At 40.3% G+C, this 103,783-nt stretch overlaps 1 protein-coding gene across 5 annotated transcripts; it reads right to left on the reverse strand.

The window, feature by feature from the left end:
- Window positions 1–30,132: 30,132 nt before the first annotated feature.
- On the reverse strand, window positions 30,133–90,441 carry MOBP (myelin associated oligodendrocyte basic protein). Of its 5 annotated transcripts, XR_001880796.1 has the most exons (8): window positions 90,306–90,441; window positions 79,506–79,587; window positions 60,100–60,165; window positions 57,330–57,539; window positions 56,721–57,070; window positions 45,733–45,956; window positions 35,296–35,379; window positions 30,133–35,178 (listed from the first exon to the last, which is right to left on the reverse strand). XR_001880796.1 is itself a non-coding variant. In XM_017848786.1 (4 exons), exons 3-4 carry the CDS (start codon window positions 57,533–57,535, stop codon window positions 56,755–56,757), a joined length of 522 nt encoding a protein of 173 aa, XP_017704275.1. In that variant the 5' UTR covers window positions 57,536–57,539; window positions 79,506–79,587; window positions 90,306–90,441; the 3' UTR covers window positions 56,608–56,754. The 5 variants fall into 5 exon arrangements, 1 of the variants encoding a protein (XP_017704275.1); XR_001880798.1 differs by lacking the exon at window positions 60,100–60,165 and having other exon boundaries at window positions 56,759–57,070; XR_001880795.1 differs by lacking the exon at window positions 60,100–60,165.
- Window positions 90,442–103,783: the final 13,342 nt, after the last annotated feature.

Here is a 103,783-nt window from a genome sequence, read left to right on the forward strand (position 1 = left end):
AGTAGTGACAGGGTTTCATCATGTTGGCCAGGCTGGTCTCGAACTCCTGACCTCAAGGGATCCACCCACCTTGGCCTCCCAAAGTGCTGAGTTTACAGGCATGAGCCACGGCAGCCTCTTTTTATTTTCTTAGATGAATAGTTGTATACTATGTATTGACCCAAATACTATTTTTTGAAAATTCTTTCTTCTTCTAGTGATCTTCGATGCCTGTTTTCTCATAAGTAAAATGTTAATATAAGAAAGGATCTGTGTCTAGACTTTCTAGTCCCTTCCATTAGGTATTTGAATTAATCTGTTTTCACACTGCTGATAAAGACATGCCCGAGACTGGGTAATTTGTAAAAGAAAAGAGGTTTAATGGACTCAGTTCCACATGGCTAGGGAGGCCTCACTATCATGGTGGAAGGCAAAAGGCACGTCTCACATAGTGGCAGACAGGAAAGAATGAGAGTCAAGCAAAAGGTGTTTCCCCTTATAAAACCGTCATGTCTCATGAGACATATTCACCACCATAACAGTATGGAGGAAACCACTCCCAGGACTCCATTACCTCCCACTGGGTTCCTCCCACAACAGGTGGGAATTATGGGAGCTATAATTCAAGATGAGACTTGGGTGAGAACACAGCCAAACCACATGAGTATTGTTTGTACTTGTTTTCATACCACACTGTCTTGACTACCAAAGCCTTATACCAATCTTGATATCTGGTAAGGCGAGTCCTATACCTCATTCTTCTTCTTCACAACTATCTTGGCTATTCTTAGCCCTTTGCAATTTTACATAAATTTTAAAGTCAATATGTCAAGTTCTGTAAAATAAGTTTGTTCCAGTTTATAAATCTATTTGAAGCAAAAACATATATACTTATATTTATGTTATATATTCTGTATCCAGCAAATTATAAAATTTGCTTATTCTAACGTATCTGTAGCTTCTTCAGACTTGTCTGTGTAAATAACTGCAAAAATGTCAACTTTGTTTCTTTATTTTCATACCTGGCTAAGACTTACAGAACAAAATTGAAGGTCCGTGGTGATGGTGGGCATCTTTGCCTTGTTCTGGACTTCAAAGGAGAAGCTTTTAACCTTTCACTATTGATAAATGCAATTTGCTGTGGGTTATTTGTAGACACTCTTTATCAGATTAAGGAAGTTCTTTGTCATCTAGGTTTGCTAATTTTTTAATCACAAATTAATGCTGAATTTTATCAGATGCTTCTGTATTAACAGGAACAATCATATGATTATTATTCCTTAACCAGATAGTGTGGTGGTTACATATTACATGAATTCTTATGCTAAATCAACGTTATTTTGCTGAATTAGTTCTACTTAATCATTATGTAGTATTCTTTTCATGCATTAGTGGATTTAGTTTGCTAGTAATATAAATCTACGTTCATGATTGATAACTGGTCTGAAATTTTCCTTGCCCATGTTGTCCTGTTTTTTGGTATTAAAGTTAAGCTATCACCTTTGAATGAGTTGAGAAGCAGCCCTTCTCTTTATATTATCTCAAATAGGTCATATAGTTTAGGATTATATGTGCCTTAACTGTTTGATAGAAGTTAACCAAAAAAGGTTTTGGGACACCTAGTCTTCTTTGTGGTTATAGGACTATCTAGTTATTTGCTATCATATTTCTGAATAATATATTTACACTGCCATTTCTTGAAATATCAGTTTTAGAGCATTACGCTTTAACTTCCTTTTGAGGTAGTTGAGGATTTAGCTTTTACATTCTTCAGTCTTACCCCTTGTACCCTCTCTTCTGTCTTCCTAATATCACTATTTTTGTTGACATTTTAATAAATAAAATTTTCTCAAACATACTATGATTTCGGCAGTGAAGCATATAAATGTGCACATTCAGTGGAAAAATTAAAGGTTATAAATAGCCTTATGTCAGTTCAAGTCAGCTTGTCTCCAAATGAGTGAAGTCAGACCACTTTATGCAAATCAATGATCTTTCCAAAAAAGAATTTGTCTGTTTTCCAACCTTCATGGATTTTGGAATTGCAGGAATCTTCAAGTGTTCCATTTCTTGGGGGTTCCAGATCTGGCACATGTTTTGTCAGTAACTACCCAACAGGCACTACATTGTACCATTCTTTGTGATGCTGATCTGTTCCCTCTGGTCTATCTACATTTCCAAAAATTTAGTGAACTCTCTTTTCAAAGAGTATATCCATTGCAATTCTCTTTGTTCTTACTACTTAACACCATTTTAAAACTTTTGCTATTATTTTAGTAGTGTTTGTGGAGGGTTCGAACTTCCATTTTTAATATAAAATTCTGGAATTTAGTCTTATTAACATTGTAAAGTTTTATTTTATTTTATTTTATTTTGTTATTTTATTTTATTTTTGTAGAGACGGGATCTCACTATGTTACCCAGGCTGGACTCCAACTCCTAGCTTCAAGCAACCCTCCCACCTATGTCAGAGGTGTTTGAACCAGAGCGACTCCATCTTGAATAGGGACTGGGTAAAATAAGGCTGAGGCCTACTGGGCTGCATTCCCAGGAAGTTAGTCATTCTTAGTCACGGCATGAAATATGAGGTCAGCACAAGATACAGGTCACAAAGACCCTGCTAATAAAATAGGATGCGGTGAAGAAGCCAGCTGAAACCTACCAAAACCTATGAGGATGAAAGTGACCTCTGGTCGTCCTCACTACTCGTTATACTCCAATTATAATGCATTAACCAGTGCCATGACAGTTTACAAATGCCATGGCAATGCCTGGATGTCACCCTATAAAGTCTAAAAAGGGGAGGAACCCTCAGTTCTGGGAAATCCCAGCCCCTTTCCTGGAAAACGTATGAATAGTCGGCCCCTTGTTTAGCATATATTCAAGAAACAACTCTAAGTACACTCGGTTGAGCAGCCCGCGCTGCTGTTCTGCCTTTGGAGTAGCCATTCTTTCATTCCTTTACTTTCTTAATAAACTTGCTTTCACGTTACTCTGTGGACTCTCCCCAAATTCTTTCTTGTGTGAGGTCCGAGAACCCTCTGAGGGTCTGGATTGGGACCCGCTTCCAGTAACACCTAGGCCTCCCAAGAACTGAAATTGCAGATGTGAACCACCATACCTGGCCTACACTATAAACCTTGATGCTTTACTTTCTGAATGTGTAAGAACACTCAGAACCAATGCCATGCTAGTCTGAAAGAATCCTCAAAGAGGACTGGGCATGGTGGCTCACGCCTGTAATCCCAGCACTTTGAGATGCTGAGGTGGGTGGATCACCTGAGGTCAGGAGTTCAAGACCAGCCTGGCCAAAATGATGAAACCCTGTCTCTACTAAAAATACAAAAATTAACCAGGCATGGTGATGTGTGCCTATAATTTTAGCTTCTAAGGAGGCTGAGGCAGGAGAATTGCTTGAACCCGGGAGACGGAGGTTGCAGTGAGCTGAGATTGTGCCACTGCACTCCAGCCTGGGCAACAGAGCAAAACTTCATCTCAAAAAAATTTTAAAAAAGAATCCTCAAAGAGAACTTTCCTTTAAGTGCTGTTTCAGCAGGACTTTGTGAACCTAATGCTGTTTTTCACAGACTTATCCTCCTATGTTGAGATTCTCCATACCTATTTTAGAGACAAAAGGTCTGGTTACCTATGGTATCCGTTGTCAGGGGACTGCAGGTAAAACTTTCCAGTCTACTGGGTCTTAGGGCAAGTTCCAGAGGGAAATGAGTTGCTCTTGTGAAAAAGTCCTCCTATGAGGGAGTATTAAAGAAAACCTCAATGTGGAGGGGACAGAAATGAGGCAGGTGGCACTAAAACCTCAATGTGGAGGGGACAGAAATGAGGCAGGTGGCACTGAGGAGAAGGGAACAGGGCAACTGAAAAACAGGACAGGATGGGCTCCGTGGCCGAGCCTGCAATCTCAGCATTTGGGGAAGCTGATGCAGGAGAATTATATATTGAACCCAAGAGTTTGAGACCAGCCTGGGCAATATAGTGAGACTCTATCTCTACAAAAAATTAGCAGGGCATGGTGGCATGCACATGTAGTTCCAGCTACTGGGGAGGCTGGGATGAGAGGATCACTTGAGCCCAGGAGGTTGAGGCTGCAGTGAGCCATGATGGAGCCACTGCACTCCAGCCTGAGTGACAGAGAAAGACCCTGTCTCAAAAAAACAAAAAAGGAAAAAAAGAGAAGAAAGAAGGGGAAAAAAAAAGAAGAAAAGAAAAAATAGGACAGATGGGTTGCAGAGGTGGCTAGCAAATCACAGCAACCAAGGCTTATGGGTCAGGAAGAAACTTTTAAACTATTTGACCATATGCCAGTCTTTATGAATCATTCAAAGGAGTTGAGCAGATAGGGCTGGTTGAAGGCAAATAACTTGGTGCCCCTTCAAAATAATTTTTTTTTATTTTATTTTAAGTTCTGGGGTACATGTGCAGAATGTGCAGGTTTGTTACATAGGTATACATGTGCCATGGTGGTTTGCTGCACCCATCAACCCGTCATCTACATTAGGTATTTCTCCTAATGCTATTCCTCCCCTTGCCCTCCACCCCCTGACAGGCCCCAGTGTGTGATGTTCCCCTCCCTGTGCCCATAGGTTCTCATTGCTCAACTCCCACTTATGAGTGAGAACATGTGTTGTTTGGTTTTCTGTTCCTGTGTTAGTTTGCTGAGAATGATGGTTTGCAGCTTCACCCATGGTCCTGCAAAGGACATGAACTCAATTTTTTATAGCTACATAGTATTCCATGGTGTATATGTGTCACATTTTCTTTATCCAGTCTATCATTGATGGACATTTGGGTTGGTTCCAAGTCTTTGCTATTGTAAATAGTGCTGCAATAAACATATGTGTGCATGTGTCTTTATAGTAGAATGATTTATAATCCTTTGGAGTTCAGTGGTGATCTCCCCTTTATCATTTTTATTGTGTATATTTGATTCCTCTCTCTTTTCTTCTTTAGTAGTCTGGCTAGTGGTCTCTCTATTTTGTTAACCTCTTCAAAAAACCAGCTCCTGGATTCATTGATTTTTTGAAGGGTTTCTCATGTCTTTATCTCCTTCAGTTCTGCTCTGATCTTAGTTATTTCTTGTCTTCTGCTAGCTTTTGAATTTGTTTGGTCTTGCTTCTCTAGTTCTTTTAATTTTGATGTTAGGGTGTTGATTTTAGATCTTTCGTGCTTTCTCCTGTGGGCATTTAGTTCTACAGTCCTATAAATTTCCCTGTAAACACTGCTTTAGCTGTGTACCAGAGATTCTGGAACATTGTGTCTTTGTTCTCATTAGTTTCAAAGAACATCTTTTATTCTGCCTTAATTTCATTATTTACCCAGTAGTCATTCAGGAGCAGGTTGTTCAGTTTCCATGTAGTTGTGTGGTTTTGAGTGAGTTTCTTAATGCTGAGTTCTAATTTGATTGCACTGTTGTCTGAGAGACTGTTATCATTTCTGTTCTTTTGCATTTGCTGAGGAGTGTTTTAAGTCCAATTATGTGGTCAATTTTAGAATAAGTGTGATGTGGTGCTGAGAAGAATGAACATTCTGTTGATTTGGGGTGGAGAGTTCTGTAGATGTCTATTAGGTCCACTAGGTGCAGAGCTGAGTTCAAGTCCTGAATATCCTTGTTAATTTTCTCTCGTTGATCTATCTAATATTGACAGAGGGGTGTTAAAGTCTCCCACTGTTATCGTGTGGGAGTCTAAGTCTTTTTGTAGGTCTCTAAGAACTTCCTTTATGAATCTGGATACTCCTGTATGGGGTGCATATATATTTAGAATAGTTAGCTCTTCTCGTTGCATTGATCCCTTTACCATTATGTAATGCCCTTCTTTGTTTATCTTTGTTAGCTTAAAGTCTGTTTTATCAGAGACTAGAATTGCAACTCCTGCTTTTTTTGCTTTCCATTTGCTTGGTAGATCTTCCTCCATCCCTTTATTTTGAGCCTATGTGTGTCTTTGCATGTGAGATGGGTCTCCTGAATACAGCACACTGATGGGTCTTGACTCTAACCAATTTGCCAGTCCGTATCTTTTAACTGGGGCATTCAGCCCATTTACATTTAATGTTAATATTNCTCCCACTGTTATCGTGTGGGAGTCTAAGTCTTTTGTAGGTCTCTAAGAACTTCCTTTATGAATCTGGATACTCCTGTATGGGGTGCATATATATTTAGAATAGTTAGCTCTTCTCGTTGCATTGATCCCTTTACCATTATGTAATGCCCTTCTTTGTTTATCTTTGTTAGCTTAAAGTCTGTTTTATCAGAGACTAGAATTGCAACTCCTGCTTTTTTTGCTTTCCATTTGCTTGGTAGATCTTCCTCCATCCCTTTATTTTGAGCCTATGTGTGTCTTTGCATGTGAGATGGGTCTCCTGAATACAGCACACTGATGGGTCTTGACTCTAACCAATTTGCCAGTCCGTATCTTTTAACTGGGGCATTCAGCCCATTTACATTTAATGTTAATATTGTTATGTGTGAATTTGATCCTGTCACTATGATGTTAGCTGGTTATTTTGCCCATTAATTGATGCAGTTTCTTCATAGCATCAATGGTCTTTACAATTTGGCATGTTTTGCAGTGGCTGGTACTGGTTGTTCCTTTCCATGTTTAGTGCTTCCTTCAGGAGTTCTTGTAAGGCTGGCCTGGTGGTGACAAAATCTCTCAGCATTTGGTTGTCTGTAAAGAATTTTATTTCTTCACTTATGAAGCTTAGTTTGGCCAGATATGAAATTCTGGATTGAAAATTCTTTCCTTTAAGAATGTTGAATATTGGTCTCCACTCTCTTCTGACTTGTAGGGTTTCTGCTGAGAGATCTGCTGTTAGTCTGATGGGCTTCCCTTTGTGGGTAACCCGACCTTTCTCTCTGGCTGCCCTTAACATTTTTTCCTTCATTTCAACCTTGATGCATCCAACAATTATGTGTCTTGGGGTTCCTCTTCTTGAGGAGCATCTTTGTGGTGTTCTCTGTATTTTCTGAATTTGAATGTTGGCCTGCCTTGCTAGGTTGGAGAAGTTCTCCTGGATAATATCCTGAAGAGTGTTTTCCAACTTGGTTCCATTCTCCCTGTCACTTTCAGGTACACCAATCAAATGTAGGTTTGATTTTTTCACTAGTCCCATATTGCTTGGAGGCTTTGTTCATTCCTTTTCACTTTTTTTTTCTCTAATCTTGTCTTCATGCTTTATTTAATTAAGTTGATCTTCAATCCCTGATATCCTTTCTTTCACTTGATTGATTCAGCTATTGATACTTGTGTATGCTTCATGAAGTTTTCATGCTGTGTTTTTCAGCTTCATCAGGTCATTTATTTTCTTCTCTAAACTGGTTATTCTAGTTAGCAATTCCTGTAATCTTTTATCAAGGATCTTAGCTTCCTTGCATTGGGTTAGAACATGCTCCTTTAGCTTGGAGGAGTTTGTTATTACCCAGCTTCTGAAGTCTACTTCTGTCCATTTGTCAAACTCATTCCTCGTCCAGTTTTGTTCCCTTGATGGCAAGGAGTTGTGATCCTTTGGAGGAGAAGAGGCATTCTGGTTTTTGGGATTTTCAGCCTTTTGTGCTGGTTTTCCACGTCTTCGTAGATTTATCTACCTTTGGTCTTTGATGTTGGCCACCTCCAGATGGAGTTTTTGTGTGGTCTTTTTTCTGTTGATGTTGATGCTATTGCTTTCTGTTTGTTCATTTTCCTTCTAACAGTCAGGCACCTCTTCTGCAGGTCTGCTGTAGTTTGCTGGGGGTCCACTTCAGACCCTGTTTACCTGGGTATCACCAGCAGAGGCTGCAGAACAGCAAAAATTGCTGCCTGCTCCTTCCTCTGGAAGCTTCATCCCAGAGGAGCACCTGCCAGATGCCAGACAGCGCTCTCCTATATGAGGTTTCTGTCAATCCCGGCTGGGAGGTCTCTCCCAGTCAGGAGGGACAGGCATCAGGGTCAGTTTTTCCCAGTCAGGAGGGACAGGCCTCCACTTAAGGAGGCAGTCTGTCCCTTAGCAGAGCTCGAGCACTGTGCTGGGAGATCTGCTGCTTTCTTCAGAGCCAGCAGGCAGGAATGTTTAAATCTGCTGAAGCTGCACCTACACCCACCCCTTCCCCCAGGTACTCAGTCCCAGGGAGATGGGAGTTTTATCTATAAGCCCCTGACTGCAGCTGCTGCCTTTCTTTCAGAGATGCCCTGCCCAGAGGAGAGGAATCTAGAGAGGCAGTCTGGCTACGGCAGCTTTGCAGAGCTGTGGTGGGCTCCATCCAGTCCAAACATCCCAGCAGTTTTGTTTACACTGTGAGGGGAAAACTGCCTACTCAAGCCTCAGTAATAGCGAATGCCCCTCCCCCGCATCAAGCTGGAGCATCCCAGGTTGACTTCAGACTGCTGTGCTGGCAGCAAGTATTTCAAACCAGTGAATCTTAGCTTGCTGGGCTCCATAGTGGTATCTGCTGAGCTAGACCACTTGGCTCCCTGACTTCAGCCCCCTTTCCAAGGGAGTGAATGATTCTGTCTCGCTGGTGTTCCAAGTGCTGCTGGGTATGATAAAAAAAAAAAAAAACTCCTGCAGCTAGCTCAGTGTCTGCCCAAATGGCCACCCAGCTTTGTGCTTGAAACCCAGGGCCCTTGTGGTATAGGCACCTGAGGGAATTTCCTGGTCTGTGGGTAGAAACACCATGTGAAAAGCATAGTATCTGGGCTGGAGTGCACTGTTCCTCACAGCACAGTTCCTCAGGGTTTCCCTTGGCTAGAAGAGGGAGTTCCCCGACCCCTTGCACTTCCCGGGTGAGACAATGCCCCACCCTGCTTCTGCTGGCCCTCCATGGGCTGCATCCAGTGTCTAACCAGTCCCAGTGAGACGAACTGGGTACCTCAGTTGGAAATGCAGAAATCACCCACCTTCTGCATTGGTCTCACTGGGAGCTGCAGACCAGAGCTGCTCCTATTTGGCCATCTTGGCTGGGGACCAAAATGAATATTTTTTAAACATTTATTCAGTGTGTACACAGAGGAAATGCTGAGTGTGAGGGCAGGACAGAGAAAATGGCTAGAATTGGTGTCCTCAGGCTGTCTTCCTAGGGTTTGGAGACATGCAGCCCCTACCACAAATTTGCAGACCTTATTTAGTTAAACAAAACTCTGTAGGTAACCCCATCCATCATTTTTATTGGTCTTCTGTGACAGCATAGTGCAGATTTCACTCCCTTCTCAAACTGCAATTAGCATGTTTCTTTCTTTGTAATTACTTGTCACACTCCAGTGATTGTGGTTGCAGGTGCACAGGGCAACTGTCCAGTTAGCCCATCTCCACCCTGACTCAGGATGGGACACGGCCCTGAGGGAACTGGCAAGCAAGGTCTAATCAACTACATGTGGATTGTTATCTGAGGAGTCAGGTCCACCCTCTTTAAGTGAGTCTAGAAGGAATTGGGCCTAAGATATCCAACTAAAGGAATAAGACAGGAGTGAGAAACTTCTTCTACAACACAGGCACAGAGCTTTTTTCCTTGGCTCACATGTCACGAGACCAGAGAGGACACACCAGTTTGAAGGCTGATTAGTTGCGAACCAGGATAGGAGATTGTAGGATTGGGGAAGGCATTTAAGTCTTAGGGGATGGCATGAGTAAAACCCCAGGGGCATGGACTGCCTAGCTTATGTAGTTTCATGTGGTCAGAGGGTTAACTGTCAGGTGGGGTGACAGGAGGGGCCCGCCAAGGCCAAATCATGACTTCATGCTTTCTTGAATGGTGGAAAGATTTTAAGCAGAGGAACAATAGAGTTAGACCCACAGCCTGACTCCCATAGTGCTGGCAGTAGGAGACAATTTGGGGAGCTCCTGCTGACAAGTAATTAGATACTATGGTTTCTGTTATTTTTCAGCCTCTTCATCCTTGGGTAGAAACAACAGAAGATGATACCCAAACACTGACTGCTGCTGTGGAAAAAATTTACCCACATCCTGCCTGTAGTTCCCAGCAGAGGTACTGCATCCTGCAGTGTTGGAATGGTCTAAGGAGGCTGCTGAGTTGCATCTCACTGGCTTACATGTTCATCTAAACCTTTTTCCTATGGATTCATACATAGGCCTGGTTTTTATCTAATATCAGATCTGAGGTAGAGTGAATGTGTACCCTTTCCCATTACAAACACTTGGATTGATGTCTTCTCTTGGGTTAGAGAATAAAATTTCCTTCTGAGGATAAAGTGGACAGTGTGCATTAGATCTATCCCATGAAATTCCTGCTGGTTATGGTGGATGGGAACCAACCTCACTAGGGTGAAAGTTAAAATTCATCACTGATTGAATCAGAACAATTGTTCATGCTGTTCAAGACAGAGAATAGTCTGGTATCTGAAGAGTTTAGTTAAGCCCCAAGGAGCAACTTTTCGCTTGTGTTCTCCTAAGTTTTCCTACTGAGTTTTTCCCCTGTGAAAAGTATTATCATGTTTGCAACATTGAAAGTTTTGACTGACATTTCCTACCTTTGCAGGTTTTCAACACAAACTGTTCAGTTTGATGACAATATAACCAAATCCCAGGGACACGAATAAAACACTGCTTTTAAATTTTTATGAGACTCTCTGAGTCCTTTATTTCATTCTAGTTAACCTGAGAATTTAGATAAATAACAGTCAAGTCATGTTTATTGGGAATGAACTCATCTACAAATAATTATTGCCCTTGAAAATAAAATACATTTGAATAGTGTGCTCTAATACTTTAGCAGAAAGATGGAAATTCCTAGTTCTTGGATGAAAGCTCTTAGGTGATTCTTTTGCACAAGCTAGAAGCCTAACAAACAAGCAAATGTAAAACTAGGAGGTGAAATCCTAGCCAAGTCTCAAGGAGTAGCCAAAACCAGCTGTGCTTGTATCAGGAAATCACTTACACCAGTATGCTTCTGTAATAATCGTTTTGATTGATTTACTCTTTTTTAGAGGAGCCAGGGAGAAAATTACACCTAATTTTCTTAGCATAATCTTGTAGAGTAGCAAAAGACAAAAACACAGTTACTGAGGGATTATACTCTATCTGGATAGCCTGAGCCAGAACAGTCTGCCATGCAGGTATACTCAACTCACCTTGCCCAATCAGAAGATCTCATTACCATGGAGAGAGTAAATGGTGCTGTAGTAAATCAGAGATCTAGAGAGGGCCATGGGATAGGTTATTTTGTACAGAGGATTGAGTGTGTTAAGGTGTTCCTGCACACAAATTTTCAGTTTTTTTTTTTTTTAATTTTATGGAAAGAATTATTATGAAGCCTTCATGGTCTAGAGGATTATTTCCCAATAATTTTCCAGTAAGCTCTGAGGACGTGGCAGGTGGATTCACGTGTAAGGAAGCAGAGTTCAACTGAATTCCATTTCAACAAGTGTTTGTTGTTCATACAGAATGTGCACAGCTGTGTGTTTGATTCTGTAGGAGATTAGGAAATGAGCATAGTCCTTACTTTCCCCCTTGGGGCTCAGTCTAAATGGGAAGAGAAGGAAACAGAAGAATATTTGACTTTTTTGACCAAGGGGTCTGTACTTATCTGTTCAGAGGCTCTGGAAGCCCAGGGCAGAGCAACTATTTAAGATACTGAGGGAGGAGTCTGTCTTGGCTTTCTCCTTATACTGTATCACCCCAATCTCCCACAAGCCATGGGAGAAACCTAAAGACAGAAAATGTTTATAGGACCATGCTTAAATTTAAAACTCCTTACCCTATGCCCCATCTGCCAAGGAGCAAAAGGTCATGGGAAGCAAAAGTGAAGAGGAAATATTTGGGAGCCCATTAATACTTCCTTAAAAATGCACAATTTTATGATGGTGGAAAGGTCCCCTCAGATGTACATGTTTTACGTAACATAATAAAAATACAAATTGTAGATAATTCTTGAGAAACACATAGTTGGATTCAAATTTTTCTTCAGTCACTTTCTAGCTACAATATACTGGACAACATACTGAAACTCACCAACTTCAGTTTTCTTACCTGTAAAATGGGGAAGATAAAAATGCTAATCTCACAAAGCTAATTGATGAATTAAATAAGACCTTGTCTCTGTAGCCTAAGTGTCCCCAATTCTTCCAGCCACAAATTTCCATAGCAAAGGAGGCCGATAACTACCAATCCCTCCAAATTCCTTCTGCCGATAGCCCTGTTTGTTGTCTTGCCTCCTCTGTTCACCCCACTTGGGCCTAAACAAGAAACAGTTGAAAACGGAGGTGCCTCAGAGCATCATTAGCCCAAACAGATGTATGACAGGTCTTTATTACATTACAAAAGATTCTGGAATTATGGTGGGTAAGGAGTCAGGGAGAGGAAGTTTATTTACCTTTGGCTTCCTCTTATCCTGAGAGCCTGTTCTCTTGACTCCCCATCACCCTATCTGTCCCCAACCTTTTTGTCCTCTCTCCTCCCTGCTTTGTTCTTAGTGTGGGGTAGCCTCTCCCCCTTCATTTCCCAAAGTACCAACCTCAAACTATAAGGCCGTTAACTGGGGAAAATGAAAGATTATTTCAGCAGAGCAGGGAATAAGAAACATCAATAATAGAATGTTTGACATTTTCCGCTTCCTCACTGTATTAGTCCATTCTCATGCTGCTATGAAGAAATACCCAAGCCAGGGTAATTTATAAAGGAAAGTAAGAACTCACTCATTATCACAAGAACAGCATGGGGGTAACACACCCATGACCTAATAACCTCCCACAAGGTTCCCTCCCTCAACACATGGGGATTACAATTTGGAATACAATTCAAGATGACATTTGGGTGAGGGCACAGACCCAGACCATATCACTCACTCACCCCTACCACAAAGAACCATCTGGGCGATGCCCTTTTCTCTGGGACGCTGCTCACCAGTAATCTTCTCTCCAAGATTTCCTGCATCTCAATGCTTCTTGTTCTAGGACCTCCCAAACTCTCCCCATCTTCAGCAGTCAGAGGGCAATTCTGAAATTTCTGTTATTTATATCCCAGTGCAATTAAATTTTCTTCTGTTCTAATTAACTAAGAAGTCCTTACATTTCATAATCCTGAAATCCATCAAGGTGTTTTCCTAAACATAGGAATTCTAGCACTTATACTAATTTTATTTATTATTCCTTTATAGTCATTCGGGGGATTTGGGGGGAAATGGAAATAAGCCTGTTTGTTCAATATGTTTTATTTAACCAAAAGCCCAAAGCTTCATTTTCCTAGAACACTTCTATTACCAGAAATCTGAAATAACATTTGATCACTTCTTGGAAATCCTAAAGGCTTTTAAGATCCTAGCATATTTGATGTTTTTTATTACGGGGACTGCTTCCTGATGACAGGAAGAATGTACTTTATTTCTGTATATAGACATCTCCAAATCACATTACAAAATAGAATGGATTTCACCTGCCCAGTGGACTCTGGCGCTTGTCAGCTCAGCCATAGAGGCTACTGCTTACTGCCCTTGCCATGTGACTTGAGCATGAGCTTCACTTTTGAGACTGTGGTTCCTATATCTTGTAATTCTCTGGAATTGCAAAATTAATCTTCTGGACCCATCCTCCCTAGTGTAAACTTTGTGCCTGCTCACTAGTCAGAGAAGAACTGGTGTGGAGTCTATAATTGTGGTTCAAGTTCCTACCTTGGCACTCACTGATTTTAAGACTTGAAGTTATTTCGCCTCTCTAGGCCTCAATTTTCTTACTTGCAACATAGAGACTTATTGATGTCACAAGGATTTTGTGGGGAGTAAATGAGGTCAAACATGTACCTTTCACACAGAAAGTGTTCAACGAACAGTGATTTGGATAGTCTCCATGCAAGTCCATTAACATCACAACTGCCTTGTACTCTTTTATAGAAACCAATCCAATCCGTTGTACTTGTTAATTGAGATGGTAAGCTTTTTAAACTGATGGGCTTTTCTCTCTTTTCTTTTTTTTTCCCCCAAGATGGAGTCTTGCTCTGTCACCCAGGCTGGAGTGCAGTGGCGTGATTCTCAGCTTACTGCAAACTCCGCCTCCCAGGTTCAAGCAATTCTCCTGCCTCAGCCTCCCGAGTAGCTGGAACTACAGGCACATGCCACCACGCCCGGCTAATTTTTTTGTATTTTTAGTAGAGACAGGGTTTCACCATGTTTCCCAGGCTGGTCTCAAACTCCTAACCTCGTGATCCCCTTGCCTCGGCCTCTCAAAGTGCTGGGATTACAGGCATGAGCCACCGCGCACAGCATTCTCTCCTTTCTTTTTTCCTTTTTTTAAGAGACTGGGGCTTGCTCTGTCACCAAGGCTGGAGTGCAGTGGCATGACCATAGCTCACTGCAGCCTCAAATTCCTGGGTTCAAGTGATTCTCCCACCTCTGCCTCTCAAAGTGCTGGGATTATAGGCATAAGCCACTATGCCCATCCTTTTCTTTCTATTTTTAAAAGATAATGATGAAACTCTAAAATGTGTCTCTCCATGTAGTGATTTACCTGAGTAGGTTTGGGCAGTACTTCTCAGGCCTTGATGCTTATGATAGTCACCCAAGGATCTTGCTAAAATGGACATTCTAATTTAATATGCATGGGATGGGGCAGAGCATATTGCTATAGACCTGTGGGTCATGGATTTTGACCACTGCTAGCATCTCCCAGTCACAGAGTTTCAGGCTGTGCCCAAACTGTCTTTCATGTGTTCCATCAGTCACAATGGATCCAGGTGAGAGAGTGAGGAATGTATATAGAGAGTTTGGAAGACAGACATAGAGAATAGAGGAGGAAGGACAGTGTGGAGAGAAAAGTGCCAACCAACCTGAGTGTCAGATAGATTTGGGGTCTGTATTAGTCTGTATCTACAATGCTGATAAAGACATATGCAAGACTGGATTACTTATAATGAAAAAGAGGTTTAATGGACTCACAGTTCCACATGGCTGGGGAGGCCTCACAATCATGGCAGAAAGTAAAAAGCCACAGACAAGAGAGAATGAGAGCCAAACTAAAGAGGAAACCCCTTATAAAACCATCAGATCTCATGAGACTCATTCGCTGCCATGAGAACAGTATGGGGGAAATCACCCCCATGATTCAATTATCTCCCACCGGGTCCCTCCCAAGACATGTGGGAATTATGGGAACTACAATTCAAGGTGAGATTTGGGTGGGGACATAGCCATGAGATTTGGGTGGGGACACAGTCAAAGCATATAAGGGTGGAAGTCTCACCCTGCCACTTGCTAGTTGTATGACCTTTAGCAAATCTCTTTGAGGCTCAGTTTCCTCAACTCTAAAATGGGAATGGGAAAATTTACTGAAACTTGTGTCTTTCCTCTTCATAATTTATACACCTTTGTTTTAAAAGAAACACATATAAAAAGCATTATTCAGCTTTCCTCCTGAAACCTAAGAAGTAACCAATAATAATCCCTACCTCACTGTATTGCTGTGAAACTTAAATAAAACCGCACTCCCATAACTCTGTCATTATATTCCAAAGACTTTTAATATCAAATGAATATTCTCAGAGCCCTGAAGATGGAACAAAGCTTTCTTTACTATTCCCCTCAGGTCACCTTCAACCCATACAGAATTTATCTCAAATGGGCAGCCAATGCCCTCTTTTCCCTTGGTTTCCTCCTACTTCTTTTACTATTCAAGTGCTTCCTCCACAGGGACCCAGTTCCATCTTGCTAACATCCCTTGTTGAGGGCTGATAAGACCTAATCCCAACTTCTTCCTGAGAGGGGTAGAGTAGAGATTCTATGAGACAAAAAGATTGTCTTGATAGGATTGACTGCCTCCCTTAGCAAAATTTAATATAAAATTCTCAAGAGGTTAAGAATGGGAAATAATAAAGGCAATGGAAGGGAGAAAGGGCTGCTCTCTTAAAATGTAAATGTCACTGCACATAGGAACTCCCAGTAAACTGTGGCCCACTACACTTGTCCTCTGGTTTTCAGTCTCAAACCATTACCACACTTGAGAGTAGGGGAGGGATGCAAAGTTTTTTCTCTAATTCAAAGGTTTTGCTTAACACCTTCCTGCATATCCTTTTCTTAATACATCTGTGTGTATCAAGACTTTGCTGAGTTAAGGCTAAGCTAACAAAAGAAGCACAAAGCTATGTCTGCCCACAAAACACCTTCCACTGTTGTCTATGGAATCATGTGCTTTGGCAAAAAATACCAGACTGCCAAGTTAGCGTAACACAACCCATTCCCAGTGATGTGTAAATGGATTAACCATTTTGCAGAACTTTCTTGCTGACCAGTATTTCTTCTTTTTCTTCCATTTAGCAGGTTCTAGAGTTTTATCATTAGGGGAGCTAGTCAAGTGTCTCACTTCAAAGCTTTTTGTAGCCCACTGAGAGTCCAGTTGACTTCAGGAAGTGCTGGCTCTGTGGTCTCAGCACTCTTTCTGCTCAGTGGGCTACAAAAAGCCTTGAAGTGAAATGCCTGACTAGCGTCTTCCCCTGGATATGATGTATTTTCAGAATGATCATCCGGAGGCGAAACTAGAGAAATATTTCAATTCAAATCAACAAGTATAATGTAATGGATAATGCTGTTTTGCTAAAATTGAAAGCTTGGTGTTGATTTAACAATACAAAGATGTATTTGCTGGGGTTTTGCTTTGTTTTAGTTTTTTACTTGTTGACCTATCTTTTTTTTATTTTTAAGCATGCTGAGTCATTGCTATTTTTCCATTTGACAATGATCCATTATTATGATGAACTAATCAATAAAATTGTACAGTCAGAAATAATGAGAATGTACTGAAAAATCTTCACAACTACTGTTATTAAACTGTTTGGAGTCGATAGCACACAAACAGGATCTGCACAAGCGTTTTACTTTCCATTGGTATATTCTGCCTGCTGTGATGCAGGTCTTTCGAGTTCAGCTTGTCTATCATGTAGGTGAGGGCTCAATCTACTACCTCTTTTTTCTTTCCAAACCACCACAGCATGGCTTATTTGGCACATTATATTATCACGCAGCTTTCATTTGCACATGCAAATGATTGGTTATGCACTATTGTTCTGTTCGCTTCTCAAGCCCAGGAAATGAAAGTACCAAGTACATTCCTCCACTGCAGTAATTTTCATTATATCAAATCAGAACCTCAGTTTGCAAAATGACTTGTTTCTAAAACCTTATTCTGTAACAATGCTTTCAGTTGAATATTATCCCTGCTGAAGAGAAAATTTGTCTTTATGAATACAATGGTAATGATAAGTCAACTGTTGTCATTTTGACAACACCAACCTAATGTCAGCCAGAAAGACTTAGCAACATATCAAAAGTTCAATGCTGTCACTTCAAGACAGGGATCACTTGGTACCAATACAATTGTCAACACAAATGCCAACACAGCCCTGAAACCTCACGGCAGGTGCTGGTTTTGAGTGTATCATCCACATGACTGAGAATATGGTTTAAATAATCCTTTTAGGACCAGCAGCTTTTGAGAATGTAATATTCTCAAGATGGTTGCTTTTGAAAAAAGAAAATTAAAAAAATTTTAAATTCTCCTAGAATTCTCCAGTCCCTAGGAAATGTCTGCAGACTCCAATGTGATAAATTCTAATCTCTGTTACCTTCATTGTTTGGGAGAGGAAATAGACTAGGAGAGAGAGCAAGCAACTGACTCAAGGGCATACAGCTACTTTCCTGGTGTGGCTGAAACGCACACCCCTACCTTTCCCCTTCCACCAGCTTTGTCTCTGTATTCAGCTCTTGTTTTCCACGAAGCATATTTGGTTTCTTCTGAGTTCAGATATACAAAATGGTGTTGTTAAAGGATACTTCGTATATTTTAGTTTAAAGAAAATAATTTCTGTGTCTCTATTAAAACATGGAAACTTGGTGTTCCAAGTAAACATTGTCAATTCACAGAAGTTAATTTTGTTTTTAAACTGCAACCAGAGCTCCCTCTAATGGCTGTTTCTTTTGACAGCAAATTCTTAGGGAAATAAAAACCATTGTTCATTTGAAACTAGCAAGGGTTATTTTTTTTTAATTATTTTTACTGCTTAATGGGTCTTTATTCATCTTTACAAGTGGACCATTTGTATCTCACTCAGTCTATAAGATTCTAGAAAATCATAGCATTCCCACTTCTGAAAAATCACATCAGTAAAAGTGAAAATAAAACTTAATTGATGTGATGGTTAATTTTACATATGAACTTGACTGGGTCATGGGGTGCCCAGAAATTTGGTGAAACATTTTTCTGGGTGTTTTCATGAGGGAGTTTCTGGATAAGATTAGCATTTGAATCTATAAGACTGAGCAGAGCAGATTGTCCTAATGTGGATGGGCCTCATTTCATCAGTTGAAGGCCAGACTAGAACAAAAGAGTTGACGATCCTGAAAACAACAGAGAATTACTCCAGCCCGATTGCCTTGAACTAAGACATCAGCTACCTTTTAACTGGAACTGAAACATCATCTTTTCTGGGGTCTCAAGACTACCGGCTTTTGGACCAGAACTGACACCATCAACTCTTCCGGTTCTCAGGCCTTCAGATTCCGACTAGAACTACACCATTGGCTTTCCTGGGTCTCCAGTTTGCCAAATGCAGATCTTGAAACTTCCCATTCAAAATCATATGAACCAACTCCTTATAATCTCTCTCTCTCTCCACACACACACGCATATGCTCACATCCAGTTGGTTCTGTTTCTCTGGAGACCCCTAACTAATACACTTGCTTTCAAGGCGTTTAAAGAAAACATGAATTTTTTTAAATGTTTGGATCCTGCTATCACAGTCAGTAAGAGTGTAGGGTAGTTCGTGCAGCTTCAGTCTACCTTCCATTATGCACGGTTTCAACTAATTAGTTGTCAAGTCACTCTGACAGTGAAGAACAAAAAAAAATTAGATATTTGATCACTGACCTTAAAAAGTGTCATATCCAATGATATAAAATAGTAAATGTATTCAATAAAAGTAATATCTACTCTACTGGTATTGAATTTTACATTTCACATTTACCATCACCTTTAATTTTATCCTCACAGCAATTCTGAAAGACAGAGCAAATATCCTAAGCTCAACACACAGATTCATAATCTAATCCCCACAGATTGTAACTGGCTTCTAACATTTTGACTTTTTCATTACAACCACAATATCACTCTGAATCATTCTGCGCCACAATCCAGCAAGACGGCACCTCTAACCAGTTATTTCTCTAAGCACAAAAGCTATTGATGATCGTCAATCCAAAAGGTGCTACCCAATGGTTATTTTCTAGCTGACTTGGCACAATAGACTAGAGTAGAATGTAAATAATTTGAGGCTGAAAGTTGGGAATTTTGTTTCAAACAAATGACTTTCTCCTTTTGGATGGACATTGAATGTACCCCACCACTGTACAAATAGGGGATTGGATCTCAACAGTCTGCATGAAACAGTTGTTATATTTCCCCAACTAAAATGAAATTTTCCCATTCCAAAGCTGGTGGAATGGGAAAGGCAGGAGGTGTGCATTTCAGTCATGCCACAAAGTAGCTTCATGCCCTCGAGTCATATCACTAAATGTCATTTCATATCAGTAAGATATGTCAAGAGGCACATCTTAGTAATCTTTGCCCTCCAAAGCTCTTCCACAGAGCAGGTGTTCTATAAACATTGTTATATAAGTTAATGAATGCATAAATAATTATCTGGTTATCATTTGTTGTGTACCTACTAGATATTTGGACCCGTATTAACATCTTACATTCATTACTTCTAATTCTTCAATATTTTTCATTATACAGAAGAGGAAACTGAGGGTCACATCAGTTAAGTGATGTGTTCAACATCTCACAGCTGCAAGTGATGGTGCTAAGACCAATCCCTCAACCTTTCGGTTCTAAAGCCCACATAGTCTCAGCACCACCCTGAAAGTTGCCCACTATTGATTTTAAAAAATGCAAAGTTCACAGCCCATAGGAAGTAGATTAGGAGCCTCATGCTACATAATCTGCAGAAATAACCAAATAAGCTGAAGGATTAGGACTAGAGGTATCCTATCATCTCAGTACCCTGAATAGCTGTTCCCTTCACTTCATCTACCTAAGGATGGTGTAAGAGCTGCACATACAGTTGGAATACCAAGAAAAAGATTACATATCCTTCCCAGGATACAGAGATATCACACACGTTCCAAGCAGCAGGAGCAGGATAGGGCTGTTTTCTTTCCCGTTTGTGTGCCCTAGGTCTTCACTTGTTCTGAATGCTCCCAGCAATGATGCCTATGGCTTTGGGTAGTTGCTCTTAGAATCCTGCTTTATAATATAAAAAAGAAAGCCTTTGTAAGATAATATTCAGTTTTTATGATTTTATTTGCAACCTGTAAATAAATCTAGCTTTATTTTGGGATACACACACACACACACACACACACACACACACACACACATATATATATATATATATCCTCAATGTTCATTTACTAAGGAATCTTTCAGTTTCTAATCCTTCCCTTCCAAATCACATTTGGCTACTAAGGTTATGGTAATCAGCAAATATCAGTATATTTCACTGTTTTTGAAATCACATTCATATCTTGAGGAAAAATTTGGCCAAAAGAAGACCTATCTCTCCTGGAGAAGAGAATTTGCAATGTAGCTTTTAAAGGTTATCTTAGATAACTAAGAGAAACTGTTAACCAACACATATAGTAAGTTGGCCATTGATCAAACACTTATCACCAGTATTTTTAGAACAATATTTTGTATGTTTTCTAATCAACTCTTACAAAATGAGTACACTCTAAGACAGCATACCCTAACATGTGTTCCATGGAGTATTAAGATGTGTCATGTAGCCAGGCACGGTGGCTCAAGCCTGTAATCCCAGCACTTTGGGAGGTCGAGACGGGTGGATCACGAGGTCAGGAGATCGAGACCATCCTGGCTAACACGGTGAAACCCCGTCTCTACTAAAAATACAAAAACCTAGCCGAGTGCGGTGGCAGGCGCCTGTAGTCCCAGCTACTCGGGAGGCTGAGGCAGGAGAATGGCGGGAACCCGGAAGGCAGAGCTTGCAGTGAGCTGAGATCCGGCCACTGCACTCCAGCCTGGGCAACAGAGCAAGACTCCGTCTCAAAAAAAAAAAAAAAAAAGATGTGTTATGTATAAAAAGGATTTTGTGGTCAAATCAGTGTGAGAGATTCTGTGCAAACGCCGTTGTTTAGAAAGGTAGACTCCTCAGAGCTTCTAACATGCTAATGGGCACTGTCACTCTCCATAAATGGAATACATAGTTTTGCCCAAAATTGTTCAATCATAGAACAAATTTGTTTATAATTGAGGGAGTGAAGAGCTAGAGTTTGTAAGATACCTTTAGGAAAGGTGCTTCCAGGTTTCTTGATTTTTAATGAATTTTTTTTCAGCCCACAGCATCACTGGTGTTCTGCTGGTGCTCTGGTAAAGCTCCAGAATAAATTTGATAAATATTATTGACTGAACACATTCACCTCATAATCCCGCAAGTTGCCAAAACTGACACTGAATTTCGGTTGGCAAGTGGCAATGTGAATTATCTTGGTATTTTTTTAAGTTTGGTATGAATTTGCAACATGCTTTTGGCTGGGGGTCCACTCATTATTCAAGCTTTCTGCGGGTCATTCAGGAACATGGCACTGGGGACCATCTTAGAGCCAGCCTGCCACACTGACCCACTAGAACACAAGCAACAGATGATGTAAAATATCAATGTGTTTGTAATTTTACATTTACAAATTTACAAATTCAAATGTAAAATTACAAATACATTGATATTTTACATTGAGAGGGGATTGCAGGATGAGAACGAGGAAGTAAATGTTTACTAAACTACAAACTTTTGTAATTCAGGTGGTTTTCTGTTCTTTGCTTTTAATAAAATGAAAGGAGGATTTATTTCATAGAACTGACTACTACTAGATCCTTAAAAATTATTTTGGTTGATAGATCATAATATAACTTTTAGTTTGTAACTCAAGTTTTCAAAAAATCAGGTAACAATGATCTTTTGAAAACTCTTTTTTAAAAAATATATTTATATGAATGAGGCTTATAAGTGCTTTTCTATATAAAAACAAAAGATAAAGCCAGGCTCAGTGACTCTCATCTGTAATCCCTGTGGCCTGGGAGGCCAAGGAGGGAGGATCACATAAGGCCAAGAATTTGAGGCCAGCCTGGGCAATACAGCAAGACTCTGTCTCTTCAAAAAAATTTTAAAAATAAAAAAATTAGCCAGATACAGTGACATGCGCCTGTAGTCCTAGCTACTCAGGAGGCTAAAGGGGAGGATTCCTTGAGCCCAGGAGTTAGGGGTTGCAGTGAGCCTATGTGACAAAATAAAATGCTATCTCAAAAAAAATAAAAGAAAAGAAATTAAACATCATTCTTTTTTTTTTTTTTTTTGAGACGGAGTATCACTCTGGCCGCTGGAGTGGCAGTGCCGATCTCAGCTCATGCACGCTCTGCCTCCTGGATTTATGCCATTTTTCTGCCTCAGTCCCGAGTGGCTGGGACTTACAGGGCGCCGCCCTCGCCCGGCTGTTTTTTGTATTTTTTGTAGAGACGGGGTTTCACCTGTTAGCAGGATGATCTAGATCTCCTGATCGTGACCACCCGGTCTCGGCTCCCAAAGTGCTGGGAATTACGGGCTGAGCCACGGCCGGCCCTAAATCATTCTTAATGCCTGTCTTGTCTTAGTGTAACTAGCTTATTGGACAAAATGTGTAGTTAAAAAAAAAAAAAGCCATTTCATCTTTTTTTGAATGATGGCTTTCAGTCCTGATTTTTAAATATTTTAGAACTTATGTTTAATAACTAGGTTTTAAATATAGTATATTTATGTTGTTTTATCAAGTGAAAGTACTACTAATTGTAATGATGACTCAGCCACAGAAATTTTGAAATTTTATTTTGTATAATATGTGTTCTGCACAGAAGTGTTGTAGAATGCTGAATAAAAGACTGTAAAGCAGTAAGTTTATTGCATTAGAAAAAAATGTGAAAGGAGTGAAATGAAAACATTAGTCCAAAGGAAAAGGGAACTGATATAAAATTTCTAACTGTTAAAGAATAGCTTATCTATGTATTTTTCATGAATTATAAAGTTGTTATGGTATTTAGATTTCATTTAACGCAATAGAAGAGTGATACAAGTGTTTTACTTTAAAATGTCAGTATTTACAATATGTTGTATAATAGTCTTTGCAACTATTTAAGCTTATTTAAAATGTCAAGGTAAATATACTTTAGGTTTATGAGCAAAAAGGATGAAGAAATTGTTCCATGAGGAAGGAAATGGCATGAACTGAGTTGCAGAGATGACCAAGAACATGATGTATTTGGAGAATCACAGGTAGTTTTAGTATCACTGGGATATAAGGGAACATTGGGTAGCACTGACAGTAGAGTTTGGAGAAATAAGGTGTACAACCCTGAAGGGCCTTGTGTGCTAAATCTAAAAGATTTGAACTTTATCCAAATGGGTTGGGGACTAAATGAAGGATTTCAATCTGAGGAGAGGTGTGATTGCATCTGCAATTTGGAAAAAGCACTTGGATAACCTTTTATAGCAAGAATGGAAGAGGAAGTACAGCAGATAGGAATACCAATTAAAAGTCCACAGCAGAAATTCAGGGTACAATTACGAGGCTCTAGTGCAGAGACAGGTGAGGGAGAAGATGAAACCGATGAGGAAGTGGAACTCAAGAGGCTTTAGCAATTGAATAGGTGTATGAATTGAGAGGGGACTGCAGATTTCTGGCTTGCAAATGCAAGAGGAACAAGGTTGAAGAAAAAGCGATGACATCTGTTTAGGAAGGAGGTTGACTGGCGCTAACTGTGGCACGGCTGGATTTACGATTCTCTGAAGCCCAGGAAATAGATCTGAGCAGGAGATATAAATGTGAGAGCTGGAGTCTGATTGTTCATCTGTATTATTTTGTATGATTATTCATAGGAGAAACTTGCATGTACTTTTTATTTTTTGCAAGATTGCTCAGGTTTTAGCATTAATGTTATAATCTCCAGATATAATATTTGAGAGATTTCTTTATCTTTTAAACCCTAGAACAGTTTACAGAGCATTGAAATTTACTGCTCCTTAAAAGTTTGGTAGAATTATACGGTCAAACTACCATGCCTAACTGAGTTCTTAAAGAAGTAGCTCTTTGGTGACTTCATTTATTCTATTAAAACAATGTGTTTATGTTCTTAATTCTTCCGGAGTCAGTTTTGGTAAATTGTATTTTTCTAAAACTATTTTCATTTTACTCAGATTTTCAAAGATTTTCCTCAGATTTGAGAAAAGTGGTCTGTTATGATTTTAATTTTTTTGTTTTGTCATTATTTTCTCATATCAGTTTTATTTCATTAATCTGTGTTTCTTCTTTTTTATTATATCAACTAGTAGTTTTCTTTTACGTAAGTACAAAAGAAAGAGAGAAACAGAGAAAGAAAGCACAAAAGAAAGAAAGGAGAGAGAGAGGGAGAAAGGAAGGAGGGAAGGAAGGAAGGAAGGAAGGAAGGAAGGGGGGAAGGAAGGAAGTTGCTGAGTGAGCACCAATCACTAAACAGACTTTTCTGACTAGTAGGTTGGGTGCTGAGACAGTGAATCTTGACTAAGGGAGCCAACATGTGCCCTCCTCTCACAGCTGTGGCAAACTTTCTCCTTCCTCAGTAGAAACAGCCTCTCTCAGAGGCTGCTCCAGAGAACAGTGTGGTACTTTGCAAGATGGAATCAAAGATCTGGGTTTGAAAAAAATAAGAGATAAACTTTCAGATTTATTAAGCTTTCTCTTTTCTACTTCATTATTTTCATGTTCATTTTTATATTCCTTTTTCTTTTCTTCTACATTTCTTTGGATTATTTTGCTGTTTTTTTTTTAACATTTTCAGTAAGGGGCTTATTTCATGTACTTTCACTATTTATTTTTTCATTGATATGAGAACCAGTATGGTTTGAATGATTTCTCCCCTCCAGACCTCGTATTAAAATGTGATCTGTGGAAGGATCTCGTATTAAAAAGTGATGCCTGAAGGCCACAGGGGTGAGCCCCTCATAAATGGCTTGGTGTCTTCCTGCGGTAATGAGTGATTTCTCACTCTGAGTTAGCATTAGATCTGGCTTGAAAGAGCCTGGCATCTCTCTCTTGCTCCCTCTCTCACCATATAGCACCCTGGCTCCCCTTTGCCTTCTGCCATGATTGGAAAATTCTTGAGGTCTTCTCAGAAGCAGATGCCAGCCCTATGCTTCCTGTACAGCCTGCACAACCATGAGCCAAATAAACCTCTTTTCTTTATAAATTATCCAGTCTCAGGTATTCCTTTATAGCAACACAAACAGACTAACACAAGAACTTAAGGCTTTTAACTTTCATCTCAGCACAGCTTAGCTATATTCCTTATGATTTGCAGTATTTTCATTTTCTGTATTTTATCAGAATATTATAATTTTGGTTTGTATTTCCTCTGTAACAAAAAAAGAAATTAGCTTGAGAGGGAAGTGATGGTGGTAGTGATGCTTCTAATACCCAAGGGAAAAGATCCTTTTGAGTTTCATTGTTATTATTAATTTCTTCTTTGTATCCATCTTTTTTTTTCATTGCAGAATTTATTAAGGTTTTGTTTGAGGGCTAATATATGGTCATTTTCTCAAATCTACCATTGTCACTTATATTCACGGGAATAATAGATTCATACACATCCATCACATCTATCTTACTATTTTTGTTATTAAGACTTCTACATCTTTGCTTTTTTGCCTACTACTACTGTATTTTGATCTTTATTTTCTTTCATATCCTGTAATTTCTGTTTAATAAATGTTGGTTATTTGTGCACAGATATTCATTACCTGTGTATCAATTGCATACTAGCATTATATAAAGAGCATTAGTCTCATTTCATAGTTTTTGGCATTAACTAATATTCTCGTTTGATATTAAGATTGTGAACTTCCTTGCCTTTCGTGTGTGTGTGAAGGGGGTGATATTTCAGATACACTTTGCCCATTCTTTTATTTTTAGTCTTTCTGAATCACTCTGCTCTAGGTGTTTCTCTTGTGTACAGTTTGCTTTGTGATCCAATTTGAAAATCTTTTTCATTTAATAGGTTAATTGAACCCATTTACACTTAGTAATATAACAAATGTAATTGGCCTTGTTCTGTTATTATTAAATGTGTAAATTCTCTCCTTTTTAAGTTTTGTAGCTGTTTACTTTTTGCATATTTTCTTCTTTAGAAGGCTTGTGGGAAGGGTAAGATTAAAGTGGGTCTATCATCCCTCCCTCTTTGGGGTTGCCTGAGGTAGTTTTGAACCTGGCCAGAACTCTTAGAAATATTGACTGGTCAAATTTACCAATTAAAAGATAAATGAGGGTGTTGCAGTGTTGCTTTGTACTGAGATATTGCTTTTTATTTTTTGTTTGTTTTTGACAGCTCACATTTTGTCTCCTGCCTTGGGTCCTTTCATTTCTACCTGGTAACCTTCCTTCATAGAGGCAACTGGTATCTTAAGGGTTTCTTTTATTTTAACTCATGGCAAAGTATTAGGATACAAAGATTTCCTGGTATTCTTCATCTGATAGGTTTTGCTGACTTTTTAAATTACACCTTTCCACTGATGCTTGGTCAGCTACCTTTCATTTTTCTCAGCATTGAATTAGTTGGGTTTTCCCAACTATCTGTGTGCAGGTGATGGATGTCTTTGTTATTTTAAGTTTTTTGTATGTTCATTTTGGTGTTTTCTGAGGTTTGTCATTGCTTGCTGTTCACCATGCATTCATTGCCCTCTCTCTCCCACCCCCTCATAGTTTCAACTCAATCTCCATTGTCTTACCAGATCCTTCAGTTCCTGAAGGCACCTTAAGACCTGCTGGCCCTGCAGGGGGACACCAGAGTGTTTCTTTTTCTACAGAAAATATATTTCTGAAATCCACTGCCAACAGTCCATCTTTCTATTCACTTCCCCTAAGCAGCTCCTGTGCTTATTTTAATTGTTTCTGGCAGCCCTAATTTTTGGAAACTTAGATCTTATCTGTCTCCAGTTTTGCTAAAATGGTGTTTAATTATAACATTTAACAACTCATTTGTTGCTTTCTTATGACATACAAAAGAAGGAGAAGGTTACTGATTCACACAAACATGTTTGCATTGGAATGAATTCTAGGTACATTTCTTTTCTAGAAGTCCTTGAGTAGAAACCCAATTATGAGACTCTCATAAAAGAGTTGGACTTATCTTTGGGAATGGAGCAAAAATTATACATATCTGACCATTTCCCTTCACCTAAAAATGAGTAGGCATTGTTCTAAATATAGACTAGGATTTGTTCTTTAAACTAGGCTAAATGACTGTCTGGAGGAAAAGTGTCCAACAAACCTACACTCCTACCCAGACTGTCACCTGAGCCAAGGCACACATTTTTATTATCTTTGAGCTATTACATAATTTGAGTGTATTTGTTACTTCAGTCTAGCATAGCCAAAATAATGCATGCCATTGACAGAAAGAACAATAAACCTATATTTTATATAGTTGGATTTCCGCAGGTCTTTTAACAGGTAGGAAATAGTATAGATAGACATTGACCCAGCAAATAGCAATTTAGGCCCTGTCTGGCTTTAGAAATGAGTTAGCCCTGGCTTTCAACATTGGAGTAGGTCTCAGCGGGAACAAGGAGTCCATTTATTTTCCAAAGGATTAAGCCCTGAACATTTGGGTGGTATTGCCAATGGGATCAGGAAACTTCCAGGTCAGGAAGTGTCTGGCTGAATGATAACATCAGCTCAAAAAATACAAAACTGTAGCTGGAAATTGAGAAACCCACATTGCCTGTGAGTCATCGAGTTGAAACAAGGAAGAAGAACTGTGGTCAACGTCTGGAGTCAGACAAGGAGGCAAAATCAAGAACTCCAGGGGATGGCAGGTCAATACGCAAGTCAAGAAAGCTAGTGACTCAGGCTGCTGGTTCAAATCCCTGCCACATTTCGTACTAATTTTGAAATCTCAAGCCACTTATTAAAGGCTTGAGGCTGATTTGTTTCTTCTATAAAATTTGAATAATAAAGCTATATATCTCAAAATGTTGTAAAAATTAAACATCTAAAGGGCTTCAGTGTCTGGCACACAGTAAACATTCAGTAAATGGTGACCACATTTTATTAAGCTGAATGAGAAGGATGATGTAGTAAACCTGGGGGGAATCATGATCCAGCACAAGCCGAAACCTGACCAGAAAAGGTTGAGAACCAGAGTTTTGCTCAATACAGAGATTCCATCTGAAGCTGTGGCCTATGACATTTGGTCTTGTTCTGCCTGGATTTGAAGGGTCTAAGTGTGGAGTAGCTGCATTATGCCACTTTCCCTACAAGTCTTTGTGACTCACCAAGTGGCCAGCACTGGCCAGACAGCACGTGGAAGCATACTGGCCACTCACATGGGGGAGAAGGCGGCAACAGCAGGAACAACTCATCCATTAGGGAGGGCACCTTAAGACTTTCCAGCTCTGCAGGGGGACACCAGGCAGTTTCAATTCATTGAGATTTGCTAGGAAATGAGGGATGAGAAGTAGAGTTTGCATAGGTGTCAGAATCTCAAGTGCTCTGAACATCAGCTGTGTCACTTTTAGGTTGGTCTGTAAACCTTATTTTTTTGTCATCTGTAAGCTACTATTACATTATGGCTAAATAAGATAACATGGTATCTTATAAAATATCTAACAGGGCATAGCAAAGTAAATCTTTAACACATGTCAATGGAAGTGGGAAAATGGTATTTAAGGATCTGTGGTGATGGGTCAGTGACTGGATGAAAACAATTCAGTTTTTTTCTAAAACAACAGTTGGAAGCATTGTTGGTTGTGCCTGAACACTTAACAATGTCCATTGCATGGTGAGTTTGTTCTGGTGCAGTCAAGTACTTTAGGAGCCTGTGAACAAGTATACATTCCATTCAGTTGGGCCACTCTTGGAGCCGTTGTGCTTTAGGGACTGCTCCCCTGACTTCTTGTCTCCCATTCCCTCAGCATTATCCCCTTGTTCCCAGAGACACCTTATGTCCCCAGGAATCTTATGCATGCCATAAGGTTCAGATAGTGATAGCAAGTGCCAGGAAGAAGCAGAGCAGCATCAAAAAGCTACGTGGTAGAAATCCTTGACATCTAAGTAAGGAAGCAAAGCCAGGGAGACAGAAGAGTGAGTAGCAGGAATGAGTGAATTGTATATGGAACATGATTTTGACTGTGAACTCACCTGCCTGTGACTATAGAAACTGACTTCAAGTCCCCAATCTGTGAAGAGAGAAATTTGTACTCCCTAAAGTACCCCTAAGTTGTTTTCAGGCATTTGCAATGAGGCCAACAAACCAGCCCACCCCAGTAATTATCATTGAAGTCCCCCTTTTCTTCTCCTCAAGCTGACATTCACTGTTGCAAAGGAAAGACAAGTCTCTTGTCTCATTCAGGCCCCTGTCACTCCTGCTTACTGAAGATCTAAAGATAGAAACTTCTGAATATTTTACATACATCCAAGATTTTTTACATATGTCCAGGCAATAGGTTTTCAATGATGTCCACAGCAGAATGTCCCACAAGTTATCTGCAGTTATTTAAAGAGCCTGTAAAGGATGGATGCTCCTATGTTGACAGCCTCCCTTTTCACCTTTTCTCCAAGGGTCTCACCTTTTCTTCATAGATGTTAGGAGCAAGGAGAGCAGTTTGTTTGCAGAAGGAGGCTGTCTTGATTGCTACAAACCCATTTTAGCTCGTAAGCCCCAGGGTGTGTTGTCCCAGTGACATGGGAGAGAAGAGGAAGTGACTAAGCGAGGCGACACTGACCATGGCATGGCTCTGATCTCTCACAGGCCCATTCAGAATTTATGCATGTATACAACACCAAAGCCCTGCTTCCTGCCTTCCTCACTTGATCCCACCCAGTTCCCACCTCCATCACGCTGTCCTCTGGACCATCCCACAGTGCTGCTCGCTTCTTGCTAACACCAGGCTCCCCTGCCACCTCCTTCAGGGAAAGTGATTTGACCTCCTAGTTGCACATGTTCAGTACTTTGCTATCCTGTGTTGATGACAGACCTGTTGTTAGTTGGTTTCCTTCACATTTTGTGTAAACCATAGCATGTATGTAAAATACGGACTTTGCCAATAAACATGTTATTACAGGCACCAATTGGTGTTAAATTGGCCATTTTTTTCACTTACTTTATTATACATTTACTTCTTATAGACATCAACTGGCATTATTTTGACCTGTTTTTCCACTTGATTTCTGCATATTTGGTTGTTTTAGTGCAAGTATGCTTTTCCCTAGGTATTCATGGTCAAACTTACCCCTCGGTGTTTTACTTTGTTTCTTCACATATTTCCTATACTTTATTTTTAAATCTCTTTAGGAGAAGAAGCTCAGTTACAATCTACATTTTTGTGGAGTATTGCCCCTTTGCTTTATATTTCTCCTGTTACTTTTTTAACTAGCTTTGATACTTATCCTTCACCAACATAATGTTTTTCTCTTTGATATTGACTACTTGATATTTTGTGTTTATCACTGTCCACTTACCTAACATCTTCTGACATCTGTAAGATTTTCTTCCCTTAGAGTGAGTCATAGTGAGCCATAGAGAGCCCTACTGTGGGTAGAGAAGCTTATTCTGCTTTGCCACCTGAGGCACACAGACACGTGATAATAAAAATAGCATAGAATGAGGCTGCAGAGCCCTGCACAGAGGAAAGCACTGTTGGATAAGTGGCCATAACCAACATGACATAACTTGCAATAGTGCCCACACACTACTAATTGATAAAACTCAGTGTGGTTTTCATGGGAAGAGGCAGGCCTACTCTGTGCAGCTGCTGCTGAAAGACTAAGGAAAAAGTTCAATTTACAAACAACCCTTAGCATCACTAGAAACCCTGATTCTCTCCAAAAGGCTTGCATTATTTTCTAGCAAATGAACCACATTTCACGGAGATCTTTGATAGTGTGATAATATCCTGTGACACTCCCTTCTGACTGTTTTGTCTCCTTATAGAAAAAAACAACACCCTGCATTTTCAAACTGTTGGTTATAAACTCTTAAATGTTGACCTCACATAATTGGGGTTCATCAATACACAGTCTTTTCAGTAAACAATGTGAGAAATTCAGGTGCGTTTTTCAGGCAATTTTATTTCATCTTCTTTTTTGCATCCTATGGACTTACGACTCTCTGATGCCCTAATGAAACCTTGCTTTCTCTCAACATCTAGAATTCACAGACTAATTCTGATTTTTTATTCCCTAGCTCGAGGTATGGAATCAACTATTCTTCCAACAGGCAGTGGTTTCTCTTTTCAGATAATTGTTTTAGAAGCCACAGGCACTAGGTCTACAAATGAGCTTGTTCCACATTCCAACTAGAATTTGTCAGGATGACAGCAAAAATATCCAAGAGCATAAATCACTGTAGGGACAGAACAGATAAAGTCTCCTTTTAAAAAATGTCCGTGGGTTCTTATTGACACATCTAATTTACCTCTATTTTAATAGGTTCTTTTGCCTTACTCTAATAAAAGTTTATAAATCCATTTTCAACTTCTGAGCAACTAATTTTTCTTGTTTTCATTTTCATTAATGTTAACAATCACAGAAAGACGTATATTGTCATACCAAATCACAAGTCTAAATTTCAATGCCACCACCCCAAAATTCAGGCAGCTCATATCTTCTCTTCTTTCTTGACCATCCTGAAACCGGCTTTACAGTGTGCAGATCCCATCAATTCTTTGGCCAGCATCACGTTAGCACCAATATCTGAAAAGAAGGAAGCCCCAGCCTCCATCTAGGTGAACACCAAAGAAACTAAGAGCTCAGAACTCTCAGTATGATACATAGATACGCTGTTTGCTTAATAAAAGATAATAACAGGCCAGGTGCGGTGGCTCACGCCTGTAATCCCAGCACTTTGGGAGGCCCAGGTGGGTAGATCACCTGAGGTCAGGAGTTCAAGACCAGCCTGACCAACATGGTGAAACCCCGTCTCCACTAAAAATACAAAAAATTGTCTGGGCATGGTGGTGGGCGCCTGTAATCCCGGCTACTCGGGAGGCTGAGGCAGGAGAATCACTTGATCCCAGAAGGTGAAGGTTACAGTGAGCCAAGATTACAGTGAGCTGAGATCATGCGCCATTGCACTCCAGCCTGGGCAACAAGAGCAAAACTCTGTCTCAAAAAAAAAAAAAAAAAAAGGAAAAAAAAAAGAAAAGATAATAAAAGGTGAATCTAGACAAATACTACTTTTCAATGTTTCAAAAATATTATCTGTCAATTTTCTCCATTTGAGCTCCCCAATTTGAATTTAGTTTGTATTCCCTTTATATTTTTTCTGTTACTAGTGCCTTTGTATATTTATGGAGTGCAAATTTTAGTAGTAAACTGTAGCTTCACAGAGGTCCATGGATATATACAGTGGTGCACTGGCACCAGCCTGTGCCAGTTGACGAGAGTCAATTGTGTGCTTCTCTTCCCAATTCTGCATCAAATTTACCAATTCGAAGATAAATGGTAAACTCCAGAGAATCATGTTCATAGCTTGAAATCCACACTGTGGCCGGGGCGTGGTGGCTCATGCCTGTAATCTCCAGCACTTTGGGAGGCTGAGGTGGGTGGATTACCTGAGGTCCAGAGTTCGAGACCAGCCTGGCCAACATGGTGAAACCCTATCTCTACTAAAAATACACAATTAGCCAGGCATGGTGGTGGGCACCTGCAATCCCAGCTACTTGGGAGGCTGAGGCAGGAGAATTGCCCAGGAGGTGGAGATTGCAATGAGCCAAGGTCACACCATTACACTCCAGTCTGAGTAACAAGAGTGAAACTCCATCTCAAAAAAAAAAAAAAAAAAAAAAAGAAAGAAAGAAAAGAAAAGAAAAGAAAAGAAATCTGCATTGTGGAAATATTTACACCATGGAAATTAGCATTCTCTATAAATTAGGCCTTTTTACCCAGAGACCCAGTTGTTGGGTATTTATGAGGATAACTTCTTTTTCCCAAAATTTTTCCCAAAACCAGTCAAAACATCAGAACATAAAATCAGTTAACATCCAGAATTATCAGTCATATGCCATATATTATGGTTGAGAATTCCCACTCAAGAAGTTTACACAGAGTAGCTTTTGGAGCTTTATGTAATTTTTGCAGTATTTACTGGTAGTGCTCCTCAAAACCAATCATTAAAAGACAAAAAATATAACTGGATTATAGCACCTTTTAGTTATAATATCCAAGGCACATTACATTTAGCTATCCACCCATTTCAAGTAATTATCAGATAGTTTTGATTCATCCCCAGAAGGTTTTATTTCCACAACAGACAAACAGAGAATTCAGTATTTTCTTGTTATTAACATTTCTGAGCTAATATCTAACTTTTCGCATGAATTAATATGCACTATACTCTCACCTCCACAATCATTCCACAGCAAATGTGTGTCTTCTGGATGATGTGGAAGAGAGAGCCCAGCAAGCGCTATGGGCCTGGCTTTGCCAAAATCTAAAACAAGCCAAAAGGATATTAAATTTCTTATTTGGTGTGGGTTGGGCTGGGCCAGTAATTTGCTCTCACTTACAGTGGTCTGTTGTATGTTTCGCCACCACCACCACCCTGCACCTCACCATGTTATTCTCAGGAATGTAATGGCCTCAGATACCCCATCATTGGAAACGCTTCATAGTAGAGGTTACCATTTTGTTGTTTATTTAGCACCTGAATTTAGGCAAGAGAAATATTTCTACCTGAAGATTCCATGTAGTCAAATTTCCCTGCCTTTTTATTGGAATTTCCACAGAGACCCATGGTCTCCCCAAGTGAGGAAGCCAGGGCACTCAGCCCTCACCCTCCAGCTGCCTTGGGACAGTACTTGCCTGATTCCTCTTTCTGGGGGCATGGCACTCTGAGCTGTATCTCATCTGGATCTATCACTCTTCCTCCCTATTCTGTGGCATTCTCTCTCATCCTAGCCCTATACCCTGAACAAGACTTCGTCTGACATTGCCCCCATATTTTTACTTGCCTCTTAAACTTGGCTAGGAATGGTTGTGCCCACTCAAGGACACAGAACCCTGGCCTTGTTGGATCTTTGGGCATCTGACTGTGCTTGGCCACACCAGCTCCTAGCACAAGACTGTTCCTGATGCTCTTTCTTTCCTCTAATCTAACTTTCCCTCTACCCTAGTACTGTCCATTTTACATCCCTCCACATTCTGCAACATTCTATTTTCTTCTTCATTTTGCTACCTATTACTAAAGGAAGGTTTGGGTAGAAGGATGTATTTCAACTCTTCCCCATTTTTCCCCATGTCAGAAATCATCAGAAGCCACAAGAACAAGCCCAGATCCAAAATTGAACCCAAACAAGTATTTTTGTTTTCTAAGACATATAACCTTGAAGATACCCCCAGGCTTTTCAACTATCTTTCACCTATCTCTTCAAACACATATGTCCACCTAATATTGTTAGCCATTTGTATATAGCTTTTAATTTCTGTTACGTCTTCAAATCAGGAATTATTTAAAAAATTTTTTTCCAAAAGGATAGTTTTATTTTTGGAATACCCTTTTACTTTTGTCATTTTATTGTATTGCATTATAAGGAAAGTGTGAGACCTTATGGCTTCTGCTTATTGGGCAATATGCAATATAATATTGTGTGTTGTTAAAATTTATGCATAGTACATTATATTACATTTGCCATCTACTATTCACTTTTTATGTTCCTCATTTTGTCCTCTAAATTTATCTATCTAAGGTGTGTATATCTGATTTGTTTTAACTTCTACTTAAGATTTTTATTTATGAATATACCACAGATGATTCACTCATTCTATTGGTGGACATTTTGGTAATTTCTTTTTATCTCTCTCCTCTTTTCAATGCCAAACAATGATTCATTGAACAGATTTGCGTGTACCTACTTTTTCTATGAATTCAAGTTTTCTCTAGGATGGGTGCCTAAAATCATAATTGCTTGATCACAAGTTATACAATTTTCTGCTTTGCTAGTATCCCCAGATTGCAAGCCAAAGGTGTCATAATAGTTTATAAATTCTCATCAGTAGCTTACGAGAATTTTCCCCACATCTTTGCCAATACTTGATTTTTTTTTTTATTTTTGCCACTTTGATGGTTGTGCAACATCTTTTTGGTTTTTTTTCTGCATGTCCCTGAAGAAAGACATGTATCTTCAGATTGAAGAAACTTGAGTCCTGAACAGAATAAATAAAAATAAATCTGTACTTAGTGACTTTATAGTGAAACTTCAGAACACCAAAGACAAAGAAGAAAATCTTAAAAGCAACAACAAGAAAACACAATTTACTTACCATGGAAGGATAAGCAGACTGACAGCAGATCTCTCCGTGGCAATTACAGAGGTCAGAAGACAATGGGATGACATCTTCAAAGTGCTAATGGACAGGAAAACCTGTCAAACTACAATTCTATATGCAGCTGTTCAACCCAGTTATTCTCCCAGTGGTTGTATCTGTGCATCCCCGATTGGCCTCCCTCCTTTCTTCACAAATAGATACTGCTCCTTGACCAAGAGGGTGAGACGTGTCTGAAGGGTGGCAATCCCAGGCCCTCCCTCACTTTATGATATTCCCTCAGAAAACATATTTTCATCTAGGTATGCTAAACCTTTAGATTATAATTTTTTCTTAGCCATCAGGACTCGGCAGGGATAAATTAAAACTTTTATTTCCCTTGGTTTGTACAATTGCACTGTGGGGAAGGTAAGTCAGTCATTAATTAAGAAACTGAGGCACAGATGGGTTAAATGACTTTCCCAAGCTCATACAGCTAGTGAGAAATAAAACCATGTATCAGCCCAGTTTTTGGTACATAACTCCATGTCCTTTCCAAGATTGCAGTGTTCTTGCCCGTTTTCCTGACACTTTCTTTGAGCCAGTATTCTCAAAATGCCAACAACTGGAAGGTGTATTAATTTACTAAATTTGCTCTTATGGGAAGGTATTAAAATTTAGCAAAATCGTCAAGATTTAGGCCATAGGTTAAGAAGAAATATCAAGAAATTGAGTGTATGTTTACAAATCAGATGATTTCTTTTAAAAATCAAGATATATATCAGATTAAACTGAGAGGCAAATATACTCCAATGAAATCTTACTTTATAAATATTAACTGTAGATAAGCCTATATAGAAATACCCATGGAAATACTGCTCAGGACAGAGGAAAAATGATTTGTAACATCCAAGGATTTTTGATTAGTTGATTATTGTCTTGGGAAAGCCAATTTTTTGTTAGCTTAAGTAGGACCAAGCACCTTGATCGTGAGAGTTACTCTGTGGAATGGTGGCAAGGGTTCTTGTGGAAGATCTGACATTGTGTCATCTACTTCTAGATACTCTGAATAATGGAGGCAAAGGACTGCAGTGCATCCAAAATTCACTGGTCACAGAGGAAGAATCTGCCCATTTCTTTTGCTCTAAACGGATGGCATTAGTTTGCTCTTGGTCCTAGGCTAGCACAGGGTCTCTGGCTGCAGCCCTTCAAGTGCTTTATTCCCCACTAGGAAGAAAGTCATATTTTTGCCTAAATCACAGATGTAATTATTGAATAACTGGTTGAGCTGGAGGGCAAAACCAACCTGAAAGTTTTAGGAAAGGGGTCAGCAACTTACTGCAAATCTTACAGTATATGGAACCTTTCGTGTAAAAGTTGATACTGTGTGCATCTTAAGAAAGAGAATGAGATATTTGATAATAATTATGTTTCTTACTATTATAATTATCTTTTTAAAATGAATTACAAAAATGGACATTTCTAGGCAAAGTCTGTGTATTGTAGCAGAGTAGAAAGTAAACCAAGTCCATACTCGGCCAAATCAATAGCATGGTGGCTTAAAAAAGTAGATCAGAGGGGGATTGAAGGCCATGCTTTCAAAACTGTTTCCATACATTCCAGACAACAACAGTTGTCCATATCAAATAATTGGGGGGATAAATGAGGGACAACATCAAGGTGTAAAGTCATGGTTCTTGCTCTTATGAGTTTTACAATCTAGTGGTGGAGACAAGTAATAATCAAGTATACACATGAGTATAAGAGCAAATGCAAATAGTGAACAGTGCTATGAACATGTGAATAAGCAACTTTTTTTGTTTTACCATATGAGCGCTATCTACATGCAAGCTTTATACTTACTACTTAATGTGTTTTTTTAAAAAAATTGTCTTCACATGTAAAATGAAGCTTAGAGACCGTCAGTCCCTTGTCCAAGGTCACACAAGTAATAACCTTCAAACAGGAACTCCACCACAGGGATGTCTGTTTCCAGGTTCCTCTCTCTGAACTACCTTACATACATACGGAGAAGCAATATCTGCTGTGGTCAACTCCAATTTCTGGTGAGAATGTGAGAGCTAGCCTGGTTCCATACCCTTAGTCCAGACCCGTTCTCCTCCCATACCCACTCACCACCACAAGACCATCAACCAATTAAAATGAGCACTTGTCAACACAGGTTATGTGCAATGTACCTGTGATTCTTGGCATCAAGCCCCACGTGGGTGGAAAAGATGGTAGCATAAGAGGAGAAGATGGTATTATACACTTAGGTGTGCTCACCTGTCCTCTGAGGTAGTTGCATAGTTTTGGCATCAAAAGTTATGGTTTGGACCCTCTGTTTTTTAGTTGGAATTTTCATTTTTGAGTCTTTACATACTCAGTAAAACCATAGATGACTTCATCTTTAATACTGTTTCATTATTTACTCAGTCAGCAAATATTGACCCTGTTGGCCAGCAACACTTGTGATGAACGGAGTTGCCCATGAACTTAGGAGCAGACACTTTCATTTTTATCTTTTAAATATATTACAAATATAAAAGTGTTTAATGCTGCAGGGTTCCATGAAAGGTGGGCTCCAAAAGAAAAAGCATTAAGAGTGAAGAGCAAAAGTTGGTTAGTCCCTTAAAAAATTTTAAACAGGGGGCTCAGATTTTAAGACAAAATAAATTTTATATTCACATACACACACAAGCCTGATTTTTCCCCTGTATAAATAATGTCCTGGTATAACCAAGCTGGCTATTGCATTCCCTGTATGAGACAGTTGCTATATAACATTGTTCTAAATTAGTTATATCCTAATGGTGGCTTAAATGTTTAGAATATGCAGCTGCCTGGCCAGGCATTGTGGCTCACGCCTGTAATCCCAGCACTTTGGGAGGCTGAGGTGGGAGGATTAACTTGAGGCCAGGAGTTCAAGGTGAGGCTGGCTAACATGGTGAATCCCTGTCTCTACTAAAAATACAAAAAATTAGCTGGATGTGGTGGCGCATGCCCATAATCCCAGCTACTTGGGAGCTGAGGTACGAGAATTGCTTGAGCCTGGGAGGCAGAGGTTGCAGTGAGCCGAGATTGTGCCACTGCACTCCAGCCTGAGCAACAGAGCAAGACTCTGTCTAAATAATAATAATAATAATATAGAGCTGCCTTAAGAAGCAGCTTTATAAAGCTTGTTGGGTAAGATATGTACACTAAAGTTTTTTCATTTTCACAGATACTTGAGTTTTACAAGTCAGAAGGGAGAAGAAATTAGAGTGAATTGCCAGCCAAACCTCTTGCATGCGCAAGGACCAGCCTGAGGTTTACTGTATCAGGAACCATGACCTCCTGTCAGCGTGATTTTCAGCAAGGAGACATAGGGAATTGAAGGGAGGAAAACTACCTCTCCCAAAACACAACAAGTAGCAGAAAGAAGAAAGCTACAAAAGTAAAAGGGAAGATCAATCTCTTTTCCTTTCTTCCTCTCTCCTCTCTTTCTCTTCTCTCTCTCTCTCTCTCTCTATCTCTCTCTCTCTCTCACACACACACACACACACACTTACATGAACACATTTGGTACTTTGGTACCAGATGCTCCCTCCTCCTTCTCTGGACTGCAGAAATTCTCTTAGTAGGACCCCAAGAGCTCACCAAAATGAAACTTAGACCAGAAGAGGAAAAGTGTCACATGAGAAGCTGTGTTCAAACATTGACTGAGGACTTTTGAAGACTTAAAACAATGCAAGTAATAGTAAGTTAAAATTGTAGGTGAACACAAGTTAAGGAAGCAGATTCAGCAGTGATAGGACTAGTCCAACGTAATCTAATGTAACTGTGTCACCAGGCCATGTGGGAATTAGAGAGACTTGGAGACAGAATGCACCTGGCTGTGGGTCAGCACCATTATCAGGGCTCATTGCTGGTGGCTTGATGGTGGGAAACTGCATAAATCAGAGCAGGACTGGTTTGGGAAAAATCAGAGTCAGCAGCCAGGGACAAGAACTGGAAAGAAAAAGCAGTGAAGTATAAAGTCCAGAGCAATAAAAATATAGAAAGGTTGTTAAGTAGCTCCGCTACAAATCTATCAACCAAGATCTTCTATACATTTAAGTTAAAAAAAAAAACAAACAGATATTGTGATCAGAGATGTAGGCATTGAGGTGAAGAAAGAAATGGAAGACAGGAGTTAGAAGAAAAGAGGTGGCAGTACAGATTGTTTGGAGGGGCATGGGGAGGCTACAGTAAATAGAAGGCTGTGGTCTCTTTCTGCCCCTAACAGCTCCTGCCCCACCCCCTACCTACTGAGGCAGTGAGCAAATCAGATGAGATCTCAAGTCTCAGAAAGAAGCTGTGGTTTAGGAAAATAATGCAGTTGCAGTTATGAATAAATATACTAGACAGCTGAAAGCAGTTGATCTTTGAGCCAGAGGAGAACATGCACAAAAAAGGAAATGAACTAGACGATCTGAAAATTAAGAGTTAACTGGCAGATTACCATGGTAAGAAGATGAAAAGTTAGGGTCATCAGACAATGCAAAAATCCACATTAACAAGAATTGGAAAAAAAAAAAAAGATGCCATTTCTATTCTAAGCCAAATAATGAAGTGTCAGCAAGGCATCAGCTGGAAGAAAAAAATTTTAACTTGGAAAATGATTTCTTAACTGCTGCCAGCCAAAGCTCTAGTTGAAAATACATGCAAAATCTTGCAGCTGGCAATAGAGATCCTTATTGATCTCCCTGAGCAGAAAACTAAGGCTTTGCTAAAGGATCTGACTCAGAAAGTTCATAAGCCCTAAGAGAAAGAACAGAAGCTGTCAGCTATAGGAGAAAGGATGTTCACAAAGAATTCAAGAAATGCAGGGTGAATTATAATAAAAACAGATTATGTAAAATCTGTTGAATCTCCATGAGAACAAAACAGGGCAGGATACCAGGCTTTTCTTCTTCCTGCATCGAGATTTCTTTCTGGAAAGAATAGAGATGCTGCCTTCTTAAGACAAAAATTACAGGTAGCAAACCCAAAGGTTGATGTGCTTAAGAGATTAGAGAAATAAAATCAAATCCAGGAAGATCCACTAAATAACTTCCATCAATAAGAGGTCCTAGAAGCCAGCCTAGGGCTTCTAGCCTGGGGCATCCCATAGCATGCCCTTGTGAGTGCTGAGGTGCTCTAATCCCCACTATGCCATCCACCTGTTCTTGTTAGGAAAGAGGTCTGCCTAGCAGTGACTTGTTTGTGAATGGACTTCCACCTTGGAAGAAAAGGATATATAAGGTGTAAAGAAAAACTTTACCCTCTGATCTGCATGTAAACATGATTGAATTAATAAATAATCAGAATGTCTATTAAGTCCCATTTCCTCTGAATGACAGACTACCCAACTCTCCTTGACGGTGGATGCAATAGGATTATCTCCATTGCATCATTAGTCAGGTAGAACTGCCTGGAGGTAGCATGGGCCACCACCTGGGCCAGGGAATTATTTTCATTGTATTTCAGAGACAGAGACACTCTAATATTGAACCTGGTATGGTTTCATTAATAGAGAATGGCCCAAGAGCTCTTTCTTTCTGCATGAAGGGTAGATTTGGTTAATGCTGATGTAAATAACTTCCCACCTTTATCAGAAATACGCATCATTAACTCACTGCAGAAAGGACTTCCACCACCATCAGTTACCGTCTCAAACAGGGACCCAGACTTTCTTCCTCACCCTTTCTTCCTAGTGATTTTAAACCTCCTAACTAAAAGACCAACATCCCTGCTGAAGGAACTTTAGAAACTTATACCCTCTTGCTCCAAAAGAAAACTTTCTTTCTAGACCCCAGTAACTTGGCATTATTTACCTTTCCCTCTACAAAATCCTTGCACCTTTTAGGTTCTAGAGAGGGGCCCACCAGTCTCTCCAGACACTACTACTGGGTCCCACAGATCCCCAGCCTCAGGTAATGAATTGACTCTTAAGAGAGTGCATATGCTTCACAACCCAATATGAATGCTGGTAATTAGACTTAATACTTTTTTAGAACTTAGTTTTATTAAGAGATCTTTTTGAGCCAAATCATCAAAATCTGATAGATAACTGATTTGCTATGACGTCAGGCCACTACTTAAGCTGTAGCTTCCTGTTTTCTCTACTCTCCTCAAACCTATTTTACATTTACCAATGTCGTTTATATGTCAATGTAGCTTATGCAACAGAAATGGATTTTAGGGCCATGTAAAATATAATACTTTTACATAAATTTGTTTAAAACTGAAAATATAGGAATAATTATCAGGACTATTTCCTAATCTGTGTTCTTTTGCTCATCTGCATTTTGGTTAACCCAGTCAGTTGATCAAAGTCAAAGCACTGAACTTGGTGATAGGTAAATTGTTGCCTAAGAGGAAATGAGTAGTCACTGAAATACCAGTCAATTAAACCCAAACCTGTGATGTCAAAGAGTACACTCTTGAATTCAGTAAACCGTTTAGAAAAATCACTAACATGAGGATTCTACCAATATTTGTTGCATTCGTGAAAATGTAGTCAGACTCTTTTGTTCCAGTAAAAATCCTTCATCTCTATGAAGTTAGGAGTCAGCATAGACACTAAACACTACTTTTGTTGATGTGAAGGTGTGGCCTGGAGTTCTGCTGGCTCCACCTTCCTCTTATCTCATACAGTGGGATCTCCAAGAACGCTAGGGTACTCTAAACCAATCTCTGTTTAGAAAATTCTAGGTTGCCGCATCATGGTAGTAAGGTAAAGGTCATGGTTTCAGTGGCCATGGGGGTCATGAAAATCTCTCTCATTTCCCATTTACAAACATAAAGCATCCTGTGATGTAAGGTGAATGCGTAGTTGATGTTCAATAAGAAGTCATTTTATCACTTGCCTTACCCAACGGTTCCTGCAAGTGTATACCTCTACTACAATAGAAAGAGTGAGTATGCAAATTCTCTCCAAGTAACAACTGCACACCCTACTCTTGGGTCGACAGTATCATCTTTTTCCACTAAGGACACTTCATCTTACTCAGGCAGAGATACTAAGTACCTGGTAATGGTGTTATTAACTGGACAGAGACGTATGTGATGGAGTCAGGCAGGAAGGCCTCCCAGGGCCCTTCCAGCCCTAAGTTTCCACATTCTCTGGTGTAAGAACAGCAGCCTAGACGGACAGGGAACAAATTACTGTCTCAGAGTACAAGTCCATCTCCCTGTAATCTGGTGGAATTTTTGCAGCTTCCCTTCGTCAAAGTTTCCCCGTGAATCTTTATTCGCTGGGAAGATTAGACTCTGCATTTTTTTTTTCCTCCAACTCTTATTTCTCCCACCTGCAACCATATGAGCCTCAAGTTTAGATCTGGAATTTAGATCTAAATATGAAGTTGTAGGCAAAAATGTAGTGGCAAAATGTTATCTTGAATTTTAAATAAATAAATAAAAATATAAATTCATCTGGAGAAAGAATCATATAGATCATTTCAAAGATGTGAGTTGAAATGATTTCTTTATAACTCTCTCTCCCATCCTCATGCCTCTGACCCCAACACCATCACCCACATTGTGAACAGGCCATCTTTGCAGAGGAAATCAAAACCACAAGCAGAAACTGCCTCAAGGTCCTGCTACTAAGTCTGCAGATCCACCATAATCTACACTCTCCTTTTCTCCTTCCCTCTTTTCCAGTGAAAAGGCACCCCTGCTCCATGCCTGATCCTCTCACCTGAGTCTGATTTGGCCCCCTCAACTCCTCAGTTGCTGGCTCCATCAGTGATCCACTCCTCCTCCTTCACACACCCACTCTGCCGCTGCCCTCCCAGCAGCACTTTTACATGCTCAGGTGCCTCCTCAGTAAGTGCAACACTCCAGCCCCTGCCCTATTCCTCTGCCTTCCTTCATGGTCAAGCCTAGTGGAGAGGATTGCATCTACAATTGCAAATTCCTGTTCCTCGCCTCCCATTTACTTCACACAGAGAGTGCCTTACACTGTCACCAACAGCTCCTTGCTGCTAAATACAATAGACACCTTTGACTTCTTAAAAATATCTGAACTTTTGAAAAAATATTCCTATAAAAAACAACAAACAAACATTCATTCTGTCAACAAGTGTTTATTGAGTTCTTACTAGTGCCAGGAACATGGTGGGGAGGGGGGAACTGGAGCAAGTCAACAGATGTTGGCAATCATGGAGTTTACATTAGGAGGGGAAAAGAGCCAAGCATTAAACAAGTAAATAAATGAACAGAATAGTTCCAGAGGGTGATAAGTGCTATGAAGACAACAAAACTTAGAGTGATCAAATAGAGTAACTATGGAAACAGCACCAAGTTTTCAAGGGAAGCACCTCTGAGATGATATTTGAGCAGAAGGCACCTGGCCAAGATCTTGGACCAGAGTATCACATGTGGAGTGAACAGCAAGAACAGAGTTCCAAGGTAGGCACAAGCACTGAGAATATATCACAACATACCGTTTATATGTACAAAAAGAAAGAACAGAAAGAAGGCAAGAAAGTGTAGTCTTGTTGGGTAGGAAAAGAGCTTCTGAATCAAAAGCAGAGTGAACCAAGCCTGGAAGAACAATGAGCCTTGTCCCTGTGGGCTACGGCATGGCCTCTTCTCCCTTCCACTGGCCTCCTAGGTAGAAAAGCACTGGAGAGATTGGGGAGGAGAATGCAGAAGGATTCATTGCCTGCATCTTTTCACTCTCCAATCCCGACTTTGGGAGCCAATAAACAATGTAGCTAAGTTTGGGCCCAAAACAAGCCAGGAAGACTCCCAGAGTAATCCCAGCTGGAATTTGAATAGAGATGGATTCACTCCAACCCCTCTTCTCCCACCATCCCAACTCTGGGTTGAATAGGGAAAGCAGTTCAAAAGGGGTTCCTGCAAGGCCACTGCTGAGAATACAGTGCAGCCCTAAGTCAAGACCAGGCCCCTGAAGGCGGCGTGTAGGTGTACAATCATCTCATGATCAGCTTCAGTGGTCAGGCTCCTCAGGGACTTGGAGAAGTCCCCAGTATTTGTGTGTGAGAGAGAAAGTGAGAGCCCATAGACATTCTCTGAAAGCTAAGTTTCCCGACACACACACACACACACACACACACAGACACACACACACACCAGTCCACAGGAGCACAAGGTGATCTAAGGATCCTCCACTTGACCCAGGGGAAAACTCCCTCCCCGCAGCATGTGTTTTTGTGTAGGGGATGTGGTAGATCCGGGTGGAGTGAGGATCGGGGTTAGTTCCTATGACCCTGACCAAGACCCCATACTAAAGATCAAAGTCCTCTGCAAGAGTTTTGGGCTACAGATAGTGGGAGAAAAACAGAGAGAAGAGATGGGAAGTCAATACCCAACCCTGTCCCATTATAATTGGGTTCAAACCCCCTCACATCAGGAAATGGCCTCCCACACAGGGAGAGAAATCTTGGACTGCTTAACCTCCTATAACTCACCCCTTTCCACACTTAACTCTCTTCTCCCCCAGGGCAAAGTTCCTCTCCTATTTTTCCTGATCTCACTCCACCATCAAATGAAAATGTGGAGAGGCCAGCCAGGGAAAGCACTGGGGGGACCAGGCCTCAGACTTTCCCAGGAATTAGCGGGTTAGATGTGGAAATAGGAACTCTGAGCACCACTTCTGGTGGTGAAGTGCCATAAGGCCATGAGCCTGTGTCCCGAGGTGGAGTAGGGTCGGGGGAAAGAGCCATGTATTTAGGATCACTTGGGAGAGGGGATGGGGGTAGGGCATTGTGGTTGAAGCCAGATAACATTCCCAAGGTCACACAATTTGAAAGCAGTCAATTCTAGAGTTGGAATCATTCAGATGGGCTGAGCAAGGCTCAAAGGCAGTGCCTTAGAGGACTTGCTCTCACCCCAGCTGGGCCAGGAGGAGATGTTCAAAAAGCCTCATGTAAGGTTGGAGACAGGGCCCTGAGGAGTAGGAGAGGGCTGCTTTTCATGCCTTTTCTCTCTGCTTCGACACAATTCGCTGGCTACAACTGACACATGGATTTAGACAACTCCTACACTCTCTAGGGATTTCTTTGCATCTCTGGATCATATGGCAGTCTAATATCTTACTCAGAAAATAACTTGGATCTTCCCCAGAGCCAATTATGGCTCTGACTGTGGGCTGGCACAGGGAACTAATTAAAGAAACCAAATGGCACAGAGAAAGAGAGAAACCCAGATAGAGATTAATTACAAAGGAGAAAGTCAAAAAGTAAAAGTTGAGCTCAGCAACAGGATGCCAGGGATAGAAGGGAATATTTGGAGGACAACATGTGGGTTGGCATTTGAGCCACCCTGACCCTGAGCCATGAAAGACCCTGGAGGCCTGTGCATATCCTGGAGAAGAAAGGACTGCAGGGGAAACAAAAAGAACTGTGCATTGAGCTCTGGAGCCTGCGAGTGCTGCTGGAACCCCCTGACTGGAGTACAACACACAGAGATAGCCCTGCTCACCTCCAGGCAGGCTGCCCTGAGGCCCCCAGGCCATGGGGACCATGAGCATCAGCAGTTGCCGCATCAGCAGGTGTTTGCCCCTGCATAATATTTGAAGCCAGATAACTTCATCCAAGGGTAGATGAGTTGTGAAGCAATGAGTCCAGGAGCCAAGGCCGTTCATTCACTTTAAACTCCTCCTTGTTCACTTCTTTTTTGGGGTCGGCCTGATCTTCCTTTTCAATCTGGTTTACAAAGAGAAAAAGAAAAACACATGACACAGGTAGGTGATGTATACTCTTTCTCTCTCTCTCTGTGCTCAGTTTATATAATTGTGGATTTTGAGACTACCTTTGAGGTTATTCTGCAAAATCCCTCTCTTTAATTTCTTAATTCTGGTAGTCTCTGGTCAAAAATTATATGATAATATTTTTTCTTGGCCTGAGTCTACGAACAATATTCTTTAAAAGTTCTATTTTATGTATGATAATTATTGCTTTTCTGGTTAATCATTGTAGATAATTTTGAAACATAGAAAAACACAAAGGAAATTAAAGTACACCCACTCCTGGAAAAAAAATTTACTACTTATAGACATAAAGATGTGAATATACATACATATACACATAGAGAATATGCACTTACAAAATTGTGAACATACTGTTTCCACTTTGATGGGGGAACAAATTGTGTTCAAGAAGGAGATAAACAACGTCCAATAAAGACATTAGACGTTATAAATGTGTGGCCCAGACAAGCATTGCCTGCAAGCTTACCCAACTGAAATGTTGTGTGATATCAGCTTTAATTTATTTAGACAGTAGAACTCTATGTGACTGCCTTTGAAATGAAGCTATGTCTAATAGTTTCAGCACATCATCAAAGTTCTTAGTTTAAAAAACAAATACACAAAAATCAAAATGCATGCATTAGGAATGTCACATAATTTTATTCTAGGGACAAAACTTATGAGGATCACAGCTTTTGTGTAATTTGGAAAGTTTTTAATATTAGAAATAAAATTTATATTCAGATATTAGCAATAGCATTTTGAAAATCCCAAATGATATATCAAGCTAGCAAAGCTGATACCTTTCCAACTGGATTGAGGATACCAGAAAAAAATAAACGCAGAAATATGTTATTAAAACTTGTGGAGTGAATTGTAGCCTGGAAGGTTGGAACACATCCCTTGAAATTTGAGGAAGGAATCTCTACACTTTCTGGATTGTCTGTATGACCTCCAGACATGTGGCCGCCTGAGTGTTTTCGAACTCCCCACAGATACTGCTGAATATAAAACCCAGGTGCTGAGACCAGCACAGAAGCCCACAGATCCCAGGCATCACCCTCAGCAAGTATCTCTGCAATCAGCCACTGTGGCATCCTAGGTAATATGAGCATCTAATTATCTAATGGGCACTTTACTAGCAATAGCAGCCACATTGATGGTAATGGGGATGAGCAGTTTATATAGCAACAGCCCCTGAATTCCAAATCAATCAGGAGAGGCAACTGAGTTGGAGATAATATGCTAGTAGTTAGGGTTAAATGACACAATGTATCCATTAAATAATTGTTCCAATAATATCCACTTACCTAATACTATAATATGATGAACTAATGAAGTAGATAATATCCTCATTTTACAGATGGGGAAAATGTGACTTAGAATAAGTAATTCAGACACAGGAAATCCACAGGCAGCAGAGCTCAGACTCAAACTTTTTCAATTCATGCCTTTTTTTTTCCATTTTGATTTCCAGTTGTTGGAATGATGCCAGAGCCCTTGCCCTTCTCACTGTGCCAGACTGACTACAAGTGTATTCATAGGGCTCATTCAGTCAATAACAGCAGCCAGGCCCAGAGTGAGGCCCTGGGCGAATGAATGTAAGATTCTCTGATCCTGACTTATGCACACTCCATCCAGCAAGGAAGATGGACAAGTAAGTGAACTGATCAGCAAAGATGTCCAAATTATAGCAGTGGAAGTATCAAGCGAGCTTACAGAAAGGGAGACCATCTGCTCAGCAAGAGGTGTGAAGGCTCTTAAGTCAGAGGGCTATGCCAGTACCCCTTACCATTGACAATAATGATGACTCTTTAGACTCTGCTTCCACAAAATATCCCCAAATTATTCACCCTGACAAACCCAAAACAGGAAAGTAACAGGTTACTAGTACACAAAAGTCATGTCCTATATAAAATGCTCTAGTCATCGTGTTGTGGCACAGCTTTGAAAGGTTGAAATTATAAAGACTGTGCCCACACAGCTGAATAGAGGAAACATAATTCATGGCCATGTAGGGTTTGAGAAGAAAGTGTCGTCAGTCTTTGGCCCACACATGGACAACTACCACATGACTGTTCTTCAAGATGTTAACTCCCTCCAAGACTGAGATTGTCCCCAAATGTGAACTGAAATTGAATCCACCTTGTAAATCCAATCCCTAGAGCTTTGGTAACCATCTCTCATAACCATTAAGATGACATCAGGCAATTTTGAACAATTACCACCATAGTAATTCTAATAGTATTTAGGACCTCTGTGATTCTTTACATCCAAAGAATGCTCATGCCAATTCTCTATCTTGATAATACAGTACATCAGTCAAGAGGCCATGAGGAAAGTTGAGCCATATTTTGAAATGAGGATATAAAGAAAGCACAGGAATAAACTAACAACCCAACCCAAGCACCTTGTGTTATTAGGCTTGGGCCTTCAGGCTGTAATCCCTTGTAATAAGCCAGAGAGCCAATTTGGCAAGAATTTAATCTTGTTAAAATATTTCTCTAAAAATTAAATGTTTTAAACAAAACAGCAGTTCAAAATGTAAAAAACAAAATAGGCATACAGACTGAAAAGAAAAATATCAAACGGTCTCTATTCAAAGACAACATAATTTGCAATATAGAAAACCCTAGAGTCTACCACAAAAAATCTAGAATAGGTAAGTTTAGCAAAATCACAGGATATATGATCAATATACAAAATTCAGTTATATTTTATATACTAGCAATGAACAATTAGAAATCAAAATTGAAAAGAATACTATTTGTGATATCACCAAAAGCATAAAATTTTAGGTATAAATCAAACAAAATATGTGCAAGATCTGTGTACTAGAAACTACAAAACAAAAAAAGACCTAATTAAATAGAGAGCTATACCATGTTCATGAATTATCAGACTCAATATTGTTATAGTTCTCCCCAAATTGATCTATAAGCTCAACACAATTCCTTTCAAAATCCTACCATAATATATTGTAGAACCTGACACACTGAAAATTTATATGAAAAAGTAAAAAAACTAGAATAATTTTTTACCAGAACAATTGTTTTAAATGAAGAATAATGTTGGAGAATTCACACTAACTGATTTCAATATGTACTACTAAGCTACAGTAATAAAGTATGATTTTGGTGAAAGATATATAAATTAATAGAAAAAAGTAGAAAGTCTAGAAATAAACCTATAAATATATGATCAACCGATTTTTGGCCAAATTGCACAGGTAATTCAGTGGAGAAACTTTTCAACAAATGATGCTGAACTGAAATAATTACAAAAAAAATTGAGCCATATGCAAACCATATACAAAAATTTGAACCTCAATTCATACTTCACACCATTACAAAAAAATTAACTTAAAATGGATAATACTGTAAAAGTAAAACCTAGAATTTAAAATTTCTACAAGAAAATATAGGAGAAGATCTTTGTGACCTTGAATTAGAAAAAGATTTCTTAAATACAACACAAAAAGTGTGACCCTGCTGGGGACCCCTGGGGAACAGTGTAGACATGTACATCAGTATCTCATCTGTATCTTCTCAGAGAGGTGAAGAAACTGGGAGTATCAAAATAAAAAATTATTATTTTATAATTATAAAAATTATAAACATTTATAAAATTTATAAATTATAAAATTTATAAAATTACTATTAAAGAACAGATGTGATAGTAAAATTTGATAAATCTGACTTTGTCAAAACTTTGGCTCTTCCCAAAACACTGTTAAGAAAATAAAAAGGCAAGTCACAACTTGGAGGAAAATGGCTTGCAAAAAATATTGTTATAAATGTCTTGGTATCTAAAATATTTTTTAAACCCCTCATCTTGTATCTAGAATATTTTTAAACCCCTTTAAATACAATAATAAAAAATCCAATTTTTATATGTAGAAGATTTAAGCAGAGATTTCACCAAATAAGTGTCTTTGGTGGATTATCTTTATACTCATTAAAAGATGCTCAACTTCACTAGCCATTAGGAAAATGCAAAATTAAAACTACAATGAATACCATTACATACCAATCAGAATGAATAAAATTTTTAAAGCTGATAGTACCAAGTGTTAACAATAAGCCCAGGTTACTGGCAGGAATGCAAAATGTTACAACTTCTTTGGAAAATAATTTAGCTGTTTCTTATAAGTTTAAACAAATATCTACCATATTACCCAGCATTACCAGTCCCAGTTATTTACCCAATAGAAAGGAAAACTTACGTTCACATAATGTTCACAGCTTTATTCATAATCACCAAAACTGGAAACAAACGTCTTTCAACTGGTGAGTAGTAAGCCGTGGTATGTGAATCCATATATATGTGTGTGTATATATATACACACACACACATACACACACACACATACATGCACGTATGTATATACATATAGGCACATACATATAAACATACACATAGAGACTATATGGATGCATATGTATATATACTATATACATATATACTGTATGTGGATGCATATATATATAGTTGTGTTCATCCAAGGTTGGGTTTTTCCCAGGGGTGTAAGACAGATATTCAGAAGGCAAGGGATTCTAGGGTATTTGTGAAACAGATTAAAATGTTGGGGCCGGGTACGGTGGCTCACACCTGTAATCCCAGCACTTTGAAAGGCCGAGGTGGGCAGATCATGAGATCAGGAGTTCAAGACTAGCCTGACCAACATGGTGAAACCCCTCTCTACTAAAAATACAAAAATTAGCCAGGCATGGTGGCACACGCCTGTAATCCCAGCTACTCAGGAGGCTGAGGCAGGAGAATCACTTGAACCCAGAAGGTGGAGGTTGCAGTGAGCCGAGATCATGTCATTGCACTCCAGCCTTGGTGACAGAGCGAGATTCTGTCTCAAAAAAAAAAAAAGAAAGAAAAGTTGAGCCATAGTTGCATATGGATGCATATGTGTGTGTGTGTGTGTGTATACACACACACACACACACACACATACTCTATATATACTACTCCACTATAAAAAGAAAGAACTATTGACTCATGCAACAACATGCTTCAAAAGCACTATGTTAAGTAAAAGAAGCCACACTCAAAAGGCTATAATAATATATAATTCCACTTACATAGAATCCTAGAAAAGACAAAACTATAGGGACAGAAGATAGGTCAGTGGTTACTACAGGTTGGGGAGTTGACTGCAAAGGTGAAATATAAGGAAATTTTGAAGGGTAATGAAAATATTCTATATCTTACTTGTGGCAGTAGTCATAGGACTATGTGCATAGAAATGTATGCCAAAAGAGTTTAATTTTACCACATGTAAATTATACAGCAGTAAGCCTGACACATGTGGAGTATTGTGTGAGCATATAAACTACACGTGCATACATGACACTTTTGAGGTACATGCTTCCTTTTTTGTCTGAATGCATGCAATTGAAGTATAACTGCCCAAAAGGAAACTGCTTAGTGATAGGATAAACACAATTCTGCTTATACCCAGCTACCATTGTCCTGCTGAGTGCTTTTCTCCAGTGATGCTTAGCTGCCCAAAATCAAGCATGGTGAAGCCAGTTAGCTGGGTTCATCAAAGGCTGGAATTTTCCCAGGAGTGTAAGACAAATACTCAGAAGGCAGGGAATTCTAGGGTATTTGTGAAAGATATTAAAATGTTGGGATATCATTTCTAATTTGGAAAGTGAGGAAAGTGAAGAGTCTGATAGATGGAGATAAAAATGGAGGAGTCAGAGCACTGGAGGCACATGGTAAAGTTTAAGAACAGTTGCTGTGAGGGCATTTGGCAAACAAGTTGGAAGAGAAGCAGAGTGTGGATGTGGAGTTGTGTGACTCCACTGATGATTTCAGAGGTGGCAATCTGTTTCCTTCATTGGAGAAAGAGCTCCTTAAGAACAAATGATTTCTGTACAGCTCTGTTGAGCTGAGCTCAGCCAGCCCTAACTACTGCATAGAAGCCTGGTCTCTAACATTCCAGGTGTACCCTAACCTTCTCAAACTTCTAGCTCACTCATTCTCGGGCATGACCTGCCTCTGTCTTAATGCCTATTAATGGGTCTCTCTCTACTTTGCACAATCTAACAGCTTTTCTTGTTCTCATCAAAAGCCAATCCCTCCATATGTGCTATGGAGGAGCCTTATTTTATCAACTACCTCCATTCCCACTACTTTGTTTCTAGCTTGATCTCAATCCTGCACCCCTTCCCATCAGAAAGTCAAATTGGCAGGCATTTATATGCAAGGGAAAATTGGAAGTTACAATGTGCTTAGGTTTCCAACTTGGGGGATTAGTTGGACAGCTGTGTTATTTGCTGAGATAGCAAACAAAAAGAAGAACAAGCTTTGTAGGAAGAAATCAAGAGTAGACAGATTAGATTTTCCAAAATCAAATTGATCTGCTGAGTGAATAGGCTCATATATTAATGTCAAGGATGAATTAAGGTTTAGAAGTTATCAGCATGTGAGTCATAATTAAAACCACAAGAGAAGGCAAAATCATATAAGCAGAGAGCTCAGTATGGAACCCTAGGGCACCTCAAGGTTAAGCAATTGGCAGAAGAGTAAGCACTCACGAGAAGATGGAGAAGGAAAGTTCCTGCAGATAAAAGGAGGAAAGGAGTCACAGAAACCAAGAGAACAGAGAGTTTAAAGACTGAATGAGAGAACAGTCCAACAAATCCAACAGAAAGCACCATTGATATACAGACTGGGTTCAGCATTCATTGGGAAAAGCAGCATGAAGGCCACAGGTAACCATTAGAGCAAACACTACTGGTGCCTTGCCCATAACCCCTTGCCCTTACCACTCTTGTGCTCAGCCCCACTTCCAGGTGCCAGCACTTGCCTTTCTTTTCCTGAGGATTTGTATCTTGCTGCTGCAGCCCACTTTGCCATCTCCTTAACAAGCTAGATGTGTCAAAGAATGAATGCCCCCACCCTTGAAGCAGCATTGGCTAACTAATGACTGACAAGAACTGGTGTATAAATATCCCAGTTCCTCCACCCCTCTGGTGAGATAACTGACGCACATGTCTACACTGTTCCCCAGGGGTCCTCGGCAGGACTAAGCTCCAGGAACCCATGGTGAGAATTGGTTAGATAATGTTTTTTTTTTTTTAAATTGGCTCTTTCCCTCCCTTGCCTTGCTTCCCACATTTCTCCAGTGTCCCCTTCACCTCCCAAATAAACTTCTTGCCCTTGCATTGTTACTTCTGGAGGAATCTGCACAAGAGGAATTCCAGGGGCAGGGGGTGCTAAGGAAAGAATTTAGAACACAATGAATTGAAGAGCAAATGGGATTTGAGGAAGTAAAGATGATGAGTTTACACTATTGTTTTTAAAATTTGTCTAAGGTAGAGAGAAAAGAGGATGGGGCCAGATGTGAACACACAGTCAATATGAGAGAGCAAAACATGTCAAAATGCTAATGAGAAAGAGACAAGATACAAAGGCTGAAGTGGTTAGGAGGGTTGCTAAGTTGTACAGCAAGACCCCAAAGGAGATAAGAGGTTGGAAGATCACAGGGAGGGGTGGGGAACTGGCCTCATCAGCAAATAAATGCTTCATTCTCTGAGGCTGAGGGGAAGGATTTAAAGACAGATGCATATTCTGATGAATGTGTGGGGGCTGGTGGAACCAAGACAGTCTGGGGAGTAGCTGGGGTTCATCCATTTTTGGTGGCACCAACCCACCAGGCTATAAAGCTTTTCCCAAACTGTGCTCAGCAGCTCTATGCACACATGACCACCCTCAGCAGCTGGAAAACCAATGCAGGCAGGTGGCTATCAGAGAAGGCATAGTTAACCATGTGGTCTGGACCAGGTAGGACCTGTGACCAGACAGAGGCTGTCATACTCCAAAACAACACACAGCTCCCAGGACTGGAAACCTCTCTGGCTAACCTAGGCCTCTGCAAAAGCATCTGCTCTGCATAAGCATTTTGCTATAGGGACCACCAGGATGTATAAAGGCCTGCTCCCAGATAGGAAAGACGGTGTGCCACAGGTAGGGCAAAATTCAAGAGTTCAGTCACCCAAACTAATAAAAGCAGTAACGCAACCTGAGACACAGGCAGAACAAGAGCCTGAACAGAAAGCAAAGAGCTCAGACCTTTTCTCTAGCTCTGCTGTTTCCTGGAAAATCACAGTCTGCCAGGCTGCCTGTGTGCAGGGCTCAATTTAATAATATAAAACATGTTGTGCAGAAGAAAATGAGTCAAAGGCACACACAGCACTTCTGAATATATGTGACTGATTGACTCCAAATTAACCACTCACAGCCATGGTGGTTTTCAAAGAACCACAGATCCCCAGCTCCCAAAAGCAGAACACTAAAACCAAAAGAGGCCCAGGACATACCTGTTAAACCCAAAGGCAAGGACAACCTTGTGAATTCCTAAAATCTTAGAATTGAGAGGACAGAATAAACTAAGAGGGTGACGCCATTGTTACCTCCTATCAAATATTAATAATGCTACTATGTTTAATCAGGATGCTAGAAACCATACAATCAATTTCTAATGTTACATCATTCTCTGGTTTTTGAGAAGACCTATCCAAAGGAGTTATTAAGAACCCAATTAGGCCTTTGCCAAAATTATTTAACCTCTAAAAGCAATACTTCAGAAATAGCACTGTTTCAGAAAGCAAGTTGGCTTCAGAAAATCTTTTTTTACCCTTTCTTCATGTGCAAGTTAGTAGCTCTGCTTAAGAGCAAATATTTCCTATCAACCTGCCTCCCACTCCTTTGATTCAAAATAGTCAATGAGTATCAATAAAAGGAATAGACAATATGACAAAGAAGTGGCTCCAATATATTACCTGAAGACCTTTGGGAATCTAAGAAGGAAAAATGAATATCTCAAGTAGGACTCCGATAGTGCATAAGTGAAGTCATGGGACATTAGGAATGAAGCCTTTCAGATCCTCTGTTCCCAGGTAAGGGACAATGGCTGAGAAGGTAATAACAGCCTGTGGAGGCACCTTCTCTGATACCCACTGAGATTAGTTAACTGAGGGAGTCAAAGCACGCCAGCACTAGGATACCTCCTGAATTTAGGTGAATACACTGAGCAAGGTTAGGTCCAGACAAATCTGTGAGTATGGTGAAGTTTGCTTTCATTGTCTTCTAACTCCTTTCCGTATCCTGATTGAACTCCAGCCACCCAAAGACACCACCATAGGTGACATGCCTTTTATACAACTAATTTCCTCTGTTTCATACATTTTCTAACTACTTCCATATATCAATACTTACCTGTCCTAGGACCCTTCTACTCAGGCTCCTGAAGAGGGTCTCAGTTAATGACTAGGTAACCTGTCATACAACTTGCTGTTAAAGTTTTAGTGAGTAGTTACTTCCTTCACAAATGAAACTTGCCTAATCTTGTGCCTTTTTAATGCTTTTTAAACCTTTTGGTACCATAAATTTGTCACATTCCACATTTTTTTTACCTCACATCACAAATAATCTGGATTATTCATTTATGGGTTGTTTAGGTCAGCATTGGTCATTGTGTAGTCTGTGTACTGTCTACATAACTGTACCTTGGGGGGAGGGGGTGGTGAATTCTTACTAAAAAGGCAGATGCCCAGGCCTTAGTGGTGACCCAAAAACCATATTCTCTAGGGGCATCTTTAACATTCTCCGCCATTGACTCTTCTTCCTACTAAATCAGTAAATATCATGTGATACCTACACACAGTAGATGCTACAGAAGTGCTGGGTATCAGAATACAATTAACACCAACTTATAAACAGATTCACTTCCAAATAATAAAAGCTCTAAAAAGTTGGCGTGCTGATATACCTTCAGAACAGTAAATAAATAAATTAATTAAAATAAATTTAAAAATTGGTCAGGCATGTGTGTGTTGGGGCAAGAATATAGGGGAAATCTCTGTACCTTCCCCTTAATTTTGCTGTGAACCTAAAATTGCTAAAGAAAAAAAAGAAAGAAAGGGGAAAAAAACCTAGCCTACTAAGATAGGGTAGGTGAATATGTTCATCTCTGGCCCTCTTTTTGTCTCTACATGACTCACCTTGCTTTTGCCGTCTACTCATCCTATCCTAATGTCCCTTGTAAAACCCCAAACTCCTGTGGTAGAGCCAGTAACTCCCTGCTTATGGTTTTCATGGTCCCATGTACATGCATATTACGAAAACATTACGGCACTGATCCCTACACGATGACACCTATTCTATTATATGGTCCTGGTGAATCTCAAATAACACAGCTTCCTCGTTGCCATATTCCCTTCCCCTAGCACATCAAATGGAACTTTACAAGCATGCAATAGGATTTGTTGAGTAAGTGAATGAGTGAATGAGTGAATGGTATTGCCACTGAGATTGACATGAGATGAAGTGTGTTGGGAGGATAGATGGGTCCAATGGATTACCCTCTCCTTTTACATATAAGGATATTGATTAGAGTCACCATTCCTTATCTCCCTGAGGCACAGGCATTGAGGAACTCATTTATTCAATCTGTTACCATGGTCTATAATCTCAATTGATAGATTAACAACTTCCAGTTCTATTAAACAAAGGAAGCAATGGCCACAGCCACCCGAAGTATGCACCAATAGCACCTATGAGGAAACCAGAAGCCACACTAGGTATTTCAACCAGAGGGGATTTAATGGAGGGAGTTGATTACACAGGTTGGGTAATAAGGCTGAAAAGGGCCGTGGAGACAGCCCGGTGTTAGTAAACACAGGAAGCAGCTACTAACCTTAGGGCTGGGGAACAAAAGGGAAGAGATGGTGTTACCAGAACCTAGAAGCTTTGACGGGGGACCCCCCACGACTGGCGCCTGGCCCTCTGAGGGGGCTGCTGCGCGGCTGTTGCTTGGACTTCTGAGGGGAACGCTGCTTGGCTGGCGGTGGTCGGACCTCTGGGCGGGGGCGTGGCTGACGCTCAGACCTTGGAGGGGACCGTGGCTGACGCTCAGACCTCGGAGGGGACCGTGGCTGACGCTCAGACCTCGGAGGGGACCGTGGCTTGGCTGGCGCTCTGACCACCGCGGGGGGCGCAGCTGGCTGTTGCTTGGGCTTCTGAGGGGACTTGGCACGGCGGCTGGTTCTGAGAGGGCCAAAAGAAGCTGGAGGCGGGAGCCAGGGCTCTCCTCTGCTGCTTAAGCGACGCTGGCAGGAGCTGGAAACAGGTAGGAAGGCCCTGCTCCCCCACCCACCTTCCAGTCTCCCTGGAGTGCCTTCTGGTGTCGGAGCCTAACCCGGAGCCGACTAGGGGGAAGAGTGGGGGGCGGAGCGGGAGGGGCGTGCCCGGAGCCAAGACCACGCGCTGTGCCCAGCCGGCGCCGCGGGGCTGGGCGGCCGCTCACCTGGTCTTCTGGCAGGCGCAGCAGATCCAGTCCTCCTCTTTCTTCTGGTAGAAGCAGCCGCTCTTACAGATGCTGTATTTCCGATCCACTATCTCCTTCTTGGAATTGAGGAAGGTGAACGGCGGGCAGCAGTGTATGCTGAAGTGCTCGGAGTACTTCTGGTTTTTGGAGAGTCTGGGACCCTCCTTGGCCGTTTTCTGACTCATCTTACTGGAAATCGCCGATGCAAGGAGACAGAAGGAGACATAAACGCACATCAGGCAAGGGAGCCCTCTACTCAGGAAGCCCCCTGCTACTCCCATAGTCCAAGGTAACATTCAGGGTGGTCCTACAGAGCAAAACTCTGGCAGAGCAACTTCCCCCCAACTCCGTGGAAAGGAGCTCTACTAAGAGTTCATTAATTTTCATTTGTGTATTTTTTAAAATCCTGTTTTCAAGGAGGAAAATAAACATGGGCTCTTGTTTTCCTTATGTTTTAGAGACCCATGTAACATAGGAAAACATTTAAAACCAAACATATTCTTGACTAAATAATATTCTAGAGTTAGGAAAAGGCTTTTCTCTAAAAAGCAAAAAAAAAAAAAAAAGTTTATTATTATTTATTATTAAAACAATCATCAGTCATGCAACAAAATACTACACAACAAGGACAAAGAACAAACTGCTGACCTGCTGACATACATCAACACATTTTGATCTCACAGACATAATGTTGAACAAAAGAAGTCAGACACAAGAAAACAAGCTGAGCTGTATGATTGATTTTACATGAGGTTCAAGAACAGGCAAAACTAATCGATGGTGCTAGAAATCAGAGCATAGTTATATTTGGAGAAGGTGGGTTCTGACTCAGAAGGGGCAACAGGGGAACTTGCTGGGGACTGAAAACATTCCTTTTAGGAATGTGACAAATGCAGAAATAGTCCTACCTAACACTACAAAACACTGAAGCCCACAGGGGACTTACGTGACTATCAATCAATAAGAATCAATATAGTTAATGGGCATAAACTGGATACTGAGAATGTCTCTGCTCTCAACAAACTCAGGGTCAGGTTGGAGACGCAGATGTGCAGTATGTAATTACAAAACAGTGTGATGGTGACCAATACAATTGTGTACAAAGGTAAAGGAAATCATGGGAAAAGGATGGATTCCTTGAAGACAGAACCTATAATCTGGGTTTTTAAGGATGAGTAGAGAAAAATAACTAAATAACATTGAGGGGATATTTTAATTTTTTTGTCTGTTGGTGTGGTTGTCTTCTGCTACAAATAGAGATGACAGCTGAGAAGCAGGTAGAATGCAGTTACAAATACATTGTTTTTGCATCTCTGTGGTCATGCAAATTGTGTGTCACATCTGTTATGGATGTTAAAAATACTCTTTCCCAATATTTCACTTGATTTTATCATGTAAAAATAATTAGTTTTATGTAATTAAGTATCTTAGATCTTATTAAAGTTTTATATTTTTCCCAGAAAGTTTTCCCCATTCCATCAGCTTTTAACATACTCATATGCCCCATTTTAAAAGAAAATCCTCTCTGGATCCTGCTCCCATGTCTTTTTGCTTCCCTGTTACCCTCCTTTTTTGTATAGGCAAAGTTCTTGAACAATTATTAATACTTTTTCCCTCCATCTTTACATCTCCCACTCACTCACTCATCAGTGTACCCCACTGTGGCTCCTGGTCCTTTCCTCCCAAGGAAAAATGACTCTACATAGCTCCCCAGAGACCTCCATGGTGCTAAACCAGTTGTCTTCATATTTGGTCTCCATCTAAACTCTTTCCTTTCCTGTGACACCACATTCTCTTAGATCTCCTCCTCTACCTCTAGTCTCTCCTTGTCCCTTTCCCTTATAGGCTCATCTGCTTTTGCCAAACCTTTCATTTTTTTAACCCTAAACTTTTAATGTTGGAGTTATTTAAGGTGTAATAAATACTAAATGATAAATGAAGTTAACTTCGCCCATTTAATTTAACATTTATTATACACTTTGGTTTTGTCTGGCACAGTGCTCAGTTCACATACTGGACACAAAGCTAAATCATGCTTAGTCCAGTCCTCAAGAAACTTATCCACCAGTGGGAGATACAGGCAAGTTTAAGTGATTAGAATGCACATAATGTGCTAATGGCCAGAAAAACCTCATGTACTGAGACCAAATAAGTACACGTCACTGAGATGAGGAAGTGGGTAGATCAGGTAAACATCCTGCTCACAATGAGTTTACATTGTAGGTAGAGGAATGTCCACAGACATCAGTAAGTGTGATACAAGGCCAGCATGCTCTGGAACATGAGAATGTGCTGGCGCAATGACATGAAAAGTCCACAGAAGAGAGGGCAATATGTTGGGCTAGAGAACAAGGTGAAACTTCATGGGCAGAGGCATTTCATCTGGCCAAAATGAGGGCTTGGGAATACTGATACCTAAGCAGATACACAGTGAATTGCATTACCCCTGAAAGCCCTCATCCTATCTACACTGCAGAATTGGAAGACGTAATAGAGCCAGGACACAGGCATTGAGGCAGGTGAAATGTGTAACCTGTGTGACCGGGAGCACAGTCATGCCATCAGCTAATCAGAGGTCTAAGTAGATGAGAAGGAGGGAGATCATCTCATTGGTCTGAAATACCATCAGTTTAAAAAGCCAAGGACATCCACAAAGAAACGGGCATTCTAAACTCAGGACCTAAAGCTCTCATCTTGAAAGCACTTCACCTCATGGAAGGGGGCAAAACCTTGGGCATGGATGAGATACCTGTGAACTCAGCGAGGAATCAGTCAAGGGAAGGCTTCCAGGAGGAGGAGTGGACCTGCCTTCAAGCTGCGGGAAGAAGGAGTAATGGAAATTCAGAAAGGTAGGATGAGTAGCAGTCTCCTAGGAGAGAAATTGCTGAATTTTTAAAAGGAGATGATCAGATATATTCAAAGGAGCCCTTTATCCAGACAGGTATGTATAGACCAATGAGAAGCTGCAGCTGACTTATAGGGTCAGATTCATTGCAAAGACCCCAAACGTCTGCCAAGCCCTTCCCCAAGTCCTACACAGGTCGCTAAGTTCATCTAGAGTTTCTCTTTCCGTCAGAAATAACAAAATGAAACACTTTAGGACTAACCTTCAGGAGTAATTTCTTCAGCTTCCCAGCACATAGAGACTGTTACTCAACTCTTCACAGGCAACTCAGACATTCCCAATTGTTCCAGCCTTCTAGGGTCACCTTTTCCAAACGGCTCAGGCACCCATCACAAATAACAGAAAATCTAGCTCTTACCCTAACTGTTTAAGAAATATGGGATAAGGAGATTTGAAGATCTGAATTCCTTCCCTAAATGAATTCTCAAATCCCACTCAGTGCTCCAGCTGATGTAACACCTGGGTCACTGTATGCCCATTTGCACTCCTGCCCAGTCATTTCTTCCCCCCAGCACTTTAAGGGAAAATTATTTCTTACTCCGTGACAACTTCCCTCACTCCCTGTCTCCCCTGACCATGTCAGGCAGAGGACAGCACCACCTCCAGTTACTCATCAATGCATAGTCCTGAAAGAAAAAGTAATTCCCTTCCCTGGAAGAACCTCACCATTCCCAGCACAACCACCTGAAAATGCATCCAACTTTCAAAATAATATTTTCTCCCTCCTTTAGTAAAATGTTTATATTTTTGAAAAGACTGGTGGGCAGATCACGAGGTCAGCAGATTGAGACCATCCTGGCCAACATGGTGAAACCCGGCCTCTACTAAAAATACAAAAATTAGCTAAGTGTGGTGGCACGTGCTTGTAATCCCAGCTACTTGGGCGGCTGAGGCAGGAGAATCGCTTGAACCCGGGAGGCGGAAATTGCAGTGAGCCGAGATCGCACCACTGCACTCCAGCCTGGGCGATAGAGCAAGACTCCGTCTCCAAAACAACAACAACAACAACAAAAACTGGCCTCCTCTTTTCCCTGGTGGCAGAAATACAGCACTTAGTTGGGGTACCTGGTTAAGTGGTTCTATATACTGCCTCCTCAACTATCCGCCCCACGCCACCCTCCAATTTAAAAATGTTAAGCCCCACATGCTAAATGAGAGTCATCGTTTCCTAACACACCAGGATTGCTAGTAAATTCCTTGGAAATACAGGCTGTTAAATTAGGTTTAGCCTAAAGCCACATCCTTACATATTTTAAGTTCCGCCTAACAGTTTATTTGTACATAGTAAACTGTAACCTAACTGGATGTGTACATTGTAACTGCATCTTATACCAATCACAGAGTTTTGGTCAATCACAGACAGCCAACTGTGTTCAAATAAGGCAAATTCCAGCTGTAACCAGTCCAGCTGTTTCTGTACCTCACTTTCGGTTTCTATTTATCACTTTCCTTTTTCTGTCCATCGATGTTTTCTGACTGTGTGGCGGCCCTGGAGTCCTTCTGAATCTAATCTGGTTCTGGGGACAGTCTGATCTGTGAATTGTTCTTTGCTGAATTAAACTCTGTTAAATTGAATTTGTTTTATTAAAGTTTTTCCTTTAATAAAGCAAATAACTAACAGCGAAGAAGCAACAATTTACTGAGCACCATTGTGTATGGTTGTTTTGCATACTTTATCTCATTTTATAATGTGGCGTTATTAACGAACTAAAGATGGAAAGTCTAAGGAACTCGACTAAATCTATAAGCCAGTAAGAGGCAGCAAGGGATTTGAATCCACATCTGTGTGACTCCAACATCCCGAGGACTTTAGCCAGGTCCAACACTGCTTTGTGCTTCCTATAGACTCAACCCTCCTCCCAAGGAATAGGATTCCAGGTGCTGGGCCCAGACTAGACTTCGGGGGACTAGAGATGGACCCAGGGGTGGGATAAGGCTCAAAGATCCATGGGTCTATGTCCTAGGGTAAGAAAGACTGAAAATTGGGGAAACAAATCACTCCAGAAGAGAAAGACAAAGAATGGAGTTTGGAGGCTTCACAATAGAAACCAGGACTTCTCGGCCAGAGCCAGAAGGGTCCCTGTCCAGGACTAGCAGTAAGCTTGGGATGGGCCCTGAGGGAAGTGTGACCCACAGGCACATCTGCAGCTCCTCCCCTCCAGTCCATTAGTGGATTAAAAAATCTATATTCACTGCTGAAAGTTAGAAAACTCAGATGGATGAAAATAATACGCCCAGTGCGGTGGTTCGTGTCTGTAATCCCAGTGCTTTGGGAGGCCAAGGCAGACAGATTACTTGAGGTCAGGAGTTCAAGACCTGCCTGGTCAACATGGTGAAACCCTGTCTCTACTAAAAATATAAAAATTAGCCAGGGCAGGTGCGGTGGCTGACGCCTGTAATCCCAACACTTCGGGAGACTAAGCCGGGCGAATCACCCGAGGTTGGGAGCTCGAGACCAGCATGACCAACATGGAGAAACCCTGTCTCTACTAAAAATACAAAATGAGCTGGGCATGGTGGTGCATGCTTGTAATCCCAGCTACTTGAGAGGCCGAGGCAGCAGAATTGCTTGAACCCAGGAGGCAGAGGTTGTAGTGAGCCAACATTGCACCATTGCACTCCAGCCCAAGCAACAAGAGTGAAACTCCATCTCAAAAAAAGAAAAAAAAAAAAAATTTAGCCGGGCATGGTGGCAGGTGCCTGTAATGCCAGCTACTCAGGAGGCTGAGGCAGGAGAATCAATTGAACCCAGGAGGCAGAGTTTGCAGTGAGCTGACATCATGCCACTGCACTCCAGCCTGGGCAACACAGCAAGACTTTGTCTCAAAAAAAAAGAAAAAGAAAATAATACAAATTCATAAATTCTTACCCCATGGTTAGTCACTTGTAAAATATGTTAACTTTTTTCTTTGAGAATATTTACATGTAAATATACAGTTAATAAAAAGTAGGACCACACCTTACATATTATTCAAATTTATATTGTTGAAAAAATCATTCACTTTTCAAGTTTATGTTGTCTGTAGTGTTCTCTTACAGTTTTTTTAATTTGTAATAAATCTGTAATTATAATCTTCTCTATAGTTTATATTCTATATTTATATCTTCTCTCATTTTTTTTAGTACTTTTGTCAGAAGTTATCTACTTCATTTTTTTTTCAAAAGTAGTAAGGAAGTGGTTTTCTTCTTTGTTCTTTTTTTCCCCAGTTTATTCATTTCTGTATGCACTTCTTTTTTTCTTTTTTCTTTCTTTTTTTTTTTGAGACAAGGTCTCACTCTGTAGCCCATTCTAGAGTGCAGTGGTGCAATCACAGCTCACTGCAGCCTCAACCACCTGGACTCAAGCAATCCTCCTGCCTCAGCCTCTTGAGTAGCTGGGACTACAGGTGTGTGCCACTACACCCAGCTAATGTTGTTGTTGTTGTTGTTGTTGTTGTTTGTTTGTTTGTTTTTTGTTTTCTTTTTTTTTCTTTTGCTGTAGAGACGAGATCTCCCTGGGCTCAAGTTATCCTCCCACCTCAGACTCCCAAAGTGCTGGGATTACAGGCGTGAACCACTGCACCTGGCCTATAATTTCTTTTCTTCCATTTTCTTTATATTTGTGTTGTTGTTTTTTTTCCTTATTGAGTCAAATGCTTCATATATGTACATTTATGGCTATAACCTTTTCCATTGTACAACTTTAGCTGCATACCACAAATATTAAAATAATTTTTAATCTTCATTTTAATTATGGATGAGTTCTTCTTCAATTCATCAGTTATTACAAAATCTATTGTAAAATTTCCAAATGTATGGAGCTATTTTTGTTACATTGGCTCCTAATTCTAAGGCAGTTAGAGAAAGCAGTCGCTATGACAGTGACTCCAACAGTTGTTCATATTTGCTTTATGACCTTGTTCTACCTGTGCTTGCAAAGACTGTGCATTTCTGGAAACAATCTGGGATTGTCTAGTGAGGATAAAAATGTGCACAAACTGTAGTCTAGCAGTTTACTCCTGGGTGCAGCAGCCATCTTGGACCACAGCTCAACCTCACAGGTGAAGCCACTTCCTGTGAGGTGGTGGAGCAAAAATACCAGAGGAGCCTGAATCCTGGAGGACTGTGGAGTTTGCTGTTTCTGGCCTGGACTCTTGAACTCTGAACACCTTTTTTCATGAGAAACAAACAAACTTCCACCTTGTATAAACCACTATTATTTCAGTTACATGTAACCAAATACATTCCTAATTGGTTACATTCAGTTTCCTGTAATAATAACAATTAACTCAGAGGGGCTTTGAAAATATGAAATGAAATAAAGTAAATAAAAAATTGAACCTAGCACTATAACTAATGTAAATAACTTACTTATAAATTATATTTTCCTTTCACTAACGAGAATTCGTTTAAATGACCTATCTAATCCTGCTGAATGTTTTAGACACACTCTATTTATCTCACTGTGTATCTCTGATGATACTTAAGCATTAATCACATATTTATTTACTTTAGTGGTTAAAAACAAATTACAAACATTGCATGACGTTTTCACAAAAGATACCACCTAATTGCAAGCAAAGGTAATTATGAACTCTGGCAGGATGAACAAAAAAAAAAACAAATTTTAAACTGTAAAATATAATCTTCTCCAGGTTTCTATATAACTTAAAACTAAAGAGGAGAGAAAAGTGAAGTAAGTATTCAAAGAAGGAGAAGAAAGTGAAGGGAAGCACCCAAAGAAAGGAGAACAAAAACCTCTGCACCATTTATTGAGCACCTAGTATGTTCCATATGCTTTATATCTAACATTTGTAATTCCCCAAAACAACCCTCCAGGTAGTTCCTACTATCCCCATTTTACAGATGAGAAAATTGAGGAAGAATTTAAGTGAAATCCCCAACATCATACACTAATAGTTTTAAAATAGCAAACTCATAATGGTTAATATGACTAGTAGACTGCCTAATATCCACTCTCCCCTTACTCAGTAATGAACCTTGATTTTGTTTGGCAGTGCTATATGCCTTGTTTAATCTATACAATTCCCCCATGTGACCACATTCTAGTCAATGAAAAGTAGGCAAAAAGTCTATGGGAAGATGACCTTTCTTCAATAATAAGGCTTTTTATTCAAGAAGGAACCCTCGTCTGGTAAGTGCATCCAGCCCAACCCAATCATTCCTAGCCCCCAAGAGACAGGATTATTTCAAGCCTATGGAACTTTTCCCATAGGGTTCCTTCCCCTGTCTTTTACCACTTAACAGTTGCACAACAAATGCCTCCATTCCCTTGAGGTTCAGCTCAAAGTCAAGACACTCCCTGAGAGCCTTTCCAGATCTGTCCCTTCCCCCAAAGAGTAATGATCGTACCTCCTTCCTTTGTGTTCTGTGAATAATTCTAGGAAAGCCTCTAGAAACTCTAGTGCTACCTTTACTGTTTCACTGTCTCCTTAAATTTTTTGTCCCTAATCCTGTTCAATGCCTGATTCAGAAGATGTTTGATTAAAAATGAGAGAATGAACAAAGAGTGTCTTTCACAACAGCTGCAGAGCCCTTAGCCACTTATTTCCTGTCCCCAGATGCTCTCTAGCAGTCCCGTGTTCCACTGGGGACTCTGCTCTGGTTCAGGCAAAAATGTCTGTTCAACAGAGGAAGGGACCTTTCTAACTAACCTTGAAAGTTCTAAAACTGGGCTCTTTATGAGAAAAAGAAAGATTTTGTGAACACACTATATCTTTTTCTAATTCATGCAAATTAATTAGCTAACTTTAATCATTACATGCACATTTCATTACAAATCCTAACGGTGGCATTAAGCTCTATGTAACCACCAGTGTCATAGTATCTATAAACACAGCTTTACCATTCCCTAAAAAGGCTGCAGGAAGAAATTAAAACCGTGAGTATAAAGTGGATTTTTTGCCCTTCTTCCCATCCTTCCTGCTTTCTTTTTATCATCTTTTCTGAAAAAAGCAATTGGGATGTGGCATAATCATGTCATGAAAGCCGCAGGTAACCCTTAGTTCTGGGAAGTCCTCTGGAAAGGAAAGAAAATGCAAGTGGTAAGTTGACATGCTGCAGCCCACATGCCCCTTCATATCTGCATGGCATCACAGGAAGTCAGACATCTAAATGGGTACAGAGTTTGCAGAATGAAGGGTAGATGCAGATCAATATTTCGAAAGCAGAATAGTCTTCAATTATTTCACTAAGCTCCCTCACAACCATGAGCAAGAGTCTGTTCTTCTCTTGGTATAAAGAACTCAACATGGGAAGAACAGGAGACATAAAGAACTCAACATGGGAAGAACAGGAGACAAGCTTTGACCTCGACTATGCACCCAGGACCTGAACCCTATGTGAGAATAACACACTGGCTTCAGATATCAAAGCCTCCAAAGGAAAATAATGATCAGTCTCCAGATCTATTATATGAATTAAGGAATGGGATGTTTAATATATACTTAAGAAAGAAATTTCAGGTTAATAAAGAAAGCAAGAAATTTCCAATTTATTCAAATCGAGATTGATTTTACAAAAAAAAAGCACAACTTTTTTTTTATTTATCTGTAATTGTGGAATTGATGTGATATTACAAGCCCAACCCATGATGAATGTTGGCTGAGAAAGAAAGTAGAAGGGAGAGAGCAACCAAAAATAAGTTTATAGTGCCTTGGTCACTTCTAGCTGAAACCATCCCTTCCTACTTTGTAGTCAGAGTTCTGTTTCCTAACACGACTATTTCTCACCTCCCTTTCTTCCTTTTCAAGGTAGATAAGAGTATGAGAAAGCTGAGTATCTTCATGGCAATGAGGGAAGGGGTGACTGGTCTGGGTGGTGTCCTCTGCTGGGCCTTGCCATGGGGTGCCTCATCTGGTCTCACCCACCTTTTAGCATGAATGACACACATTGCATACTGACCACTTGACCCAACCAAAGACACTGGTCATCAGGCTCCTGAGTCAGTAGCCTCCTATTCTGGTCCAGCTGTCCTCTCAGCTCCTTCACATCTATTCTAGGAAATGTTTGGTTCCCATACATTATGAGTGGGGAACCAAGAGAGTTATTCTGAGTCACTGGCTTAGACAGCCTGCCAACAAAAGCTGTGCCGTCGCTCACAGTCAACGCTGGATGAGGCTGAGGGCAGCCTTTTCTAGAGGCTTGCAGTGCCCCCACTACACTATTCCTGTTGCAGTGTGTCACTGCCCCTCATACACACACAAAACAAATTTAAACATATCTGGATGATTCTACCACACCATACCACATCCCCCACCGTGGTTTTGAGGTTTCAACTAAAAAAAAGAAAACAAACGTCTGCCTCTTTAGCTTTCTCTCTCTCGCTTGCTTTCTCTCTCCTTTCCCACTCTTCTGTGGGCTAGAAAAACTCTTCTTTCTGCTTTCTCCTTCTCCCTGGCAAAGACTCAACATCTAGCCTACTCTCTTTTCACCTCCAGGCACCAAACCTGAGGCTCAGCTTTCTTTGCAGAAAGGACATGCATTTTACACCATCGAGGAAACTCAGTGGTCTGAGTTGTCTGGTATGATTCTTGGTATGTAAGCTGCCAGACAATTTGAAAGCAATGATTACAAAAACCAAAAATGTATTATTTTGCTATTTCCTAAATCATACCCATTGAGAAGCATAAGTTGTAAATAATAGCTAATAATAGTACTACTGATGGAGAGCTCACTGTGAATCAGGCACTCTTCCAAGCTCATGACATTTATCATCAATTTAACCCTGGTAATAATCCTACGAGATAGATTACATTTATCCTTATTTTACAGATGAAGAAACTGAGTCCCAGAGAAGATAAGTAAATAAGATAAGCACAACTTATGATTGACCAGTGAGATTAATTGTCTATTATAATCCGTACCACTCTGTTCACACAGGGGAGATGGGGCCTCAGTGACATCATCAATTTGTCATTCACAGTCCAGAGGATGATATCACTGCGACATATCTAACACTAGAGAAAGGGTGAGGATAGTCATAATAAATTACCTATCCCAAGCCTCTTTCTTTGTTCCCACTTTAAGGAACAGAATGGAAAAGTGTTCCCTTCAGTGACCTAAGAGTGTGCTCCACAGGACAAAGAATTCCCCCCATAAATTCACAAAGTAGAAAAGACTTGAGCAAATAAGGTAATGTTCTTCCTAAGCCTTCCTTTTCATTTTTCTCAATTCCTTCCAGTACATGGCTGTAATTTCTCAAAACCCACACCATCACCCCATGTGCCTTCAAATGATTAGAAAAAACTGTAAGGAAGAGGCCAGGCACAGTGGCTCACACCTGTAATCCCAGCATTTTGGAAGGCTGAGGCGGGCAGATTACCTGAGGTCAGGTGTTCAAGAACAGCCTGGCCAACATGGTGAAACCCCATATTTACTAAAAGTACAAAAATTAGCCAAACATGGTGGTGCATGCCTGTAATCCCAGCTTACTTGGGAGGTTGAGGCATGAGAATCGCTTGAGCCCAGGAGGTGAAGGTTGCAGTGAGCCAAGATCACGCCACTGCACTCCAGACTGGGTGACAGAGTGAGACTCTGTCTTAAAAAAAAAAAATGAAAAAATTGTAAGGAAGAGATGGAAGTAACTGGGAATTACAATTATCATAACTGGTTTTAAGAACAAGATGAAGTGTCTAACATTTAAAATACTGAATTTTTTCAAAGCATGAAGAATTAACTTTGAGTCTTAAAATATTTATCAATCTTTAATGAGTTTTTGTTAAACCTTGCCTCCATTTCACAATTTAATATTTACTCTTTGAATATCAATGCCCTTGAGAGCAATAAAATCTTTTAACCTTTCATTCTGTGAAGAGAAACAAAATAAAATATATTTTCAGTAAGAATAATAATATGCACGAAAAATTGTAAGTGGAATTTTCTAACTGATGAGGACAGGGGGAGGATAGTAGGAAAATCCCAAACTTTATTTCTGCGTATTCCCCAGAAACAGGAGTGGTAACAAAATTACCAAAACAGAAAAAGTGAAGCATTCACTATTCTTTATCTTTCCTAAAGTCAGCCTAGCTTTTTTTTTTTTTTTTTTTTTTTTTTTTTTTTTTTTTTTTGAGACGGAGTCTCGCTCTGTCGCCCAGGCTGGAGTGCAGTGGCCGGATCTCGGCTCACTGCAAGCTCCGCCTCCCGGGTTTACGCCATTCTCCTGCCTCAGCCTCCCGAGTAGCTGGGACTACAGGCGCCCGCCATCTCGCCGGGCTAGTTTTTTGTATTTTTTAGTAGAGACGGGGTTTCACCGTGTAGACCAGGATGGTCTCGATCTCCTGACCTCGTGATCCACCCGTCTCGGCCTCCCAAAGTGCTGGGATTACAGGCTTGAGCCACCGCGTCCGGCCAGCCTAGCTTATTAAAGAAGAGAAGATGAGTGGGGAGATCTTGTACGTTTGCAAAGTATGCAAATACAATGTAAGCAGTAAGGATTTGATTGTTATTTAATTATTAATATTCCTATAATTAGCTAATTACAGAAATATTTTGTAGTCATTTGAAGACCAACTGAATATTAGACATCCATTTTTAAAGGTGCTTATGAAGAGGTTGTATTGACAAAAGAAAATACTTCTATAATATCAACTGAAAGCAGCAGGAAGCTAGGTCATTAATTATATGGCAGAAACTCGGAGTGGCCAGCCATCCCAGCTGAAGCCAGTTAACCGTCAATGTGGTAGTCAGCTCGAAGGAACTTACAGCTCTCTCTGTTATCCTCAGTCACCTTCAGAGGTAGCACTCTCACCAGGGGCCCGGACAGGAGCCAGGGAGGGAACCATACACCCAGATCCTGCCTTGAATAGGTGAGATATATTAGTACCCTGGAGAGCAATTCTTGGTGCTAATTTTAAGGCTGACAAGGACCCCCTGAACAGTAGGTAGGAGCTACTGAGATAATTTATTTATGATCACAATAGACCCCACTGACAGGAAAGGCAGATGATATCAGTCTATATGCACAAAGAATATATACATAAGATAACTGAAGGTAAAGGCAGCCAAATACAATACTAACAGTCATCCATTTGAAGATTTATTGAGTACCTTTAAGTGCACATGGTGAACAAGACCAAGAAGGTCCCTATGCTCACAGAGCTTGGGGTACAGAGAAGAAGACATTAACAGACCATCTCTTATCCCATTAGTAGTATATCCAATGTATGACTGAAATGTGATTAGGGCTCTAAAAGGAAGGAACTGGGTGCTAGGAGACAATATAGAAATGAGACAAATTTAGATTAGAGGGCTAAGGAAGTATTTCTGAAGAAATGAAATTTAATTTGAGATCCAAAACATAAGTGGGAGCCATCCACACATGAGGGAGAAAACAGTTACAGACAGAGACCTTGAGACTTGATGTCCCCAAGAAACCAGAAAACAGAGTGGCTGAAACAGAGTGAGGGAGGGGAACATTGAAGCTAGGGGTAAGGCATGATCAAGACTAGGCAGGCCCTTGAAAGTGAGCTAAGGAATGGGAAGGATAGGAAGGTGTTGAAAGGTCTTGACTAAAGGAGATATATCACCATATTTAGGTTCCATGAAGATCACTCAAGCTCCTTGCAATATAGATTAGAAGTAAGCAGGAGAGGAAACAGGAAAACCAGTGAGACATGACAGAGACTTTGACAAGGGCAGTAGCAGTGGAGGTTGATTTTAGAGGCAAAATTAATAGAACATAAGGACAAACTGGATGTGTGACTTGTTGTAAAGAATAAGGCAAGGATGATTGCCACACTTATGACTTAAGCAAATGCCCAATGAAGCAATTTACTGAGGTGGGGGAGACTGCAGGGGAAAAGGTAAGGGTATAGTTTTAAACATTTATGTATTCAACAAATATTAATTGAGTACCTACTATGTTCCACACGGGTTAAGCCTGAGATGCTTCTAAAGGTCTAAGTGCTGATGGTGCCACCTAACAGACTAGTCTGGGATAGGTAAGAGTACAGCATAAGCAAGAAAAGAAACCTAACAGTGAACAGGACAAGCAGACAGACTGAATGCCAGCAAGGAAGCACAGACATCCAGGATGTCTCCAGGAGAAATTAGGTAGACAGTCAATCATTTTTCTAAGGTGGGGGAATGGTTTAGGGATGGGGAAGAAAGAATCAAGAGTTCAATCTTAGACATGTTCAGTGTGAGATACTTCTGAAACCTCCAAGTGTCTGTAGAAGGGAATGATTGGTCATGTGGATTGAGAAATCTCAAGAGAGAAGGGCAGAAATGAATTGAACTGTGTTTGACATAAAAATGAGATTTACAGCCAAGGGAACATAGGAGAACACCCAGGGAGAGAGGGAGTATGGAAAAAAATAACTGAAAAATATTTTATTTACAATAGCAACAAGAATCCTGAAGTACCTAGAAATAAATCAAATACTAAAATGTATGGATTGTTTTGACAAAAAATTTCAAAACTTCAGTGAAAGTATAAAAGAATGCACGAATAAATAGAAGGAAAAATTGTGCATAGATAGAAAAAAGTCTTTATCATAAAGATGTAAACATTTCCAGCCGGACGCGGTGGCTCAAGCCTGTAATCCCAGCACTTTGGGAGGCCGAGACGGGCGGATCACGAGGTCAGGAGATCGAGACCATCCTGGCTAACATGGTGAAACCCTGTCTCTACTAAAAAATACAAAAAAAAAAACTAGCTGGGCGAGGTGGCGAGTGCCTGTAGTCCCAGCTACTCGGGAGGCTGAGGCAGGAGAATGGCATGAATCCGGGAGGCCAGGCTTGCAGTGAGCAGAGATCACGCCAATGCACTCCAGCCTGGGTGACAGAGCAAGACTCTGTCTCAAAAAAAAAAATAGAAAATTCTGATAAGAATGACAGGACTTTTCATACCAGATATCCAAACACATTACTAAGCAATAGTAATTAAAACAGTGTGCCATTGCCCAGAAATAGATAAGTGGAACGGTTCTATTCAAAAATAGAACTCAGAAACATATCCATATTAACAAGAGAACTTAATATATGATAGGAATATTATTATAAATTGGTAGAGGGCAGATGGATTCTTCAACAAATAATGTTGATAAAATTAACTTGCAAGGAGAAGTGATTACATCAAAATTAAAAACTACTGGCTGGGCATGGTAGCTCATGCTTGTAATCCCAGTATTTTGGGAGGCTGAGGCAGAATCATTTGAGGCCAGGCTGGAGTTTGAGACCAGCCTGGGCAACATAGCAAGACTATCCCTACATTTTTTTTTTTTAATTAGCTTGGCATGATATCACATGCCTATAGTCCCAGCTACTCAGAAGGCTGAGGTGAAAGGATCTCTTGAGCCTGGGAGATGGCAGTTGCAGTGAGCGATGATCACACCACGGCACTCTAGCCTGGGCAGCAAAGCCAGACCCTGTCTCTAAAAACAGAAGTTAAAAAACAAATAAAAGCTACTATACATCAAAAGACACAATAAATATAGTCAAAAGTTAAGGAACACTGGGAGAACGCAACACATATAATATACAAATAATTCCTACCCAGAATATTTAAAGAACTCCTACGAATCATCAAGAAAAAGCAACCCAAAAGAAAACTGGGCAAATCATATGAAAAGGCAATTTACACAGGAGGAAGTCACGGATGACCCATAAGCATATAAAAATACATTCAAACTCATCAATTATCAAAAAGACACAGATTATAACAATTGATACCATTCTACAAGAATCAGATGGGTAAAAGTTAAATAGCCTGACATCAAGTGAAGAGACTTGTAGACAAACAGGAACTCGCACACACAGTTGGGGAAGAGCCCCTTCGGAGGAAGTGGCTGGAAGTATAGTATGTACTTTCATACTGAACACTACACATACACTACACATATGTATAGTAGCATGGATCACAACAGAGGGAGTATTTTTATTTTATTTTATTTAATAGAGTCAGGAAATGGATGGACTACCCTAAAAAAAGACAAGAAGAAATTAGAACAAATACCCTAGAAAAAAAATTATAATAGCAAACACGTGGAATGAGATACAAACCAGGCACTGTTCAAGGGCTTTATGTATTTAACTTATTTCATCCTCATAACCTCATAATAGCCCCGTTTTGCAAATGAGAGATTCAGAGAAGTCAGATAACTCAACCAAGATCACAGAGCTAGTAAATGGAGTCCCAGAACCCCAACCAAGGTAAACTAGAATGTATGCCTAACCCTGACACTATGCTCCTTCTAACACAGCAAACGTGAACAGGAGGAAAGCAAATCATAAAGACTATTTTATAGACTAAAAGGATTATTTTATACAACTTGAGGTTACAAGTTAAAAGACCAATGCTGGTATAGAAGAAAATATGCCAACATATAAACGTATAAAGTTTTAGTAACCAGGATGTTTACATTAAAACAAACTGTAAATTTTTTTTAAAAAAAGTAGACAAATGGAGAAATAATAGAAAATGAGGTATCTTTTATAGCTAGCAATTATAGTACAAATACTCTTTTTTTTTTTTTTTTTTTTTTTTTTTTTTGGACGGGAGTCTTCGCTCTTCTGTCACGCAAGGCGTGGTTTTTTTTGGCTGGGTCGGATGTTCAGGCGTCCAACTGCAAGAGGGCTTGCCGTTCCCGCGGTTTCAGCGCCATTCTCGCTCGAGGCCCCGGGGTGCTGGACTGTACAGCACCCGCCACCTCGCGCCGGCTAGTTTTTGTAGTTTTTTTTTTTTTTTTGGTTCGAGTAGAGACGGGGTTTCCACCGGTTGAGCCAGGATGGTCCCTGATCTCCCGACCTCGTCATCCGCCCGTCTCGGCCTCCCAAAGTGCTGGGATTACAGGCTTGAGCCACCGCGCCCGGCCCACAAATATTCTTAACTATGTAGTACTCAGAGAAAGGCAAAGGACAGTAAGGAAGCATCGTTTGTGTCCATCCTGATTGGTCCTCAAAAACAGGGGAAATGACGTCAGGTGGGGGGTAGGGGGAAGCAGCCAATCAGAGGCACTGGTGAGGGAGGTGGGTCCATTCAACCACCACTGACTGGACTCGCACTTGGTGAGAGGAACGCCCACAGGACAGTGAGCCCCGGGCTGTCAGAAAGAACCCATGACTTCCTGCAAGTGAGGAGTGCACACGGGTGCTTCTACAAGGGCTATTTTGGAATAACAACTGGGGGTCCAAAGATTCCACTCCTGGTCCAGGTTTTCACATATGCCTTTCAAAACTTTCACAGCCTTCCAAAACTGCTCAGCCCCAACTCCTTAGCTGTGACAAAAATTATCCATGTTTCCTGAAGAGTAATTTCATTCCACATTCACCCTTAGAGACCTTTAGTAGTCTCTAAAACCTTGCTAATCCTCTCAGACCAGAGGCTGACCCTTTTTCTCTGAGTGTAGATTCACACAGTAAAAACAATGGCTTCTGTGTTCGTCAGTTCACAGCAGCAAAAACACAAAACTGTAGGACCCAAAGTTTAGCTATAACTACTACATGCTGTCTCTAAAGATGTCATTATCTGTCTGTCCTTGTTTATCCATTTGTCTCCGTGACAACGATTATGTTTACAAATTAGTACAATAAATGTTGAACAGTAGATTGTTGGTGACAAACTAGTGCCCGGTAATGGAAAATTTCATACACATATTTATTTGGAATCTGGGTGCTCTTCCACAGAAAGCAGCAAGATGTCAAAATCTAATACTGATGTGGGGACCTGCTAAGACTATGAAAAAATGAAAACATAAAAGAGTCCTAATTATTTTGAAGACCCATGTGGGGACACAAAACAAAGCCATGTTAAGTGCCCTCATTGTTTTGCTTTGTTTTAGGCAACAAGGACCAACTAATGTGGTCCAAGAACCACACTGCCTACCTGCAACTATCTCATAAAGTTGTGCAAAAGTCCCTTCTGATGAACAAACTCTACCTGCTTCCAGCTATTCTAAGGGAAAGGAAAGGGTGTGACCTAAGGTTGTTATCTTTAGCACACAGATAATTTATTTAGCAACATTTCAGGAGTAAAACCTTCACTTATTATAGTAGGGCCAGATAAACATTCAAGAAGTGCAGTAGTTTTCTGAATGTTATGTAAATAACATGATACCCTTCAGTTTCTTGTATCTAAAATTATACAATACATGGTTTTAGCTTATGAACACTCAAATTTAGCCTGAAATTGTATATGGATGAATATTCCACAGGCTGAGGGGACAGGCGGGCCCAGCTGGTCTCTCTGTTTATCTGCTGGCCAGCCCTGACTCTAGACTCACTTTTCCCTTATCTATCCATCACGTTGCTACAGAGATGATGTGAATTTGATTATATCTGTCCCTACTCAAAAACTTTAAGGGTCCCCTCAGTTACAGAACCAAGTCCTTGTTTCTCAATTAATATGGCACATAGACCCCTCATGGCTTGGTCTCTGTCCTTCACCTCCCACACCATTTCTTGCTGGTACAGGCCAGAAGCATTATCCTGTGATCAGAAGATGGACCTTTCCCTGGAATGCCTTTTCCCCATCATGTTTGTGTGGTAAATACCTATTCATCCTTAACAACCCAGCTGAGGTCTTACCTCATCAGGATTTGATCCCCCAAAAAGATCTGTCCCTCTCTGGGCTATCTTTATAACTCGTACATACTTCTATTTGTGGATTATGTTATAATAATGTGGCTATATGTCTGTGATCTCAGCATGAGCTCTTTGAGGACAGTTTCTGTCTGAATCCTCAGCGTTCTGTTTCACCATCCACTCAATGAATGAACGTTGAAACTGATTGGATTGAAAGTGTCTTAAAAATCCCCAGATGCTTCTGTCCCCTGGGATGTTATGTAGGCCTCGGGCTGCTTTTGTCAGGTTCCCAGCAAGGGTAGTTTAAAAAGTAAGGTTTTGGCATAAAATTGTCTCTCCATAGAAAGCATCCTAATTTCAAAGTGTACTAGGTTTTACAATTATTTGCCTTTCTTAATCCAGAGTTTGTGGTGTAAGAAATAAGGAAATAAGGATGGTTTGTTTCTCCTATGAAAATGATGGGATTTTGAATGTATACATATGTAGATAAAACAAATCCTCTTATAATTCTTTCCTGAATGATGGGGAAGACAACCAATCTCCCAAATTGTGTTGCTTTATAGAAAAACCTAAGTGATCTGTGGTCATAGCAGGGGACTTAAGAAGAGAACTCAGATTATCTGATGGGTTAAATTATTGCTCTGCCTACAACTAGTGAATGGTGATAGCTACTAAGCTGCCTTGGGTTTTCCAGGGGTTCCATTCTTTGAGAGACAAAGAAGAGGCCGAGCTGGAGACACAAGCTGAAATAAGCACTAGGTTGCTGACCACCCTATTCCCAAATTTTGTGTTCAAGACCATCATCTGAGTCACACAATAGCAATTACACTGGTAGACTTCCTTGGCTGAATGAAATGCCACTTATCTCTGTTCCATTTTGCAATCTCTATGCCTCCATCTTTATACTTACCATGTTATATTAAAATTATTCATTCATTCAAAAAAGCAGTCACTGAGCACATATGATAAGCCAAACATAAAGTTAGCCCCTGACAATATGACAATGAACAAAGACCCTGACCTCAGGAGTGCACATTCTAGCAAGGAGGACACACGTTAAACAAGTACCATCTTCAGAAGTAGTTGTTTAATTAGATTTGTGACTAGTGCCTTGAAGGAAAAGTACAGTTGGCAATGAGTCTATATAGATGAGGATCTTAACTAGGATAAGAGGTCAGGGAAGGCTTCTTGGAGGGTAGGAGCTGAAGAGTGAGTCAATGTTATTGCAGCAGAGGGAGGAGTAAGCCTAGAGTGTTTGGGACAGAAGTCTCTGAGTTGGGGTTGAGGAGGTACATTTGAGGACTTAGAACAAGACCAGTGTGGCTATAACAACAATGTATGTAAGAAGGAGAGTGGAGCAGGATGGGCTGGAGAGGAAATCAGAGGCTGTGAACTGACATGCTTTGTAGGTCAAAAAATACTAGAAGGGAGGGAAATCCTTAATATACTGAAGGATATTAAAGTAGAAATATGTCATAATCAGAGGTGCATTTTTGTAAGCTCACTTCCATAGCTTTGAGGAAAATAGTTTTTGTGGGCAAAGCCCATTCCAGGAGGCCATGTGACTAATGATGGTGGTGACAAAATATTCCAAGAGTAGAATTAACAAGACTTGGTAATTCGTTGCACATAAGAAGTGGTAATGAGAAGGAGTCAAGGGTATATCCAAGGTATGTCGTTTGAGCAATTAGATAGGTGTTGGAAGTATCTACTGGAGAAAAAGAAGGTTTGGGGAAAAAACAGAAGCATGTGTTCACTTTTAATGCATTCAAGTAGAGGTGTTTGAAGGCTTCTAGATGAAGATGTCATGTGAATAGTTCAGAGGAGAAGTTGGCTAGAGATAGAATTTGAAAGTTGTTGGAGTATAGGTAGCAATTGAAGCCATGAGAGTGGATGGGATTGCCTTGGTGGCTGAATGAGAGAGGTAGAAGAGAAACTAGGAGCATGTGACATCATGGGAATCAAAGGGAAAAAGTATTTCAACAGAAGGAATGGTCAACTTTGTAGAATGATTCTGAAAGGTGGCGTGATATGAGGACTACAAGAGTACATTTGATTAAGTAGTATGAAAATAATTGGTGACTTTAGCAAGAGTTGATTCCATGGAGTTGTTGAAACAGAAGTTGAATTTGAGGGTTTATGGAGGGAATAGCGACTAAAGATAGAAAGAGAAACTATGGGCAACCCAGCCCAGAAATTTGAGAACAGTGGGAGAGACTGGCAGTAGCCAGAGAAGCATGTGGTTTGCAAAGGGTCCTTTGTGGGGGCAGAGGGAGATGTTTGGCTGGTTTGTTGAGTTGCTTGTAGTAATGAGATAAATTGGAGCATGCATAAGTGCTAATGGGATGTAGAGAGGAAGAAATAGAAATAATATCAGAAAGACAGGAAATTATTAATATTCTTGAGAAAAATCTGAGAAGCTAGAGTGCAGACCACATGCAAAATCATTGGCCTTTGTTAGAAGAGAGAAGACTTTTGACCGTATGAAGTCTCCATCTAATAGTTTCCATTTTCCAGTGAAATGGAAAATGCTGAGAGAAAGAGAGTTGGAGGCTTGAGAGGAATAGAATGGGTTTAAGAGAGATTTTGTAGAAATTAGACCGGCCAGTTTTGAAAGTCTAGTTGAGGTCACTGACCATTAATTTGCAGAAATACAAATCTGCTTCACTCTGTTATTCTTCAGTTTTTCTTAGCAGCCTGGGTATAGACATAGAGGAGGTGGATAGGTTCATCCCGGGTGGAATTTGCCTGACAATTTGCAAGAGAAGAATTGAAGTAATGGATCTTAGAATCTATCAGTAATGTGAAGAAAATAGAAGGTAGAAAAAGGTGATAGATGAATGGATAGGTAAATGAATGGGAGGTGAAAGGGCAAGTCAACTAGAAGCACCTAGTGAAAGAAGACTTGTAATGGGATATGTATAACAAATGAAAAGAAAGGAAGATGGTGAATGAGATGCTAGATGTTTGCACTGTTTGGTTGATGGAGTAGTTTCAGGTATTGACAATGGTCACACAATGACAATAGATGGATGAGCAGAGTGGATAATTCACTGGAGTGGTGAATAGTTCATTCAAGTAAATAGTAAAGTCACCTAAGTGGAGAGGGAGTGGGCAGCCCAGTGAAAAACCATCAGCAAAGGAGGAGGTGCGACTTGGAGGCCCGGTGAAGTCTGGCAGGAATGCAGCACAAGCTTCAAAATGCAGAGATTTAACTAGAGGGTGAAGGCATGGTAGCCTAAAAGTGGCAATAGGGAGGACACTGACCCCACTCTCAAACCTGGAGCTACCTGGAGTGTAAAGTGGCCGCCATTTGAAAGGCTAACACATAAAGCCTTGTTCTCAGAGAACAGGCTAGATTCAGTTAACACAAAAAGATGGAAGGGCTCTCCTGCAGAGAGTTTGGGAATATAAAAGGAGGAAGTCTGTTTATCAGAGAATGGCTGTTCCACTGTGCATGATATGTGGGTTTGTCAAGTACAGACACACGGTGGCTTGGGTCATAGACCCTCTGGGGTAGATAAATTTTTTTTTATATATTTCTGCTCCCAGAACCTAGAATAGGGTGAGCCACCTGGACATACTAAAGAAGTGTTTAACTCTTACTGAAAATTTGATTGCTTATTCTTTTGCTGATTCTGCATTCTACTGTGACATTCTGAATACTAGTCATCATTACACAAAAATTTAGATGCAGATCCAAAAGGCTGCAAGCAATTCATTTGTACCTGTATTTTCATCCGTACACATCTGCTGATTGGATCTCTGTTATGAGCTTGTCTTGGTATCATTTGCTTCTTTTTTTTTTTCCTAAAAGTGAAGCAGTAGAATATGCTCTGGTTAATACAGTGTTTTGGTTACTCAGGTTGCAGTTAATTCAAGTGTGTTATACATGGAGCTTCACTCTCACAATCCTAGGGAGGATTATGACGTTTGATCTACATGCCATCTGACAGCTGAGGGATGGAGGAAAGATATAGTCACAAAATCACATGTAAACTTTTAATAACCACCTTAACATTATACAGAAAAAAAATGCTATATGTCCAGTTAATTCACTGTCATTATATAGAAAATCTGTAGTTCTTTTTTCATTTTTCCTAGTAAATTTGAGCTTTACAAGCCTAATTTTTGCTTATAAACTTGATAAATGAAATTCCAGAGTCTGGGTCTAAAAACACAAATCTTGACAATCAAATAAATCATCCCAAGAAATGAGCTTAAGGAATATCCTCCTCCTTTTCTACGGCTCTCAAAGAAGAGATGTGTTCTTCGTGCTGTAAATTACAGGAAAAAATCCAGTTTGATAAAGCATTAAATTGAGAACTTCCAGAGGATATTAATATTGTTTTCCTATGAAATATGGAAGTTTACATGACTATTCATAACCCTTGGTCCCATTCCTTATTAATATATATCAGATCTTGGAAGGGCTATTTGGGAAAAAAAAAAGGTCTTATAAGATTGTAAAGATTCTAGACACAAAAATTGCCTCCAAAAGAACCCTGTAATTCTGATTGGTTCTCTTAGTTGATCATTTTTATTCTAGTAATAAGAATGTAATTGAAAACTTTGTGTAATGAACTATAGAAATCTTTGTAAGAGTTTCAAGTGAAATCAGATAAGGATCACTAGCACGTTTCTTTTCTCCCCTCTGCTTGACAGAATAATTGAAATCCTATGAGTCTACAAGCTTCTTATTTAGAAAAATGATCAGGGCCGTGCGCGGTGGCTCACGCCTGTAATCCCAGCACTTTGGGAGGCCGAGGCAGGTGGATCACGAGGTCGGGAGTTCGAGAGCAGTTGGCCAAGATGGTGAAACCCCGTCTCTACTAAAAATACAAAAATTAGTCAGGCGCAGTGGCAGGTGCCTGTAATCCCAGCTACTTGGGAGGCTGAGGCAGGAGAATCGCTTGAACCCAGGAGGCAGAGGTTGCAGTGAGCCGAGATTACACCACCGCACTTTAGCCTGGGTGAATAGCAAGACTCCATTTCAAAAAAAAGAAAGAAAGAAAGAAAGAGAGAGAGAGAGAGAGAGAGAAAGAAAGAAGAAAAAGAAAAATGATCAGTTGTGATATAGTAGCAAGTATTGAATTTAAACTTCTGCTGAAACAATAAAGCTGAAAAAAATACACAGAAGAATCATTCTCAGGCACTGGATGGCAATCATTGCAGGGCTATGATCCTTGAGAGAAAGGAAGCAAAACTCCACATTCATCCCAGTTTTTTCTGTGAAGATATTTTTCAATCTGCTGTACAGGAAAAAACATTCCAAGGAGAGATGAGAAGAAACAGGGGTAGGAGTTAGGGGGTGCTGAGGCCATGGGAATCTGGAAGGGTGGAGGGGAGAATAATAGACAATAGGGAACCATTGGGAAAATATCCAGTTGTGTGTTGCTTAATAACAGGGATAAATCCTGAGAACTGAATCATTAGGCAATTTTGTCATTGCACAAACATCATAGATGGTTTAGCCTGCTACACACCTAGACTATATGGTATAGCCTATTGCTCCCAGGCTACAAACCTGTACAGCATGTAACTGTACTGAATACTGTAGGCAACTGTAATGCAACAGTAACTTAATGATTTGCATATTGAAACATATCTAAAATAGAAAATGTACAGTAAAATGCAGTATAAGAGATTTTAAATGGTACAGCTATATAGGGCACTTACCATGAATGGAGCTTGCAAGCCCAGAAGTTGCTCTGGTTGACTCAGTAAATGAGTGGTGAGTAAACGTGAAGGCCTAGAACATTACAGTATACACTATAGATTTTATAAATGCTATACACTTAGGCTACACTAGAATTATTTTTTTAATTTTTTCTTCTTCAAAAATAAATGTTAGCCTACTGTAACTTTTACTTTATAAACTTGAATTTTCTTAACTTTTGACTCTTTTGTAATAACGCTTGGCTTAAAACGCATCATGTAGCTATCATGTAGCTAAAGAAAATTATTTTCTCTTTATATTCTTATTCTATAAGCTTTTTTCCGTTTTTAAAAATTTTAATTTATTTTTTACTTTTTAAACTTCTTTCTTAAAAACTAAGATGCAAACACACACATTAGCCTAGGCCTACACAGGGTCAAGACTGTCAATATCACTGTCTTCTACCTCCACCTGACATCCCACTGGAAGTTCTTCAGGGACAATAACACACATGGAGCTGTCATCTCCTATGACAACAATGTCTTCTTCTGGAACACCTCCTGAAGAACCTGCCTGAGGCTGTTTTACAGCTACCTTTTTTTTAATACAAGTAGAAGGAGCACACTCTAAAATAACAATAAAAAGTATATTATAATAAATACATAAACAAGTAACATAGTCATTTATCATCATTACCAAGTATTATGTACTGTACATAATTGTATATCCTATACTTTTATACAATTAGCAGTACAGTAGATTTGTTTACAACAGCATTACCACAAACAGATGAGTAATGTGTTATGATGTTATGACAGCCATGGCATCACTAGATTATACGAATTTTTCAGCTCTATTATAATCTTATGGGACCACCACTGTCATTGACCAAAACACTTTATGCAGAGCATGACTGTATATAATTTCTCTCAGATCCTTGGCCAAATCCAAAGTTGCACAATTGCAGGGTGAAACTGTGGGAAGCCCCTTAAAAATTCTTGCTAAGAGGCTGATAACCAAGCAGAAATACCTGAATTCACATATTAATGAGGAGACATTGTGAGACCTTGGTGAACATCCCAATCTTTTGAGACCCCAGAAAGCTCTCACCCTAGAATAGAGACAACTCATAGAAGTAAATGCAAAAAGGCCGGGCGCGGTGGCTCAAGCCTGTAATCCCAGCACTTTGGGCGGCCGAGACGGGTGGATCACGAGGTCAGGAGATCGAGACCATCCTGGCTAACACGGTGAAACCCCGTCTCTACTAAAAAATACAAAAAACTAGCCGGGCGAGGTGGCAGGCGCCTGTAGTCCCAGCTACTCGGGAGGCTGAGGCAGGAGAATGTCGTAAACCCGGGAGGCGGAGCTTGCAGTGAGCCGAGATCGCGCCACTGCACTCCAGCCTGGGTGACAGAGCGAGACTCCGTCTCAAAAAAAAAAAAAAAAAAAAAAAGAAGTAAATGCAAAAATAAACTAGGTCTGACCTAGCAAGGCCTAAAACCAAGATTTGACAGGATCAGAGTGGCTCTCTGGTAATTTAACATAATCAAGAACCTCTACAATCTATTATCCACAATGTCCCGCATACAATAAGAATTACCAAACATTTAAAGAAACAGGATAAGGATACCAAATTTGTTTTTAACGGTCAATGGAAGCAGACCCAGAGATTATCATTATTGATATGTTAAAGAAAGTAGAGAAAAGATAAACATAATGTATGACAAAATGAGGCTTTTCCATAAAAAATAAGGATTTTTTTAAAAAACCAAAAAAAAAAATCAATCACAATGTGGGGAAGCAGAAGGAATCCAAGATGGAATGCAGGCTGTGACTAATGAAACTGACTACAATAAATAAATCAAATGAAATGAATCACATAACCACACTGAAGGGGAAGGGGAAAAAAGGGATATGGCTGAAGTAACTTTGAAAAATAGTTTAGATAATCCTACAATAGTAGAATTAAGCAAATAAATGCATTATAGATAATGAGAATCCAGTTTCTTACTATCCAAAGAATGAAGTTACAAAAAAGGAAAGGAAGAAGGCTAGAATGAAACTTGCGCTGCTAGATTGGAGTCAGAAATACAGAAATAAATATAGATGTGTGCATATGTAAGTTAGTATATACACACAGATTTCCTAGCTCTGTCTGCTGAGAAGCTTTAGAAGAAGTAACATCTCAATAGCAAGGAATACACCAGATATGGTTTGGCTCTGTATCCCCACCAAATCTCATGTTAAAACGCAATCCCCCGAGTTGGAGGTGGACCCTGGTGGGAGGCGATTGGATCATGGTTTCTCATGAGTGGTTTAACAGCGTCCCCCTTGGTACTGTCCTCACGATAGTGAGTTCTGATGATGTCTGGTTGCTTAAAAGTGTGCAGCACCTCCTCCCTCTCTCTCTCTCTCTCCTGCTCTCACCATCTGAGATGTCTCACTTCCCCTTTGCCTTCTGTGATGATTGGAAGCTTCCTGAGGCCTCCCCAGAAACAGAAGCTGCTATGCTTCCTGTACAGCCTGCAGAACCATGAGCCAACTAAGCTTCTTTTTTTATATAAATTACATAGTGTCAGATATTTCTTTATAGCAATGCAAGAATGAACTGATACAATAAGTAATACCCAAATTTTGTTCTTTAACTACCATCAGTGTACTAGGCTAGACTGGTAAAGTGTCCAATAAAAGGAACCATGGCTTATTGAAGAGGTGATTGATTTGAGACTGAGAGAAAATACAAGTTTATCCTGGAACAAATTGTGATGTCAGAAAATGCTCAGAGAGGTTGGCAACATGTGAAAAAGGCACAGGAGCTAACCTAAAAGAGCTCCTACCAAAGTTATTTGAGCAAGAAGGTAAATAAGAATAGTATTGGATTATAAACCAAGGAATAAAATAAATATTGTTGGGCCTATACTGATATAAATAAATAACTGAATAAATAAATAAATGGAGTAGAAGAGGTAATCTTCCTTAAAGAATCATTCCAATTAATAAATGTAGAAGCAATGAGGGAAATAGAAAATCACTATTAGAATACCACAATAATAATTTCTGCAAGCATCATTGACTAATAGATGCTAAAATTAGTAGGTGAAAGTGTAAGGAGAAACACAATATTTGTATCATCTCCAAATATCCCCCCAAGAAATATTAACTAATTGAAAAGAAAAGAACAATCACTTTAAAGTGGAGAAATCTGGGAAGTATCATCTCAGCCAAATGATCAAGGTTAACATCACCAGTAATAAGACAGATCATCCTCATTTATTCTCTGATGTGAGAAGCACATATCATCTCTGTGTAATTATTTTCAATAATATATAACTTCAACCTAATCATGAAAAGACATCAGAAAAATTCAAATTGAAGGACACTATACATAACTTATCAATGTTTTTTAAAAGTCTCAAGGTCATGAAAGACAAGGAAAAACTGAGGAATTGTCACAGGTTAGAGAAAATTAAAGAGACCCAATAACTAAATGCAATGCAGTATCCTGCATTAGTGCCTGACAGAAAAAGAACATTAGTGGGAAAACTTCTGAAATATGATTAGACTCTATAGTTAATTAATAATGTATCAATGTTAATTTATTAGTTTTATTAGTTGTGCTACACAGTTACATAAGATGTTAACATTAAAGAAAGCAATGTAAAGGGCATAGTGCATATTCACAACATGGGTAATATCCCCCCAAGAGATGAAAACTGGATCTTGAGGGGGGCAAAAAAACCTTACGTGTTTTATTTAATTTTTTTTCAATCTCAGACCTATGTGAGAATTCTCACTCTTTTTATGTGCAAAGCACAAATATGTACAATACACAAACAGACATATTCTTACTCTTTTTATGTGCAAAGCACAAATATGTACAATACATAAACAGACATACTGCACATCCGTAGTATTAAAATTTAATGGAAGGGGAGAAGCAGTTAGGGAAAAATGGCTTTTTAGGGGATGACGTGTATCATTCAGGTGTTCCATGTATAGTCATCTGCCATATAACAACATTTCAGTCAATCAGGGATTATTTAAACAATGGCAGCCCCATGAGATCATAATATTGCATTTTCATTGTATCTTTTCTATGTTTGGACATACAAATATTTACCACTGTGTTAAGTAGCCTGTACCATCTAGGTTTGTGTAAGTACACTCTATAATGTTCACACAATGACTAAATCGTCCAATGTCTCATTTCTCAGAACGTATCCTCGTTGTTAACCAACACATCACTGTAATTTGAATCTGTGTTTCATTTAAGTTAATGCCATACATGTGTTTTTATTAAATAACTTACTTAAACCATCAAGTGCCAGTGATTGGAATTTGAGTAATTTGAGTCTGTGTTTCATTTAAGTTAATGCCATTTATATGTTTTTATGACAATAACTTACATAAACCATCAAGTGTCAGTGATTGGAGTAGGAACTCTCAAATCCCTTGTTTGGAGCATTCAGAAAACCAGCCAAGTGAAGAAAAATAGAGCTAAAAATAGAGCTAAAAAACATGTTTAGCTCCTGTCTCTCTGTATTTCAACCATATTCAAATTGTCTCAATGCATTATGGTTCCTTCTACCTTGGACTGGTATTTCCAGAAATACCCTCCCCAGCTCACTTTACTTGTGTAACAGCTGCCCAAGAATACAAGATTTCAAGTCAAAGATGCCTCCCTCAGGGAAAACCTTCTTAGCCACTTAGTCTAGATTAACTCTCAAGCACCCTTATTACACAACCTTATAGCTTCCTGTGCTGCTTCTCCTTTGTTTTTATGGTGTACAGTGTGTGATGTTTTGATACATATATTCTGTGGGAAATGATCTTATTTTCTGTATTCTTTCTTGATGCTCTGGCATCTGGGGCATTGCTGACCCTGGAGACGCTGCCCCTCCCAGGGCTAGCTGATTCCTAGAGATAGTGATTGCCTCCCCTGTGAGCTGCCATTTATATGCAAATCAACCAGTCCAGAACCCAAATTCACCAACTACCTCCTTTATTGAACTCTTACAAGTTGAACTAATATTCTTCTGCCCTTATCACTCCAGGACCAGATACCAGACAGCTCCTACACCTCAGAGCCCTATGAAATTATTCAAACTAGCCAATCTTAAGCATGCCTCTCCTGCTTACTCTGCCTAGACCATTTCTCCCAACACAAACCATAATAAAGGCTCTCACCCATGCTTTTTCACCCTCACTCCTTCTGACTCCTGACCTAAGACCTTGGTGCTTCCCCATGTGGCCAGGTGGCCCTTCCCCACGTTCCCCCTCCTCCTGGGAGTGATCAGTAAAACACTGTCTTTTCAATGGCAACCATCTCCTGATCTGGTTGGCCTCACCATACCTGAACAAAAACAAAATCAGAAGTACATTTTAAAACAGGAAGACTCCTTAACCAGCCAGAGCACAGCTGACACCAGGTATTTAGCTAATGCTTTAAGGGTGACAGAAGCAACAGAAGCCAGAGTGGCCTGCACAGCTATTATAAGAAGTCACTCTTGCAGCACACATGATGGGATCTAATCCTAGGGGCCAAGTACAGCCCCACAAATTTTCACGTTGTGGGAGGCAGCTTAACCCCTATCCACAACTCTCTGGCCTCCCAACCCTTCCATGTCCTGGCCCCCAATTATTTTTTTTTTTCCTTTTTGAGACAGAGTCCCAGTTTTCTTTTTGAGACAGTCACCCAGGCTGGAGTGTAGTGGCACGAACGTGTCTTAATACAGCCTTTACCTCCCAGGCTCAAGTGATCCTCAAGCCTCAGCCTCCAAAGTAGATGGGCCTATAGGCACGCACCACCACACTTGGTTAATTTTTGTATTTTTTGTGGAGATGGGGTCTCCCCATGTTGCCTAGGTTGTTCTTAAGCTCCTGAGTTCAAGTGATCTGCCTGGCTCAGCCTCCCAAAGTGCTGGGATTATAGGCATGAGCTACCACGCCTGGCCAGTGGTTCCCAATTCTTTTGGCTGAGTGAGAGAAGGGGGCCCTCATTTTTTACTCCAGGATGGTCCATCTTGGAAATATCTTTGAGTAGTCTTTTAAGTAGAAAACACTTTATCAAACTACAGAGTGACTTTCATGGCCCAGATGAAACAGTCATAATAGCTAATGCTACATTTTCCCAGTAGTTGAATTCCTCAATATTAAATAGCACTATGTACAGAACTCCAAAATTTTAACCTAATTCGATATTTAGGAGAAAAAAGTTAATCTATGTCATCCAGGGAACAGTCCTATTCAAGCCACAATATGTTCACAGTACTACAAAGATCATACAATAGGTTAACCAACTGCCCTGCATTCAAATTTTTTATGACTTCGGTGTTTTCACTGCAAAAAAAAAAAAAGAAGAAGAAGGATATTTTATATTTGTTAATCTAAGGAATTCATGTCAGTAATTTTCTCAAAGTAAAGTAAGTCTGCTGGGAAGTCCAAGCCTCTATCTCCAGAATGATAAAACTGCCAGCCACTTCCAAACAGAAGTTCTCCTACTTACAAAGGAAATGAGAGTTCTGTCTCTACCAGGAACCCCTCTCAGGGGTAGGGACTTGAAGTTAACCTTGGTGATTCTGAGGAAACCACCACAAGGTTCTCTATAGTAGTTATAGAAAACCCACTGGACTTGAGGACACTAGAAGCCCTCATCCACATGAGTGCAAACATATTGTGTGGAGAAATGAGCTCTGCTCTGCACTTGCAGAGATGGTGGATCTGGTAACTGAGTCAATGCCTCTACACACCTGTTGCTTCTTGGGAGCGCTGTGGTGTCTATATCTCAGTACATGTTAGATTCCTTCTATGTGTAATTACTAGCTCTCTGGGAGTTGCCACTGGGCCATTGTAGCAGGTAATACAGAACTGAATGAAAACAAGTGCAAGAGGGGCATGCCAGCATGCCAGAGGAGGAGCTGGGAAAGGACTCATGCCTCATGCCAGAGGAGGAGCTGGGAAAGGACTCATGCCTCATGCCAGAGGAGGAGCTGGGAAAGGACTTGGAATGGTGATGTTCCAGACTTGGGGTTGATAGAGACTGTTTCACTGAGGTTCTACTTATTATATTATTATTCACTACCTCATCTTTCTGAACCTCAATGATCATACTAGTAGTAACATAAGCCCAAACTGATTTTTTAATAGGCAGAGCTAACTCTGCCCCTACTACTAGGAAGATCTTTTTGTTAAATTAGCAAAGAGGATGCCAGCCAGCCTGGAGTGTCTACCCAGGGAAACTCTATTGAGCCGTATCTGCTTTCAGCAGATGGTTGCACTTAGAAAGGAATTATTACATTTATGAAACTAATACTCAGAGAGCAGTAGACATGAATCCAACACACGCAAATAATCTAAATTGAATACCTCACTTTAAGCCTATAAGTTCATGTACAGGTCAGTATAATTGCCATTTATAATCCAAGGGCAATACTTATACACTTTTGGTGATTCCTCAGGAATTATCTGTAAAAGCTCTAGATTTTTAATTTTTGGCAATTTGGTGTACAAAGATTTTAGGTACTAATTTAAAATCCTAGTAACTATTAGGTAAATAAGACCTTGAATTTTAAAATTGTATACTCAGCTTCAAGTATGAATTTGGATTTGTATGATCTAAAATGCAAGTATATTCCTTTGAAAACTGCATAATTGTGAGAAAACTGCAGACCAAACCCATACTGAGGGACATTTAGCAAAATAACTGGCTTATACTCTCTAAAACTGTCTAGGTCAAAGCTGCCCCAGGTATGGTTCCAAATTAAAGGAGGCTAAGGGGACAGGACAGCAAAATGTCATGCATGGTTCTCAATTGGCTCCTTGGACAATTGATGAAATCTAGATATCTCTAGACTTAAAAATAGTATTTTCTCAATATTAATTTTCTAATTTTAATTAATTCTAATTAAAATAAATTTTAATAAATATGTACATATATACATATATATACACACATATATTATGTATACATACACATATATATGGATAGAGAGAGAGAAAGAGAATGATAAAGGAAATATGGTAAAACAGGAATATCTGGGTAATTTGGGTGCACCTAAAATTTTTTGTATTGTTTGCAACTTTTCTGAAAATCTGAAACAATTTTTGAAACTCACTCACCAAATCCTGCTGTTCTAAATAGTCACAAAACAGCATATCCGCACACCTGGCAGCAGCCTGCTCTCTGCCTCCCTGATTTATTCACAAAGCATTGAAAAGTCCTTTCCCCGTTTTCCTGCTAGTACTGTAGGCCAAGTTTATTACTGGCCTCCCTGACACATAATATTTTTTCCTTTCTCTGTCATCCATAGAACTGAAAACTCCCTGTTGTTTCGAAGATATTCTGTATCAACCGTTTAAGGTTGTTGGTCTACAGGGGGCAGAATTCCAAAAAGATTTGGGCTTTGTTGTTCCACTAACATCCCCACACATAAATCCAACTGTATGAGGAAAAAATTTGTTCCTAGATAAGAAGAAAACTCATTTTAAATCATGACAAATAGTAAAAGAAGAAATAGAAAGAAAAAAAAGAAAAGAAAAGAAGAAGCCTGTACTACTCTCCATCTGGCTCCAGGAACACAGGACTTTGAATCTGAGGAAATCTAAATGAGGGCTCAGAGTCTCTCCTTGGGCTCATACAATTTCCAAACATTAGCAGGAACATTCCACGTGGTCCCCTCCCCACATCAGAATAAACGTGGCATCCTCTGTTCTTGTTTTCTCCATCCTTATATGTCCTCCCAATCTTGACTATTCTTACAGAAAGTTTTCCCTGGGATATAATTAAATGGCCTATACAAAAATGTACACTTGTCACTTAAAGATGAAAGTATAAAGTGAAGTAAAATAAAAACCAATGGAATCCTCTTACCTTCAAATAGCAGTTGTTGTGTGAAACAGATTCCGCGTCTATACCGGGTCCCTAAGGGTTTGAGCCTACCTCAATGCATGCAGAATATATAGGGAGAGGTTATAGATCTGGGTTTTTCATTACACAAGGTGTTTTTGATGAGTCCTCAGTGAAGATCCACTTAAAACAAAAGCTACACAAAGACTACAAAAAGGCCACACAAAGTTTAAACAAAAGGCTAAAGAAAGAGCAAACAAAAGCCAAAGAAAGTTTAAACAAAGAGTGAAACAAAGACAAAACAAAGGCCAAACAAAGATAAAAACAAAGAGCAAAAGAAAATCTAAACAAAAGCTAAGCTAAACTACAACCATATCACACACACACACACACACACCCCACATTCACTCTACAGCCCCCCAGCATTCACGTATTCCAGCCTCCCACCTCCCACATCCCACATAATCAACATCCCATGTGAAAATTCACCCCTCAAGGTTCATTCCTTAACTCTAGTTAAGGTCCATACCCATATGCCATGAACATGTTGCAATCACATTGACAAATTCCAGGAGTTTTTATACTCCATGTACATTAAATACCCATCCCCACTTCCTTCCCTAAAACACTCATGTATACCCATAGATACACTCCAAAACTAACATTCACACACGCATGCCCTTGTACACTTGATTTAGCAAGAGTCTAATCCAGCCCAGTTACAACTGACATTGAATTTGGAAGTTTCCATGACAATTACCCTATGCATTCACATTTATAAAAACATGTATAAATCATCTCTTATGTTGAATAGTTTCTGCAAATGATGAATCTCATTAAATTAACATTTTATTGGCTTCAGTCTTAGACATTGGCATTTCCTTATAATATTCCTAAAATGTGGAGCCACACCTTTCTGTGCTCTGTTAAATGCCAGGGGTCCTGTAACTCTGCTTCTGCTATTTATTTTATATATGTAGAACTACCCACTAATAATTTGAAAGATAAAAGCTTACTTCTGAAACCAATCCAACAGCAGCCTTGCCTTTTGAATTCCCAGAGCCCCCTGCATGACAGTGTAATATAAATGTCAACATTACCACCAAGTTTCTCTTTAGGCTCCTATCTCAGTAAAGAATCAGCCAGGGAACCTTGAAGAGGTAATCCAGTGAGACTACAAACATTGACTATAAATCTCTCTGTACACTAACATTTTGTTTTGTTTTGTTTTGAGATGGAATCTGGTTCTGTCCTCCAGGCTGGAGTGCAGTGGCACTATCTCAGCTCACTGCAACCTCCACCTCCCGGGTTCAAGCTATTCTCCTGCCTCAGCCTCCTGAGCAGCTGGGACTACAGATGCCCACAACCATGCCTGACTAATTTTTGTATTTTTTAATAGAGACAGTGTTTTGCCATGTTGCCCAGGCTGGTCTCAAACTCCTGACCTCAGGTGATCAGCCTGCCTTAGCCTCCCAAAGTGTTGGGATTACAGGCTTGAGGCACCACGCCCGGCCTCTTCATACACTGACTTTATAGTTAGTTAAACATTCTTTCTCTGAGTAAATGAGTTACAGACGTATGCTGGTTGATTCACTCCCACTGTGATGTCACTATTTTGCTTGTGTTGTACTGACTGTGACTGAGGGCTGGGGAGTAGGGTAGGATGATTTAGAGTTTGAAATCTGAAGGCCCTGACACTGGGATCATCTCAGGACCCACCTCAGGATTTGAGTGAGGACTAAATCAGTTGATATGTTTGCACTGGTGGAAAGAATGCCTGGCACACAGAGTCCTGCACCAGTGCAACTCTTAACGGCCCTGGCCCTAAAGAAGGTTACCAACAGAGGTGGGTGGCAGTTGTAAGGATGTTTTCTATTCACAAAATAACAAGACTAATTCAGGCTACTTAAAAAATACAAGATCCAGTAGATATATTACAAAACTCTATCTTTATTAAAGACCCTCTGCTTCTCAAATCTTTCCAACAAAAGTTCTTAATGACACATTTTGGGGAAGTCCCATCTTTGATCTTCTACTCTACCATATATAGGGTGATATATAATTTATGCAACCCAAGTATGGAGATTCCACAAAATGCTTGTAATGCCATCTCTTTCTATTTCTACTTAAATGTGAGTGCTTGCCCTTAGTGCGGTGGCACTCTCACTCCCAGAACCACTGGGGAGGCCATGTCTGAGTCAGTGTCACTCTTCTTGAATGGCAGCCTGTGTTCCACATACAGCAAGACCTTCCAGGACTCACAGTCACAATTAAGAAACTTGCTAACACTGCAAAGGATTTTCCCACAGAAACTTTGGCTACAGTTGACAATCCCCACATGTTATGAATTAAAATGTGTCCCATCCCCCATCTCTCAAATTCCTTTGTTGAAGTCCTAACCCCTAGTATCTTAGGATCTGGAATGAGGCCAGGTGCAGTGGCTTACGCCTGTAAGCCCAACACTTTGGCCAGGAATTTGAGACCAGCCTGGCCAACAGGGCAAAACTCTTTCTCTACTAAAAATACAAAGAAATTAGCCAGGTGTGGTGTCATGTGCCTAACATTACAGAGGATTTTAATTCCCAGCTACTCAGGAGGCTGAGAATTGAGAATCACTTGAACCTGGGAGGCAGAGGTTGCCGTGAGACAAGATTGCACCACTCCACTCCAGCCTGGGTGACAGAGCAAGACTCTGTCTCCAAAAAAAAAAAAAGAATTTGGATTCAAATACGGATTTGAAGACAGACCACAGAGGTGATCAAGTGATGAAGTCGTTAGGGTGGGCTCTGATGCAACATGACTAGTGTCCTTACACGAAGAAATGTGAACAGAAAGACACATTTGGAGGGAGGACAGTGTGAAGTCATGGGGAGAAGATGGTCATCTACAAGCCAAGGAGGGGGGCCTGGAACAGATCCTTCATTCACAGTCCTCGGAAGAAACCAGCACTGCCCATACCTTGACCTCAAACTTCAAGTTTTGAGAACTGTGAGACAATTCATTTCTGTTGTGTATGCCACCCAGTTGGTGGTACTTTATTTCAGCAGCCCTAGCAAACTAATACGCCACAGTGACAATAAGTACTATTTTAATTGGTTTCTGCATTTATCAAAATAGCACTTGTGCAAAGTTATAGTAATATTAAAAGGCTTATGTTGGAAAACAATAGTCCCTTGTGCTGCCTCACCCCACTCAAAATCCCAGCCACCAGAGGCAACCATTTTAAACTTTTTTTTAGCTATCTTTTCTCTATTTATTTCCATATACTAAGTAATTCACACAAAGAGCCATTTATATACCTATTTATGGTAGGTTATTGGCTTCCTTTTAAGGGTGTAGTTTTCTTACATTCTACTTTTTCCTCTCCCTCTTCCCTTACCTACTGAATGTAGTTAGTCAATATTTATATTATTATAAATATGTATATATTCTCTCCTACAGAACCTTGTGATTAACTACAATTGTTTCTTTTCTTTGTACAAAGTTCTTGTTCCTGGAGTTAATAATCGCCCCATTTTTAATTTTATTCATTTATTTTAATCTGCTTAGTTTTAAATTTTACACTTCATCATTTTTTCCAAATATTCCAACAGATCTGTCAACTATCTGCTAATAATTTCTAAGCATTCCAATATACTGAATGATCTTTCACATCTATTGTCTTCTGTAATCCTCTGTCATGTCATTCAGATTTCAGGTTGGTTGCTCTCCAGACCCAACGCAGGCCTGGGTCTTCCCTTCATTGCTTTGCTGGAAAGAGATCACCTTGTCCAGGATCCCATGCCATCCTCATCTTTCCGAAGCATGCCTTACAATACCTTTCCTAGAAAGAGTATATAGTAAGTGAATTTTTTCAAGTGTTTGTGTCCCTGAAAACTCCTTTACTCTGCCCTCATACTTGATTGCCTGTTTATGTATAGAATTCTAAGTTGAAAAGTATTTTTCCTTAGAAAAATGATGTGGATGATACATTGTTTTCCTGTATCTTCCCCTCCAGTGTTGTTTTTGAGAAGTTCTAGACCTTTCAGATGCCCGTTGCTTTTTCTGTGATTTTTTTTAAGCCTCTGGAAATGTTCAAGATCTCATTTTGACCCCAGTTGTCCTGAAATTTCATCATTCAATGTGAATGTTTTTTCATCCCCACTTGGTGGAGCGTTTTCATCTGGAAATTCATAAAATTCCACTCTAAATATTCTTCCTTTTTGTTGCTGTTTTGTTAATTTATTTTCTCCATTCTCTTTCTTGTTTCTTGAATTTCTGTTATTTGGCTTTTGAGCTATCTAAATTGATCTTCTAAATTGTTACTTATTCTTCTCTTTCCTAGTTTCCAATTTTTAGACTTCTTGTTTTATCTTTCATGACGTTTTCTTATTTTATTTATTATAACCATCTTTTTGAATTTGATACTTCATTTTGACAATTATATTTTAAATTTAAAGACTTCATTCTTATTTGCTGACTTTTTTTCCAAAGCACATAGCATGTTCTGTAAACTAGGAAACTAGGAAAACAGTAACTACCACACTGGGGGATGTTGCTTGGTTGTGGTTTTCTTTGTGTCTTTGTTAGTTTTGCTCCTTGCATTGAATCGGTTTGCTTACTCCACGTTTCTTCATCCTAGTTATTTGTTTCCATCTCTCCCCTTCTAACCAAAAGTTGTCCTCTTTATCTGGTGATCTTTCACTGTCCATTACTGCTTAATAGTCAGCCATTCAAGAGATGACTGGAGACTCCAGGCACAAGGATGGGTTCATTGCTGGGGAATGCCGTGGGCACCCATGTTGGCCTTTACAACAATAAACCTAGAAATATAAGTAGCTGGAGGATTTTTTCATAGAGTAATTCAGTTTCTTCAATGAAAAGCCATCTATTTTTCAGCCTGACAGGGACAGGGAAGATACAGAAGTTTGAACACCATGCTATTGATATTCTGCTCAAAGTAGACAAGGGACCTGAGGGACCCACGTGAGTGTTCCTCACTGTTCCTGAATCAGGAAATTTCTCCATAATAAACTTCCAGTGACCACAGCAAGTTAGTGCAATGACCCTGAGAATCCATTCTGAGTGTGCAGCTTGTCTATGCCTGACCCTTGCTTTCCACTATACCTGGATGCTCCAGGTGTAGAGACCCTCAGTGTTTCGACAGATAACTTTTGATGTGCGTTTTTCTTAGGCATCACTCCTGCAAGCACTCGGACTGAAACTTCCTCTACTCTGTTTACATCGTCTGTCCACTTTATGTTTCCTAAAATTGTGTTATCATCTCTCATCTTGTCGTCTCCTTTTCTTTGGGAGTTAAAGTCGTTTTAAAAATGCTCTACTGCCTTTGCGGAGGAAAATATTTTTTAATCCTTTACCTTTTACAAATATTTTACTACTATAATTTTAGTAATTTTTTGGAAAGGAGAGTAGATAAAATAACCATATGTAGTTAGCCTGCCACTTTTTACCAAAGGACAGTAATTGTAGCAAGATATAATTTATATATCATAAAACTCATCATTTTAAGCTGTGAAATTTACAGAATGTTTAGTATATTCACAAGGGTGTGGAGCCATTATCACCATCTAATTTTGTAACATGTTCATCACTCTGAAAAGAAATCCCAGGCTGGGTGTGGTGCCTCACGCCCGTAATCCCAGCACTACGGGAGGCTAAGGCTGGTGGATCCCTTGAGGTCAGGAGTTCGAGACCAGCCTGGCCAACATGGTGAAACCCCATCTCTATGAAAAATAGAAAACTTAGCTGGGCATCGTGGTGCACGCCTGTAATCCCAGTTACTCAGGAGGTGAGGCATGAGAATTGCTTGAACCCAGGAGGCAGAGTTTGCAGTGAGCTGAGATCGAACCACTGCACTACAGCCTGGACAACAGGTGACACTCAATCTCAAAAAAAAAGAAAAGAAAAGAAACCCCAAATTCATTAGCAGTCACAATACTATTTTATACTAGCACAGACAGAAATTCAACCATAAAAAAGGTTAGAAGGAATAGCAAAGAGTTTGTTAGGGAGATTACTGAAAATTAATACAAATGAGTAAATTATTTACAAAAGAACATTTTCTTAGAAAGGAGATGCACATGTCACTGGTAAGATAAGAACATCTTCCATTTTTCACCTAAAAGCTTAAATATACATCAAGTCATATCCACAATTAGACAATTATTATTTACTTAACAAAATTATGTATCAAATATGTGTTGTAAAAGTTGATTTTTTCAAGTAGACAGATAGAAGGTAGGCCAGAGAGTTTCTGATTCAAGCCAATGCTATTTTTCCTGATATATATGAAAACTGAGTGTTTTGTTTTATAAATAATTATAAGACTAGCTGGACATGGTGGCTCAGGCCTATAATCCCAGCACTCTGGGAGGCCAAGGCGGGAGGATAACGTGAGCTCAGGAGTTCAAGACCAGCCCGGGCAACACAGAGACCTTGTCTCTTAAAAATGAAAAGTGATAAGACCATTTAATTATTGTAAAGTAAATAATAATGGACTGATTGATCAAACCTGAGAGAAAATATTCATAAATGGTTCCTCATTTGCCCTTCAATCCTCTCTTTCAGTGTAAATCTGTCTCATCCAAGATTTTGACCTTAACCTCACAGATTTTTAGCACCACGTTCTCCAGCGCTCAATCGTCAACAGAGGAATATGATACCAATTGAGCTGCCAGCCACTCAGACAAAGCCTCTGTGTGTTCCCAAGCTCCACACCCAACATCTCTGTCTCTCTCCCTCTGCTCTGCTAGGGCCCAGTCACAATTGTGTTCTGGCCAGTAGTGACCTGTGTAATAATGTACATCGTGTTCCCTAATTAAGGGACTGGGTTTTATTCAATTTTCAGTGTTAAAACTCACTCTGTAGGAGCCATACCACCACTGTAAACTTCCTATGCCCAATCCATGTTTGGAATTCTGTGTAATTTGCCATTAGAGAAGGAAAGTGTGGATGTGGGGTAGCAATATGCAAGGATTCTAGCAAAAGGGGAGATCCAGAATAAGAATGTATCAATGTGATGTCAGCCTGCAGCAGTGGAGGAACCCTAATTCTACTTCCTGATACAAGTTTTCACTAGACAAGAAATATGCACCATGGAGCAGAACCCAACATTGATGGAACTAACCTTTGAAAAGAAGAATTACCATTATTTTAATTCTATGCTTACCAAGCAGCCAAACATTTGTCACTTTGTGATCTGGTAGTTTATTAAGAAAGTGTCTTGAGAAAATCACATATCCCAAGTAATTGACACCATTGTGAGATAATAGATTGGAATTTATTATCAGGCTGTTTTTTGTTGTTTTTAAGGCTCTTTTTTAACACTGCCTGGGCACAATAAGATGTTTATAGATAAACACTACCTTCTCTAATTTATTGCACCTTGATAAACCAAAAATCTGATGTCTGACCTTACTGATCTGAAATCCACAATAAGGCGTAGACGGCACATGTGGCTGAGCTAACAATAGCCTGTTTTCAGCTAAATCTTTTTTTACCTAAAGTTTCCATTAACCCCCTCCCATTTACTCCAAATATCGCTTCTCAGCTGGTGACTGAATTTGAGGAAGATTAACTTCATTGGGAGGATTTCTCAAAGAGGGCTCTGACTACAACACAACTCTAGCAAGATTTCTTTTTAATAAAAAGAACCCCTACCAATTAAAATTGTCCCAAGAGGCCAGGCACAGTAGCTCATGACTGTAATCCCAGCACTTTCGGAGGCCGAGGCAGGTGGATCATGAGGTCAGGAGCTTGAGACCAGCCTGGCCAACTGAAAGGTTCTTGTGTCCGCTGGAACCCCGTGAGTGCGCCAACAACGGGAGGCCGTGTGGAGCAACATGCTGTTTTAATGAGCACCTGGGTGCAGGTGGGCTGAGGCCTGGGTGCAGGTGGGCCTCAGCCCCAAGTGAGGAAGGGCCAGGGATTTTATAGTCTCCTGTAAACAGGAATTGTCCCAATCTGACCTAACTGCTACGTGGTACCCAGATGGCCTCTTTCCCAATCTTCAGGGGTAGGTGTCTTCTGGCCAAGGTAGGTGTCTTCCAGCCAGGGTAGATGTCTTCCGGCCAGCTCTCTTCCTGCTTCAAATATCTTGCTGATGCACACTGCTGGTGCAAGTGGCCTTGCGCCTTGGGGCTGTGCCTGAGAAGGGAGGAGTTACTCATCCCTTCAAGCTTTCAGGCCCCCGGGAGAATCTTTCACCAACATGGTGAAACCCCAGCTCTTCTAAAAATACAAAAATTAGCCAGGCATGGTGGCAGACACCTGCAATCCCAGCTACTTAGGAGGCTGAGGCAGGAGAACATCTTGAACCCAGGAGGCCGAGATTGCAGCCAGCCCATGAGAGGTGAAACCAGCTGGGCTTCTGGGTCCCCTGAGGACTTGGAGAACTTTTCTGTCTAGCTAAAGGATTGTAAATGCACCAGTGAACTCTCTGTGTGTAGCTAAAGGTTTGTAAATGTGCCAATCAGCACTTGGTAAAAACGGACCAATCAGCACTCTGTAAAATGGGCCAATCAGCACTCTGTAAAACGGACCAATCAGCAGGATGTGGGTGGTGCCAAATAAGAGAATAAAAGCAGGCCACCAGAGCTGGGGGTGGCAACCTCGTCGGATGTCCTTCCCTATTGTGGAAACTTGGGTTTTTTCAGTTTTGCCATTAAATCTTGCTGCTGTCCAATGTTTGGGTCTGCACTGCCTTCATGAGCTGTAGCACTCACCAGGAAGGTCTGTAGCTTCACTCCTGAAGCCAGGAGTCTATGATTTTTTCAAATCACTTCTAACCTGTTAGAACATAAAAGTTACATAAGTTATTAAAGCGAGTTATTATTTCTTTTGACTATAGCCATGAAGAATTGAATCAAGAATCTGTTCTGCTGTGGTGACAAAAAATAAGACCAAAAAAAGAATTTAAGAATCTCTGATATAAATTATAAAAATTAATGGTTGTGCTCCATGGTAACATCAAACCTTCGTGGTTTTCTTTCTTTCTTTCTTTTTTTTTTTTTTTGAGACAGAGTCTTGCTCTGTTTCCCAGGCTGGAGGGTAGTGGCATGATCGCAGCTTAGTGCAACCTCGGCTCTCCGCCTCCTTGGTTCAAGGGATTCTCCTGCCTCAACCTCCTGAGTAGCTGGGATTACAGGCACATGGCACCACACCTGGATAATTTTTGTATTTTTAGGAGAGGTGGGGTTTCACCACGTTGGCCAGGCTGGTCTCAAACTCCTGATCAAGTGACCCGTCCACCTTGGCTTCCAAGAAGTGCTGGGATTAAACATGTAAACCCACTGCGCACAGCCTAAACCTTCACGTTTAAAAGAAAAATATAGGCCGGGAGCGGTGGCTCAAGCCTGTAATCCCAGCACTTTGGGAGGCCGAGACGGGCGGATCACAAGGTCAGGAGATCGAGATCATCCTGGCTAACCCGGTGAAACCCCGTCTCTACTGAAAATACAAAAAACTAGCCGGGCGAGATGGCGGGCGCCTGTAGTCCCAGCTACTCGGGAGGCTGAGGCAGGAGAATGGCGTAAACCCGGGAGGCGGAGCTTGCAGTGAGCTGAGATCCGGCCACTGCACTCCAGTTTGGGCGACAGAGTGAGACTCCGTTTTAAAAAAAGAAAACAAAAGAAAAATATATATTGTCTGTGGAATCCCTAAAGCAGTTCTTAAAAATCCGTATGCTTCCTCAAAGAACAGTATGAACAACTAATAACGTGAATTTTTCTCAACCTGTCTTCCAGACACACCAATCTCACCCAAATTTAGGTAGCAGGAGGGCAGGAGAGAGCATCCAAATACCCTGAGCTGCCTGGAAAGAACAGCACATCAGAAACCACTAATTGCCTACCTGATGCCTCCTCTACCTTTTCTTCTAAGTCCCAGAGCCACTATGATACTTGGGTGGCAATGCACTTACTTTACAAAGAACCTATACTACCTAGCTAACCCTGCACTTGGTGGTGCCCAGTGATGAATGATGTGCACGTGGGAGCCTTGCTGGGCCTTCAGGAACATTCTTTCAGGGTTAGACTTGCTCCACTGGCAGGCACCTTTTTGTCCTTCCCCTTTTCCGTTCTTCCAGCCTGTAATATGGGATGTTTCGAATGGCCCTAAGGTGGACATCTTGTAACCATGAGAACTAAAAACTAAGTCAGGCAGAGCACACATAGGACTCTGAAACACGGAAAATATCTGGAGCCTCTGTACAATCTTTGGATTGCCTACCTATGATTCACTTTACACGAGTGAAAAATATGTCCCTAGCTTAACTAAGCCCCTGTTAGTTTAGGCCTCTGTAACTAGCAGCCAGATGATTTCTAATGATACAAACAGGTCTCCACAAGAAATGAAAGAGACATGGTTGGAATTAACCCCTATTTGTATTAAATATTGATGCCATAAAACTTTTAACACTTCAATTACTAAATCGAGTGTAGTGTATCTCACCCAGAATTCTGTAACCTAGGTCAGTGGACAGAGTAAATGATGAAAAAGCAATCACAGATACGTGCAATGTGTTTCTGAGGTGATTCTCATATGGTAGCAAGCTATAATAGTGGTCTACTGTGTATACATAGTAGTTGTTTTTGTTGTTTGCCTTATCGTGTAACAAGGAGTATTGATTAGTGTATTCGTTTCTTATTGTTGATGCCACAAAGTGCCACAAATTTAATGGCTTAAAACAACACAACCTGAAATAGCTGTGTTATCTTACATTTCTGAAGGTCAGAAGTCCGAAATTGGCTTCACTGTACTAAAATTAGGATACTAGCAGGGCTGCATTTCTTCTGGAGACTGGGAAATAATATGTTCCCCTTTTCAACTTGCATTTCTTCAAGAGGCTGCCTAGACTGCTGCTGTAAAGGCAGTACAAATTGAAAATAAGAAAGAAAAAAGCCAGGTGCAGTGGCTCATGCCTTGGGAGGCTAACGGAGTAGGATTGCTTGAGGCCAGGAGTTTGAGACAAGCCTGGGCAACATAGTAAGACCTCGTCTTTATAAAAATTTAAAAATAAAAATTAACCAGGCTTGGTGGTGTGTGCCTGTAGTCCTAGCTATTCAGGAGGCTTGAACGGGGAGGATCGCTTGAGCCCAGGAGTTCAAGGAGGTAGTGAGCCATGATCACACCACTGCACTCCAGCCTGGGTGACAAAGGGAAAACTTGTCTCTAAAAAAAGAAAGAAAAGAAAAAGAGGCTCAGTTCTCCGTTTTGAAAATCGGGGAGATGGGTCAAAGTGGCACGGCCCAGATGGGGAGCGCTGCGGCGGGGGCTGGCGAGGGAGTGGCGGCGCTGCCCTACGCTGGCATGGGGACTGCGTCGTCCCAGTCCCGTCACCAACCAGCCTGCACACCAGCTTAAACATCACTTGGAGGTGCCAGATGTATGACAGAGACAGAGGCGAGGTTTTCACTAAGTTGGCGACAACAGGGTTAACTAGGAGTGAATTGGGGGGCGATGCTGTAAGGACGGGATCCCCCCGCACACTCACCACCCTATGTCCTATTCACTGCGGTCTCAGATTCTGGGAGGTCCTGGGAGGCCTAGAAATGGGAGAAGTCAGATTGGGGGGTCCTGGACCCTAAAGCCTAAATCTTGCCCTCCCTATGCCCAGAGCTAAGTGACCATGCCCAGGCTTCATTTGACCACGTGGACAAAGAAACAGGCTCCTTTCCGTTAGTGAGAGTTGCAATTAATGCAGCCATCTTCAGAAAGCAAACACATAACCCCATATCCAGAATCCGATATGCGACCATTTCGCCCAGCAGTGACTGCTCCCCTTGAGCACCGAGAAGGGAATTAACTCGATTCTAATTAGGAATCCCCTAGCCATGTTTGAAGTCTGCAAGTCCAAACAGCAGACATGGCTCAACATGGTGGAATCCAACCACCCTCCAATCTCCATCTCCAGCATTCTTCCATTATTGCCCACTGTCTTCCAGATCAAACAGAACCAGACTGCTACATAGATTTTTTCCCTTTTTGTCTCTTCCTTTCGCTCCAGGGCCCCCAGTTTTCTGAGTAACTGAAGTAATTACTGAAAGATGTCTGGGTTCACAGACAAAACCCTTTCAAAGCGAGGCATGGGCACCCAAAAGTTGAGCTCAGAAAAGCACAAAAAAAACTTTCCTAGTCCTAAGATTTAACCAGTCACACATTCAGGGAAACAATCAGCTACTTTGCCTGGTCTCACCTTCCTTTCCTGCCACCTCCTTGGGACCTGGCTGGTCCCCAGGGTCTTATTTCTCAATTCTCTTTGGACCCCAAGACTTCCCTATGAACTTCACTGTGCTATAGGCAGATCCTGTCTCCTCAGTAAACCACCTGTGCTATCTTACCCATCAGGCCAGTCACAGTGGCTCACACCTATAGTCCCAGCACTCTAGGAGGCCGAGGTGGGAGGATCGCTTGAGGCCAGGGGTTCAAAACCAGCCTGGGCAACATAGCAAGACCCCGCTTCTAACAAAAATAAAAAACGTAGCCAGGTGTGGTGATGTGGACCTGTAGTCCTAGCTACTCAGGAGGCTGAGATGGAAGTATTCCTTGAGCCCAGGAGTTCCAGGCTGCAGTGAGCTAGAATTTCATAGCTAGGAGACTGAAATAAATAAATACATACATACATACATACAAATAAAGAAGAAAAAAAAGAAAAAGAAAATCAGGAAAGAGACTTCCCCTATTTAAGAACATTTAGTTTAGAAAACTTATCATTCTAAGTTCTTTCTCTACCTTTTGGGATGTGCATAAATCTTTTTAAAAGCTTAAATAAGCCCTCTTGCAGACTTCACAGCCCAGGAATGTCCTTCTCAAGGATCTGGGCATCATCTCTTTGAAATGTAAGCGTCAAGGGACATGGCCCCCTTATCTCCCAGTTCCTGTGGCAGGATGGGAGTCTACCTTCAGTGGGTGCCTCATTCCAAGTTGCAAAACAACCTCCTGTCTTAAAGAGAAGTTTATTTGTCGTTTGGATACAGCAATTAGCTACACGGATGGCTACTCCAATTATCAGGTGAATTTAGGATGAACTATGCATGACAAAGTCTGTAAACAAATTGTATTCATGATATCTTTGAAAGTTTTGTGACAGTGTTATTTTCTTTCTTCTAAAGTATTTGGAGAGGGAGAGAAGCATTGAATCATTGCCACTGAAGTCAATCAAATGTCTTTTTTTTTTTTTTGGCTGAAAGTCATTGAAGTGTCTGTCTTAAGAGATGCTGTCTGGTCCTCTTGCTAGAGGACTAGTTATTGTTTATCTTGAAAACATCTGATCTGGCTGGGCATGGTGGCTCATGCCTATAATCCCAGCACTCTGGGAGGCCAAGGCAGGCGGATCACCTGAGATCAGGAGTTTAAGACCAGACTGGCCAACATGGTGAAACTCTGTCTCTACTAAAAATACAAAAATTAGCCAGGCGTGGTGGTGCACACCTGTAATCCTAGCTACTCAGGAGGCTAAGGCAGGAGAATCTCTTGAACTCGGAAGGCAGAGATTGCAGTGAGCT

This window comes from Rhinopithecus bieti, unplaced genomic scaffold (assembly GCF_001698545.2).
Source record: "Rhinopithecus bieti isolate Rb0 unplaced genomic scaffold, ASM169854v2 scaffold_31446, whole genome shotgun sequence".
Lineage (NCBI taxonomy): Eukaryota > Metazoa > Chordata > Mammalia > Primates > Cercopithecidae > Rhinopithecus > Rhinopithecus bieti.

Coding starts and splice junctions, on each gene's coding strand:
- MOBP (XM_017848786.1), bottom strand. CDS start 57,535: ATGAGTCAGAAAACGGCCAAGGAGGGTCCCAGACTCTCCAAAAACCAG. Junction 57,071..57,329: donor TGCGCCTGCCAGAAGACCAG/GTGAGCGGCCGC, acceptor TGGCCCTCTCAG/AACCAGCCGCCGTGCCAAGT.